Here is a 144,179-nt window from a genome sequence, read left to right on the forward strand (position 1 = left end):
TTTTAATTGGTCTAGCGCGTTGTCCCATTTCTGGCAGTGCAATTCCATTTGTGGCAGTATGCTGTTCACACTGCCTGAGTGATAGGTAATGAATTTCTAAATGGTTTTGAGTAGGCTAATTAAATGGGTTAACTGAATCGATCAATGATACCTTAAAATAATAAAAACACGGTGACAAGTCATTAGATTTTATTATATAAAAGTATTTTAAGAAATCGTGATATGTCACTGCATGGATCACCTTGGAGTTCTGTTCAACGCTTGAAAGAACCTGCAAACTTTGCACCCAAAAATCTAAAATTTCCCCTTTCCCTGCAATCATAATGTTTATATGTGTGGCCAAATACTGACTAACAAGTATTTGTGTCAGTCATATTTGTTTCTCTCAATGCAGCAAAGAAATACAAAAACCAAACATTTCCTGACTCCCAGTGTACCAAAACAATGTACTTATAATACAAAACCAAGCGTGTTCATCATCGAATACACCATATCCTGTCCAAATATACATAAACGTTCCCAAAGACAAACACACTGTGTTCATAATCATTAGATGAGCAAAGGATTAACCTGCTCAAATAACAATTAATCAGGCAGGCAGTAATTTCATGTTCACAAAGACCAATTTGCCATGAATAGTGAGTGGTAGTTGTCCCAATTATGGCAGTGCGATATCCGCATGGCCCATCTCTGGCAATGTGATATCCACATGGCCCATCTCTGGCAGTGTGATATCCGCAAGGTCCATCTCTGGCAGTGCGATATCCGCATGGCCCATCTCTGGCAGTGCGATATCCGTATGGCCCATCTCTGGCAGTGAAATATAACACCACCCTAATTACGTCATCCTTTTTACTCTATTCTTCATCAAGACGAAGTTTCTGATACCTGGAGAATTGTTAGTATTTACCAGTTCCTTTCTGCTATAAATGAACAAATGGAATTGTGTTTTCAGTCCCACGCAGAATGGTTTCACATAGAATAGGCTACATCAATATTTCAGTCTAAATCATGGCAACCACACAATGGAAACATGTTACTATGACTACAGTTGATTACATATGATGAAAGAATAAATATGCAGAGTATGCAACAGTTTTTTTGTTTGTTTTTTTTTCCTTTTTTTATTATATTTAATAATGATGGTGACAACGAGATAAAAATATGAATTAATTATGTCCAGGTACGCTGAACACACCGTGAAACGCTGTCATCCATTTCTTAATGGTAACCTCACCTTGTGTTTTAATGCTTCGTCTATTCATGCATAGATTTTTATTTACAGGCAGGCGACTGTGCGTGAATCATCTGTATGATTTATAAAACATGAATTCATTTTCATGAGTTCATTGTTTGCACGACATTGTACACACTGAAGGCAGACGATGAGCCAGTCGCCAAAGGCACCTATCCAGAGTTGCGCCCCTTAGTTACGTCAGCTTTAACCCCACACCTGCCCCAGGCCACGTGCGATTGTTTGTGCACATCTAAACAAAACTGTAGTTGCACCACCAGAACTTGCAACACTTTCAGTACACAGGCCCTGATACAACTGTGTGGAGCGCCAGGCTAGTGATCAAGCGAGTTCGAGGTGCCAGGATCAAGCACGTCTGTGACCGGGTGGGAAAAAAAACCTTCGAGAATGTGTTCAGTGTTGTTACAATCCTGTGCACTTAAAAGAACCCACGTTTGTAGATGGTGGCTACATGAATACGTGCACCTAGTGGCTGTAAGGGTTGGATGGTCCCCTGGGAGATTGGTAATATGTTGTGCCGCTCAGACTGACATCCACTGGATAAACAAAGAAACGCTTTGAGGATGCACTTCAGCGCAATATGGATACCTATATAATAATAGCTGAAGAACGCTGTAAGCCAGCTTCCAGCCCAACTCCACCACCCACACTAGAAAACCGTAGAGAGATGCAGAGATGCAAGCACACATGACCCATAGTTACTGGGATGGCACTCAAAACCTAGAGTTACCTACCATGTTGGTTGTATTTTCTAGTTTATATAGTCAGCTGTATTCGACTGGCCTCTCTGACAAATGCAGTAAATCCAACTATTTTTCTGAAAAGTTTCACAACACCGACCAAACTATCAGCAGAAAGTCATTCAAAGTTGAACATGCGAAAAAGAGACGAAAAAACACGGCAAGTTACTTTCCAACTGCACGATCTATGTACTAATGTCTGTGCAGGAAAACGGTACCCGGTGGGATAAGTCATTTGACTATTACCTTCCAACGCCATGCAGGCAGCTTGTGTTATCCGGGGTAATAATGTTGTGCTGTTTGTATTGTAAGCGCTTCGAACATGCCCCTTTTTGGTTTTTCTTGTTGTTGTTGGCTTGCTCGTTTTTTCGGGGTTGTCTTGTTTTGTTTTGTTTTGTTCTTTTGCAAGTAGAAACTAAACCAACTGGATATACAGAAATGAATACAGAACTGTCTGTCTGTGTCCGGGAAAGTTTCTCTTTATGTCAAAGTAGTAATTTGTAAACGCTGCACAAGTCTAATGCTGACTGAGTTTACTGCCATGAACAATGGTTTTTGCCACTGGTCTACTCTGTCTGCTCCTGTGAACAAGTCTCCAATTGTTAAATCATCTGTTTCCCAACGATGTTAGTTGTCTTGTCTTATTTCTCGAGAGCAGACATTTGAGACGGTCCCTGTGACTGTGCGACACTGTTATGTAGTCGCCTGTTTGGCAGAAAACGTATCGTGTTGCAGTGTCGTCCCCAGCCTTCAACGCTTCGTTATAGGCATTTACCTCAAGTAAATTATTGTTTACTAAGGGTGACAAATCGCTCTCTTTGATCTCACGTCAGTTACCGCGACCTCCAACAAAGGGGAGGTAACTCTAGACAACAGGTAGGGCCTATTACCAGGCTCCAGATTGTCTCTACTGTGTTTCCGGGCGGCTCGGACGGGTGTTCGATTCTCAACGACGAAGTAAGGTAAACTGACTTCTCGCTTTTTCGCGACCAGAAAAACTGTCTCAATGTTCCTAAAATGCGGACAAGTCCACTCGAAGTCTGACACAAGTGTCTGGCCGGCGGGAGAGGTAGCAGACGACTTGACAGTAATTACTGTGGGTGGACAGACGCTATTCTCCTCATTCCCCTTTAAAAAGGCTTGTAGGGTTTCCAAGAGGGGCTAAAGAGATAAAGTAGACACCGTCGTTCTTGGCACTTTGAAAGTATTTGGGATTTTTATTGTCATTCCAGGAGCACGTTTGAGGATTATTGGCGAAGAATTTGATTTGTCTATATTGTGTTTGTATGAAGGATATATAACAAACATTAAACTTGACGTGATGTCCATTTGACACATTGGTTTGGGGTCTATTAGAAATTTATCCTTGTCAGTTACAGACAGTGACAGGTGTGTGTTAGGCATTAGAATCTATGCACTGTATCCTGGTCATAAGGTTTTGGCAGATATGGCGGCATAATGGGATATGCATGACCCTTTAATAGTCCGCTTTACAATGCGCAGGAACATGTCGCCCAATTTCCGATGGAATGCTTGAGTTATGTTATGAAAAGAAAATAAGAATTGAAAAAAAACCAATACAGTGCGGCATTTGGTGGTCAGTTGCAAGGTATTTACCGTACCATACATGGCTACATCACCAGAACAACTGAACCTTGCTACATCACCAGAACAACTAAACCCTTCTACATCACCAGGACAACTGAACCTTTCCTCATCACCAGGACAACTGAACCTTTCTACAAAAACCAGGACAATCACAGAACCTTGCTACATAACCTGGACAAAGTTATATAGAACCTTGCTACATCATCAGCACAACCACAGAGCCTTGCTACATTACCGGTACAACTCCTGATCATTGTTACATCACAAGGGCAGCTACAGAACCTATTGAACCTTGCTACATCACCAGGACAACAGCTGAACCTTGCTACATCACCAGGACAACTGCTGAACCTTCCTACATCACCAGGACAACCACAGAACCTTCCTACATCACGAGGACAACAACCGAACCTTCCTACATCACCAGCACAACAACCGAACCTTCCTACATCACCAGCACAACAACTGAACCTTCCTACATCACCAGGACAACTGAACCTTCCTACATCACAGGACAACAACCGAATCTTGTTGCACCACCAGGACACTACTGGACTTTGATACATCACCAGAGCAACAACTTAACCTTCCTACATCACCAACACAACAACTGAACCTTCCTACATCACAGAACAACAACTGAACCTTGCTACATCACAGAACAACAACTGAACCTTGCTACATCACCAGAACAACCACACAACCTTGCTACATCACCAAAACAGCCACAGAGCCTTGTTACATTACCAGGACCACCACAAAACCCTGTGACACCACCAGGACACCACTGGACTTTGCTACATCACCAGGACAACAACTGAACCTTTCTACATCACCAGGACAACAACTGAAACTTGCTACATCGCCAGAACAACCATAGAATCTTGCTACATCACCAGGCCACCACAGACCATTGTTACACCACCAGGACACTACTAGACTTTGCTATATCATCAGGTCGGCTGAATCTTGCTACATCCCCAAGCCAACTATGGGGCACAGGACAGCCAAAGAATCACGTTTACGACAACCCTCCATGCCGGGAAGTGGCCATTGTATGTACAGTGTGTGGAAGAACGGTTCTGATCTGACTACGAAGCATGTAAAGTATACCTCAAACAATGCGGCACACCTCACTGCATGTTCCACTCATTTCATACACAGAGGATACACATGTACCCGGCAACAGATTTCAGAAGGCATTAACGTGACTAGATATTCTCAGTGGATGGAAATGTATGGCACAAAAGGTACTGAAAGTGGGTGAAAGTGCCATTGTTGAAGTGACCTGAGAACCTCAACATAAGAAGCCAGACCTTTGACTGCTTCTTCTATTTGTATATCACATTTCTCCCTGAGAGAACAGGAACAAGTGGGTATGGCAAAGATTTCCAAGGCTCCTGACTTCTGAAATTTGCTTTGTCTGTTTTTAACGCCGCACTTCCAGAATATACCAGCTATATAGCTATATGGTGCCTCTGCAAATATTTGAGTCAGGATCTTGATAAAATAATACAATCATTTATATTGTAAGCATCGTTCTACGAAAATGGTAAACGATGACAATCATCAACGCACTCAGCGAGCCTTGCAATCCGATGTCGTTTGTAGCTTCTTACGACGGGCATAGGACCATATTCAGCAACCAACTCCGTCACGGCATCCATCCGAGAACCTATTACCCACCACCTTTAGTTATGTTCATACGATCGGATTAACTATAACCATTGTACTATAACCATAGCAACTCCCGTGTCAGATTAAACCTTTAACTATCAGCCCGGAATTACTGTACATATCTGTTTATCTGACATTTGTATAAAGGGGTTAATCAAATGTTGTGAAATACCTTATGAACGAAATGAAACATTTCCGATTATGTTAACAGGTGTTTTTGAGTGCAAGTTCAACCGATCAGAATCGTTATAATAAGACGACAGAGGTCAAACTGTTTCAAGCATTCATTTACTTTCAGTATACTGTGACAGAATGAAATAATATTTCTTTAAATTGTGAATCTCAGGTGAAGCGTGTTCTGTGTATTGTTCCCCATGTGTTGCCAGTTAGTTGGCATCAATACTCCGCTGCTTTGAATAACCATTGTTATGAAATTCATAAAACATTTACACATGCTCTCTAACGCTGTAAAGCTTTGATTTTATCCCCCGTTGCTGGTTTTTTTTCATATATTTTAACGAATGCTTCATTGCCAGAATGAAATAATGTTACACTAATTGGCAACGTTGTACGGTTTATGAAGTGCATCGATGATTGTGGCGATACAATTCTCAGCGTCGTCCTGCATGTGAACAGCTTACAGTCAGTTATATAAGTGCGTGGATGTCATGGTATTATGTGGAGTTTTGTGCAGAATTGATGCTAGGCGAAGAGTGAACTAACACAGCTTCGAATACCGTACAATTCAACACAAGCTGTCTCCTTGGGAGTTCACTGAATACAAGGGGTCGCTGGGGAAGCAAACTTGTCAAAGCGTTCACTCGTCATGACGAACGCCCGGATTCGATTCCCCACATGGGTACAATGTGTAACGTCCATTTCCAATATCTGCCGTTGTATAATATAAATACTGTTAAAACATCAAAACTTCAGGTTAACAGTCCGTTACTGCTAGTAAGTGTAAAACGCCCAACTAAAATACCCAATATATATATATCACACTATTAGCTGCAAATGGTAGTAACAAATACGTATAAACATGTGACTGAGGCCTGCATACAGCAGGAGGTCGTGATTATCAGGGTATATACCCGTAATAGCTTCAGTGCTTTCATAGTGTGCTATGTTGATCAGTTGCCATTTGCATTGCCATGGCAATACGTAGTTTGTCCAGCCTACGACAGACCGTGTGTAACCTACGTGACGACAACAATCATTTCATTTTTGAAGACTAAAAATACTGTTAGACTACATTAAGTTTCACGTTTTGATAAACAATAAATGGGCTGTTGTTGTTGTTGTTGTTGACTGAAAAAAACAACACTTCCTAATAGAAGTCGCAGATTCTGTCTTTCACGAAACCGCCGAAATCTACAGTTTCTTTAAGAAATATACCAAACAGAACTACTTGTGTGAAGAACTTAATCGTTTTGTGGCAACGCTCTCGCATATCAGCATTTTTATACGATGCGGTTGATAGATCTCCTTCCTTGAGTGTGTGTCAACTGTTGCCGTCTGATCCCTGTCTTTACACGATGCTCCTCTGATGGTTCAACATAAAAGTATATAGATCCTAACGTCCCGCGTTGGTCTTCACACATAGCAAGCCCGTCTGGGAGACCGACTGGCGCCCCTTCTACCACACAACACTATCGAATACCCTCCAAGATAACTGTTATCAACATGGGTATTTTCAAAAGTATGGAAGGTCCGTTCTGAAACAATTTCATAGAATGTAAATACTTGCCAAGGAGGAGCGTATGTCTTTACCTGGAGTGTGTATAGTGTGATACCCATTATTAGGAATGGTTATTAGGAGTCAGAATGATGTATACTGGTTGTAATAGGTAGCTATTGACAGTGCTTTTATCACATATATCAGTTCACATTTTCAAAATCCCAACAGTGGTCTAGCTGATAGGGCGTCCTCCCACAGTGAGGAAGATCGGTGGTTCAGGCCACAGGCTTCGCCAAACCAAAAGAGGTGAAAGATAGTATTTGTTGTTTCCTTCCCTGCCTCTCTTCACTAGTACACGTTGCCACATACACGTGCATGAATGCATGCATACACACACACATTATTTCAAACGACTCATTGGGCCAGTAAACCTATTATGCTGGCTTTCTGGGGTTTGTTTCCTCCTGTCTCTGAAAATTAAGGTGTCGAAGCCGCAGTAGCTTGCACATACGACCACCCAATACGTCACAATTCGTCACAACTGTATGGCCCAACAGTACGGCGTTCACGATATGATTGCACAAGATGAAATACGATGCTCAGTGAGTGAATTACGTTTTATGCCGCACTTAGGAATATTCAAGCTATGTGGGGACAGTCTTCTAAATAATCGACTCAGGACCAGACAATCCAGTTATCAACACCATGAGCATAGTTCTACGCAGTTAGGATATGAGGACATTGGCCTGCTAAGTCTGCGAGTCTGACCACCCGATTACGACAAGAATATGTTACTGAAGATCAAGTTTAACTGGGATCTGCACAGAGCGACAGCATATACAACGTAACCGCATGATGCGACTGCACGACGCAACAGTGTGCGCGTCAAGATAAAGTTTGTTGTCTGAGTTTTGCATCGCTTTGCACTTTACTTCAAAATACAACAACCAAGCCTTGATATAGCTTGAATACGACTTCACTCGATCAATCACTCACTCATTTGTCGTAGCAATATCGCCAGCTCGGGTAACTCTCCTCAGTTTACTCACACAATGAGCGATTTTGCAAAAGACGTATATGTCCCATACAGCTCACCATACTCTACCTGTGATAGCGTTGTGATGTTATCATCATGTACGTCGGGAGTATTTAGCTCATCTCTGGGAGCCTTGCCGTGTAACGGAAGTTGATACGGAACCAGTCTACAACGTAGAGATATCAGTCTGTAGAGGCTCGGCTCCAAATACCGTGTAGTGTACGAGATATCTGTTGGAGGATTTTTCCTGTATCAATTACCTTGTGGTTCTGATATTGACTTTACGCCGCGATTAGGAAATTAGCCAGTTATTAAATGTTTCCAGTCGATAAAACTGGGGAACACAAAGAAAAAACACATAGAACTGAGATTTTCAAACCACTCTTGTCGTAAAAGGCGACTAAAGGGAAAGGGTGGTCAGCCTCGCTGACTTGGATGATGCATGTCATCGGTTCCGAATTACATAAATCGATACTCATGCTGTTGATCACTGGATTGTCTGGGCCAGGCTCCATTATTTACAGACTATCGCCATATAGCTGGAATATTGCAGAGTGCAACAAACCAGCCTATGAAACTTTAAAAACAAAGTCAAAGGGTGTAATTTCAGCATCGTATAGTGTCCCTGCTGAGCATCCTCGTGTGTCCATGACGTGTTGTTTTTCTCCTTTACGCTATCATAAGTCACCATTTGAATGCATATATTAAACATGATATTATCAGGATCTACTGTCGTGATGCTAATGTTATGCAACGTTGGAATAACACCACTTCTGTTCTCAATTTGTTACATAATTATGAAAGATCGTTTTTCTTACCTTTCGACTCTTAATTTCAAAGTGCTCTTGACCCAGACTATCTGGGGACAATTCCACGCTCTTAAAAACTACATACTAATTTTAGGTAATATAAGTGTTAATAAAAGCAGACACCGTCTCACCATCCAGCAATTGCTCTTACATTTAGCATATGCTTTGGTTTTGCTCTGAGCTTTGAAGAAGTGAAAGGCCGTAATAGCAAATTATCTCCCATTGCTCCCCCTTAGGTGCGCCCTCTGTGAAAGATAGATCGGCACACGGACATGCTGATGTACAAGTCTGGAAAACTGGAATCATTATGACATTTTTGACCGGATTGACTGTGGAGTGTAAATAACCTAAATCTCTATGATTATCCCTTAGAGAAAAATTGGCCAGAGGATGTTTCAGAACTGAATTGTACGGCGTTGGGAAAAATCCCGAACATTGTGAATATTTGTCCTGTGTTATATCTACTGTACATATTTCCCGGCTTTGAAAAGTTAGGGTGGAGCATTTCGGCTTTATGTTTTTGTTTTTGTTGTTTTGGACTTATTTGTTTTTGGTGCTTTTTTGTTAGCTTGGCTCTGGGTTTTTGGCAATGAACCTGTATGCAATGTATACATTTGAAATTGCGCGGTGCATGGCGAAAAGTGTGGGTAAAGCGTTCGCTCATCACACCGAAGACCCGGGTTCAATTCTACACTTGAGTACAATGTGTGGAGCTTACGCAGGTGAGAGAGGAGGGGAAGGGCCCGGAAGGAGCATAATTATTATTAATTTGCATTTCGTTTGTATAAGTTCGATGAACATAATGTTTTCATCAATCAAGATCAAGGTTATTCTTTGTGGTGCACGTTCACAGCCCTCCTATCGAGAAAGTGTATTGCACTGTCGTACATTATCAATTGTAAAAGGCGTCCAAACATTTCAAAACAAAAGCCGTAACTCATCCATCCCTTCCAATTCTGTTTAACCAATTAAATACAGTTCGTGCCCACGTATTGGTATCTGTTCGTCCTTTGAACAAGGTGCATCCTTATTTGCTTGATGTTTATAAAAACAAAACATTTCTTCATTACAGTTAAACTAAATGACCTAGAATACGGAAGGGCCGCTAAATGCGCTCATCATTATTTTGTCTTCACTCAGCTTCAACACAAATTATTTTAATGATGCTAAATCAGATCACAAAAACAGGAATTATTTCTTAAAACGATACCCTGCATTAGAGCTCTGCCATAAACCTCCCACGTCCCACATCAGCTACACGGGAGCGGCGATATTAGTAGGGACAGAGGCACATTAGCGAAGGGGAGGGGGTCCAGAAATATGGACGCCGAGAGGCTTAATAGGATGGAGATATGTTTTCAATTATGAATGATAATTTTCATAATTTTTCTGCTCTTAGAAGCACGAGACTAGGTAGGGGATGTCATGGAATCACGTTTGAAATTAAAACTTGTTTGCAAAAAAGATATTTGCAAAATTATTTAATTATACGTGGTGAGATTGCAAGTAATGGGATGACTGCTATCAGAGTGGATTAGATATTTTAAGTTTTGAAGGATGTAGACTACTTTATTGGGACTTTCTTTCGGGCTTAGTTTTTGTCAGCATGGGTATGGAACCAGTTATATCTGAATCACATCTAAAATTAGAATGTTATTATTAATAGATTACTGTATTATGACAATAGTTAAGCACCATACACAAACATAAGCACTAGATATGAATGCAAACGAAATTTGGGATTAATTCACGACACAGCAATATCATAGTAATACCTCAGCTTAGTATCGACGGTGCAGTCTTTCTTAGACATGATAAATATACATATAAGTTTCCTATTTGGTATTTAAATTCTGTATTAGTGACACATTGACCGTGTTTTACTTATGGGTGTGACCTTTAAGGGGTACATTATAAGTCTTTCTTTCGGAGATTATAGGAAAAGATACTCCAGGGTATTTCACTGATAAAGAGGAATCCATACAGATCCTACACATTCACGTGTAAGTAATTCAGTCATTACTCCGGTAAATAACGTCGATTTGATCATAATAAAACCACTCAGACGTTCATACTATAGCGCGTGAACAAAACGCGTGACACTCAATAAACATGCCAATCGCAGACGAAACAAGGAAATGTACACTCATGTACGTGACACGACCTTCAAAATAACTGTTTGACCCGAGACTTTAGCAAAGCCAGTTATGCGACAGGGTGTGTTATTGCCTTTTTAACTGTGTGAATTATTCATTTATTTATCATAATTGCTTACATGGGGATTTCAGACAATTAGTGGACACAAAACATCAGCGAGGGTACATTCTAGGGACACTGGATCGCTTAGCGAGGTTTAAAGATTCGTTGAATTTGAATAATAATTTAACATAATCCTTGCCCTCAACGGGACCAGTCATTATTTCTTAAAGATGTTCCTCTAACGAGGCTATTAACTAAAGCTATTGCCAAGCTCTGGTCCGAGACACGAGCGTGACACGGCTGCTCCCTAGGGAGACTTCGTTTAGCGATACTGCACCAATTACAAGTGGAGGGGAAATAATGGCCTCTTCATTAGAGCTGCTGTCGCTTACGATGGTGCTGTACAGAGTACTCGGTCTGGGATAAGGGGGTGAACATTTGATTAAATTCAAGTTCATCTTCGTCTCATTATCACGATAATTGTTAAGTTACAAGTCATAAATTGGTCGATGCGCGGCCATTTGTAATGGACGTGAATAAAGAGCTCTCATCAAGGGCGATAACGCTATCTGTTCTCACACTTCAGGAACCGTGAATTACGTCATATTGGACATGCGCAATGGCTGTGGTGGTAGTATGACACGGTGACAGTTTGATGGTGAGCGATGCCCCGCCATGCGTTTACACCCAATTAAAAGAGACAATCGGCCCTGTTTCTTCGCACCTTTCTACATGTGGAGTTTATTCTCTGTGACGTACGTTACGTCAGAGTACGACACGGCGTGTTTGTAGATTAAGGAACGTGTGAAAGCAAGGGACCTGCAAGTGGTGAAGTAGTGTCCATCATTGACGGTTAAGAATTTGACCAACAAGAGCAAATACAAACTGTAATAAATCACTTGCGATGTGTGAATGATGATGACCCATGGACAATCCTTAGTTTTGTCTCCTGCAGTACAAGATGGACGGGCATCTATCAGTTGGGGGTGCGTTGTCGATGTTCGATCTACTGACTGATGATGTTCGAGCTACTGACTGATGAGTAATAAAGGCTGAACAATATATTTTCGCTGTACCCACGGTGTCGGTTTTAAACAAATGTCTACACCAACACTGTCCTTTAGGTTTTCTATATTCTCGCAGAGTGGTCAAACAAACATACGCAGTCGCAAAATACAATAGATAAAATCAACCGATTATACTTACTGATATGAAAACATTAAAGCAGATGATAACGTGTTTACATGGCTGTCAAACACCCGGTGGCATCACTGATTCGCCGTGACCCGACCTTTGCGTTATATACTGGTTTTCCTGTAATGTCCTCTCCACTGCTAATTCCTTGATTTTGACGAGATAAATTCACAGATGGATTGAAATTTTATTCTGGCATCGATCTAGCGTTTGAATAACTTCACAATGTCACCTCGGAGATAACACCAAGACGGTCTGTTCCTGAAGCTGTTTGCCAAAACATCGTGTTTCCACCGAAGTATTTTTGCCAAGACTGAATAGGGCTTATTTAAGAGCAGTGGGGTCTGGGTTTGGGATAGAAAACAGAAAACAGGACCCAGTTTTTCAGATATGCCGCAAACCCTGTCTCTGCGAGTCTCATAAGTCTCCTGCAAATTACCATCGTAAATAAACAGAACCCAGGAAATAATATATCTCACTACGGCCCCACAATATGTCTACACCCTGGAACCGCCCGGTTTATCAAATCCCACAAAATATGCGACAGTTTCTTCGTTTATGACGTAAGAGTCGTATTTTGGTTACAATTCAATTTCTAGGTCTTTACGGCAACATGATAAAGGCATATCTCGAAGGAAATGGTCCTTGGAGATGTCATGTTTATGGAGGTAGTGCGTCGCCTTGTTGTACCCCTTGGTAATAAAATAATCAAAACTGCTTCTAATATGTAGCAAGTATCGTCCTATGATAATGATGATCAGTTTATGTGTTCAGTGAAGACCACCACGTGTAGCTGAATTGTCAAATTTTAACAATTTTTGTAATGCGGAAATGAGATCGCGCCGAGATCTCGCCTGCACAAGATAACAACTACAGTCTGTAAGACGTATCGCGATAAACAGCGTGATCTCTGCCATCGTGGTGATATGGCACTATGAACATGAACAGAAACTGTACTTCTATGTAATAGTTTGGGAGACACAAATGTTGCAGATGTTTAGAGTATTAATGTATATTGTAAATATTTATTTGCAATTGCAATCCTCTTCACATATCCTGGGAAATCCATCCTACTGAAATTGGTAACCTCAAACATTTGCGACATATTGTATGCATGCTGTGTATTTTCTGAGTTGTTTTAAGGGTTAGTTAGTGGGTGAATGTAATCCAAATATACTACAGATTCTGTAAATTATATAACCTGGACCAGACAAACCACTGCGTCAGGTACCTTCACATGCAATGGCCACAGCAATGGACCGCGCGAACGTGTCCAGTCACCCTTACGACAACTAACATTTGGAAGAGTTTGTTGTTTGTCTAGTTAAGCTTAGATAATGGGGAGATGTGCTTTGGTTTCTTTGTTGCTGTTGGTGATTTGTGTGTTTTGTGTTTCTTTTGTTTGTTTGATGGTTTTCTTGTTGTTTTTTGTTTTGGGTTTTTTTGTGGTTTTGGGTTTGGAGTGTGAGGGTTTTATTTCATTTTTTTTATTTTCTTTTTTATTGTTTTTTGTTTTGTTTTTTGGGTTTTTTGGGGGGGGTTGTTTTGTTTTTTTGTGTGTGGAGGGTGTGGGGGGTGTTCTTGTTCTGTTATTAGGGTTTTCCTAGGTGGTGGGGATGAGGGGGAGTTGTCTTTCGTTTCCCTTGTTGTGTTGGGTGTTTTAGTGTTAGTTGGGGATGTTTTGCGGAGAGGGGAATCTTTCCTAAACAAGACTGACACAGGGGTTTATGTTCACGTCGTTGCGTTACACACAGTATTCTTATAATTGTAAACGGTGTGCCCGGATGACTTTTGTTACTGACACCATCATCATTCCCCGCCCATCACTAGCACTAATAAGGTAACATGCCATGTTTCAAGTGGCTACATACACACAGTATTCTTATAATTGTAAACGGTGTGCCCGGATGACTTTTGTTACTGACACCATCATCATTCCCCGCCCATCACTAGCACTAATAAGGTAACATGCCATGTTTCAAGTGGCTACATACACACAGTACACACATTAAACAAGTTAGTAACAACTCAAACAAATCTTCCTTCTGTCAAGAGTTGGATAGTTATTTGGAAGTAAGTATTTCAGCATGTCTTACTATAAACATCTACCTCCGTTGAGTATTATATGTTACATCTCATTCATATATCCTATCCACACATCGATATACATGTATATATTTTAATATGGGAAAATATTTACCATTGTCTCCAAATTACTATTCTTTGCCGTTAATGCTTTTTTTTCTTTCATGACAGTAAAAGAGTACAAAGGTTTCTGTCGACAAATATTTTGATTTTTTGATTTTGAGGCCTTCACAACTTCAGACCGGATTCGCAAATCCGCAAACTGCCACTCTGGGACAAAAAAGTACCAATTTGTTACATTAAATCCTGAACGCAAATAGAATTAAAACATCCCTATTTGAGAAGATCAAGTGCTTTGTAAGGTGAGAGTTTCAGACAACCTTTACTAAACCAACGATTTCCGACACACAAAGAAACTCATTTTGTGCGTCATGATGCAAGAAATAAATTTCTGTATTCATTGAAACATAATTACAGGGCAGGATAGCTTCAATAAAAACATAACACAAGAAGGACATTAGACATAGCCTATTGGACGGAGGTGTGAGGAAAAAGAAAGGCGAAATAATGGACATTTCGTTTGATAAATGACCCTTTGTCACGTGATCATTAAGATCGAATTGGCAGTTGGGGACAGAATTACGGTGCTTGGTTCAAAGTTAATTTCCGGGCGGATAGAAATAGTATCGTTTGCCCTGACACCGGGCAGTGGCTGTGACGGTGTTCAGTGACCACTGGCCAGTGGTAGCTGGATTATCATTACATGCTTCGATCACTCCCTCATGTTCACTGGACACGTGAAATATGAGTCCGGAGTGGTGGACATTATAATAACTGAGCAGTGGTCATTACTCAGACAGTCAGTTGTTTGTGTTTGTGTGAGTCCGAGCCCATCACAAAGCATTTAAATCAGTGGTCAGTGAATCTCGAGTGGTCAAGATTGCAGATCTTCAACACAGGACAATACGATGGCCAAGTCGCCGCAAGGGTATAGCATTCCCTCTCATGTCAGTGATGAACTGAATGTAGTCTACAAAACTCCACCAAGTACTAATTCGTTTTTTCTTCAACGAAGTTAAAGGGTATTCAGTTTCTATGTAAGGTAAATTACTGTATTAATCGCCTGACTTTAGTAGTGTTTAATAAACTCATTTAGAACTAAAGAACCACGACCTTCTGTTGACCGCTACACCCACAACACGGCGAGGTTTATCTCTTCCGCTCAATCAAACAGCCCCGTTTGTTCATAAGACAGAACGGAAGGCAGGGAGTTATTTCGCCTAGTATTTTTCTGTATTGTGATTACAGAACACAAATTGATATCTCCGACAGCACACAATTACCACACAATCGATTGCAAACAAAGAAAATCTTTAAAACGGCAGAGTTGAAATGTTTCAGGTCAATATATTATCTTACAAGTAGTTATCGTCACAAAGGTAAACATTTCGGAAATAATATTTATATGATTTTTGTTTTCATGCAGGAAAATCTATATTTGATATATCTTTATCGCAAAAGTAATAATACGATAGATTTCAGAATTAATCGTACCAGTATGAATTCTGCGAAAAGAGGATTCGAGATACGAACACGCTGTGGCCCACAATAAAGGTTTCTGAAACCTCTAAGATATTATAACGGAAATATTCTCTCACGTGCAAATGTCAACCAGGCTTTTTCTTATTATATTACAGAAATAAGAGACATAAGGCGGACTTGTTGAAGGTCGATTCTTCAATATAGGTGCAGGTCCCTCATCGCAAATAAATTATTTTGCCTGTGTTTCTATTTTTACAATCCACATCTCCTATAAACATAGGTTTTGGTGAAAACCTTCCTCTTGTTCAAATATTAAAAATCAACTCCCCGATTGCTGAGGCATGTTTGATAATTTTGTGTATGTGCACATTCTCATTGTGGAAATGACAAGGTTCTGATTATTAAAAACAAACAGCTGACAACTGAAAACAATTTCTAAAACGTTGGTACAATTTCTAAATCCAACAGTCTTTAAGTACTTGTAATACCCTAAGAATGAAGATTTTTATGGATATCAACTTCTTTATGAGAGAACACAACGTTTCGGAGTTAATGCTTACTCCTTCATCAGGTGATTGAGAAAGGGATACAGAGGTGTATTTATATGTACAGGTAAAACAATAACAAAGTAACAAGTGGAATGAGTTAACGAAAGCTAGTATAAACAAGCACTGATAGGAAGCCGATAGTTAAGATAACAATGATGGAAGCCAATGGTAATGCATTACAGTTGATTGGATATGTTTACATAACATGATTGGGGATAAGGATGGAAGCCAATGGTGATACATTACGCATGATAGGATGATGTACATAACACACGATAGGGGGTGAGCATGTTACATGAGGGTTGGTGATGTACAAACACAAGTATGTACTGGGTAGATACATCACCAACCCTCATGTAACATGCTCACCCCCTATCGTGTGTTATGTACATCATCCTATCATGCGTAATGTATCACCATTGGCTTCCATCCTTATCCCCAATCATGTTATGTAAACATATCCAATCAACTGTAATGCATTACCATTGGCTTCCATCATTGTTATCTTAACTATCGGCTTCCTATCAGTGCTTGTTTATACTAGCTTTCGTTAACTCATTCCACTTGTTACTTTGTTATTGTTTTACCTGTACATATAAATACACCTCTGTATCCCTTTCTCAATCACCTGATGAAGGAGTAAGCATTAACTCCGAAACGTTGTGTTCTCTCATAAAGAAGTTGATATCCATAAAAATCTTCATTCTTATGTATTTTCACTTCTAAATGACATTCAAAGACCCTTGTAATACCCTTCCTAAAAATTACAGTACGCTATTGTAAATTAAGTATCAGATGTTACTTACTGCCATACAGCAACCCGTCAAAAAAGCCAGTTTTACCCCAAACAGATCTATCTGAACGTGCATACTGACATTCTCGTTATATGAATACTGATCGTCATTACAAATAGCATGTGCTGGTGGTGCACACTGACACACATTGTATCAGTACATGCACTAGCCTGCAGCTGAGTGTCCTGCAGAAATGTTAGTGTTCCCCAATTCAGTCGGTGGAGTAGCATAGTGGTTAAAGTGTTCGCTCGTCACACTGAAGACCCGTGTTCGATTCCCGGCATGGGTACATTATGAGAAGCCAATTTCTGCCGTGTTGTTGGTATATTAATACAAGGAGCGTAAAACCATACCCGATTACTCCTTAATTCAATCAGGTCTGAATGTATCTGTCGCATCTAAATGCCACTTAAAGATACTGACAAATAATAATGTCCAAGAATAATTCTCATACAGCGGTGTCAGCTTGCGTTTGTCAAGTCAAGTTTATTTGTATGAAGGCCATTGGACCATGTACACATAGTGTAATACGTTTATATCGAACATGCATTACATATAATGCACATGGGTGTAATATGTAGATTATATATATATATACGACATATTTCAACAAACATACTGTTCTGATATATATATATATATATATATATATATATATATATATATATATATATATATATATATATATATACGACATATTTCAAACATACTGTTCTGTTTGAAATTAAGGTTTGAGAAATACATCAGCATAAATTATTTACTACATCGGAACATCAGCACATTTCTGAATATTTGGATTGCAGTGATACATAAATGGTATATGACTGTGTCTTCTATACCTACAGTATTCACATACGGGGGAAAATGACACTTATCTTCTATTCCAGTGTTACACATTTCACATAATCATTGGCTTAATTCAATTCCCAACAATCACCATCCCCCTTAACCCTTTTTTAAATTCCCCATCTGAGTCTTATAATTATGTTTAGTTGTTTTCTAGGTTTAATAGAGTTCTAAGAAGATGTCATATTTCATATTGTCGATATTCACTATATCTAAAACTTAAGGTATAAGTATCATATTAACTGCAACATTCTTAAATATTTGATGGTAAGATGAAATATTACCAACTTGAGAGCAGCAAGCATGCCCAAAACCAAGCGTTTAAAACATATTGGTAGACAGTTGGATGTAATTTCTACCACTTACGGGACCGTTTATTAGATCCTGCTCCACCTATTGTCTGCTTGAAGTTAATGTGGCACAACAATAACGCTGGTCTTAGCGGTGTGCATTGATACAGTCTAATGACCTCCCATACTGATCAAGTATAAGCATCAAGTAAAATTATCTTAAATTCGATATCAAACAGTGTAAAATATTGTACAATAAGTATACAGTCTGACGAAGGAAATAACAGACAAGTCTATCATACGGGTAAATTATTAAAAGTCAATCTTTACTGATAAAAACATGACCGTGAAATGACACGGTTAATGATACAGGTATCACATGGCTAAGATATTAGGGCAGTTTGTGGAGGTATAGAAGCCGTCAGTGGACACAAAGTCGCTCCACGGTCACTTCTTACAAACAGTATTGGGTTCCCTCGATGTTACAATTATGGTCAAGGGGGTTTGATATCCGTATCCGGTGTCACCTAATCAAAGTCACCCGGGCCAAATATTATGACCCCTTTGCTCGGGACGGCAACTTCAAAGCCACCTGAAGCTTTCAGTTAATGATGATTATTATGGAGATATTATCATTATCGGGGAATTGATACTATGACTCCGAGAGTTTCTTTCAAGTGAAGTATGGGTATTTGTAAGGGGGGTCCACAACCGGATTGGGCGTCTGTTACTTTAATCTTTGTATTACTTTTGAATCCGGGTAAATTGATTTGGATAGTCCTGTGAAAACGAGGACTTGACTTTGACTTTCCTGGTTTGATGCTTAAAGTAGAACCAGAACAAAATAGATCTAAATTTATTTAATCATTAGAGGGATATATTTCACGTGACAGACTCGCCGTGTCGTTTTGTAGTGATACGATCGGCTGGCGAGCATTGTTAATCCACATACCCGACAACTCATTACACGAACACCAACCATTTGTTAACCACTCTTGATATCACTGGTGAAGATGATGGTGTTATCACTGGTGAAGATGGTGATGATGATGGTGTTATCACTAGTGATGATGATGGTGTTATCACCAGTGATGATGATGGTGTTATCACTAGTGATGATGATGGTGTTATCACTGGTGATGATGGTGTTATCACTGGTGAAGATGATGGTGTTATCACTAGTGATGATGATGGTGTTATCACTGGTGATGATGATGGTGTTATCACTGGTGAAGATGATGGTGTTATCACTAGTGATGATGATGGTGTTATCACTGGTGATGATGATAATCACAATATCCACAGATAGCAGTACTTGACCGTCGATGATCGCACTGCTGATGTCAATGATGATGATGATAATAATGATGGTGATGTGTGTGTGTGTGTGTGGGGGGGGGGGGTGTGTTTGATGAAAATTAATATATCATCCAACAGGATAACAGTTCTTCAACTGTATCAAAGTACGACTGGATATATGTAGGAACAATCCTCATTGATGCGATAGTATTAATGTGTTCGTTACATATATACTTCCTTTCAAAACGCACTAGTGTAAATGTAGCCACTTACTTTAGGCAGCTGTACTAAACTATATTTGGCAAAATATCCCATACTGTTTAAAGGTACTGTTTACACATGAACTGATGTAATCAAACTGGTAAAGTTAGTACGATTTTCATTATGAGTTCAATAAATGATTACACAAATAGTGAAAATTGGCAAATTCTTCACAAATCTTTACACCAAAACGCAGCTGTTCACATGCATGATATTTGCCCATGCTTTCCAGCATTTTTGATGCATGATCCTCGTGCAATTCATCTGCATACGGTTTGCAGTTGACACCCCAAAGTTAGTGGAGATTAAAAGTCTAAACTTTTGAAAGGAAGTATGCATGGCCATACTCATGCTTGTCCCCTACTGATTTGTGTTGAAAAAACTGGCTAAGTCCTCATTCAGCTTGTGGAGACAAGTCCTCCTCTATATTCTGTAGAAAATCTTAGTCCACGTTCACACTTAACGCGAGGAGATATTATTAGGCCAAACCTTCACTTAGGTTGTCGAGAAATATTAGGCCACAGCCTGACTTAGCTCATGGGCAAAATATTAGGCCATGTATTCACTAGGCTAGTGGAGAAAATATAAGGCCCCATGACCACTTGACTTGTGTCGTCATGTCTTCTCCCAACCAGTTGGAAAAATTTTACACCACAGCCTGACTTCTCTTAGATTGTAAAACAATATGAGGCCACAGCCTGACTTTGCTTGCATGGATCATATTAGGTCATGTCTTCTCTTAGATTGTAAAACAATATGAGGCCACAGCCTGACTTAGCTTGTATGGATCATATTAGGTCATGTCTTCTCTTAGATTGTAAAACAATATGAGGCCACAGCCTGACTTAGCTTGTATGGATCATATTAGGTCATGTCTTCTCTTAGATTGTAAAACAATATGAGGCCACAGCCTGACTTTGCTTGCATGGATCATATTAGGTCATGTCTTCTCTTAGATTGTAAAACAATATGAGGCCACAGCCTGACTTAGCTTGTATGGATCATATTATGCCATGTCTTTTCTTAGCTTGTGGAGAAAATATAAGGTCACATCATCACTTAGCTTCTGTGGATAATATTAGAGCACATTCTCACTTAAATTATATGGACAAAATTACGTCACTTCCTCGCTTAGCTTGTAATGTCAAATTAAGCCAGGCACACTCTCAGCTCAAATATGATTGGACATGATAAGTGTTGATCACAAGGACGACGTATTACAAGGACAACCTTTGACCGTATGGAAATGCATGAAAGAAAAATGTGAGAAAGCTTTGATAATTTTAGATTTGTTCATATGTATGGTGTTTGGGTTATCTGGACACGTTAAGTACACCATATGCACTATAAGATTGCTTTATGGACGCTCTTTGGGAATATCAGAACATGACTCTTTGAGCCACGCTGACTTTGTTTCTGTGAGTTGGATTGGTCCCTGACTTCAGGTGTCTCCCGGGGGAGACTCAACCCAAACAGTACTAAAGTCTGTACTACAGGGGGACGTGTTACCCCAAACATAGCATATCTTGCATATGTCCGTGGTTTAAAGACTGTCTCTTGAATTCAGAAAATGCGCATTTGGGGTTTTCTTAAAACTATGGTGCGCCTAGCATAAGTTGAAAAGGCCACCTCGGTGGTTCGTTAATAAAAAGTCTGTCAGTTGAAGAATCCCAGGCCTAATCGTCATACGTTATATTATGGTACTTATAGTTACCTTGTGAACAATATAAGGACAGAGTCGCTATACCGTTTATGCTAGGTATCTACATGAATGTGAGACATGGTACCTCAGCGTACTAGCACTATAACACCCGGTTTTAGTCTGGTTTGGGAAAAACAGACTCATGTGCTTATTGCTATGCAAGTACAATAACACCCTTCCATCTCATCTCACCATGCGTCAATACCTTGCACAAGATTTTATGTCTTCAGGTGTTTATCTGGTAGTCTTAACCGATATATTGCTGCAATGTCAACGCAAGATTGCTGTACTACATGATCATATGTTATTGAAATAGATAACTGCCTTTGCGTGCCTCTGTCACCGGAGAGCAAAGTTAGATCCCTTAGTAACATATGGGTCAGCTGTTTGCCCATTGGCTCAAATCCAGCAACCATCTCTTTCGTCACTTTTGGAGAGAAAAATTGCAGCAGACATTACTTTTTATAAAGCAACATTAATTGAAGTATGTGAAAAGTTTCAAACCGACTAAAAGTTACACAAAACCAAATGCTTTCGCATAGACTTCTATTCTAACGATATAAGTTCTTTACAAATAACCACTAACAGCCATTGCATTATACGTGTACAGTATGACCTTAAGGCTATAACGAAAAACACATATGTTGGTCAGGTTAACCAGTTCCAGTTTCAAGTTCTGAGAGGTGAACACACCAACACCAGGTCCGCCCTAATTGTCACCAACTTGATTTGGTTCTGTCTGCACACATTCAGCATAAGTCATTATTCCTTATAAAGACCAACCTAAATGTTGAAAAATATGGTCATTTTTAATTACTCATGGATGTACATTTAAAATCATCCCATCACAGCTGCTTACAGGCTACATCTGCACTGAGGACTGCGCTGAAAGGTGTTTGTTGAATATCTGTATCTGTAGTTGAACCTAGATGACAATCTATATATCGGCGTGTCAATAAACCTTTCTTCATGGTACGATGATTTTAGAGACGGTTGTGTTGTCTAACTTAATTATAACTGTATCCCTTTAAGGAAATAATTTTTCCTGCTGTCGACCACTTGTTTTCCATGCCCAAACTTGATACATTTTGGTAAATATAGGTGTGATATTGTAAAACTGGTATATAACAACATTGTCTCATATCACTATACCCATGAAAATCATGGTTAGAATTTATCTTCAGTAACCGGTGCTTGCCGTAAGAACTGACGGGATCGGGTGGTCAAGTTCGCTGACTTGGTTGACACCTGTCATCGTATCCCAGTTGCGTGCATTGATGTTTATGCTACTGATCACAGGATTGTCTGGTCCAGACTAGATTATTTACTGATTACTGACCATATAGCTGGAATATTGCTGATTGCAGCTTTTACCAACAACCCAACCAACCTCATATTTGTAAGAACTATTGGTTAACAGATATATGTTTTTCATTACTAGAATGTAGCCGTTGGAAATCAAATCTAGGAGTAGATCATAAAAGAGATGAATTCATTGTGTTTAAAACTTGATATAATGATAAAATACAAATGGAACCGACCTTAGTCTAACATGAATAAATAATTCACATGTCACATGCGAGTGACAGTGTTGAACACAGCTGTACTTACATACTATTTAATTAATACTTCTTATACAACTCGTAACAATTAATCTAGCCACATTAAGCACATCATGTCACAGAGTGCAAGTTAAGCTAATTGTGAAGGGGTACACTGGAAATTCAAACCAGTTGCAATTCACACGATTTTAGAGATGTCTAATCGTTTCAGATCGATCCCAACACAAGTGTTGACAGTCATCAAAGATACGGTGTTAATTTCCCCAGCTAATGAGCACTGATGGCAAGGTCACGTGTAGCATATGACGTAATCAACTAATCTTGATATGACAAGTGACGGGTGAATGGCTAATACAAGTTACAGGTGGCCAAAACGGACCAATCAGCAAACAGTTTACATTATGCGTTCCATGGCACCCAGTCAACAGCTGCGGGAGACCAGAGAGGGTTAGCACTGTTGAAATGATTAATGCCCAAACTGCACTCTAAGTACACTTTGTATGAATCACCCAGCGGTGTAATTCACCTTATCGAAGAGGTATCATTAGGACGGTCAAAACTTGTTGAATTATAGAGTCACCACATCGCCCATTTGGCCTGCTAATGATTTTTGTTCCATTTATCGCTATTACTAATGGGAGCTTTATTGTATGATCGAGGAATCGTATTTCAAAATGATTATAGCTGTCCAAGTTATCCATTTTATCCTATCTGGTGGCATTTTGTGATACATGACGAAATAAAGTTGTCGCTATTTGTAGAGACGATATTTATAGGGTTGAAACGTAGAACTTCAAAAACAATTGATATATTGTTAGTAAAGAGGTCTTTAGCGTTACTTGTCTATGTAAGATTGTGTAACCACGGCCTGAAACATGCAAGTGGTGGTTTGGGGAAAGTGATGTAATAGAAATTCGAGGAACATGTAAGAAAAGAGAGAAAATCAGACAAAGTTCAACACTTTTTTATCCCACTGTCTAGGCAACAGGCGGAAATACGTCACTGGTTGAACGATCAAACAGTAAATATAATTAGTAAAATTTCTTAGCTGGATGGTAGATAATAAATAAAACAATGATTCCAGTCCTGAAGACAATACGCTGATGTCATATTGATGACATACATGAAATATCCGCAATGAGAAAAATCGACAATAATTAGAAAAAAACATACATATGTGTAAAGAATACAGTAAAAGACACTACATTAACCTAACAATCTGTGTTTAAAATACGCGACATTACATTTTACAGAAATACACGAGCACAGTCATTGCAGACATGGACTGAAACGTATCTCATGATATGCGCAACACTCGCGCTAAAAACATTATGCTTTATTAATATTCAAACGTTATTCAGAATTCAACGAGAGTGAACTATCTTTATGACGAACATGTTTATACTGAACTAGCGGAGAAAGTTTTTAGTCCAGCCCACTTGTTTTCTAGTCGATTTGAGTATAACGAAATACAGTTATGACAAACTACAATTAGTGGTCGACATGAGTTAAATTATGAAATAACAACCGTGGACAGTACCGACGGGGATTCGAAAACACACGTACGCACACTCGCACGTACACGCACACGCACGTTTTGGAATTCCTGGATACGTCAATGGACAGTGTACATAACTCTTTGTATGTCTGGCATAAGGAAATGTTTGCAGATGACCAACTGGCATATACCCCAGTCTTGTTATATCTATGAATCTCCATTTATGTCAACTATGTAAAGATATGATATAGCACGTGTATTGTGTAGTAGAACCTGGGAAATGCCTCTCTGTATGAAACAACGGAACAAAACATCGTGGTAAACAGAATGAGAAATCATCTGCCATTGTAGATAAGACGTGAAGGATATATCGCACAGAAGGTAATTGTGATGTACAGGACTTCCAAACACTGTATTCTGGTAATTGCTAACACTTTAATCATATCAAAAATTGCTTTTCGTTTTAGGTTGATAGATGGTACTGACAATATGCCATGTTTCCTTTGAGCGTAAAAGTTAAAACATTAACGATTAACACACAGCTCCCATTAAATAACTGCAATAGATGTGATGATGAAAGACGTCTACATGCTGGGACGTGGTGTAGTCAAGACTGAATCTGAGATCGTTTTTCCGTAACATCTTTATAACACCTTGATTCCACTTTGTTGCGAATAAACTCGGTGCGCCTAGTGGCAGCAAGAGTTGTATACTCCCCAGGAGACGGATAATACGATGTGATGCTGAGATTGGCATTCAATGATAGAAGGAAACAAATACCAGCACCTTGATCAAGCACTAGCTGCACGGAAATCTGCGTTATATAAATATCCTATCTTATTTACAACCTTGTATAATGACACGCGAACAGGTGAGTCTGAGCGTGTTTCCTCCATGCAAATACAATAACAGATTCCTATTACTTCATACAAAGAACAGGGTCTAATGTGCGACTTGGTATACATCAGTAATTTGTAACGAAACGTCAAATATCATAAAGGAAATCATATAAAGGATGGGTCAGCTCCAGTGACTTTACATCTGTAAACATTATTCATTCATAACAGCTTCTCTCAAATAAGATCCCAGCTGACAACTTTTTGGATGTTTTTAAAGGTTAATGGGGGTTTGAAATATGTTATGGAAACTTGGTCAGCAAACAGATGCAAGTGCTGATGTCTTAATATGCGATGTCGAGTAAATGTGTTTACACAACGTGACTGGGAACGGTGTTCCTTAATGGCAACTGGAGGTCATGATAAACCTCAAAGCGCTCGACTCGTGGTCATTTTATGTGCGCTTTAACCAATTAGCGTGACCATCACAACTGTGTTCCCAAGGATACTGCTGTTCATATCACCGTTTAAAAGAACAGACACGCAATAGAGGCACGGCATTATTGTAGACACACGTTGTAGCAGGGTGTAGATATGTTATATTTATCATGTTCATGCTTATGTACTTTCGATCATTTCCGCTTGTGCTGCCTAAATTGACCTATGATGGCCGAGCTATGGATGTTGTAGATCTTCCTTGTCTAACGGTAGCCTCTCTTTATCTGAGTTTGGTTTTACGCCGCTTTTAGCAATGTTCAAGCAATATGACAGCGGGGAAAACCAGAAATTCCCATGTAGCGAATGGAACTCGGTGTGACGAGCTAACGCTTTAGCCACTTGGGCACCCACTGCCCCAACTCGTTATCTACCACTGTTTGTGCTGTTCAAGTTAGATATCTTATAGTAGTAGTAGTAGTAGTAGTAGTAGTAGTAGTAGTAGTAGTCGGCGTAGTCATCGTAATAGGTGTCATAGTAGCAGTAATCGTAGTAGTAGTAGTAGTCGCAGTAGGCGTCGTCGTTGTAGTCGTTGTAACAGTCGTAGTAACAGCAGCAGCAGTATTTAAGACAGTAGAAGTATCGTTATCTACCTGTGTTATGTTCAACTACTTAAACATACATGATCATGCATCACACTAACTGCTCCTCTGCTTTAGCGTATTTGGAACATGTTAACCAGAAGCAGGGTACACCTAACACAGCAACATTAGCAGGGTCGTTGTCTGCCAGTAAATGAAAAGTTGTGAACTTGTTAAATATCATGTTTTAAAAGTTTAGTCTAATGACCTAGGAGTGGTGCATGCCACGTCCTGTGTATGTTCTGATTGTATTCAATGTATTCCTCCTGGTCAGGTCATGCAGGTATGTCTGAAAGTCCGCCAGTGTAATGGCCCGACCTTGGCATTCGCCCAATGTCATCATCAGTTTGAGAAGCCTTCTTGCAATTATCTTGTTTGGCAAATCCTCTTCATTTATTACTTGAAAAGACTCATTAAGCGAATATTCGGGTTGACAACACTGGTTAATTAATGCTCGGGAATTTAGGTTACATAAGGCAGGATTAAAACGTAGTTAGCTTTAAATGTAAGGAATTCTAATTTGATTGATGGAGTCATTTCACATCGTGGCATAGACTCGTGATTACAGGTAGCATGGTCTAGCAATGTTTTCACCGTGGGAACATGTCGTAACAAGACGCCAGGTAGACATATCGACGCCACCTACACTATGCAGAGTGAGGGAGGGAGTTGGTTTTAACGTCGCTTTGATCAGCACCAGCGTGATACCACGGTGTGTGAGCTGACTGAAGGAGGATAACCGGAAGTGATGTTTGTTTCTGACAAACCGGGAAACAGAATTCGATTGGCTGATTAGTTTGGTGTTTAACGCCGCACTCAGCAATATTCCATCCACATGGCGACGGTATGTAAGTAATCGAATCGGACCAGACAATCCAATGATCAACAGCATGAGCATCAATCTACATAACTGGGATACGATGACATGAGTCAACTAAGTCAGCGAGCCTAACACTCGGCTTCGTTAGTCGCCGCTAACGACAACAGTGGGTTACTGAAGACCCGGATCTTCACGGAGAACTGGAAAGGACTAGGATGCGCACCCACAATCACTGTCAAAAGTCGTACCAAAGGGACGCAACCCTGGACGGCAGTTTTGCCCTATGCCTAGAATGAATACGCGAACATCATGTTTAAGGCGTTGATGATGTGTTTGATGCACTTTACATGCATCATACGAATGAGCATCTCACTACAACACAGGACGTCATAGTGAACATGCAGGTCACAATTTCCTATTAATGGACAGGCTGTGGTGAATTTTGAAGTGCATACATTCTTTTGCAGTGTAAAAGGTGCTGGGTGGCACGAGGTGTCATTTAGTGCGAAGAGATTATCTCCCTTTGACCGTAAATCATGTGTATGATGTTTGTTCGTCCTGAAGGTTACACAAAACCCAACTGACTTCTGTTGTAACGTTATACATATTGTTTTCAATTAACTAAGATATCCAAAGCTAGTATATGTATAAAGTGAACATAGCCTGGTCTTAGAGAAGCAATAAAAATGACCACGTCAGCCAGCTTCTTTGCCAGGTACAGAAAGCTGTACTGACAAACAGCAGTTCCGCACAAAATGCCAACCGCTGGAAATACTAGTGGTGACAAACAGTAAACGTTATCGTGTAAAAGAAAAGCGGACTCTATATGTCAAAAATATCATCAGGTTTGAATTACAGGATAGCAGTACATTTCAAAAGCACAAAACGCTTACACAAAATCACCCAAACACAAACGTCAGATTACATGCTGTACTCTGCACTGGAAGCTCACCAAGAAAAGAGTGCCAGTTAAACTACAGATTCTGATTTAATGTGGTATACCCTGCAATGCTGTCCTAAGCAATGTCTCTAGTGATCAATAGCATGAGCATCGATCTATGCAACTGCGATACGATGACGTGTCAAGAAAGTCAGTGAGGCTGACCACCCTATCTCGTTAGTCGCCTTGTACGTCTAGTTACTGAAGCCAAATTCTAATTTCGATACTCGCGGATGAAAAACATGTATCAAGTGTCGATAGGAATGTGCAACTCCTCAACGGTAACGCCACTAACTATATCTTTCCTGGTTTTAGTGGCGGAGTGAGTATTGTTTTACGCAACATTAGCAATACTTCAGCTGGTTAAACCAGTAATGTGCTTCACACTTTGTACCCATGTGGGGAATCGAGCCCGGGTCTTCAGCGTGACGAGCTAACAACTCAGTGGGGTGAAAATGAGTTTAACCGTGTAGTGTATATTATTTCGTTCATATCACGACGTGCGTGAGTGTGTATGTGTGGCTGCGTGTACTAGCCCAGGCTAAAGCTGGCTTTATAATGCTCGCTCACTGAGACATCATACCTCAGTTGAGCATGAAGAACCCACTCAGATACAGTATATTGACTCTGAGCCGACCAATCCTTGTTGTACTCATCAATGCCGAGCGCCAGGCAGGGGCCAACAAGTACCATATTTTAACGTCTTTTGGTGTGACTCTGTCGGGAATGGAACTCGCGGAAGTGATCCTTTTTGCCACTAGACTACCCCGACCGCCCCTACGATGAAAAGAGATAGATCGTCCAGTTTCAACTTCAAAATCTAGTGCAGCTTATAATCTCCAGTCCATATTCCTTTACCTTCTGCAAAATCAATGTATATAATTTAATAAATGTGTGCCTTCACACAAGGCTTGATAATGACAAGCGTTGCGAAAGGTTACGTCTGCAAGTGTCCATATTTACGTCACAACCAGAGAATCAACTTCCAACTAACACCGTAGTTGTTGCTTCGGTACATACACACATTAGTATGACGTAAACGTGATTAACGTGACGGACAGAAAGACGTATCTGTATGTCGGTGTGCTATTCCAGGGGTATCACGGTGGTCTGTGCAGTATGGTGCCTAAACCAAGCAGCTTGCACCAGCTGACATGATTAACGATTGGCGCTCACAGGCACCGTGACAGCATTAGCCAGAACATGGGCACCGTGACAGCATTACTCAGAACACGGGACACCGTGACATAGTGCCAGCCAGGAGGGTCACCGTGACACAGTTTCAGCCCGGTCAGAAAACCTGATCACTAGACCCAGTAATAATGTAATCGGGATACACCTTAATAACAAAAAGTTGACTGGTAGCCATATGATTCTTTTGTTGTTTAACACCGTCCTGAGCAATATTCCAGCTATATTGCGGTGGATCAGATAATCAACAGAATGAACGCCGATCTACGCAATTCAGTCACCGTGATTGGCCACCCCTTCCCGTTAGTCGCCTCTTACGACACTGGCCACCCCTTCCCGTTAGTCGCCTCTTACGGCAAGCATGGACTACTAACAAAATGATCTATTAATGTTTCTGCATGTTTGACTTTGAAAACAGTAAATATTGTGAACAGCTTTATGCATGCAGCGTATGATTTATAAATACATGTACAGAATAGAGCGGAAACAGGAAGATATTCCAGAATGATTACTCCTGGCCTAATCCTAACGTTCCTGTGACATGTTGAGTGATTGCGGGACGGCTGAACACCCATAATCTTCGTCCCGGCTGGTTTGCCATAGATCTGAGACACAGGGTCAAGGGTTCAATCTGATATTGACACTGACGTCAGATTATTATCAAACAATCTATAGCCGGAAGTCACACAGTCTCGCCTTTTAACTACTCATTGTTTAAATCAACAATCCTTTCGTTGTACATAAACTGTATTATGGTGGTCTAAAAACCCAACACCCTTGGTTCGAGAATACACTTGCCAGTTTAATTCCAAAACTCCTCCCTCTCAGAAAGGGTGTATCTTACACTGTGTACACTGTTGTTGGTTTATTGTTAAACGCCGCAACATTCCTTTTATATGGCGACGGTCACTAAATATTATCGAACCTGGATCAGATAACCCAGTGATCAACAGCATGAGCATCGGTGTATACAGCTGGAATGCTATGGCATGTGTCAACCAATTCAGCGAGCTGGACCTCTCGATCCCGTTCCTCTTACGACAAGCATGTGTGACTGAAGATCAGTTCTAACCCAGATCTTCACGGGTTCAAAACAATACTTGACAGGAAAGGTTCACACGCACACGTACACCTTGATATAAACTAGAAATGTACAGTGACTGCAGGTGCTTGGAATATTTGCTGTCCTCTTATCAATATTTTTATGGAGTTCTCAGGCACGATGATTTGGGTAATGTCTGTTTTTCGGTTAATAAAATCAATAACTGTTTTGGCTGGTTCAAATTCGGTTCTTCATACATTGCCCTTGGTGCTGGTGGAAATACCTACTATGAAACAAATATAAATAGGTCACAGACTATGCTTAACCACAAAGTGTTTAAGATCGCAAGAATGCCATTAAATCAAGATGATATCAATACTGTTTAGGACTTATTTAAACCTAGGAAATACCATACATTTCAAGGGGTCACGGGAGGAACTCGTACAGTAAGTCCCACATGACATTTGTTAATTTCTGTGTGGAATTTGTAATATGAACAAGTCACATCTGATTTTTGTAATATGAACATGCCACATCCAGTAGGTTTTGTGTGGCATTTGTAATGTGAATAAGTCACATCCAGTAGGTTCTATGTGGTATTTGTAATATGAACATGCCACATCCAGTATGTTCTGTTTGGCATTTGTAATATGAACAAAACACATCCAGTAGGTTCAATGTGGTATTTGTAATATGAAGACGTCACACCCAGTAGGTTCTCTTTGGCATTTGTAATATGAACAAGTCACATCCAGTAGGTTCTCTTTGGCATTTGTAATTTGAACAAGTCACATCCAGTAGGTTCTATGTGGTATTTGTAATATGAACAGGTCACATCCAGTAGGTTCTGTGTGGTATTTATAATATGAACAAGTCACACCCAGTAGGTTCTGTGTGGTATTTGTAATATGAACAAGTCACATCCAGTATGTTCTGTTTGGCATTTGTAATATGAACAAAACACATCCAGTAGGTTCAATGTGGTATTTGTAATATGAAGAAGTCACACCCAGTAGGTTCTATGTGGTATTTGTAATATGAACAAGTCACATCCAGTAGGTTCTGTGTGGTATTAGTAATATGAACAAGTCACATCCAGTAGGTTCTGTGTGGCATTTGTAATATGAACAAAACACATCCAGTAGGTTCTATGTGGTATTTATAATATGAACAAAACACATCTCGTAGGTTCTGTGTGATATTTGTAATATGAACAAGTTACATCCAGTAGGTTCTGTGTGGAATTTGTAATATGAACAAGTCACATCCAGTAGGTTCTGTGTGGTATTTGTAATATGAACAAGTCACATCCAGTAGGCTCTATGTGGTATTTGTAATATGAACAAGTCACATCCAGTAGGTTGTATGTGGTATTTGTAATATGAACAAAACACATCCAGTATGTTCTATATGGTATTTGTTATATGAACAAGTCACATCCAGTAGGTTCTGTGTGGTGTTTGTAATATGAACAAGTCACATCCAGTAGGTTCTGTGTGGTATTTGTAATATGAACAAGTCACATCCAGTAGGCTCTATGTGGTATTTGTAATATGAACAAGTCACATCCAGTAGGTTGTATGTGGTATTTGTAATATGAACAAAACACATCCAGTATGTTCTATATGGTATTTGTTATATGAACAAGTCACATCCAGTAGGTTCTGTGTGGTATTTCTAATATGAACAAGTCACACCCAGTAGGTTCTGTGTGGTATTAGTAATATGAACAAGTCACATCCAGTAGGTTCTATGTGGTATTTGTAATATGAACAAAACACATCCATTTAGGTTCTGTGTGGCATTTGTAATATGAACAAAACACATCCAGTAGGTTCTGTGTGATATTTGTAATATGAACAAGTCACATCCAGTAGGTTCTGTGTGGAATTTGTAATATGAACAAGTCACATCCAGTAGGTTCTGTGTGGTATTAGTAATATGAACAAGTCACATCCAGTAGGTTCTATGTGGTGTTTGTAATATGAACATGTCACATGTGGTATTTGTAATATGAACAAGTCACACTCAGTAGGTTCTATCTGAAATTTGTGACATGAAAAAGTCACATCCAGTAGGTCCACATCTAATCAATGAAGTACATCCTACCGCCCTTGATTCCAGGACATGCACACACAGAAATGGTGCCGAATGTTATGCTCCTATAAATGGACACATGGATTTTCCAGGGATAAACCATCAAACTCGCTTCAGAAGGCTGTTCAGTGTTACTTTAATAGTTACAAATGCTCTAAATACCCCACCGCCGTCACTAAATATGTCACATACCAAAGCAACCATACCAGCATAATACTATATTCCTAACCTTAATAACCATATTAAACTGATTCTGAAAGGATTAATACAACTAATTAAACTAACTACCTAAACCAGCTGCACATACAATTCTGACCTACTCCAGTAGCATATCAACAATAGAACTACTATACTAGCACTAAATACAAAATTGGACACAAAAGCGATGAAAGAAACAACACTGAAAATCTCCACTGTACTGTCTTTCAAAACATGAACATCTAGCCCTGTAGGGTATCAAACATGAACATCTAGCCCTGTAGGGTATCAAACATGAACATCTAGATCTGGTTGTCTCAAACATGAGCATCTAGCTCTTGGGAATATCCAACCTGTTCATCTAGGTCTGGTTTGTATCAATCATGAACATCTAGATCTGGAGAGTATCAAACATGAACATCTAACTCTGGAGGGTGTCATGAACATCTGTGTCATCACAGAATCAGCCACATAGAATCAGCTGTGAAGAGTATCACACAGGAGGATCTAGTTCTGGTGGTGTCAAACAAGCATCTAGCTCTGAAGGGTATTAGTCATGAACATTTAGCTCTGAATTGTGTAAAACATGAACATCTAGCTCTGATGGGTATCAGTCATGAACATCTAGCTCTGATGGGTATCAGTCATGAACATCTAGCTCTGATGGGTATCAGTCATGAACATCTAGCTCTGATGGGTAGCAGACTCGAACAGCTAGATCTGGAGAGAATGAAACATGTGCATCTAGCTCATACTCAGCAATTTGTATTTAGGCGTCACTTACGTTAATATAAGGGTAACGCATTTTCAGGGTTTTATCATTTGCAGAAGGCCGAGGTTCTTTCACTGACTTCCCGACGAAGGAGGTCTTAATGATAATTCCATCCATTTTAGCTATATGACCGAAGACATTGCATGTTACAATGAAAGAATGGCGCCTATATAATGTGCATTCATAGACAACGGAAAAAGCATTTGATCTGGTGTGGTTTGATGGCTTATTCATTAAAACGTGGGATATAGGAATACTGGATAAACTATTTCTCTCCTATAGCTCTGTGAAATCATTTGTTCTGCATTGAATGATTTAAATCGGGTAATTCCCCGTGAATCAAGGAACAGGTCAACGTAGACTAATGTCCGTCTGGCTATTACATTATATATTTACCACCTCCTGTACGAACTTTGAATTGTTAATCTATTAAGCTTGTAGGTGTATAAGTCAGTACAGATAGATATTTACTTGAAACGCTCTCTTACAGAGTATGAAATTCTTGAAGTTGTACAACTGCTTTTGTGAAGAAAGACTACACAGGTGCACTTGCAGAAATGTTGTATTGGATGCCAGGTTTACATGGATATAGTCCTCTACCTGTTAGGAACGGTATGTAATGCAAAGCATAACTGTATTTTTAGTAGGGTCAATTTATGTGTACAGATCGTTCTACATGCAACGTATGTAGTATCTCCGATATAAAACATGCTACTCTCACAGAGGTATAACCTGAATGATATAATGTCTTTTAGCGCCATTTAGATGTTATAGATGACCATGATATTCTATGGACTAATCTTCTTTAATCTTTTCCGACTCGTGAAGGTCATGTGTAGAATAGGCCTTCAGTAACCCATGTTTGTCATGAGAGGGGACTAACGGGATCGGGTGGTCAGGCTCAGTGACTTGGCTGACACATGTCATCGGTTCCCATTTGAGCAGATCGATGTTGTGGATCACTGGATTGTCTGGTCCAGACTCGATTATTTACAGTCTGCCGCCATGTAGCTGGAATATTGCTAAGTGCGGTGTAAATCTCAACTCACTCACTCACTTTAATCTATTCCATACAACGTTTCGGGATCATTTTAGAGTCCTTCTTCAGATAAAGGGGTGAGGTGGGCTAGCCGCCAGGCTAGCTATCCAGCGAAGTTGAGGTATTGGGATCGAACCCACCTGTGACCTGATGTAAAATTCCTGGAGTCAGTTTTGTGTGCAGACTCTTTCTGTGTTGTGACAACCCCTAGTGTGCGGTACACAACCCTGTGCACTTAAAAGAACCCACGAATCCGTTGATTTATGACCAGATTGTGGCCACATAAATACGTGCTAACACCTAGTTTCGGGTACAGCAACGTGCAGTAAACTTGGACAAAGTACTCTGACTCTGTGTCCCAGTCCACCCAGCTGTGAATGGGTACCTCGATAGGATGGAACAGCTACAAATACCTCGGTGCGCCTAGAGGCAGCCATAGTTGTATACTCCCCATGGAGTTGAGACTAATAATATAATGGGTTGTTGATACTAACATCCAGTGATCGAGGGAAATATATGTCAGCGTCTTGAGCAAGCACTGGTTGCCTGCATATGTGCGTGATATAAATATCTAATAATAATATTAACGAAGTGATCTGGAATGACCCCGAAACGTTGTGTGGAAAATATCACTGTCATCTGAATGATATACTTGCTACCTATACACAGGAAAACAAGTGTTGCAAGTGTCCTTATGTCAGGATGTGATGTTGTTTCAAGACTGAACGATAACGGAATGAGAATTAGAACCCGGACTGTGCATACACCAACAAACCAGCCTTGTGCCCATGCATAAAATGGTCTGAAGCGGGATATTCCATGACCTCTTGGTATATAAGAATCACGCGCTTGCGTGCAAATTCAAGGAATACGTAAGTGAAAGTGTAAGTGAAAACACGAAAATTTAATGTCGAAACATTTCTGTTAAAGGTGGCATACAGAGAGTGGACAAACACAAATAGTCAGTATTGTGAACTTCTACCCAGTACTTGGATGACAATTTCTAGTCTTTGTCTCATGGCTTCTCAAGACGTCGAAATCGCTGTAGGGGCAGCCAGCTGGCACTCTTCGTGCAGTGGTGTTTCCGGTTCTCACAAGTTCTATGGACAGCCTGTGCGTTGTATCAGGTGGCCCAAATCGTCACATATGTGTTCGACGGGACTGGAATCTGGTCTCATTGCTGGTAATGACAGGTGATTCAGAGCATTGTTCTGGATTACTAGGGTCACAGCTCGTGAAAGCCCTAAATGAAGCATGTCTAGATTTCTCCATGTGCTGAATCTCGGGTCTCCCTGGGTTCCTTTTCAATTTAGATGGGTTAATTTGTTACGTTCAAATCAGAGAATAAGCGTTAGTCTATTCGTGAACGATGTGGTCGAGATATTATCATCAATGACTATTGGTCTTGTTGCAATTGGATGGTTGTCAAACTGGGTACAACAATGGGATCAAACACTTCCTGAATGTAGCGACCGCCCGTAAAATTGCTTTGTATGGTCACTTGATCCACTTTGCAGTCAAAGAGAAGCACCCCCATACCATACTGTATCCTCCGCATGGTACCGACAGACGGCATAATGTTTCCAGGTGTGAAAGCTGTACCTGGACGCCTCCGAACTCTGACTCTGCTCTCGTCTGACAACTGGACTCTTCTCCAAGACCTCAAGTTCCAACCTTGTCTCTCCCTACAACAATCTAAACATAACCGGTCGTTGGGAGTTGGGGGCGCTTGATGACTCTTCTGGAACTCAGTCCAGCAACTTGTGTCGATTTCTCATTGTTTGGTGGCGGATCGGACGGTGAGCAAGCCATTGACGTTTCAGGGTTTCAAAGGGATGCCACTTTATCAGCCAGAGCATCGCTCTCTCATCCCTGACTGTGGTATTGCATGGTCTACCTGAAGGTGGGCGATTCTATACGCCATTAATTAGCGTATCTTTTCTCACCAGGCGGCTTATTGTAGGGTAATGGCGTCATATTCTTCTGCAAATTTCCTTGAAGAAAAGACCCGCTCCATGAACACCAATAACCTACTTATTGACTGCTTCTGGTATTCTTACATATGCATTCTGCCAGAAAACAGTTTCCATCGTTTTGGAGATCATTTTCCATATGAAAATATAATGAAAGCCCCAAACTCTGGTAGAATGGTTATCATCAATATCCTATTCCGGCGTTTTGAGTATTCCCAAGTAATCTTCTTTTAAGAGAACAGTGTTGTGTACTGTACTTTAGGGCTGTGACAACACGGAAAGAGTCTGCACTCAAAGTTAACTCAAAGAATTTCACACCCGGTCACAGATGGGCTCGATCCAGACACCTCAGTCTCGCAGGATCACTAGCCTGGCGCTTTAGCTAGATGCAGGTACGGACGCGGATGTCTTGCGTATTGAGTATTCCCAAGTAATCAGTTTTAATATAGGGTACAACACTTTTTGACTGTGTGTATGTCAATAAGTATCACTGTATTTGAAATGTTGGTGCAAGGCTGTAAATGATGCTATTAAATCAAACAGAGACAATCTATGTTATGCTGATCTTAATTCAAGACGTATTGTGTCATGATTTGTCAGTATAAGATCCGGTAATCTCTGGAAGCTAACTGCTGAGAAGAACTAATATTGCAAGACACGTATTCCAGGGATCAGCTGAAAGTGTTTCTGGATGATATTATTGTAAAACGTGTAAGGACGAGTGAAAGTATAAACTTGTCAAGGAATTTGGACTGGAGAATATAAGCTGCATGTTTCTCCCAGGGTAATACGGTCTGTTATTAAATTAAGATAAATCTGTCGAATTCGGATTGGTCAATAGCCAAAGCATACTAAAATATGTAGGCGGATATGCCAGGGTGTACGAACCGTACACCCTATCAAATCTATCACGTGACACACATTTTCGGGTTGTACGAATGACCTTGACCTTTGATGGAATGTGGGTGCCCAACGGCTGATCGTATACAATTATGAGTATAAACAAAGAACAATATTGTTGCCATGTTTCTTATTTGTTTGTGTCAAATGTATTTCATTTGTCGTTTAACAAAATCTCAAATTTTGTAAAAAATTTAACATACACTAAGTCATCCCGAGTTTTCCTCCTTTATGACCGTTCAGGAAATTTCAGACATTTTGCGTCTCATTCTGGCGAATGTTGAATGTTAAATAGAAGACCTTAAGGTAATAAATTCGTCGGCTGTGCCTCATGAAATACGGAATTTACAAGGGTAAATTATGTACACCTCTTTGTGGCAGTGTTACTCTTGAAAATAGGTGAGGGATGACACTGGTACGAAGGCGGTATTACCCGAGGGAGAAGCTTACGACGCATTTATCTTACCCAGTGTTAAATGTACAAAATATCATTTTGTTTTCTTTGGAAGATCACTTTTAAAAATCAATCACACATATTCTGACAAGCTTAGAACTGCTATTAAACTGGTTAATTGTGTTTAAGTTGAGTGTGCAAACGATTCAGTGCATAACATAGTTTAAATAAAATAGTGAAAGTCGGGGAAATAATTGTTTACACAGTGAACACAAAGACAGCTAATAGAACAGTTTTCGAACTCAAAACACTGCATGCGTCATATTATGACGTCATACGATTGTTAGCGAGCTTCTCTGCTGGGTTTGCCAGTTATTGTGGCAGGGGTGTCACGGAAACTGTTTAAAGCGTCATTGATCAATGAACTTATAGTATTTTACATGAAGATTAGCATACTTATGTAGAATGTAGTTGTGTCTGTTTTTCAGAGCAGTCTCATTCTCAAGAGACATAAATTAAGCTCAAGTCAAGCGTGTATGAAAGTAGCCTATTTTTATCTATGTTGTGTCCTGGATATGTGTTCCCCGTCACAACTGACGATAGTAAGAGCCATAAATGACGCAATTCTGTTTTTATGTTGTGTTTAGTAAAATAAATATCACTCCTATATGGAGACACGGCTATCCATCCATGAGACTATGTTGTTGCGACGCAGGACGTCCAGGATCAACCTTCTCGAAACAAACTTAAATCTGAATTTTGACTTAAGTTCGAAATCTTTACTCAAACTGGAGACGAACATGCACTTTCAAGAATGGTGGACAGAGTTTGGTGGACAGATGTCTTAAGCTGTTTGTGCGTTTAAATACATGTATTTTAAAATGCAGTTGAGTTACAAATTCAACTGTTTCAAATTATCAAACTCAGTTTGAGATCTGAGAGAAAACTTAAGTTTACAGGACAATTTTTATGGATAGCAACTTCTTGAGTTTATTTTCACGACGTTTCGGGGCCTATCCTAGCCCCCTCATCAGGCTGTTCAGTTCAGTTCAACCTAGGAGAAGCCACGAAAGGTCGTGAAAATAAACTCAAGAAGTTGCTATCCATAAAAATTGTCCTGTATTGCTACGCCAACTTCTAAATGCCTTTGAAGAATCACAAACTTAAGTTTGTTTTTAGAAATCGGTGACGGTGTTGTCCTGCTGGAAAACACTTGTCTGTGAGCACAAAATATGAGTGAATGGGTTTAGTTTTACGCCGCACTCATCAATATTCCAGCTACATGGCGGCAGTGTGTAAATAATCGAGACTGGACCAGAAAATCCAGTGATCAACAGCCTGACCATCGATATGCGCAATTGGGAACCGATGACATGTGTCAACCAAGTCAGCGAGCCTCACCACCCGATCCCGTTACTCGCCTCTTACGACAAGCAGGGTCGCATTTTATGGCAATCGTGGGTTGCAGAAGGCCAAATGTGAAGTTTCACAGTCCCTCAACCACGTTATTTTCCTCCCTGCAATGCTAAAGCCCTATATATTCAAAGACTTAGCGTTGTCTGCGGCAGGGGACTTGGTCGGAGATCGTCGATTTGTCCGAAGATACAATGATACTTTGATAATAATTGTAGACCAAGCCTTCCTTTTCCAATAGGATACAACCAGATGCAAAACCATCACGCTGACGTCTGTAAACCCGGGTGACATTATCAGGTTGTGACAGGATCCTTTTGAGAAGATGACGTTTGCTTGGTTATGGTGATTAGCCCATCAATGTCTGTGTCTGTGACGCTGCAACGTGTTCTGACGGTGTTGAGGTCGACAGCGCCGTATCCAGTGAGACGCCATCGACCGGTTTGAAGACTGATAGGTTTCCCGTCTCCTCTGATGATTTGTGCAGTGTTTACCGGCGTGTGAAATGTATCACGAAGATGGATAGGATAGGATTTTTATATAGCGCACATATCCATGCAACTAGTGCTTGCTCGATCATTGGATGTCAGTCTCAGCGTCACATCGTATTATTAATCTCAGCTCCCTGGGGAGTATACAATACAGTACTTGCTGCCACTAGGCGCACCGAGTTTATCGTGGTTTGACTGGGACACATAGTGCCCGCAACTAGGTGTATGCACGTATTCATGTGGTCACCATCTGGTCATGTACCAACGGATTCGTGGGTTCTTTTAAGAGAACAGTGTTGTGTACTGTACTTTAGGGCTGTGACAACACGGAAAGAGTCTGCACTCAAAGTTAACACAAAGACTTTCATACCCGGTCACAGATGGGCTCGATCCAGACACCTCAGTCTCGCAGGATCACTAGCCTGGCGCTTTAGCCAGATGCAGGTACGGACGCGGATGTCTTGCGCGGGTGTAATTTTGGGTGGCGCCCCTGGTGGTAGACAAATTGAATCCAGCCTCAGTCGTCCCATAGTCAGATGTTGGCCCGGCAGATGTCGGAATTTTCCAGTCGAGTATTTGAGTGAGTTTAGGTTTAAGCCGCATTCAGCAACATACCATCTATATGACGGCAGTGTGTAAATAATTGGTTTACTGGGTAACTGAAAATCGATCTAATCATTTTGCCAGTCGAGGCATGTTCTCTCCGAGCTGCCGGGTGGATGGGTATTTAAAAGGCTGCCGGTATGCTGTATGATCTATACACGTACCACGTTTTTTACATCCATGACTATGAACGAGACGTAATAAAGGATTCGAACCTGGAATATATCAGGATGCCACTCTTACAAACGCCATCACCCACGTCCACAGACACCTGACTTATCATTCTGTGCACCCGCTTAATTCATCAGTGGAATAAGCAGTACTCACACACGTGCACATATACGACACTACAAAGGGACGAGGTAGTTGGGCTAATATCGTCGCCATCGAGGAGGTCTCATTACACAGATATCGGATCAACCATGAGCTTTATTACTATTAGGGGTTAACATGAGTTAGTCCTATTGTAGACGTGTGTGATACGGCCCAGCAGTTCCATATCGACCGCTTTGATTAGTCGCATACACCAGTTCAACTTCGCGCAGGCAAAATAGAAACCTCGTCAGCTCGAGCCTTGTTAACAGAATATACTGTTTATAGTACTGTAACTGCCTTGTAAACTGATACCTACACATCCGCCATTAATAATATATACCTTGCTTGACACAGTGGCCAACACTAATATAAACACTGCATGATAAAATGACCACAAAGGCCAATTGCAAGGCTTGACACGGGACAAATATCAATATACACCCTTCTTGACACAAAGGTCAGTATCAATATACACCCTGCTTGACACAAAGGCCAATATCAGTATAAATCCTGCTTGACACAAAGACCAATATCAATATAAATCCTGTTTGACACAAAGGTCAATATCAATATACACCCTGCTTGACACAAAGACCAATATCAGTATAAATCCTGTTTGACACAAAGGTCAATATCAATATACACCCTGCTTGACACAAAGGTCAATATCAATACACGTCAATATCAATATACACCCTGCTTGACACAAAGGTCAATATCAATATACACCCTGCTTGACACAAAGACCAATATCAGAATAAACCCTGTTTGACACAAAGGTCAATATCAATATACACCCTGCTTGACACAAAGGTCAATATCAATATACACCCTGCTTGACACAAAGACCAATATCAGTATAAATCCTGTTTGACACAAAGGTCAATATCAATATACACCCTGCTTGACACAAAGGTCAATATCAATATACACCCTGCTTGACACAATGACCAATATCAGTATAAATCCTGTTTGACACAAAGGTCAATATCAATATACACCCTGCTTGACACAAAGGCCAAAATCAATATACAACATGCTTGACACAAAAGCCAATATCAATTTGTCATCCAAAACTGTGCTCCACTGGAGATATCGCTGTTGTGAGATCAGACGATACCTCCTAGGAGATATCGATTTGATAGCAGGTTTTGTACAATGCCCTGACAATGCTAGGGCGTCATGAAGCTGATGACGTCACAATGCTGTGACATCGTTGCACTGCAAGTCTAATGGCAGTACATGTACTACATGTAAACTAATGAGGAATGATTTTAGATGATAAATAGAATCTCATCCTCGTGTCTACTGATATCAATTACATCAACACTAGTTGATAAAGGTAAAAATATCCTCGGCAAACCTCGGATATTTGTTACTTTATCAACTCGTGTTGATCTGCCTGTACTGCATTTGATACCAGTAGACACTTGGGTGAGATTCTGTATATAAGAGATTCTGATATAACATTAACGCCACCTAACCGAGTCACACCTGTCGCACCTGTATTTGAAAATAGCGGTATACAAACGTATGATACAGTGTGGTGGGAGTTGCACAGACCAAACCCTCCAGCTTAATGAATTACTCCAGTGCTTACATACACAAAACATCCAAGAGTATACGAGATACCGTGGTGGGATTGTACTGACATACACCCACCAGTAACCAGTACCCGTAGTACAAGCTCACGACAGTCTAAATATAAGTGACACACCCTCCACCATTCATTTGACATCGTGAAACTCCGTCTTAAGACGAGAACACCGTGTTTGCAAAGGTAGACTGCCAATCAACGGCGTGTGTTGGGGGCGCGAGGCGCTGTCGTGTTATTGTGACATAACTGGTCTTGTACATATACATGGACACACATGTCGAAGGGCCAGCCTGTAAACAATGATAACAGCTGATCAAAATACAGGTCAGTAGGTCGAACCGCGCCACAGACAGCTGAGAGTCTGTACAATCACTATATCGCCAAATACACACATATACATACACAAACACACAACAATAAATTTTAACTGTTCGCGAAAATAAAACTAAAAAATGGTCATCTGACCTTCTATGCGAAAAATCTTATTTCGTCCTTTGATTTGTAAACACTTAAGTGAACAATCCGAACGTATCCGAATACATGCAAAATGTGATCGAGTGAGTGTTCTGAACAGACATCTTACAGGTCGTGAGAGAGAATAAACAAACATACGTTTCATGTATATTTCAACCACAACCCGCCTGAGGTGGTAAAATGTGTTTGGAGCGGCGACTATCAAAAAGAGGGCGTTGATTGTTTCTTCACGACCAATTAAAGGATTATAACTTGTGGGGGCTCTATCAATACGTCAATTAAGGTAGTTTTATCAGTAGTTGGTGTCAATGCAGATATATTACACAACTGCATTAATATCTTAGTTACTACACTAATTATCTTACTTCTTTAATTATCTCATTTACCTGTTTCACCTGAGTACCTGAGTGAATATTGCAGCTCTAGAGCAAATAATCACGTTTCAATAAATACATTCCCTGAGCTCTTTTTCTCAACTTTATTATTTGTGATAACACACTACGTATTTTTCTGAAAGACATTTTAGTGGTGTATTCTAAAGATGCTCCAAAATAGCATTTGATTGGATTAGCCTAATTCTTTGACATAAAATATGGTGGTGGTGTCGTCCTGCTAAACTACTTGTGTGACTAAAATTGTATCATCACAGTACACTGGTATAATTGTTATGACTGAACGTAGATACTACTTGAAATCACTGAACCGAAAAGAACTCGTACATAAAGAAAAGAAACATTGCATTATATGACACATAGAGCCATCACGAAAAAAAAACAGGAAACTTTTTGTCATTGAAAGCATTAAACTGTGAACCTTCGTCTTCTTCACATCGCCTCGCTTTGACAAGCATATGCTTTTATTTGGGTCGATCGGACGTGATATATGCTTAAAGTATGTGTTGTGCAACTTAGCGCAACCGAGCCTCGCCCATCTCAAATTTACCAGTCAAGTTGAACGACTTACTGAGTTCGTAACCCGTAGCGACCCTCTGCGGTAAGTTGGTGACCATTTGAAGTGCTACTTTCCTGATGACAAATTACTCTGTATGTTACGTGTTAGACCTTTACACGAACATGGAACGTAATATATTTGACACATCGTAGTCATGCAAACAATACAGATGATATAAATAACTAAATAATATAAAACAGGCAGTTAATCAATTTAAATGAATAAATAATACAATTTGAATCAAGGGTATTTAATGCTATTGTTAAATTCCATTTTTTTGCAGTAATGCTTGCATCAATAATAGTACACATTGCAGCATGGTACATTACAGGTTAAAAATATCTTTGAAACTAAAATGACACTGTAATATCATCTTAACTATGTATTGTCTCTGTATTTCATCCCTTATTATGCGAAGGCAAACTGCTCCAACTTTCATTTCTTTTCTTTTCTCCTGTTAACAATCAAATATTGCTGTCACTTCCATATATATGTCCGATATTTTATTGCTTTTCAGAATCCTCGAAAAGATGGTTTAATAATTCAACAGAGTTCCTGACTGTCGGGATGTAGAGTAACGCTCAAGGAATTATCTGTGTCGTGCCTGTATATGTACCGCAACATTGATTTCTAACTATAGATTTACAGGTGTTATCAAACTGATGTTTATTGGGGGTGGAGGCGGAGTGTGTGTGTGCATGTGTGTGTGCGGGGGGGGGGGGGGGGGGAGGGTTGTTGGTGGTGGTTATTTATTACACAATGTCAAAATCTTTAAAATCTTTCCAGAAGACACACCTGATGAACACAGTTTGAAAGCCTTTTTTTCACATTTTGGCACGGTCGAAATGACTAAGTCGATAGTGCAATATGACACATAACAACCGTGACGTCACTGTTATTTTCCGGTTGAAGAGTGTTGTTAGGAAGCTACTATATGATCCTACCCAGTTCCCACAATGCAACGCGAAGTCTTTGTGTTGGTGTTCCACCATATCTGACAGACGACGAATACACAAACGATGAAAAATGGAAAATCGTGAGGGTTTACCACACTAGACGATTGTAATTCCCTTTATCAGATACTTTATACTCAAAGTACAATATGTCTAGCGCTAAAACCGAGTTTCATGTCGCCGGGAAGTACCGACTTGTTAGAAAAATCGGTAGTGGATCTTTCGGTGACATCTATCTTGCCATCAACATTTCAAGTGGAGAGGTGAGTTTCTGTGCTCAGTTGAACTGTAATCGTATATCTTTCTTTTATCACATTAGCATGGATAAGACCATAGACGTGTGGAATTAGCCTTTATACTTATGGTATCCAAGGCATCGAGTGTTTGTGTGTCATATCGGCGATGAATTCAGAGACATCCATCGGGTACATTTCCTTCATATGTTGACAGCTGATTTCTTTCAGACGTCACAAAATGTGGCATTTCGAAGTGGTGAAAATATCTTCGAAATGGATAGAATGAACACACATATGTCTGTCGTTGATATGAGATGTCACCCGAAAGGTATCGTAAGAAATTATTACCAACAGTCTTGAGTCCCATATGTTGAACACGTCTGGTTCTGTCAAAAACACAGTGTTTTTCATGTTTTGAACATGGGTGGTGGTAAGAGTTCCACCCATACCCCCCGACCATATCAAAAACCAAAATTACAAATTGACATACATGTCTCACCCTAAATATATGTTCAGTAAATTAAAACAGGTTTGTAAACACATTGTAGTTCTCATTTGTGTAATATCTTATATGGAATGTATATACATGTTTAGGGAATGTTCCAGGGAAACGTAACAATGTTAATGAAATATGGATGAATTTAAACTTAGTGTGAACACTTACTCACTTTAATTATTCCTGTAGATATAGGTTGATATATTGTAGAAAATAATATCCACTCACTTCAACTGTTCAAGGCTATGATATCAAAATAAGACTAGATAAGGTATCTGATGCATTTCTATTTTACAAGTTAGTAACAAATGAATTGTTCAGCTTTTCTGAACACAATAATAAAATGTCACAAGAAAATTTATGAAAGACCTTGCTCATCATGTGGCATTTTTGAGTGAAAGATTGAAGACGATGTAGACAGTGATTAATTAAAATCTGTGTTGTGAATGTTCTGGGTATTCCAAGGAATAGTAGAATGTGAAACGTATTCAGAGGTATGGTCATACTTTGTCTCAGCAACCCTCCGTTCTCATAATGGATGTGATTAATGAGTATGAGGTTGTCATGAAGGAATCATTATCAGTGACTATTGTTACTCTGCTATTTTAAGATTCTCTTTGTTTTGTTGACATTGTTATGTGTCAGGAAAACCTCAATACGCTGTCAACATTACTGAGATTACAAGACTAAGTCTCTTATTTGGATTATTAACTTGATTTTCAGTTAACAATCTCGTACAAGTTAATGAACTAAATTTGGAGTAGTAATGTATCACTAGTTGCAAAGGAATGGGTTAGTGATCCAAGATGCTACAATTGGTTTGTAGGACTATGTTCTTGAACATGAAGAATTCTGTTGTACCTCTGACATCCAGCTTGATCACAATAATTCTTGGTTTGTCAGTGCCAGATGCATGTTTGTGAGTTTTATCTCAAAGTAACTTATAAGGGCTAATATTACTTCTTTCTTTCCTCTTCCACTATGGACTAATACACAGTGACAAAACTACAAAACTGTTCAAAGCATCATCATGATCATTTATCCAATTCACACACTTTTATGAGTTCCTGGTTAAAAAACTTTTAACCGAAAGACAACATTAAATAGTTTTGCATATTTCTTTCATTTGTGGTTCATTTTTTCATGAAATTGTATTTCTCTTTATTACCCTTGTGGTCAACAAAATGGGTAGCTGCATACTAATCTCGCATGTCACATGAGTGTTGTATCACGCTGACCTGTGTTGTAACAACTTGCCCTGAGATTCTAACTATTGTTATGGAACTACATTTGCATTCATGGCAAACACGTGAACTGTGACATTATATCCATCAAAAAACATAAACGCAATGTTTCCACCAGTGATGTTAGCCGAGTGGAGCAACTGCAAACCAAGAAACAGGGTGCTGCAGACTAGTTTACTGTAGGAGGATCTTTGAGGCGATGACGGCTGACATGCATCGTGACGTCAGTTACCAAGGGTGCATATGTAGTGACGTCATGCAAAAAGTGAACAACATGCTTCAGCGATGTCTTTCTGAAACTGGTTTCGGTTTGAAATAATAAAAATAACAAAAATAAACTATTTGGTCGTTTACGCAGAAACCTGTGATTTCCATGCAAAAAAACCCACACAAACATTTTGTGTGCATGCTTTGCACACATAGAGTTTAATCTACATAATTTTAAAGAGTACCTTAAAACAGTAACATTTTAAAAAACAGTAAATTTTGAAATGATTCTGGACTTCATTTCTAAACGCACTCACACAAAACCTACCACGAACACTGATCTTTACTCTTACATGAATGTTGACCATATTTGTCTTATAATTGTAATGTGGAATTGTCCCTAAATGCCTGCACAACAACATCTTAGAAACTTACTATGGCATTGTGTCAAACACAAGCCATCATCCGAGTGTTTACAATGTCTATATGCTGCAACACACCTTGCTATAACAAACACTGTTTTCCAAAAACAAAAGTGTGACAAAAGAGTAGTCCAAAATACATACATGCATTCTTTTATCCAGTTTATTTAGTAAGCTTTTTTATGCCAGTAAGGTACATATTTCATACTTGATAGGTGTTTGGACAGGTGGCATCATAGTGTTTTATTATGATCCAAGATATGTGAACATCAAATCATGTTTAGTAAATGTTGCTAAAAGTGTTTTGTGTCCTACCTTTTGTCAGTTTGTCAAGTCATTGTGCAGTGTTGGTTGTCACCTGGTGGGAAGGTTTACTTTACATCATCATCACATCCACTGACAATACCTGAAAGGGTACAGAGGCATGTTTAGTGTTAAATAAGCTTAACACAGAACTTATACGAATTTTAGTTACCAAAAAATACAAGTTTTATAAGATCAGGTCCACTCAAGTGATTTTTTTTATGCAGTAAATACTACTGTTTTGAAAACATTTTGATGCTGCATTGACATGTTTCAATTCCTTTGTTAATTTTTCAGTTTGCTTCAGTACTTGATTTGTTCATCTCTGCGTACTATTTGTACTATTTGCTATGTAAGCCATGATTTATCTCTAGCCAAGCTGATAAAGGTGCTGGCACTTCTGTTTAAACAAGCCAATGGGTTGATAAAGAAATTGAAGTTATTTGAGCCAGTTTTGACTTAATTAATTACATATCCTGGTGAAAGGTTTATGAAATTTGGAGAACTCTTGGAAATTGCCTGAAAGTATTACTATTACCCTAAGAGTTGGAGTGATATACATGATATACAGATGTGGAGGGTTACCAGTAATTTAATCCCACCCTCTCATTGCTCAGTTGTGAGCAGGGCAGATAGATTATATGTCACAGTCGACCTGACCGGCCAGTCCACTGCCAGTAAGGAGCTTAGGTGTCATTTGTATTCATGTTTGCTACAGGGAAGATTAAAGCTGATAAGAAGACAGACAGAAAATGTTTGTGTTGTTACCTTGCTGAATATGAAGTAAACAACTCTTTTTGAATAATTCTGAAGAATGTAGATCTAGGCTGTCTCGCTTCAAGGCCAGATCATCCTCTGTGAATGTAGTCAGGACTGTGATCTACTGTTCATTAGGATTGTTTTATGCTTGAAGGTTGAATAGAGGTCCACTGCTAATATATTGCAGTCAGGTAATCTGGTGGCAGATTGTTTGGTTTTGTAGATCATGGCATGGTTTTCTGGTTTTCTTTTTGAGAAAAGACCAGTTTAGGTCTGATGCATCACCACTTCAGTAATGTTAGCTTATTCCACATTTCATCCCATATCTTTTTTTTTGAAAAAAGAACTAGTGACGTTTTAAGGGGTGACTGTCTTCAATTGTAGTTATCTGGTACTGAAACTTGTGACCCTGAAACTGAAAGACTTGTATTTCAACATCAGGCCAATGACAAAAACCTTTTATTTTTAACTTTTATGTTTATGTTACGCTGCATTTAGGTATGATACTATTACCATGGTAAAGTATACCTGCATATTTTAGATATTTTGGTGAGACTTTAAGGAAATGCTGTCATAATTCCTGTAGCCATTGGGCGGGATGGTGCTTTTAGCTATTCTGGTGAGTTTATCACTGTGTATTTGACATTTTGCTTTGATTTAGTAAGCTGCACCAACATGAATACCAGAACATCATAGTTCTTAGATATGTGTCACAACATATTAGTTCACCAGAGTCCATAGTGTGAATGTTGTCTGTCCATCTGTTCATCTAACTTCCATTACGAAACTTAAGGTCTGTATCTGCATATACATGTATACAGAAAATGTACAGACTATGAACATGGAATGAATTTATGAAATTACAAAATCCACGAGCAAATCAATATGTATTATAATAAAATACAAAAATATCTTGCATTATTATTGAGGTGATCCTTTCATCTTTCATCCTTTCATATATCACCTCAGATATGTTTCATATGGTGTTTGGTCTGTATCATATAGGCAGCTAAATAAGGACTTTGCACATGAGATGGAGTAGGTTCTGTAGCTCACCAGCATTACAAATTTGCCCTACCTAAATAATAAGTGCAGTCCTTCACTTTATTTATTTAGCATATCTTATCACCCCAAACAGTGGAGGCAGTATTAGACTATATACTGCTGTGTTTTCGAACCAATGCCAGGTTGAAAGTAACAATAATACATGTACTGACGGTTTATATCATGAATGTGTCATAAAAATTCTTCTCGTTCCAGGAAGTGGCTGCTAAACTGGAAGCAAATAAAGCCAGGCATCCACAGTTGTTATATGAAAGTAAACTGTACAAAATATTACAAGGTGGAGCTGGTATTCCACATGTAAGGTAAGTGTCATTTATTGTTTGAACATCCATTCATCATTCATGTATTGATGGTCTTTACATGGTCCAGCTTGGTTATTTTTCGGCCCTAGCAATGGTGAGGAGTTGTGGAATTGATGTTTAACATCAAGTATGCAAGATTATTTCACTTTTATTGATGTATCATGTATGTGGTGGTGTTTAGATGGTAAGGTTAGTTCAAACTGGAATACAACGCTTTCACATGTTGTGCTGACATGTTTTTCATCCACATGTGAGCCAGAGTGTTGATGTCAGTTGACTTACCAACATCCTCACACGATTTTGAAAACACTTATTCTTCAACAAATAGACATTGATAAGCAGATTCAGTACTTTCACTGTATTTGCAACACCAAGGTATGTTGAATTTGAATTTTGATTGTATACACGTAGAAGACTGCAAATTTTTAGGGAAAAGAAGTGATAAACCTGGCACCATGTTGGGATGCTGGCAACGCACATTACCAGCATCACCTTAGATACAGTGTGACTGTGGATTGACAGAAAAAACAAATTTGAGCATGTTACCCAGATCTGAATGTCATGGTATCACAGGCTCCAAGGATTTTCAGACTGAGCCCCAGAAACATGATGAACTTTCTATGTTGATGAGGGAGCAAACCTGTCCTCCTCCTACTGCTGAATACCTTCTGTAGCATCTACCATGTAGAGCTTTATACCACACTGTTGAGTCCTGAATACCCTAGTCTCCAAGATCCTGCATACCAAAAGGTTGCCATCAAGCAAGTCAAGGAGTAGGTGAAATACTGCAACAGTGTTTGCAATACTTTAATTTACAAGCTGGCCATCATGGTCTGCTGCTACCTGCAGGCTTTATAATCTACAGGCCCTGAATGAAATCTGCAGCGGCATTCGTTATAGTCAAACTAATAAAAACAAAATAAATTACTTTGTACACAGTTCTGTGTAATGGCACACGGGGGAGTTTTACTTCTTGACTGGTGTTGACATTCCTATGCCAAAGTGCTGAAATACCATGAAGTGAAACTATAGGTTATCATGGATAATAGACATTATCATGGATAATAGAGAGAAAAAAGAGGAAACATTCCAGTTGAAAAATAATTGACAGACAATTTACTGAAGGCCATAAGGGCCTGCACATATTTGAAACTGCAGGCCCGATACTATAACAAACGGTGCTGGGCCTCCCAGCCAGTGGTTATTTTGAACGCTGTACTGCAGTGCTAGTAAGGTGTCAAGCAACAGCCACTCACTTTTGTTGTACTGACTATTGTATATGGAGTTTACGACAGACACTCACAACCAGGTTGTCTACTTTGCAACACATGTTTAAGATTACATATACAATAGCGGGTTTCAGCTACATAAATCATTTATTGGCATGGTTATAAATGAAACCTTATCATTACAAGTACAGTGGAAGCTGGCTAAACCTGCACTCATTGGGACTGAAGAAAAAATCCAGTTTAGAGAAAGTGCTGGATTACAGAGCTGATGGTAAACGTTCAAGCCATGGATGGGGCTGAGATTGTATGCAAGTGATGAAACTTGCAGGATTGGACAGATGCTGGTTTTGACAGCTTCCACTGTACTCATTTCGACATTTAATTACATTAAATCAACCCTTTTGACAACAGTGCACAATTCTCTACCGAGAACAATAATGCAGCCAATCGGAGCAGTCTAAGTAAACTTAGTGCTCAGTACTTTATCGTTACACTCCACTACTGAGTCTAATGAAACCTTATGGGAGGTCATGTCAGGTAACGTTTGAGATGAAGCAATCAGAATACAGCTTACCAAATCGTGAAAGTGGACATTCGCACATACCTTTGGAACGTTTTATCTCGAAAAGGTTTGTACCCGAAGGATTCCGAGTGCTATTTATATATTAGTGTACGCTCGCTACTGGGTGATGCCCACAACACACGTTACAACCATGACAAAAGTGAGTAAACAGTTGCTGAAAATAGTGTTTTTGGCAATATTCAAGGATGTCGTCTTGCAGAAATATTAGCTAATGGTAACCATGTCAACAGAAACCCCAAAGCGTATATACTGCAGGTCAAGTAACTGTGTTATATATGGATTTTGGTTTGTGGAGAGATCTTGGTCGGTAACATGAATATTTTGAAAGTCTCTCCAATCCCTAAATAGTAGCTGTTGTTTGATTGGTTAAATTTATTGAACCGTCTCACGTTTGATTGGAAGGTTATAAGTCACTCAAAGGTTACCTGACGCGACCTTCTAGTAGGTTTCGTTAGACTCAGTGGTGAAGTGTAGCGAAATATTCTGAGACTAAGTTTACTTACAATGACAATCAGAGGGGCATGTGTCAGAAGTCATGTACATTTCTAGGGTTAAATTATCTTGTTTACAGCTTTTTTAGCCCAGAAATCATGACAGTTGTAGTGAAAAATGAATGTTTTCGCAATCTATTGTCATTTATTCTGGTCAGCTGATTTGCCTAGCTTCCAAGTTATGATTTCTTTTCATGGACAATTCTGTCAAACTCGCTTGTTATCCTCCACCACACATTTAGTGCGAAATGGGTGATATAGTATTAGGCTCTGTACTTACGCACCAATTGGAATATCTTAAGAACCATTCACTAGATTCCTTTCATATTTGGTACCTAGGTTCGTCGTTCATAGTTAAAGACAGCACTAAGGTTTGGTGACCTTGACCTTCATAGTCACAAGGGGACTTTAACCTTTTACCCTTATCAGCAAGATATCTCAAGAACCATTCCCAGAATTTCCTGTACTAAGCTTATTCTAGGGAAAGTGCAGTCGAATTTAGTGACCTTGACTTAATTTTCAAGGTCGTGCCAACACTTTAAAGATTTCTGCATGACAAGCTGTGTGTTTAGCTTGTCAGCAAGATATCTCAAAAACCATTCACTGGATTTTCTTCATATTCAACTCCACACTTTTTCTGGGGAAGGCATAGGGCCGAGTTGATTTTGGAAACCTCCACATAATTTTCATGGTCATTGTGACACTTCGAAGATTTCAGCATGTTAAGTTGCATGTTAAGCCTGTCAGCGAGATGCCTCAAGAAACATTCACTGGATTTACTTCACATTCAATATTAAGCTTTATCTAGGGAAGGTGCAGGGCATAGTAGATTTTGGTGACCTTCACTTATTGCTCATGGTCACGGAGACCCTTTCATGATTTCGGCATGTTGTGTTTGGGGATTATGTCACCTTAGTAACTAAGCTTGTTGTCATAATGTTATAAATTGTTGTGTCATGCAAAATCGTTTCGGTCATGATTTAAATACATATTTTAACGCATAGGTAGTAGTTTTGAGTTTTTAAGCTGATGAAAACAAACCATAATTATTTGATTCTCCAGCTGAAGTCACAATTTTTAAATATGTTGTCCTGTCGCAAACATCTGCCATTTTGAGAATGAATTTTTTAGGTTTGTTTTCACCAAGGCGCAGATTCCAAACTACTTTCTGCTGGTGGTTAAATATGTATTTGGATGATGGACAATAGGAATTTGCATGACATGGCTTATAACATAACAAATTTACTCTTGGAAGTGAGATGGGTTTCAGTATAATACACTACTTACATAATTATTGTCACTTTGACCACAACTTCACCTCTGAGGAAGAAATTGTTGTGTTACAAGTTTTGTCGTGCAAAATCCTCTTTGTCATCAATCATTTACTACAACTTGTAAGTACCAAGTAGTTTTGATATTAAACTCAATGAAAACAAACCTATGTCGCATTTTTTATCTTGGAAGCGAGGTTGATTTATTATATTCTACAGGCTTCCACAGTGCTCGCTTCACACTCACAAACATAACCCATTCAGTGAGTGGTTTTGTTGTTCAGCAAGAATGAAGCTGGTGACCTTTTGACAACTTTTAATCGCTCAGTATAAATTAACAAGTTTTTTAAGAATGAATTTAGTGTTCCCCACAAGACTTACCACAAATCTTTCATATGTAATGCATAAAAGAGCACAAAAAGCAAAAGTTCATTCATTCGTTACAGTTCACATGGTTGTGAACAAACAGAAACAAGTGTTTGACAGATGATGTGTACATTTTTCTACATGGTGTCTGTTTAATGTCTGCCTTCAGGGGATCATGACTTAAAGAAAACATGCTTTTAGTTATGACAGAGAGTAACAATTTTGCCAACTTGCACAGTCATTGATAAGATCCAGCAAACTTTTGATTACCTGATACCTTTATCACACAATAACCTACTGAGTCAGTATTGTAAGGTCATTGTATTACCTACAGGCACATGAGCAGTGTCACTAGATTGTCAGTGAGATAAGGTGTATTACCAGTACCTTGTTGAGACTTTGTATCTGATGATGGATTTAACCTTGACTTTAAAACTTGGGTCTGACAACCCCTTATTATTCATTTGGAAGCTCCAGGATAATATGGGGCAATGGACCCTGTCTCACAAAGTGATTGTGGTTTTGTAGACCGGCTCAAAGTATGGCTTTATGAAAATAATTTTAGTCTTAGCATCAGCACCATATGCACTGATCATGCATTTAAAACATACTACAACTGATGTAGTTGAGCCAAGTAAAATATTTTAAATATATTGACTGAGGATAATGAAAATGGCATATATACCAAGCCAAAAGCTGTTTTGGAGAGAATTTTGATTAAAATTCAGCCATGGTAAGTTACACGTACTTCGAACATTCAGCCAAGTGAACATGTAGAACTGCAAAGTTGTTGGCAGAAATATGCTGTATATTGTATTCTTCATAATTGATCTATGAATATGATTTGTCACTGTTATACATAGCCTTCAGATCTGTAACCCCTAGCTGGATTGACAGAGAATTGTTCATATCTAATTACTTTGCATATATTTGAACATATTTCTGTACATAATGAACATAGTCAGCTGAGAGTTAACTTGGAAGAACAATTTGTGAGTACAATTATAGATTGTCCGTATTTGTAGTATTTGCTAGACTACAATCTGCTGTTGTTTTTAAAAGTTTTGTCTTACTCATAACTGATTATATTCAAATTGGTATGCTTGAAACAGCAGCTGATGTAAATGTTGTTACCAAAGTAGCCAAAAATGTATTATTTACCTTAGCTGTTGATATTTTATAAAACATTGTGCATTTTTTTCTAAGAGTCAGCAATTTTCGTGCTGTTATGTAGTCTGTAAATAGTCAAATTTTTATCAGACAATCCAGTGTTTGATATAAGCATTGATCAAGGCAAATGAGATACAGTGACATGTATTAACCATGTCAGTAAGTCAAGCCACAATCCCATTGTCCCCTCATACAACTATGCTAAAGACCAACACCAACCCAGCTAATGTTTTTGTCAATAGAGAAGTCTAAAAGATTGAATTATTGTTAAAGGGTAACATGTGCCTGCAGAAATTTTATCAATTTTACTTTTCATAAATCTTTTAAGTGGTAAAAATATGTTTTAGGGCTTGTGGGGAAATGAGTGTGGCTTTGTACTGAAGTAATGTCAGAAACTGTTTTTAGACTGTTACTAAAACCCTCAAATTTACATAATTTACAATAGGATATGTCAAAATAACTCACTTCAGCCTAGCTGGTCATTCAGTGGGATGTGTAAGAGGATATCCAGAAGAGCATGTTTACTCCTTAAGTAGGGCAAAACTTGAAAACATTAGATCAGCCAACATATTACAGTTAGGTTGCTCAGCCAGGTATGACAATGGACTGTCGACTCACCTGGCATAAAATGCATCTGCTGCCTATTGGCACAAGGTGTCCACTCAAAGATGTCTTTTGTCTTTTATGTATATTGATCGTCAGGACTGGATAATGTTGTATATATGTTAAGACATGCCTTATACTTCCCAGCATGAATTCCCCATATCATGTTGTCTGCTCCAGACGTCCTGGTTTTGATTTTGAGATGACCCCCCTCCTACCTATTTTTTTTTACAGTGATAGTAAGAATCCAAAAATCCTTCATAGTTTCAGCATGAAGGTTATTATTTTTTATGCCAGTAATCGTTTACAGTGAAGCTAAATCTAATTTCAAAATGGATAATTAAAATGCACCCTTTGTATTATGATCTCACCGCACACTAATTTACATATGCCATGGTCTGCTCCAAATAAGTCAATTTGGACTTTGAAAACATTTGCATTACTCATTTCTGCACTAATCTCTCCTTAATACATTCCTTTTCCCATGTTTCCAATCAGCCTACCAAAAGAACTGTAGTTAAGCTAAACTTATTTGAACAGATTTTTCACACTTTCACATATTATCTACACAAAGTGTTGAGAAAAGTGTGTAAAATCAGTTTTTTCCTAATCCTATATCCGACAGTACTTTAGTGGTAGCATTGTGCCAGCAAAATGATAGAGGGGGACACTAGAAACGGGCTTCACACCAGTCTTGGGAACTGAACCAGGGTCTTTGGGGTACTGAAAGACTTTAACCACTACGCTACACAACCACTCAGTTGTTAACACATCACATTGAAGATGAGTTCCTGAGGAGTGATAACTAGTCTGTGAGTCTATTGCAAGATGAATCCCATCTACATTGCTGTCAGTCGATACTCATTGCCTACATAAGAAGTAAAGGGCATGTTGACCTCAATGGTCATTTGTTAAAACATCCACTTGCACTGCATAAAATATCAACATTCAGCTCATTATTTGTTGGCCCCTGAGCTCTTCTCCCCCACCCCCTTCCTGCAAATACGTCCCCAAATATTAGGATTGAACTGTTCTTTGTACAACAGGATTAAATCTTTTCATATTTGCTGCCAAGTGTACAAGCTGACATATTTTCTCTTCACAGCAGAAATTTATGTATGACTTATCTGGGAAGGGTTCAAGTCATGTGACATTTGATTGTCTATAGCCTTAGGTTAAACGTGAATATAAGAAAGTGTTAGTCATTGATGCTGTAACCAGTACCTTTTTAATTTTGAAAGTGATGAGCATTGTACATTTAACAATTGCATCTTGTGGACCTTGTAACATTTTGTACAAGGAATCATTTGGCATTAAAACAGTGTTTCTACTCAAGGCGAGGTTGAATGATTTAGAAAACATAGGGACAATGTTACGTGACTGTTAATTTGTACTAAATTTCACTTGGAATCCATCTGGAATCTACAGGTGAAGTCCTTGAATTGATAAGAACCATTTAAGCTGATAGTAAGTAAAGATAGTAAAGTCTGTTATCTTCTCTCGTAATATAACGTCTATAGGTAACTGTATAATCTTGACACTCTGGGTGTCTTTATATATATAAGTTGTTTAACACAAATTATTTTTTTAATATGTCTTCATAATGTTTTGTTTCCCTGAGAGGAGCTTGGTGTATGAAGCAACCCTCATATGAGAGCAGATGGAGTAGTTGAAACTGACAAGGCAGTGTCACATCCTTTTCAGTGGGACACCTGTCACCTCTCTGACAACCTAAAGGCCAAGCAACTTTATTTTCTAATTTTCCTCTTTTCTTCACATGTATCCAGCTGCACCCACCAAATGCTAACACTCACCTCCCTGTTACACAACACAGTGTTTACTCAGTGTATGGCAAATTGAAAAACCAGGTCACCTTGGCTAAGTTTAGTTATTAACACTTCCTTGTGAAGGTTACATTCATTTTCTCAAATCATATGGATGAGTTAATACTCCACAAAACTGACACACTTTGGACATGTATTTATATTTCTTCTGCTGTTATGTCAATGCTTTCATGTTTCGCTATGATCTGATGCAGTTTTCACAATTCTTGTTGGACGACAAGGAGTGGCATTTAAAAAACACTGATTTTTGTCTTGTTGATCGCTTGTGGCATTCAAGTACAAATGGTTTTCTTGTGATTTATCTGAGTCTTGTTTATCAGTATGTATGACTCCAGTTGTTCTTTGTGACCTGCACCAACTATTATCCAGGAATGGTGACCTCACCCTTAACATAACTTGGTAATGATAATCAGCCAGTCATGTTGTTTGGAACAGGTAAAAAATACCATAAGATTTTCCATCTTCAGCTGTGCGATTACAGTGGGAACCGCCCAAGAGATAGTATGTTTGCCCGACTATGTAATGTGTTCGGGCTGATCCTTCTGCTCTGATTTACCTTGGTTACTGCAGTGTGAAGCAGATTATTCCTGCGATTAAAGTGGAGCACCCTCTTGCGCCTTGATGTGAAGTTGACAGGTGATGCAGCCTTGCTGTGGACTCCCTGACCCATCTGTCACCTATGTGAAGCAACCTATCCTTCTTGTACAGCTGTTAGTCTGTAGGGCCTCTACCTGGATCTATCTACCTTAGTGCTAAGCAGCATATACACCCTGTGGAAGGGCATATTGACCTGGTTTTGTAGGGAAACGATATGAAGTGGGATTGTTTGAAATGTGCTTTTCATCACGGTCTGTTATCTACTGAGATATATGTTAGCTCTGTTGACATCAGTACCCTCCTCAAGGTTGTCAGCTTTCAACTCCATCTGTGCTGACGTAAGAGCTTGTTACAGCTCATTTCCGTGTCATACTCAAGAGGGACCTGTTTATGTTTGTGTTACTGTCAGTTGAATTATACAAAGAATTTCAACAAAAATGAATTTGTTGATCTAAGCAGATGTGCCTGTTAATCCAAGGATAATTATAACTTGATATATTGTATAATTTAGTCCATTATTATATTTATTTATGAGGAGATCAAGAAAAGTGAATAAGTTTGAATATGAAAGAATTTCAGGTTCCATTTCAGGTAAATATGGTAAAGAAGTGTAGACAAAATGGCCCTAATTTGGCTAGCCACTGTGGAAAGCCATTGAAGTGCCCTTTGTGAACCCATTAGCAAAAACAAAGTGTAGTGTGACCTCCCCTCACATGTGATTGTTGCCAGGGACTTAAATTACATGTTTATTTTTAGACTTATGAGATTGGAAGTAGGCTTGACTGTTGAAGGTAGCATAATGATATTATACAATACATGGCACACTGCACCATGTGGATCCAGCTGATCCAATTACATCTGTCTTAGATGTGGGCTTAGAATGATGAATAGTTCACTGTAGAAAGGATTTGACCAGAAAACATACCTTCTCAGATTCCAAGGATGTTTGAAAAACATTGATTCTGATAATGTATCTTTAAATAAGCAGATAATTTTACTTTCAACAAACAGGAAGGCATAATGTGTCTGTGTTGAGGCTTTCTGTATCTGTGAGTGATTTCATGTATCACTTGCCCAACCATTGTCACTTCAAAGGACAAATACAACAATTTGGAGCATTTTCATTGTGTTTCATACAGTCATAAGCAATGAATGTTAGAACCATCAGTGATTCTTCAATATATCCCCTCAAGCCTTAAGTATATGCTTATCTGTCCATAAAATCCAATGGCTCAGTTGAAATGACAGTGAATATAGTTCCTAGCTAAGGGCTAGAACATGATTATGGTCATAGTGTCTGAACCATATTATTTTCTCTTTTTCCCTGCTTTTTCTGTAATGGTAGAAGTCTATATCATGTATCTAGTATCTAGTTTTCCCTGGTTCTAACCCACCAATAAACTAGAGCTCCTTTACAAATGAAACAAATAAGTATTTATCCAACTCTCCATCTTCATAGTCTTGTCCTCAAGGATATGGTGGAAATACTATTTGGAGGAGTGTCAAGCCCAACTCTCCCACTCTTTTTATTTGATGCCATTTATCTATTTTTGCAAAGCTATAACTGAAAACAGATTTTGAAATTGTTTGTATAAAGTATGTGTGAGTTCAGAGATAAGCAACTTTGAAGGCAAAGCAACTTTGAAGGCTGTTTTGTGAATAGTAGCACAATGAATTTGCAAATGGTCATAGGTCAAACTTGGCCAAACCTTTGAAACATCCATCTTATATATACATGGATGCTTGAAACCTTCATTGTTGTCAGTAGTTTGGAGAAAAATTTGACGATTTAGTTCGTCCATTTAAGAGAATGCATTGAATATATAGTGTTATTTTTCATCTGTAAAACTTGTTGATGTCTCTGTAAGATTCAGAGAGATACATGTGTTTATTTTCTTGTTGCAGATGGTTTGGACAGGAGAAAGACTACAATGTTTTAGTGATGGACTTGCTGGGGCCAAGTCTCGAAGATCTGTTTAACTTTTGCTCACGGAAATTCACAATGAAAACAGTTCTAATGCTAGCAGATCAGGTAAATACACTGACAATATGAAGCATATATTAATGATGTATTGATGTATTCTGTTTAAGAGAGCTACATACAATATGTTTCTACCTTTCAACCTATATACAGAAAACATGATTTGTTTTCTGTATCATTAGACACTACAGAATATTATGCCACAGTGCTGAAGTGGCTGCTAGCTCTCTCATCAGCATGCTAAGTGATATGCAAGCTTGGACAGACTGAGGCTAGAGTGGCAGTGCTATGTGGCCACCACTACCAGCAGCAGCTCCTTGCCTGACTATGGTATTGATCTAAAGATGGTGTCTGCTTCTCTCTGGCCAAGTCTGGTGAGGTGGCAATGATTTTGTCCAGCCACCAGGAAATGTCAGCAAGTCAGGGCTTGCTGTTCCAGGCAGAGAACCGCTCCACCCATCCCAGGCCAACACAACTCAAATGAGCTTGATTACATCAATTGGCACTGACATGCAAAGCCTAATGGAATCTCACAAGCATATGTGTAATTACGTAAAAGACCAAAATGTCTAGTTTTCTCTATCTAATTCAATTTTGAACATTGAAAGTTTTGGTGTATGCCAGTGAAAAGAAAGAGAAGGTTTTTTTATCTTCTGCAGCTGGTGTTTTTTATTAACATGAGCACTGAACTGAAGACCCCCAATCAAGTACATTATATAATTGATTAATTTATGTTGAATAAAAAAAAGATGTGAACTAGTGTTTGTGAAACAAAGTGATATTTTGCTTACTTTCTTTGCCAATTCTATATGTCTGGGGTTAAGTGAGTTGTGTTGAAAAGTGTGATTGAAAGCAGACATCATGAGCAAATATTGATTTTCTAAAAATATACTTAGTGTATTGTGTATGTTGTGGATTAAGGCTTGTACAGTTTATAGAATAGACTAATGGAATTAGGTTTGTTAGTTAGGTTGAACCGATTGGAGTGTACTTCCAGGTATCATGTCTGCTGCTGGTTTCATTTTCCGATGTTTTGTTGTCAGCTACAGCAATTACAGTGAAGCCTTGTTAATGTGGACGGTTGCGGTCTTAGCAAATTCATCCAGATTGTAAATCGTCTGGACTACTGAATCAGTCACTTATAAAATGATGAATAGCAAGCACAATGATTAATAGTCATACCAAAAAGTCTCTCATGGTTGTTTGTGTTCGTTTAACTTTCCTCGTTGAATTCAACACATCAGTAATTTTACCAAGTGACTTCTCATTGCCGATTGTCTCATACCATGTCTCCAGACATTCCTGGTATTTCTTTTCCTCAATCAATCTCTTGTACTAGGCCTTAAAAGTCTGAATTCTACCTGCATCCATTGGTTAAGTATTAGACGTGGTTGTTGGGGGCAAGGTCACATTTTGCAAAGTTCGCGAAACACTTATGACTTACAGCATTGTCGAGGCGCAAAATCAAGTCCAAGTGACCCCATCTGTCTTTCAAAGTACTTTGACCAATAGCAAAACTGCTTAATTGTCATCCACGCCTTTGTATTGTGGCAATATCTCACATAGACTTCTATTGGGAGATTTTAATGTCTAATGAAGACAACAACCCTTAATTGACATTTCTCAAAGTTAACAAGGGTTCATCTTGTCAGCTGCATGTCGCGGAGTGTTCATTGTTACCATCGATTGAGGCCAAAAAAGAAAACATTGCTGGGTTTGTGAACACGACTGACAGCATCTGGACTGTGAATCAATTTACTGTTCATATTACTGATAGCTTACAGCTGCTTAGCATCCGGTTCCGGTTACCAAATTTCTGAATTATTGAGGCAAATTAAATAGGCATAGATTGGTAACAAGCTGAAATCTTCCAGGAGAGGAGACATCCGGATTATGGGGGTCCGGGCTAATGGGACTTCACTGCATGTTGTACATGCACCATTGCAGAAACAGGAGGAGGTGGGAAAAAAAACCTTAATGAGAAACAATGATTGAACTTTCTTACTAGCTTCATGACCCTTGAAGGTCCCGGGGTGGAGCAGGCCTGCAGCAACCCATGCTTGCTACAAAAGGCGACTATGCATGTCATAAGAGGCGACTAATGGGATCGATTAGTTAGGCTTGCTGACTTGGTTGACACATGTCATCGGTTCCCAATTGCACAGATCGATGCTCATGTTGTTGGTCACTGGATTGTCTGTTCCAGGCTTGATTAATTTCAGACCGCTGCCATATAGCTGGAATATTGATGAGTGCAGCGTAAAACTAAACTCACTCACTCACTCACTAGCTTCATGATCAGGTGTAGTTTTTATTTAATTTGTTTAATGTTAAGGATTCAATTAGCTGGAAGACTACATTTATTTGGAGTTGCTGGTATTATAGTTATAGGCAATAACAAGGGTAATCAACATAAACCACAGAATACAGGGTTAACCGGTGGTAAGTATGGTATCTTGTGGCTCTATTGATTATATGTCATTTGTTTCATGGTAGTCACAATTAGTCAGACCTATATCTTGATGTCTAGCTTGGCAACCAGTTACCACAGCAAGACTAGGTTTAGTTCTGTCTGTCTGTGAGTGTAGAATCTTGTTAATTGCAGACATAATGAGATGCTGATCATGGTGAGAAGATTCTGCTGACAAGATTGTATATAATGATTATATAACAAGATAAATAGGGAACTTGTCAAGTTCTTTCAATGCTGTTATTTGAAATCTGGATCTCTTGTACTCTGCTAGTGAAGTAAAATGGTCTGTGAATTATATATGCATATGGAACACTGTTTGGTTATTTTGTATGAGTGTCTGAATAGGGTTTGATACTGTGTTTGATCAGTAAATGTCTGTTGCAGATGATCAACCGTGTAGAGTATGTTCACAACAAGAACTTCATTCACAGAGACATCAAGCCTGACAACTTCCTCATGGGTATTGGGCGACATTGTAATAAGGTGAGACTGGGAGCTGTTCTTGTACCTCATTTCTTCATTGCTGAAGTCAGCAATTGTTAAGCAGTTTTGATGGCGGTCTGTATCCAACCTGTTGTGTCTAGACCAGCCAGTCGTGTGATTGACATGAGCATCAAACTACGCAAGTGGGAATTGATGACACACATCAACCAAGTCACCAGTCATATTAGTCTCTCCTTACAGCAAGCATGGATCTTGTAATTGACGCAAAACCCTTGTAACATGCACACAACTCGTTCACGTCAAAAATAATTTACCATACTTGCTAGTTGCATGTTCCACAGCCTGCAAATGGAATTATATGTGTGTAGGCCTACATGTACAGACACTCTATTTGTTCACACTGGTTCTGCCAGTGTGTTATTCAGCTGGTATTCTTAAAGTGTTATATTTATCTGCCCTAAATAGAACAGAACTATTCAGAGGAAGAATAGTGTCCTAATCAATAACATAAGGGTTACACTATTTTTCAGGGTATTATCGTTTGCAGTAGTCTGAGATCTTTAATTAACTGTCCGACGAAGGTGTGCAGATGAAAAGACCAAAGGCTTCTGCAGTGATAATGCACAGAAAAATAGCTTTACTATTATTATAGCTAAAATGGATAGAATTTGTAATGAAATAATATTGAATGTCAGTTTTGAAGCATTTACTGCTACATAAAATGACAGAGGTCACTGACACACTTTTTACAGATATGGACACAGCACAGAGGATGTCACTATTGAGGGTGACAACATTTGACATGCTACTTACCTGTCCATACTAATTACTATCAGTTGCCATTATTTTCAGTGCTCAACAACATTAGCGTTCCAGTTGAAGTTTTCATTGCTGTATGTTGTAGTTTATGTTACAATTATTATGGTTCGCACTGGCAAGAAAGTGCATAAAGGCACAGGTAAATGTGACGGATGTGAGTTACAGATGTCATCAGAAACGAACCCAAGTTCAAACAAGCAGTAGCTGAGCTGCTTATGATGTCACGTAACAATGGGCTTGATAATGGCTCATCGTCAAGCATTTTAGGGGCATTATCAAGTTACACTGGCCCGTTCATTTCTGATAACTTGCAGGCTTTTTAATGATAATTCTATCCATTTTAGCTATAATCCTGGATAATCCCTGCTTGATATTATTTCTGATAAACTGTAATGTCATGGCTATGGTTCGTATTGGGATATATTGCAATATGTGCTGGCGTATTGCAACATGTGTTGCAACATGTGTTGCAATAAATTGCAGGGATCAAAATTATTAGTGCTATCATACCGATGGCACAGCTAAGATTGAAATAGCGTGGTTGAATTCTTACCTGCGTGTCCTTATGGCACACTGCGAAAGTGCATTAATATACGTTTTAACCATTATGTTACAATACACACATGAAAAAAACTTCATTTCGATCCCTGTATTGTGAAAGTGTAACACATGGTTCAAAGTAATGAAAATACTGTTTCCTTTCTTTTGAAACAATCCAGTGGGGAACTGTAGGGGAACTGTACTTTCAATGTACGATTGTCGAAATTGGGAGATAAATGGGATTGAATCAGTGTTGATACAATAATAATTAATGTTTTGAGAATGCATCACCACATGGATTTCATTCAAGGCAAAGCTTGAAGTTATCCCCCTTGTTAGGTGATTGGAATATGACATGAAAATTTCAAGTTTACAATTTTCAGTCAGTAGTGAGTGATTTGACCCTGAAAACCCTGACCATGCACAGATGCAAGCTAATTGTCATGAAAAATGGTCTACAGTGATTTATTGACCTGCCTGAAAAACATCAAGATGCATAATAACACCCCATGCACGTGTAGGAGACTCCAACATTTTGCACGTGCTTCCCATACATTGTGTTTGCATGTGGTGATAACATGAAATGATGCTACGTACACAAGATGAATGTCATTGTAACGTTCCTCAATGGGGTTTCATTTTACCAGACTTCAAAGTTCAGATTCCCTTACTTTTTTTAAGAGTATATTATGTATATTGATATGAAATAATAACAAATGTTATTAGTATTTTTGATTGCATCATGAAAATTACCGATCATGGTCACTGATATTGTCGATTGCCAAACCCCTTTGCAAAAAGTGTACTGAAACATATCGTATTGTGAAGTTTGAATTGCAATATACTGGTTAAATGTTATTAGCACCCACCCCTAGTCATTCCTGCTGTAGAGATGAGTGTATTCTGTGTTAAGTTGTTGCTGTTATAGGATGAACCATTCTTTTATAGTGTGCCATATGTATCTTGCGTTATAGCACCTCTGAACTCTTGCAGTTGCATGTTGCACATAACTTTTAATTAAATATTGTCTTGTTTCAGGTGTTTATCATAGACTTTGGCTTAGCTAAAAAGTACCGAGACAATCGCTCCCGACAGCACATACCATACCGAGAAGACAAGAACCTAACAGGCACTGCTCGTTATGCCAGTATCAATGCCCATCTGGGCATAGAGCAGAGTCGGCGGGATGACATGGAGTCTCTCGGATACGTTCTCATGTACTTCAATAGAGGATCGTTACCATGGCAAGGGCTGAGAGTAAGATCACTGTGTTTTGTTTACAATATGGTTAATAATTACCTTTGTTAACAAGGGATGAAGAGATCTATTTCCCTGTAATCCAAGATCAAGTTTGACATTACTTGCCACTATATGAGTCAGTGGTCTAACAGCTGATGGCGGTCATGAGTCATGTTGCTAAAATTTGATATGTGTAGCAAGTGGAGTAGGTTTTTATCTAGTTTATGATACAAGTGATTAAGAGGTTACTACATAAGAACAGAACCACAAATTTATTAACTAACCCATTTACTGATGCTAATATTTGTTTGCTGTTGTACATAATGTATGGGTCATTATTGGTGTAACACCTGTTGTGTTGAGCTCAGACAGGTGAAGTGTAACAAGGGCAAGTGCTGATATATATTATTGTGCTTTTCTAGCCTTGCACAGTGCCATAGGGTTGCTGGAACTACCTCAACTTTGTTTTTTCCCTTGAACAGGCTGCCACAAAGAAGCAGAAATATGAGAAAATTAGTGAAAAGAAAATGTCCACGCCAGTTGAAGTCCTCTGTAAGGTAAGGAATGATGTCACTGAGGGATGTAATTGTACAGAACAGTGGATACTAGCTAACTTGTTAGCCTGATCCACATAGTGATTGTCTGTGATAATTCAAACTCTAAGCCAAATGTATGGCATATCAGTAGTTATATGTAACAGCGTGTCACCTTGAATGTAACCATCTAGTAACTATGAGAATATTTATGAAGCTCCTTTACCAAGCTAGATATCCTGCTCAAAGCACACAATCTGATGATTATTACCAGGTTAACCCAAGCTTCCTGCTAGGCACTAGAAAGTTACAAGTCTAATAATTTATTCCACTGGGACCTGTGAAAATCCGGGGTAGAATATAAGTTATCACATCGTGTCAAGGGAAGTACACGACTTTTATACTCCCGCTCGCAGATCGTGATGGATGTACATGGTATTTTATCAGAGTCATGTGGACCAATCAAAACTCGACATTCTTACATGATTCTAGATAATAGGTCTTCACCAAACCATGCTTCTCATAAAAGACTGTTATGCCTGTCATGAGAGGCAACAAATTGGATCAAGTTGTCAGACTCGCTGACTTGCGTGACACGTCATTGGTTCCCAGTTGTGCAGATCGGTGCTCATGCTGTTGGTCACAGGATTGTCTGGTCCATTTACAGACGGCCACCATATAGCTGGAATATTGCTTCGTGTGGTGTAAAAGTAAACTGCCTCACTCACTTATTCCACAGTGTACCCATTTTCTGCTGTAAAGTGACATTAGTGTAATAGATAGTAACATGTCATGCAGGGTTTTCCGGCGGAGTTTGCCATGTACCTGAACTACTGCCGAGGCCTGCGCTTTGAAGAGGCTCCTGACTACATGTACCTGCGACAACTGTTCCGGATCCTGTTCCGGACACTCAATCACCAGTACGACTATGTGTTTGATTGGACGATGTTAAAACAGAAAGCCTCCCACCAGGCAACACAACAACAGATTTCTTCTACTGGTGTGTACGATTTCCCGCTCTCTTCAGTCACAGTACTCCTGATTGTTTCTTGAGAAACTGTTTGCTTATTTTGCCAACATTATATATAAATCAAACTGGTTTACTAGACCTCATTAGTATTTATATATTAATCATTACAAGGTCATGATCAACCAAGAAACTGAATAGGAAATATCTAAATAAATAACATGTTTAAATAACATGTAACATATCATATCTTGCTATAGTTAGTCAAAAGGGAAACTATGCCACAAGAACATGTCTTGAAACTGAATCTTTTTATTATTTTTTTGTCTTGTATTATAAGATGAAATAATGTACCAGAGTGATAGGAAAATACGATGAGTATCCCGATTTCTCAAATGACTTCCTTTTATCAAATTTTGTGTTGTTACTTTTTTTTGGTATTGAATATTTTCCCAATGATGTGTGTTTTCAACTTCTGTTGTTTCAGCGAAGTGAATGGACGTTGCGGATATACCAGGCAGCATTGTCCCGAGGTTTAACTCACTACCCACCCACCTCAAGTCATGTGTGTGTGGTTTGAACAGTTTCATCATAAACAAGTGGATGTATTGTGATGTCTGAGAGAAAAACTGTCAATACGAACGTAGTCGGCCGATCAACTTATCATCTACCAACCCTGTTATCTCTCATAGTTTCATCTTTCCGTTACCGGAGGGGATGTCCCACAGAGTATCAGCTCGTTTTCATTATTTGAGTTATTTTGTAGTGTGCTATTTGATTGGCGAAACTGCATAGTCATGCTACATTGAGGCTTGACATTAACTGTAGGAAGGCTAGATAATCAGGGTTATTAATTTTGTTAGCAGGAGTGAATTCTTTAGTGGCGAGGCAGCTTGTTAACTAAATTCTGGAGATAAAAAATATTGTTTGAAATGACGTGAATAGACACAAGTTGAAAGATGAGTGAATCTGAAAGTACAAATTGTTGCAATTAATTGAAATTCTTGATATTTGTGTTTGGAATAATGTGTATGTCAGATGGAAGGTCTGAAGCTCATCGCTCACTTTTCTTGTAAATCAAGTTGGTGGGTTTTTTTACACATCTTCTCTGTTACACATAGTTCAACACACTCACTAACTACACTAACCTGAGATGTATATTGGTGATGTTAACACACTGTAATAAGAAATCCTTAATCTTCACAAACACTGGGGTGGTTGATAGGATGTCTAGTTCTGTACATATGCCAAAAAATATTGTAAACCCAACAAGCACTTTTTTAAGAAGAAATTCATTTGACACCAATTTCTCTGAAAATGGAAAAAAACGTTGATTATATGATTATGGTTTAGAAATAAATGAGAAGACTTTCTGTAATAATGACCAACATTAGAATATTTCCCCACAGTTTGATGTACTGACTGTTGCGGGTCAATGTCCTGTGTATGCCATCTTACCTGAACCTCCAGCTGAGTAACATGGGCAGGAAGTCACTGAGGATGGTATGACCCGTAACATGACATCTCATTCATGTCCTTTTGTCATTGATACCCAAACAAAGTCTCTTTCTCTTTCTTTCTTGGTCCTTTTACAATGTACAGTTATATATTTAACTTGTTGAATTTTACCAGTCTTTGTTATGTATTTGTGTGTAATATATTTGTATATTATTTTAAATATTGAGTTTGGTTGGATGTTGCTGTAAATATTTGTAGAGTAGGTGCAGACTTATTTTGGCAAGTTTGACACACTTGGATGAAAGGGATGTACTGGGACACCACATCTGTAGAGAACTCCTGTATGTGAGATTGTTACCCTGTTAGCCCAGGCTCATCTGCCATGGATGCTGATTATATGCCAGATAGGAACTGCAGGAACAATATGTGTGCATGGTTGTGAAACATGGAGTAAGACCTACATTTATTGCCTACTGACATTTCCTGTTCAGGCAAGGAACAATGAGACTCACCTGACACAAAGTCACATAATTTGCAATGGTTCAAGAACTACAAGTATGTGCATTGTCTCTGGGAAGCATCCTTGGAAGCAGGCCTGATGTGTAATGTATTCCTGTGTTGCCAATGCTGAGCTATTATTGTGGATTAGATATACCAGGGATACCCCATAATCATTTTGTGTGTGTGTAAATATTCCTTGGTTTGACAAGTGAGTCACTGGGCGTGGTGACATTTATGTGTCAGATACATAGAATGGATTTGTGTTCTAAACTATTTTGGAGTACAGTTTGAAGATGTATGTATCTAGATGTCTCTAATGCTAGCTGTAATATACTCTTGAGTGTCTTTTGTAAGTATACATATAGAGCTGCAAGTACAAAATCAAAGAGAGAAATGTTTGTTCAGATAACCCTTGGATCATCTTCAGTTACTAACTCACCCCTTGTAGAACCAAGCAGCTGTGAATGTCTGCCTTCCACTTTTTTGTACCTGAGGTCAATGAATACTTCTACATTTTGTCATTTGTTTTCCTTTTGAAGAAATGCTTAAAATGATCTTTACCCTACCTCAGAGGTTGTTGAAATGATATCTTTTCTGTCAGTATCCACTTGTTCCTCTTCAATGACCTCAGGTACAACAACATCAAGTGAGATGTCATACTACATTTTGCTTCTGACAATATTAGATACAGCCTCACAAAGAGCCAGTCAATGTTGGAGAGTTTGTGGTTTCTATTTGTGGTTCACACACTATCCCAAATTATCGTGTCACATGTTTCATGGTATGAGTCAACATGATTTGAACCTGCAATGACGATCACTTCCACCCAAGTACTTGAACTGGCATTACAAACTGGTATTGTAACATAATTTTGAAGGTTGAAATGTTAAAGCAGTCTGATGAACTTTATTTTATCAGAAAAAAACACTGTAAAATTGTTATTTTAAGGTTGCAGCTATCATTGAATTTGATAAATAAACAATTGATATAATATGAAGTTTGTGTGTTTTCTGAAGAATACTGTTTGAACTTCTTTATCTTGCATCAACACTGTGTGGAATGAATGAGAACTTTCCCTGTAGGCATCCCTTGTCCATATGCCAGTGTTGCCTAGGCTTTCAGGACATGTCCTTGGCCCCATGCTGAGCATGCAACATGCTCTATTATCTGAACATGAGAGGTCATTCTTCTTGTCACAGGACAGGGTGGACGCATTATAGCTTTTGTAATAGAGCTTTGGGTTGCTTTGTATTGTGGGGATTAGAACTCTTTACTCAATATTGCTGGGTTATTGCAATAAGTTTCTATGCAGATCTACAGAGGTTAGTTCTCATATTTGGGATGAAGAAGTGTTCGACAATCTCGCTTGCTGACCTCTACTGCACAGAGCAATCACATTACTGTAGTGAGCCTTTCCTGATTTCCTTTGTGGATTTTGTAGCGGTCTGGCTCCTAGGTACTTTAGCACACCGCTGTGGTCTAACCGTGGTAAGTAGTGGAACCCATGTTCTGGTACTGAACGTTAAACTTGTGAGCTTTCCGACTCAGTTTACTTTACCCCTCTTCGCTAGTCGAGCGGGCTGTCTCAAAGCAGGTGCAGGCCTGATTACTAATCGTAAGACTTTAAGTACAAGGGTACTCAGATAAATCATAACGAACTGAGGTGACTTGCCCACTTGTGTCAACTTGTGTATGCAAGGGTTGTGGCCAAATACCACGTGGCTTACATTTACAGAGTGATGTACCTTGTAAGCCAAGGTATCGTGAGCTAGAATAAGGATAAGTTTAAATATTTGGAAATTTTAACTATAAATTGTATGTTATTATTACAGGATATTTATGTAGCGCACATGTCCATGCATGTAGGGCTTGCTCAAGGCGCTGGTACATGGTTCCCTTGATCATTGGATGTCAGTCTCAACGTCACATCGTATTATCAATCTCAACTCCCTGAGGAGTATACAACTCTTGCTGCCACTAGGCACATCGAGGTATTTGTTGTGGCACTCTCATCCTAATGAGGTTCCCAATTCACAGCTGGGTGGACTGGGACACATAGTCACAGTGCTTTGTCCAAGTTTACTGCACATTGCTGTACCCGCAACGAGGTGTATGCACGAATTCATGTGGCCACCATCTGGTCATACACCAACCAAGTTGTTGATATGCTTATCCTATCTCACGCGATGTATGTCCACCCAGTCTCCCCACTACTTTGATTTTGATCACAGTGGCTCCAAGAAGAATGTTCACTCTGAGGTAGTCACATGGAGCTTGCTGCAGGCTCAGCATGGGAATAGGGCCGTGTGCTTTAAAAGCACAGCCAGGCGAACATGGGTGTATGGACAAGAGAGACCTACAAGGAAAGTTCTAATTCATTCCACTCAGCATCAACTCAAAATAGAGAAGTGCAAATTGCAAGATCAAGTATTTAAATATACAATTTATAGTTAAAATTTCCAATTCTTTACAATTATTTCATCCTGTTATATTAAATCAAGATTTGCCCAGTAAAAAGTGAGGTATTCTAAAATAGTTGTTTCATTCAGTCTGACTAACTCTAACACTTTTTTCTTTTTTTCTGATTCTGAAATCATGATGACTAGTAAATCAAGATATAAGACAAATATACCCTTTATATGTGGATGTAATGGTACTTGCAAACGACTTGACGTATGGAATATCAACAGTGCAATCAACACATGGAACTCCGTAATTAGCAATCTTTCAACTGCCAGAGTTTGAAATTTGCCAAGTTGACATCTTAGTTATAACTTGACATATAACATTGTTTCTTTTTGGCTGTGACTAAAGAATGTAAAAGCAGTAGCAACAAAACAAAGAAACCCATCAAAATAAACAAAGATGTTTTATTAAGCTCTTAATGCAAGCAGGGAGAATACAGTCTTCCGTCCACAGATTTGACTGCTGACTGGTTTGAGACACTGACTGAACAAGAAGAATACATTCATGTTGCAGCATACTTGGCATCACATAGGTGTCGTGAAATCACACAGAACTTGTGATAACACATAATTAATCCTGAAGACCCTGGACATTCCACATATTCTGACAATGACAGGAGGATGCAAAACAAGGTGTTTGACTTGTTCCTGGGCCGATCCTAGAAATGTTACTTCAACATTTAGCTACACATTTTCAAACCACGTTTGTGTCCAATTTTTTTAAAAACTTCAAACACCAAAAAGCAGATATTTTCTGAAACTTGAAATATGATCATTGAAGCTTTTTCAGCTTTAGAATTTACAAGAAGAAACCTAAATAGAGCAAGACTGTATGTGATGTTGACAAAATATTGCACGTACACAGATTAAGAAATACAATTTTCAAAGAAAATATTCATGGAACCCGAATCAATTTTAAAGTCACTTGCTTAGAAGTGGCATCGCAAACTTCACCATGCCCAGTACTAACCACTAGGCATGCTAAACCTGCCCACAAACACCCAGATGTTTCTAACTGAGGACCTACTTGAGCTGTCAGCTAATTACGTTTTGTCTATACGGGAGAAACATTCTGGTTACATACAGATCAGTGTCATGCTTCTACTGCCCACTTACTCCAGGTAGTTACAATAGATAGGGAATATACAAATATATACAACAGTGGGTTACACCCATTTCAGAAAAATGTGTAGTTTGGCATATGTTTTTCATGACCCAGAGTGAGGTTGAAAACCCACAATGGAGGTTGTGAAGAGAGAGTAAGCTGATGCCTAGATACCAGGGCCTAGATTTTCAAATCTCTCTTAGTGCTACCATAGTCGTGCCATACATTAACATAAACTTAAGACTATTGTAGCGAAAAGAGAGCCTCCAAAATCTAGGTTCAGTGTTGTAAGTAAGGTCATAAACTAAGGCACACAACCTCTCTTTCAGTTTTCCTCCCAAACCCTGATATAACATTACTTACACCCACATTCATAAATATCAACTGCCACAATCTCAAATGTAATAATAATCTGAGACTTCCTACAAACAAGACTTTTTGGACCATTTTATTGAAAAGGCATGTTGTTACAGAGTAAATAAATGCAAATATGTCAAATGGGACACTCATTCAAATGTGAACTCCAACAGAAATGGTTAAAGCACTTGTTGATAGTGTAACAAATTAACTGAGCAGTTGAAAAAAAAACAAATAACATTTAACAAACAGTAGAAATAAATATGAGACGTGTCTTCTCAAACCGTGCCTCACTCACACAGATGGTCAGCAATGCGTAAGGATTCATACCACGCAGTCACTCATAACCTTCAATGTCATTTACATGTGTAAAATCACAACTGTACATTATGTAAAAGTAACTTTGTTCCAAAAATATCTGTACAGTGACTAGATGTTATATCATTGTCTAGGTGGCGACCGCATGAATCCACTCGTAGGGGGTGGACCTACCATCGGTGCTTGTTGCCCCTGGGGTGGGGATTGCATCGGGGACATCCCCATTGGGGGTGGTCCCTGCATGGCAGTGGGGGGTAGCATACTGGGGCTAGGGGAAGGACCTGGGGAGGGGTTTTGTACCCGGGAAAACGGACCTGGTGAGAACCCTGGGGGTGGTTGTCTAGGAAGTCCCTGGGGTGGTGACCCAAGGGGTGGTGGACCTGAGGGTACACTCATGGGAGGAGGTCCTAACGGTGGAGGACCTGCTGCTGCCCGTTGATGTGCTCCTTCAGGACCAGGCATCTGGGGTGCAATCCCAAATGGAGAGTACAGCTCCTTCAGGAACAGTAGCACTGTGTCTTCTGACTCCCTGGGGACAAGAAGACAAGGTAGTTACAATGATCTGTACAAATACACCATCAGCTGGGTTGGCAGTTGGTGAGTAACAATACTGGCAAAGTACTTACTTGATGACACCTTCTGTAATATATTAAGTAGTATAGGGAATGATAGTCCGAAAACACTTTTCAAAAACCCCCTCTAAAAAGCCTCATTTACTAAATGAGGCTTTGGTGGGACCATTAGCTCTTGCTATTATTGCCCCTACTACAAAGCTACGCCATCACGTTTACCGTGACTTGGCAGGCGGTAACACTGTGCCGTACGGTACGATCAATAATTCTTCTCTTACAAACCCCCTACCTGGCCCACCCCTCAAGTAGTACAAGTTAGGTTCGTCGGCTTTCATATCCACTTTATCTATGTTGTAAGTTTTGACCGACCATATAGGATCGGTGGCTCGCTTACGGCTATCACCCCTATGTCACGTTTACCTCGATGAAACAGTTTAACGTGAACCGCCTATGATCTCTTTGGTGTTCGTAATAAAGGCTTGTTGGGCTTTTTGTATCCCCTGTTCTATGTACTTTTTTTTCTCATCCTCGCTGATAGCAGACTTACGAGACTTGGACCGAATATCTTGTTTCATTCCGTTATATTTTGTGAGTTCAGATAGGATTGAACGAAACTCCTCTTCTGAGATCTTACTGTCAGAGAGTGCCGTGGAAATACGCTCACTAACTGTGTTCAGCTTTGCTTCGGCCAGAACCCTGATCTCATCGTGTTTCAATGCCTTACGATTAAGTCTGCGTGATACTAACTTAAGCGCCAACCCTACCAACCCTGTCACCCCAGCCGTTATTTCAATACCTAACACTATAGGTGCAGCCACGATGGTGGTTAACAACCCAACGCCTGCCGCCCCTAGTCCCATGCTGGTTGCCATAAGGGTAGTGTCAGCCCCGTCCACGATATTGAAAGCTCTATTGTACTTTTTACATAGAGCTTTCCGCGTGTCACGGTCTTGTTCTAGTTGGCGTTTCACATCACATAACTGCCTCAAGCGGAACCCATCTACGGTTTCCAACGTCTTCGCTACTTCCTCTACGACTGGGTACAGACCCATCCTATAATATATATTTTGAAAGATATTTTAATTGGGGTTCAGTTAATATTCTATCAATTAATTTGAAGTCTATAAGGTCTAGATTACTAGTCAGGGTAATAGGTGAGAGGCTAATAGAATTTCCTGTTGTAATAAAAACCCCACTGAGGTTTATTAAGCGGTTTATAGGACCCCCGTGGGTATCCTGTTGTATAACAATACGACAATATTTTTTTGTGTGTTCGTCAAACCAGTGTATTGACACCCCGGGTAAAATTTGGTGTACTCTTGATATGTTTTCATGTTGTAAAAACGTAAATAAGACTTCTATGATGAGTGTGAAAGGGGTGTATATATCAGGCCTTAAGTTAGCAGGATAATTGCTAAATGTTAATTTATTTTTTACTTCACTCCTTAACCTATTTTTTTCGGTATTACTAGTTCCTATGGCTATACTATCCGGAATGAAATCCCCGGGCCAGATGCCGTTGTTCCTAATCTTAGCGATAGTCCTATGTTCGTTTAATGTGATATAAGGTGAGGTGAGTGTTAAGTTGATCAGCCATTTGGGCTCTTTTAAATCTGGTAACGGCACCCGTCTGTACACGTTGTCTTTGAAGTGTAGGATGTATAATTCATCTTCCTCACCAGGTTGATCGAATCCCTCCGTGTCTCCTAGGTCGTTAAGCGTAGTGTTGGGATGATGACTAGTCATTATTATAATATTATTATATAATTTCCAACAGGTTTTCTGTTAATAATTCAGGGATTAAATTCATACCAATAAAGTGTATGTTGTTAGGTAGGAAGATCTTGGTTAGTGATATCTTGTTTTCCACGATCACGTTGACACCCTGCAGACTGGTGTTGGAGCCGGCACCCACCCGCACGTAAACGTTGCAAACTTGATCCTTGTGCCGTTTCTCCCACCCTAGTTTGACCCCCTTCACGATCTCGACGTTACCCCCCGATGGTTCCCCTAGGTAGACTTTGATGATCAGTGTTGTGTTTGATGGTATACCATCTAGTATCTTGACCACGCCTTCGAATTCAGACACCAACTGTAATGCCACGTTTTGTATACCCGTTTTACTCGATAGCATGTGGAGTGGTGAATTGCTGATTGGGCTGACGACTACGCTACGTCTCTGAGTTGGGACGTAAGCCACGAGCAGGAATCCATCGTTCACGACTTTGTTTAGGTAGTGGTCTTTGTTATCAGTGAACACGTAGGGGGAGAAGAGCTTAATATTGAGAAACCAGTAGTTGCCGTAATCGGTTAACAACACCCACTTGTCATCTTCAGTGAAGACGAGCTTATATGGCCGGTTCTTTTTGATGGTAGTTCTCTCAACATCGTCTAAGTCGAACAGTTTACCTCCGAACGATGGGTATATTCTCCAGTTGTCATCTCCGGTGTTGACGAGGGCGTACTTAGTGTTGACTGTTGCTCCTGTGGTATCTACTACATCGCTTAGGGCTCCACCGGAGGAGACTTCAACGCGTTTGTAAATGTTGTTTTTCAGTTGCAAGGCGTACGTTTTACCATCTACTCCGGGAGCGTCGAAACCACGCGTGTCTCCGAGGTCGGAGATCCCGATATTGACGCATTTTTTCACTCCGGGTCCTTGTGCGCTGGTCATGTTACATGAAGTGTTAAGCTGAGGTATCCTATATTTACAGGATTATGATTTATATCTAACACCGATATTGTCAGCTCAGGTATGTTGCCCTGGGTTAATCTCTTATACTGCCGTGGTGAAAATGACTCGGTTCTACCGTCGTTGAATTTCTCAGTTTTCACCGGCACTGCTCTCAGTATAGTGGAAGGGTGGCCTCCTTGAATGTTATACGTTGTGCTCACCTGACCGAGATGAATGTATAGCTCTCGGTACGGTACTAGGTCGGGTAACTTCGTGCCTGTGACGGTTGTTGTTGGTTTTATCTCGTCAGGAGACATACCGAGCATCCTTGCTAATGGTCGGCCGAGCCTCAAAGGGTTTATTCCATTGTTGATTAACACCACTGTACCGTTTGAGTCGTTCATCTTGAGTTCGGCTCCCAGGGGTTTGAAGACCTCGTCGTTTAGAGAGCACACGCTGTAGTAGCCGTCAGTTATCTGGCTGCGAGTTCCACTGACGAACAGCTTATTGTTGCTGTTATTAATGTTAGTCCATTGTGGTAGGTAGGTGATATCGCAGAGTGCGACTTCGAGTTGGCCTGACGTGTTATCGATCGCGTGCGTCAGCTGAACGGCCTCACCGCTCGTTATTCCTGGAAGTGTTATGTACATATTATAATATATGAATTATAAATTATAATATGGATTTAACACACTTGAAAATCGTGGTGAATGCAGATGGTACGGGGTTTAAAACAACCTTTATTGATATCTTTGAAAAGTATGTCGTGTCCGTTAATAACGCGCAGGCGGTGGTAAACTGGAATCAAAACCCAATGCAGTTTTGGCAGAACCAACTCAACTTTGCTGTGTGGTGTGCGACGACAGGGTCGGGTGTGAAATCAGACTACGGTATAGACGAACTGAGTAAGGCGGTTATTTTGTTTCATATTTATTATCAAACGAGACGAATATTGAAGGAAATAAGTGCTCCTCTTCCCCAAGATAAAGCGTGGAGTATGACGAATAACCCCTATGATAGACGCGCTTATGAACGTATTTGTGGGGAGTTTGAGATTCCAACGAATAAAGACTTTCGCCTTCCTGGTGTGAACCATGGTCTCGGTATAGTTCTCGTGTACTTCTACAGGTCCGGAACATATTATGCCAGTTCTAAAGATGGTTCATACAACCCAAACCGTCATACATTTACAGGCCCCACAACGAATGAAAAGATCCATGTCAGCTGTATAAAGCAAATCAGTCCTGATGCAGCCACAGCCTGGACTAAAATGATCTCAAAAACATCGAAAGAATTCACTCGTGCTGGTACAATACGCTTGAACGACTCGATTCGAACGTACGTGTGGGCGCTGTTGGGTGCGCAGTCGATGACGCGTTCCAACATCCTCGGTAAGGGAACTGCTTACGACGCTCAGACACAATTCGTTTCCAACGTTGAGGATGCTATCAATTCTCCAGTTGATCTCCCGAGGGCCATCGAACGCTACCAAAACGTGTTAGAATACGCCAGATCGAAAGTCAATTACGTATTCGGCGTGGGGTTGTACATGGCTCCGAGTGATATGCAACTGAGAATAAAAAAAGTGGTGGGTTATAACAACGAAATAGTCATAGCCACGAAGGATCAAAAGTTGGGTATCAACCCCGATATTAACACCCCACATATCCCACACACCCAACCACGTGAAACGGGTATAGTTGCGCCACCCCCGGAGTCTAAAGTTCATGTGCCCCCCACACACCCCCACATGTATATGGGGGTACCCCCCTATCAGCAGCATATTGATAATAAAACAGCCTTAGTGGTTGGTGGGGTAACTTTGGGACTTATTTGGTTAAAGATTTCTTAGCCGCTACGTACACCAGACCCGCCACGGCGACGATGGCTGCCCACAGGTTTTGACTGAGCCACATGGCAGTTTTAGACAGAGCGCTCAACAACCACGAGACGATGCTACCCAGGATGCCGGGGAGGGCTTCGGCGGCTTTACCAGCCAGTTTAGCTAGGCCTTCCCCGAGTTTTTTAATCCAGTCTTTAACACCCCCACCGCCACTTGGAGTTCCGCCGCCTCCTGTAGACCCAACAGGGGTACCTCCTGTTAGTGACACCACCAGGGTTGATATGATAAAACCCAATGCAGTCAGAATGCTGACGATGGTGATCCCTTGCTCCCGGAACAATATCCGAATCCTGTCTGCTAACGTGGTGTCTCGGTGGAGGACTTGATTGATGGTTTCCCGTATACGGCTGACCTGGGATCTAAGCTTTTCTTTGTAGCCGGACGCTGTCTCCAACCAGGTCTGCCTTTCATCTTCCAAATTACGTATTCGTTCCTCGATGGTGGTTTTCATAGACTCGTCCTCAGTTTCACCGAGTTTTTTCTTTTCATAGGCGATGTGGTCGTCTATCTCACTTATTTTGGCTGTGCTTTTCCAGAGCTGACCACGAATGGTTTGCATCAACAGGTCCAACCCCCTCAGTTCCCGAACGGTAAATTCGAGCCCCGGGAAGGGCTCGTTCTCGTAGTCGGCCAACATCTTTTTAATATCATAAGTCATGTTTTGATCTGATGTGGCGTCCCTGATGCCTTCCAGACCTTGAACTAACTTCGGAGGATACTGCTTAGGTCGCGCGCCACCGTAATCTATGAAACCTAGTTCATCTTGGACCAACTGACTTCCATGTTTACCAGCTAATGTTGATAAAGCAAGCGGTTCTCTAGTGCGTTTATTCATGAGATCGATCTCCGGGCGAGACTTCAAACGCAGCGTGCCATTGCTGAGGGTAAAATCGGAATAGTTCCTTCCCAACGGCTTGAGTTTGGATTTATTTTCAACTGCGTTGTAATAATCGTCGACGGCGCCTTTAAGGAGCTCGTCACCTTGCGAGAATGAGGTCTCCTGGTCATCATTGAATGCCTGGGCACTATCGTCCCACATATCATCCATAGGTATGTCTTCATCCATTAGTATTAAAAATATATTTCTTTTATATAACAATGTACGGTAGAAAATTAGATCCTTTCAGAAGATTGAGAGAGCCATTAGGTGCCAGAGCCGTGCGACAGTCGGTGACCATCACCAATAATCCCAGCAAGATAGACCAGAATCAAACTCTGCTGGTTAGATTTCCAAACCTTGGTGAGAATGACCTCATTGTACCAGGCACTGTTCGACTGGCGTTCAATATCACGTTGACCTCCGACAACGACAAACGCGAGCTAGTGCGGAACGTGGGTCGAGCTATCATCAAGAAAACGACCGTCAAGATCAGCGGTAACGAGGTGCTGAGCATCGACGACAGCGACGTGTTTCACTGCTACAAGGATCTCTGGAAAAGCGAGAGAGAACGAGTCAATGATGTGTACCAGGGTATCAGTAAATCAACCCGGGCGCGTATAGGGTACGTCTTCACGACAGACCAGCAAGACAAGCTATCGGACGGTGAAAAGGCCATCGCTCTAGCATACGGAAATCGATTCTGCGTGCCGCTCGACTTCGAGTTGCTCACGGGACACGCGCCGTTTTACCAGGCCGCGCTGGGTGATAGGCTTGAATACGAGCTCACGTTTAACGACTATAGCAAAGTAGTGCGTACGCCGAACGGTGATGAGGCCAGTTATGCCATAGACAACATCTCTCTGGAGTTCGACATGGTCACTAGCCCGGAGCTGGCCAGGCAGGTTCGAAGTCAGTACTCTGGGAAGATGGCTATCCTATACGATCGCGTACTGAGACATAGATCAGTCGTGCGAGATAAGAGCGACACTGTGTGGAATATCAACCTGAACGTGCCGGCGCGATCGATGAAAGGTATCCTGGTCGTCCCCGTGGAGGATTATGATCCATTCCGGAGGGACAGCGAGAAGTTTTTCAACCCCGAGATTGAAAAGGTGGAAGTTACCATCGAGGGCGTGCCCAACCAGCTGTTCAGTCATGGTATGAGGCCACACCAGCAGTGGGATGAGATAAAAAAGCTACCAGTGGGGGATTACATAACAAAGGACCTGGACCTCGGCTCCGTGCAGATCGGTGAATACCTGACCACCAAGTATGCCCTATGGTTGGACATGCGATCCACGGATGATGATAAACTGCACGGTAGCGGGCGCCGTATAGATAACGGCAGCGAAGGGATAACCATCCAGATTAATAAGAAGGCTCAAACCGCTGGTAAGTTGAAATTATATCTGTACGTTATTATGGACGCGCAACTTAATATAGACAATGGGAGATTCGTGCAAGCCATCTACTGATGGGGGAGACCCCCTGGGGTTACCCACTGACCCACACTGCGCTATCATATGCGGGCAGACTGGCTGTGGGAAGACCGTTTTCGTGTTGGATATGTTGGAGGGTTACTACAAGGATGTGTTCGATAACATCGTTATCATGTGCCCTACTCTGAGCATGAATAAAACGTACGCGCGACCTTGGGTGATGACGGACCCGGACGTACACAAAATCGACCCTGGAACACGCCTGCAGGACTGGTTGAAAGCTCTTCACGAGAAATTTAAAGGGGAACCGACGCTGTTTATACTGGACGACTGCAGCGCTAATCGTGAGATAACAAAAAAGAGAGACATGCTATCGTACCTGGCCTTCTCCGGCCGGCATGCAAATCACAGCGTCTGGGTGCTAACGCAGAAGTTCAACTCGGTGTTGAAAGACCTCAGGGAGCAGACGCGATGGGTGGCCTTATTTCACTGCAAGGATAGGGATTCGTTTGAGGAGTGTTTGAGAGAGAACGATGTGATGAGTAAATTAGAACGGGAACGGGTGAAGAAACAGCTCGCTGAAACTAAACACGCTAAGCTCGTTCTAAAGACCGACCAACCAGTAGCATATATAGTATGCTAAGCAAAGCTAAGCAAAAGCTAAGCAAAGCTAAGCAAAGCTAAGCAAAGCTAAGCAAAGCTAAGCATATAGCTATGATATTTGAAGTATTTGTCGTGTGCAACTTAACTTTCATTTCTCTGTGTTTTGTCTGCATCGGGTATTATATAGTTAAAACTAAATCTTACTTGTTATATTATAAGATGGAGTGTGAGGAATTGCTCGAACAGTTGGTACCTGGGGGTACCCCCAGTGGGGGTGTGGGGGATTCCCCCATGCGAGAGAAACTGGTGGCGTTGGCTGTTGGTGGCAAAGCCAAACATTACTTTGGAGACTACACTCCGGATAAAATTCACAAAATGTCAGCCGAAGAAATCGATAAGCTGTACGCTAGATACGAGTCCCGGCTCGGAGCAGAAATGACAAAGACAATAGGATCGGCTATGACCCAGATATACACCGGTATTGTATCACACTTCCTTCCCATTCCACCAGAGCGCCGACTTTACCTGTGGGAGGACCTCGAGAAAGACCCTTTTATCGAACACGCCGTGAGCTCTATCAGCTGCGGGTTGTACCACAAATATGGTATGTTGTTGGCTCCAGTGACGGCGGCGATTATCACGGCAAAACATTGTCAATTTGAGAGAAAGAATAATAATAATAGTATAGATGTCCGAGGTGACGGAACCAGTGAGTCCCGAGGTGACGGTGGAGACCCCAGTGGAGGAGACCCCACCCCCAACAGTGACGGTGGAGACCACTTCAACAGTAACCAGACAGAAGAATCCTAAGAGAGTAGCTGCCGGTAAAAAACGGTGGTGTAACCAACATAAAGTGACCAACCCAACCCGACTGTTGTTGGCTGTAGGTGTAACTGCTGCCTTGGCTATCTCGTGGTTATACGTGGGGGTACCCTCCCACAGTGAGCCACCACCCAACAGTGAGGTAACCCCCAACAGTGGGGGTGTGGGGGTATCCCCCACCGTCGACCCGCATATCATGTTATAATTTTAATATTTTATATCATATACATAATGTCTGAGGGGAAAACGTTCGTCAACGACGCATACCACGCCACAGTGGTAGCCAGTCTAGCCGTAGGGTACGCTCGGTTGACTAAAATGGTGCTTAAACAACCAACTATCAAGCTAGATTTCAACCTGCAGGATATGGGTATGCTCATAATGAACCTTGGTATGGCGATGGCCACAAAAGACATCCTAGTAAAACAAGGAATAATACCTGATAATATAATGAAATAAATATAGGGATGGCCACGATAGCTATGATGGTCGGTGGGGCGTTAGTGAATGCCCTGGCATTTTCCGGGAGTAATTACCTCTTCTCGAAACTACGAGATGATCACGCGGCTGAAATACAGGAAGAAAGGAAGCGACACGATCTCGCTACTGAGAAATTACAAAGAGCACAGGCCGAGTACGCTAAAAAACGCCTCCAGAGGATCGATTTTATTAACGAACAACTCACGCGTGAAAACCATGCCGTTCAAACATTCAACGATGTTGATGAAGCAATGAAAGAATACTATCTACTAACTGGTAAACAATTGGAACCGCTCAATAAACCCACACTCGCTCAGTACTACACACCATCCAAGGGACAAATGAATCGTGAACTGGGCTTCATAGTGTTGGGTATAGCAGCTACTGCGTTGGTTGCAAAGCAATTAAACTAAAATACCTATATAAGTAAACATGAGACCCGCTCCATACCGATGCGAATACATACTTATGGGGAAGACCGAGGCCTGTGGTAGGAAATGCAGGAATCAGGGGTTCTGTTGTTTCCATATGGGAAGTCCTAACTACACGTGTTCTGTGTGTGGTATCGGGGTTAAAGGGCACTACTGTCTATGTAAAGCTCACGGAGCGAACGTAGTCAGACATCAACTCATATACGAGAATAAAAAAGGCTACATAAAAGAACGTAGGCGACTGCTCAAGATAGCCACTTAAGAGTTACCTCCCCTTACTGTGAACCAATTAGACATTAGTTTTCTTAGGTGTAAACACGATGTCTACTGTGCGCGAGCTCAAGCGGGTCGCAAAGCAGAGAGGTGTGATCGGGTATTCTAGAATGCGGAAGCCAGCATTGTTGAGATTACTAGGTTTAGAAGTCCCTCCTACGGTAAAACAGTTAAAAGCTCAAGCGAAACAGCTTGGACACACGGGTTATTCACACCTGGGGAGAGCCGGGTTAACCGCATTGTTATCACATGCCCCCGTACCCACTGTAAAACAACTGAAAGTCGAGGCACACGATTTGGGTTTAGGCGGGTATTCCCGTATGAGAAAACCACAGCTTGTAGAATTATTACGACAGAATAGAGCTGTTGACCTGCAGTTCGTTCGCACTGAGCGCGCCGTAGGCAACTATTTGAGAGGTTGGCGCATGCTCGTCGATAGAAACATAGACATTACAGATATCAAGCCTCTGATAGCTGATAAGGTCAACCAGGAACTAAATAATCTAGGAAGTATCAAGTTTCAGATCACAGTGAAAATGTCGCTCGATAAGGAGGGCACCACAGGGGTCACTGAGTATGTTCAACCTTACTTCCGAGGCAAACAAGAGGTCGTCACACATGCAGAGACCATTGACGCATCAATCGATAATAGTTTTCAGCAGATACGAGAATACCTAGAACGCTACACGCACATGGGGTCCGGGTGGGCTGTGGATAAAATCGATAACGTCTATCTAGACATAGCTAACTACGTGCCGTTCAGAGGTGGGTCATACCTAGCCTTGTCTCCCTACTATAAGAACAAACAAGCCATAGTAAACGTTAAGAATAGAGGAAACGATTGCCTGAGGTTAGCTATCAGGTCAGCCTTATTTCCAGCTGCCACTAATCCGAACAGGCCTTCTAATTATCCACAGGACGATGGGCTCAACTGGGATGGTATAGATGAACCCACCCCAATATCCCAGATCACTAAAGTAGAAAAACAGAATAATCTAGCTATAAATGTCTTTGGGCACGAAGGTAACACAACAATAGTACACAGGGTCAGCCCGGTGAAGGATCGCCAAGTTATTAATTTATTCATGATCCAGCGAGGTGAAACGTATCACTACACGTGGATAAAAAATCTCAGCCGGTTGTTGCACGACCAGTCGAAACACGTTGGGGAAAAACACTTTTGTGTACGATGCCTACACGGTTTCAGTCGGGCCGATTTATTAGAATCCCACAGGGAGGATTGCCAAGGTGTGGGGCAGACGGCCATACGAGTCGACATGCCTAAAGAAGGTGAAAATATCCTAAAATTCGACAATCACAAGAATCAAATGTCTGTGCCTTATATCATATACGCCGACTTCGAAGCCTTGGTGGTAGGGGAATCATCCCCCAGTGGGAGTTTCACCCACAAGACACAAGAGCATATAGCCTGCGGTTTTGGATACATCGTCGTCCGTTGTGACGGGGAAACGAAAGCTCCGGTAGTGTATAGGGGTCCTGACGCGGCTGAAAGGTTTCTAAAGTGTTTGCAGGAGGAAGAAAAAATTATTAGGAATGCATTGTATAGAATCGCTCCCATGCGTATGACCCGAGCCGACAGGCTAGCTCACGCTAGTAGCACTAACTGTCACGTGTGTGACTCACCGCTTAACGGTGATTCGGTGAGAGATCACTGTCACATAACTGGTAAGTATAGAGGCGCCGCTCACAGCGCGTGCAACCTCAAGCTTAAAATCAACCCTAAGACAATAAACATCCCCGTTGTCTTTCACAACTTGAGAGGGTACGACTCACACTTGATCATGCAGGCCATCGCGAAAATCGATGGTAATATATCGTGCATCCCCAACAACATGGAGAGATACATCTCCTTCAGCTTAAACGGACTTAGGTTCATTGACTCGTTTCAGTTCCTCCTGTCGTCACTCGACAGTCTGGTCAAGGCCAACAATACCTTCCCTATCACCGATCGATACACAGACGCCGAGACTAGACCCCTGCTTATGAGGAAGGGTGTGTACCCATATGAGTACATGGATAGTTGGGTCAAGTTCACCGAGACCAGACTACCTCCTATCGACTGCTTTTATAGCAAGCTGAATGAGGCGTCCGTCTCACGAGACGATTACTCGCACGCGATTAACGTATGGAATAAACTGGGTTGTAAGAACCTGGGCGATTATCACGACCTGTACTTGAGGACAGATGTACTGCTGTTAGCCGACGTGTTCGAGACGTTTCGGCGGACATGTTTCAAGCAGTATAAACTCGACCCCGCATGGTATTACACCAGCCCAGGTCTGTCGTGGGACGCCTTGCTTAAAAAGACCGGAGTTAATTTAGAATTGCTCACAGATTACGACATGCACCTATTCATTGAGAAAGGCTTGCGAGGTGGGATTTCCATGGCATCCAAACGATACGCTAAAGCAAATAATCAATACGTGAAAGGTTACGATCCTAACAAACCAACCAATCACATTCTCTACCTCGACGCAAATAACCTGTACGGCTGGGCCATGAGCCAGTATCTACCTACAGGGGGATTCGAATGGGTACCCCACGTTGATGTTATGAGCATTGCACCAGATTCGAACAAAGGTTATATCCTCGAGGTTGACTTAGAGTATCCCAAGGCATTACACGCATCGCACAACAGCTATCCCCTTGCACCCGAACGTATGAGGGTTAACCCAGACTGGATGTCTGAGTACCAACATAACTTGTCAGGTGGTCGTGTGACAGACGTTGAAAAACTCGTGCCTAACTTAATGAATAAGACCAAGTACATCGTTCACTATCGCAACCTACAGCTGTACCTGTCGTTGGGTATGAGGCTGGCCAAAATACACAGGGTGCTCATGTTTGACCAGAGCCCATGGATGGAGCCCTACATCAGAATGAACACAGACCTACGAAAAAAAGCCACCAGTGATTTCGAGAAAAATCTCTACAAGCTCATGAACAACTCGGTGTTTGGTAAGACTATGGAGAACCTGAGGAAACGCGTGACCGTGAAGCTGGTTAGATCTAGTGAGGAAGACAAGCTCAGGAAATTGATAGCCAGTCCGGCATTCAACCGTAGCAAGATATTCACAGACGACCTGGCTGCCCTACACATGAAGAAAAGCCACATAAAATTCAACCGACCTGTTTACGTGGGGATGAGCATCCTCGATTTATCCAAACACCTGATGTACGACTTTTACTACAACGAGCTCAAGAAACAATACGGCGACAGGTGTGAAGTGCTGTACACTGACACGGATTCCCTGCTGATGGAGATTCGAACCGAGGACGTGTACGAGGACATGAAAAAACACATCGATTTATACGACACCAGCGACTACCCTAAGACCCATGCCATGCACAGTACGGTAAATAAAAAGGTCCTAGGTAAGATGAAGGACGAGTGTGCTGGCACGCCCATAGCCGAGTACATAGGTTTGAGGCCAAAGATGTACTCCATACTGAAAGCCGACAATAGCGAGATCCGGAAGGCAAAGGGGGTTAAGAAGTATGTGGTGAAACAACACATCAAACACGCCAGATTCAAGGAAGCCCTGTTCAAGACCCGTACCTTTAGGCATAAAATGAACACACTTAGAAGTGATGGGCACAAGATATACGGACTGACTATAAACAAGACGTCCCTATCGCCTATGGACACGAAACGTTGGATAGCTATTGATGGGATAAACACATACGCGTATGGACATGAAAAAATTTGAGTCTATTTACTACAGCCCGCGTGGGTACTGGAAAGGAGCTAGCGCAGTAGATAAGCTAGCTAAACTAGCGCGAGTACCCCCGGAGGAAGCCAAAGCGTGGCTTGAAAAACAAGCCCTGTGGCAGATCTATTTGCCGGCACCACGCTACGTACCTAGAAGGAGGTTCGGTATTAACATACCTAATAGCGTTCACCAGGCAGACCTACTGTTCCTACCCCACGATAAGAGGTACAAGTATGCCTTAACCGTAGTGGACGTAGCCAGTCGTTACAAGGAAGCCGAACCCTTGACCACGAAAGATTCGGCCCAGGTAGCCAGAGGATTCGAACGTATATACAAACGCAGCCCGCTGACGTGGCCAACAGAGCTGCAAGTTGACCCCGGACGGGAGTTCATGGGTGCCGTGTCACAACTGCTAGCCAAACACGATACGAAGGTCAGGCGTGGCACGGCCGGAGCCCATCGCAGTCAAGCCATAGTTGAGAGATTTAATAGGACTTTGGCTGAGCGCTTGTTCGGCCATCAGTATGCTAGGGAGATGACCACCCCTGGAAAACGATCGACCGAATGGGTCACGAGGTTACCCGAGGTGGTGTCGGCAATCAACCATGAAGTCACCCGTCTCACCGGTAAGAAACCGGCAGACGCTATCAAACTAAAATCAATAGTTGCAGAGTCGGCCGCTCCATTGCGTGGGAAGGAGAAACAGATACCGGATAGGGCCCTAGTGAGGTATCTGTACCAGCCGGGGGAACACGAGGGCGATAGCCGTAAGCGAGCCACCGATCCTATATGGTCGGTCAAAACTTACAACATAGATAAAGTGGATATGAAAGCCGACGAACCTAACTTATACTACTTGAGGGGTGGGCCGGGTAGGGGGTTTGTAAGAGAAGAATTATTGATCGTACCGTACGGCACAGTGTTACCGCCTGCCAAGTCACGGTAAACGTGATGGCGTAGCTTTGTAGTAGGGGCAATAATAGCAAGAGCTAATGGTCCCACCAAAGCCTCATTTAGTAAATGAGGCTTTTTAGAGGGGGTTTTTGAAAAGTGTTTTCGGACTATCATTCCCTATACTACTTATTATGATGCAACATTTCAGTTAGAATGTTCCAGTTTAGACTGTTATACCATTACCTGTCAAAACATTCTTACTGAAAAGTAACTTCACTGTGGAATCATCACACTGACAATTCATTTTCATTATCAGATCCTCAAATTAATTCTCATTAGCTAGGTGAAGCAGTGGAAGTAGACAAGCCATGTACACTCTCAACAGTACTCAAGGCTCATGTGAAGAGCCCACTTCAGTGAAATGATGCATGAATGAAAGTACGAACATTCACTTCCTCTATCTACATTCTCTGTATTTCAAGACTGAAACAAACAGATCAAATATCATAGTAACTGTTCCATTCAAGCAACAGTCATTAATCTCACCCCTGGTTCTAGCACTCATTGTAACTGACATATGTATTTGTGATGCTCTCACTGAGATACTGATGGACACAAGCAAAGACTCACCAGTAACATCCATGGCTGGCCAGGGCAAACAGGTAGTCGTTGAAGCTCTCAATCGGTTTTTCTTGCAGCACAAAGTCCACTCGCCGGCCTTCATTCAGCTGCCCCATACACAAGTCATCATCATGGCTGGAGGCTACAGCTGCATAACAAACAGAGACACACTCAGTGGGATTCAGGTATGTTTCAATTCCTTGATCTGGGGTTCTGTAACATGATCGCAGGTATATGTTGAAGAGCCGCAGTTAAAACAGTCACAGGTAGCCGTGTTCTTGAAGTGCCTAAGGTACAACAGTCAGATCTCATAAAGTCTGTCCTGATGATACGAACATATTTTGACACCTCTGGACTTTGGAAGTACTCACAAGAGACAGTTGATTAGAAAGGGGTTAGTTACCAGTTATTAGTTATTTTTATGTTAGTGTTGAGCATGAAAGGTGATATACAGTAAGACCCCGGATACCAAATATCTGGACACCTCGCCTTCAAGTCAATTCTCATAAAAAAAAAATCTCTTATGTTATAAAAGTAACTGTCTATAACAGTGAATTGTAAATGGCAAATGAAAACAGCCATACTGTTTCAGAAGTGACTTTAACCCAGAAGTATATACTGGCTAGTGTTTCAACACCACAGCCTGGATGACAGAAATCCAGACATCTGGATATTCAGTTATCCACACAATTTAGACAAAAAACGAATGTGTCCGGATATCCGGGGTTTCACTGTAGTTGTCTGCTGCTGATGTTTAGCCATCGTGTACCGCGAGACTCACATCCAGTCTCCAGCTTATCCTCTTCACTCTGCTGCAGTTGCTGGATGACGCTGGTCATTTCCTTGTCCACCTCCTGCTGCAGGCTCTCCGGGCTCGGGGTTGTGCGGTGCGCCATCGCAAAGTCATGGATGGAGTTCCATGTGCTCCTCAGGGAGTCCATCAACTTGTTCTTTAGGTCATGACCTACCCGAGATAAGCTCTCTCTCAGTTCTGAAATAACAAAACATTCACTGTACAGTTCATAATGTTTTAAATAGTTACAACATCAGCAATATTCAAGGACTGTGAACAGTGATGAGTTATTTCTGGAATAATAAAGCTCACATAAATAACGAAAATGCTACATAACACATCACAATTTAGGAGGTCTGGCAAACATTATTTCAATAACTGCAAGTTGTTTGATTTCCCAGTCAGCTATACTTGCAGTCTATCACGCTGTTCCCCTAATGCTTACGGTCTGAGTTCAGGGAGATGTCTGAAGTATGAATCACAAATATCTCCATCAGGGCAAATGTTGACATGTAGTCAGTCAATCAGAACTGTCCAGTGAGTGAGTATGGTTTTACACCACTTTTCGCAATTTTCAAGCAATATGACGGCGGGGAACACCAGAAAATGGGCTTCACGCATTTTACCCAGGTGGTGAAATGAACCCAGGTCTTTGACTTGACAAGGGAACTCTTTAACCACTAGGCTACCAGACCGCCACCAGTGAGCCAACAATCCACCACATCAAGGCTTGGTGAATTCAATTAGCCAAATCAGATCACCCAAACCACTGTTGTCCCCTCTTACTAGCAGTAGGATGTTGGATACCTAGGTTACACTGCTACTACAGTACTGACCTAGATGCAGCCTGCTATTGCTACAGTACTGACCTAGATGTAGCCTGCTATTGCTACAGTACTGACCTAGATGTAGCCTCTGTCTGCCCTTGTGGTGAGGTACAAGGACTGCTACAGTGCTGACCTAGATGTAGCCTGCTATTGCTACAGTACTGACCTAGATGTAGCCTCTTTCTGCCCTTGTGGTGAGGTATAAGAACTGGCTTGATGCTGCTGGCTGCTGGGTTGACCAGCGGCTCCAGGCGGTAGGCAACAGGGTCAAACTGAAACAACACAAGGACTCTTGCTTAAGGATTTAGTCATGGCAGTAATTACCTTTACTTCTTAGTTTTACAAGATATAAATATTGCAAAAGTCAAACCATTCCAACCTCAAAACTATTCAGTTGTACTATGCACACTCACAGGATGGAAGATGTTGAAAACACGGGAACAAGTGGGCAGCTTGAACTCCTCCCCTACATTGTCAACACCCCTGACAGACAGGAACACTCCGATCGGGGAACCCATTGCAAACAGTCCACATGGCTTGAAGTCCAGCTGTGGATACTGCACAATGGGCTGACCAGTACCAGCCAGCCCACAGATGTAGTCCACAGATATACTGGACGTTCGCTCCAGCCGCCTGGAACACAACATATAGAGTTGTGGATCACAAACCTATGAAGACATTGGTACAAAAATATCAGAGAATGAAACACCATGAAAACACACATGTGAAAACTGATGAGACTTCTACCATATCTGTTGAGATTATTAGGCTCTGTGCAATCAGGATATCATCCATTAAGCTTGTCACAGTGATAAACTGGAAAATCTGTACTTTGGCAGAAAAGAGTCTCAGAATATGTCTAATATTCTGTGTTTTTACTACCAACTCCCAACTGTTTCCCTTACATGTTGCCTGAATTCTTATGTTTGTCGCCTTGTCGAGCTTTCAGTTCTTCTGCTGCCTTCTTCTCTGCTGCTTCTCTGGCAAGATGCTCAGCTTGTCTCTTCTTCTTCTCCTACAGTGTCACGTTTACACATTATTGTGGTACTCAACTATACTACAGCAATATCAGCACGTCACCATATCATTCTAAACTAGCTTTAATGAATAGATATAGTTTGGGTAATGCCTTGGAATCACAAATTTCTCTGTCAATGAAGTGAGTTAGCTGTACTTGAGACACTGATTGATATTGTTTACATAAACTAAAAAATGTTGAAAGAATGATAACGGACAACAATCAGAGTTTTAGTGTCATGTCTTTTAAGGACAAATATAGCTACACTTGCCTAAAAAGTGTTTATTTATGCTACACTGGATGAGATTCTCTTATTAACTCCATTCTTCAAATCCAGTGACAACATCAGCGTAAAAGGTCTAATTGGTTACCTCCTTCTCAGATTCTTCTTTCAAAATACCCTGAAGTTTTTTACGTGGTCCCATCGGAAGCCCAAGATCTTTCAAATCCGATTCACTGCACATTATCTGAAAGGAGAGTCCCATCAGATATTATAAGTGGGTAGTTTCATGACTCGTTCACAACTGCAGGGAGTACAGTGTGACAAAACCCTGGGATATGACATGTAGAGATATTCATCACAGCTCTCTTGCACAAAGCTCAGCTCTAGGACAATCGTACACCCACGTTAGCATGTGGGAATCATTATCACCCACAATCAGTTTGTGGAACAAGACTCAGTTGTCTACCAAACAGCGAAGGTCTCTGTAACGTATCCCTGCTGCTCAAATGCTTGAAGGACACAGGGTCTATAGCAGATGTATCCACCAATATATCAGATAACTCTCTTAAATCTATATCACTTAAACGCAAGGCATATGTGCAATGTGACAAAGTGGGGAAAGCGGAAGTATATGAATGTTAATATCTTCATTATAATACACTTCTGAACAGCATGTTTCAGTAGCATGTAGCAGCGTTGTTATGTAAACCTGTTCAATGAACCAGGTAACACCTATTAATCTGTGTCTCTTGTCTACCTACCAGAGATTCCATGTCTATCTGCTCCTGCTGGAACAACCCCAGTTTATCCTCAAGGCCAACTTTGGAAAGAAGTTCCTCCAGGGTCAAACTGCCTTGACATTCCTCACCATTTAGATCAGGGGGAGGCAACTGCAATTAGACATGAGAGACCAAGACATACAGACAGTTTCACATTTCATTTACCCTGGTGACACTTAAAGAAAGGACATTGTAACTGTTGGCCATGCCTTGTGGCACACATTCACTCTTTCACATTACAAAGAATAGCATACATTCATAACATGTGCCAACTACCTGCTGAATCCCATTCAATCATGATAACCTGTTATCAGGACAAGGTACTGAAGAAGGCACATGGCTATTGCGTCATTACACATGTATCAAGTACATGACACCATAAGACTGATAACAACAAAAATGGGACTGGTTTTGGTCATTTGACTATTCCATCAGCTTACATCCCGTTATCACAAGAAAACCACATTATTTTCCCCCTACTTTGTATTTGTATATAACATACCTCTTCAGTTTCAGGTGTGTCAAGGTTGGGGGGGTCCCCTGAAGTGGCCTCTGAGCTGAAACTTGTCTCCCCGTCAGCCTCCAATCTCTGGTGCAGCAGGAGGTCAAACAGGATAGACGAACCTGCAACACAGTCAACTCATGCAGGACACATACACAAAGTTAATACAATCACACTCACTGATGCCAGTAAGTGTAGACAGAAGAATGGATACAGACGATGGACACATAAAAGACATATAGATGCAGATGACAGACACATGGACACAGATGACAGACTCATGGGTACAGATGGCTGACACATGTGACAGACACAATAACACAGGTGACAGATACAATAACAGGTGGAAGACATATGGACACAGATAATTAACACATATATACACATGATGGACAAATGAACATAGATGGCAGGCACACGGACACTGGTGACAGACACATAGAAACAATTGCCTCTTCATGTATACAAAGGTATGGACACAGATGACTAACAGATATGACAGACACATGGCCAGAGATGAAGGTGTTAGCCCAGATGGACACAACTTACCCAAACTGTGCCCTGCCACAGACACTGTGCCCTTGAATGATGGTGTTCTGGACAAGAAGAGTTGATACAACCGGTTCATCTCATTACCAACAGTTCTGGATATAACCTGCAGCAGAGTAACAGTTGTTCAGTCAGGAAGAAGTGGACTTCCAGGTACAAAACTACACAGAGATTTCACCAACCTGATACCATGCAGCTATCTGTGTACTGACCTGACAGTAGGATGGACTGGTGTAGAAGAGGATGTCCATCAGGGTGTCGTTGACGAAGTAACGCAGTTTAGGGGTGCTCGGTAGAGTGATTCCTTTCAGACGCCTGAAAAGAGGCATTCCATTTTTAATGACAAATAACACACACTGTTTTCTATGTTCAGTTTGCCCACTGAAGCAGGGTGGAGGTTGGGGGATAGCTGGAGAGCAATCCTAGAATGAGGATGGGTTAACACTGTCTTCAACTATCTGTCTACTTCAGTAATGTCATACATTCAGCTCAATAAGCAAGGCTACTATGAACTGACTTAACATCACGAGAATCTCTGAAATTAAATGATATTAATTGAGGATTCTAGAACTAAACCAACACTGTCTTTTCATGATGTTAGAGACAAACTCTAGTCAACAAGTTACTTTTAACAACTTGCAACATGTTAGTTTAAACATGACTGTGGCATGTTAAAGCCTTAGATCACATAAGCTACATCAGGCCCCCCTAAGTAACTGAAGGAATTACGGCAAATTTGAAGGAATTGCATCACAAATGTAAACAAACGCAGTCCACTCGCGAAACAACTGCAGTGACATCAGTAGTTTAGCGGTAATAACATAAACACAACGCCCCTATCGGAAACAATGTCAGTAATACTTGAAACAAGATTGTCTATCTTCGGACATTTCTCGACTCAGTTCTGTGATTTGTCGGTCGTCGTGATAAGTCATGCCCACAGAAGTTGAAGGAAGATGTTTATGTCTGAACTTCGGAAGCATCCGGGGGCATGACTTATGACGCTCTTTTGCAGTGATGATCCTTTCTTAAAAAAATAATTTATAGCTCCAACAACACCTCATACCTAAATGCATTCAACACGGGTGGTCAAAGATGGATAATTATGAAAATGGAAACAGTAGAAACTAAAAACAAAACTCGCCTAGACGGGTGCTCCTTCCAGTGACGCCATGTTTTGATGTGTGAGTTTCAGGACGCGACCGACAAATCACGGAACTGAGCCGAGAAATGTCTGAAGATGGCCGATCTTGTTTCAAGTATTACCGACATTGTTTCCGATGTTTATGTTATTACTGCTAAACTACCGATATCGTTGCAATTGTTTTGCGAGTGTGCTGCGTTTGTTTACATTTGAGATGCAATTCCTTCAAATTTGCCGTAATTCCTTCCATTACTTAGGGGGGCCTGTAATTGGCCAAGTGTGTTACCTGTCGATGCCAGTAGCATCTGAGTGAAGTGAACTATGCCAATGTACTGGCAGGAATTCCACACGATGTACCCGTCCCTCAGACTTGTAGCGTTGGAAGTGGGAGTCGATTAGACCATGTGATATCGAGCGGAAGTCGTCCACTGAAACATGTAAACAATCAGTTAACAACCAAGGCAACACAACATGCATGACAAGCACCAGTCAAGTCAACCTACAACAATTTGTTCTCATGCATGTCCTCCAGCTTAACAGACCTTAACTTCTTAACACGTTAATTTGAGGCATACATTCAGTCTTGACACAGTAATATTATGTTTTGCTACAAGGAGTTGTCTCCCCTTTGTCATTCCTTCTATTCCCGAAGACATTAACAGGTATCATGTTTGAGCAAATAAAGCATCACTTAACCCCTGACATTTACATTTAACATGTTCTGTTCACAAACACTATATGCATATTTAACATGTATTATATCTGGGATTACATTTTCTCAGTAAAGTCAAAATTCTAATACTTTTTTGAGTTAAGTCCCCATCCGGGATTCAAACCCACTCAATATGAATATTATTGCATAATTTATTTCAGCAATGCTAGCATTCATGTTCAAACTCACCACACTCCACCAGACTGCGAAACTTGACGTCACAGTTGGCGCCGATGCCGTGGACGACAAAGACTAGATGATCTACATGAGGTGTCTCTCCTGTAAGTACAAAATGACCAATATTCTTAGAATACCACGTCGAACACATATCAGATATGAAACATGCTTCAATCAGAATTCACAGGTTCGATAATAATAAGTTTCCAGTTCAAACAACAAATTCTCACCATCAGCTATGTTTTCAAAATCATCCACACCTCTCTTCACAACTCGGGGTCTCATCTGGTCTCCCTAAACAGAAGTAGATCTCAGTTAGAATTCAAACCATCATATATTGCACATCATTAAACATTCTTTACAAATAAAGGACACAATGTGAGTGAACTTGAAGTCATATATGATCACAATGTTGAATGCAAAATTGCTGATTCAGTATAATCAAATGACATTTAAATCATGAGCCTACAGACAGGTTCAATAATAGAATTAAGCCTTTTGCTTATAATGTATATATCACTTACGTCTGAATGAGAAAATAAAATTATACACTTTAGTTGTCAAAGCTGTAGGTATGACGCAAGTGTCAACAACAGTAAATTGTAATGCTATCTTTCCTTGTGGTTAATCAGAAAGTAATATTCATTCTCAACAAGCATTGTGGCCATCGGATCAACACATCTGCTTTTCTGACAAGCGAAGGGAACTTGGTACACTGTGTTATTGTGAATGCATTATCTGGTCATGCAGTGGTGCAGGAGAATAAACAATAAACTACTGAAAGTGTAAAAGGACAAAGTGGTAATCAATAGGTCCACACAAGTTCTACCATGTATTATATCAGAGAGTGACTCTGTGAAGTGGTTAGATTACAAGGAGTCGCATATCTAAAAATATCGCAAAGGATTAAAATTATCAGAAAATACAGCATTGCTGATATCACTATTTTGAAAGGAATCATAAAAAGTTGAGTTTTACGCCACTTCCAGCAATATTCCAGCAATATCACAGCTGGGGACAGCAGGAATGGGCTTCACACAGTGTACCCATGTGGGAAATCAAACCCAGGTGTTCGGCGTGACGAGCGAACGCTTTAACTACAATACTAACCCAATGCCCATGAGAAAAATGAAATACATTAGTAGTGAATTAATTGTCTGTATGCACAATGTGTGCTTTCACATTCTCTGTGTTTGTGGAAGAAATTTGTGACTACTGACAATGCAACTCCACTGTCCATGCTTGCACACATCAAACCATGCACTGGACACTGCATACACACCGATCAACTGACCAGCGAGCAATGGATACACTAACCAAACATCTATACAAGAAACTTTATGTCATGATTACACAGTAAAAACAAAAGCTGGATGAAAATGGAAAGTGAGAAGATGACCACGTATATGTATACATCTATATAGACAAGGAGCAGCCACTGATGAGAAGAATTGCATGGGAGGGGAGGAACCAATCGTCTTCATCAAAGCATCTACTTCTAATCACACAAACGACAAAATTAAGAAGAAATTAAGCAGACTCAACAGCATCATGCTTCAACAAGATGTTAATACTGTGCCATGTTTGAAATTCTCTATAAAGTTTTGACTACGGAATATTATCTCCCTTGAATTGTTGACATTCAATAGCAAGAATGTGTTTCAAAGGACAACTTGACCATATTGATTATAATGTATGTGGGCATGATACAGACAGAATTGTTCAAAAGAAAGAATCAATAATGATTATGAAAACCTGATATGGAAATATCTATTTGTTTTGAAAAAATCAACCTTGAGCTGTATGAGGTGATGTCGCTGAACACCTCCTCACCAAAGAAACCATCTGACATCAAAACGCTGAAACATTCTACCTGAAAACCCATTACTTGCACACAAAGGATTCCACTGAAAAATCAGCTGTAGGCCAAGGGAAATGTTCAAGAGAGCCTTGTTACATGTGTCAATAACAGAAGAACTACCATTCAGGAGGAGAAGATCCGGAGAGGAAAGAAGAGCTTGTTATATGTTACGATGAAGCAGCAGTATCATGCATTAAGGGCACACTCACCGGTAGTGAATACACACTCTGACAGAAAAATGGAAGAATGAGGGTTATATTCCAGGTTTGAGCAGGGGATGTATGAAAGACATGAAAACAGTAGGTTTAGATGAACAACAGAAATGTATGTGTTACAGAAATGTATTCACTCTTACATTGCCAAGAGCTGTCTAGTACACAAACATGGCAGAGCTATATGAGGTAAGCTGATGAATCTAAGTAATGGTACACAAAGTTCTGTCCTAATAAAAAGGTCCTGACATCCTGCAACAGTTCCTGATTCTTCAAACTATCCAATATTGGGGAAAATATGGATATGCGAGTGATGCAGAATATTTTCATTAATATCATATGGCAAACAATGTTAAAAATATGAAAATGGCTTCTGAAAAATAAGTGATAGGTCAAGCCAGACCTTTTTTGTTTGCTTTAAGTGTTACACACATATTGAGAGCATAAATAAATATGCTTTACAATTAGTGGAAGAAAACATGAATTGCGAAATGAAAAGTAGAAGTCGAAAAAGCAACAGAGATAGAGGTTGTCTGTTAGACCCAGGAGAAATACCCACATTCCTGGTGTATCCTCTGTGTCTCATGTTGTCATCACATTGACAAACTGCATACATGAAGATAGATCAGGTGCTATGACTTCAGTATTTACCTGTCACCATGGTAACATCAGTCTCATGAAACTAAAAATATTCCTAGCACAGGACCTTTTTATTAAGCAAAAAGAAACATAGCTTACTTGGACTGCCTGTTTGCCAAAGGAAATGAAACAGAAAGAAAAACAAAAGACATTAAAACTAGCCCATAATCTATATCTACAAATCAGCAACCCAGAAATGAAAAATCTAAAAGTTGACAATATTTATGTAAGAATTAATGTTACTGCTAACACTTCATAAAATATCTTTTATAAATTACCATGTTTTCTAAACACAGAAGTAAATAGTGCATATCAGCTGCAATGAATGAATTACAACACATCAATATTATGTCAACATAACTGTGATATCCATTTTATATTTTTCATTCCATTTCCATTAAAATGGTTAAGTCTACTAGTAACAGCATACCGATATCAAAAGAAATGATAAAAACATGCAGTAACTGGGTTTGACACCATTCGCACTAGTCATTGTAATAATCAGGGAGCTACTAAGTTTTTAGGTCAATAATCTGATCTGCAAATGTGTTACTCAACAAACATGAGGACAAGCCAAACTGAAACTGTACCACACATGGTTTGTGCATCAAGTTCCACAATGTGTTAGAAAACGAGACTTCATCCCTCCATTTTTCTTGTCAGGATGACATTCAACAAAAGGGAGCCACATGCTACTATCTTTGACAAGCAGTGATCCAGTTCAAATGATTCACATTCTACATTAATTCAAACTCACATCATGCTAATAACACATGGCAAATCAAAACTTGTGTAGCGTTTCTTCACCATTTCTTAAAGCAAATGTACACTAATTTGGCACCCTGACAAAGTGACAAAAAACAAAAGATTATTGAAAATTGAAAATTTTAGTATAAGTTGTATATTTATAAACTTATCCTCTCTTACGTCATGCACTTCTATCTCTTGATTTGAGAGGAACGATGTAAACTTTTTCTCTCTAGGCCTCTCTTCCCCACACACTCCATGCTACCCTCATTATATGACAGCTTCCCAACTCTCATGCAAAGCATGCAGCATGTATCACTCATCAAGGTGAAGATTGGAAGGTAGATAAATCTGGCATGATATGAGGTCCAGTCACATAGAAGGCTGGGAAATCATGGATCGTCAGAGCATAAAGTGTTGGTGTACAGTAGATGTCTGCTGCTGACACAACTACTGCATCTGTTCAATCAGCAGAAAGGATTAACAGGTGGGATAGGTCATGTGACTAAAATCTTCCAACGCCTAACATGCGTTGATTCACCGAGCTGGTAGGTTTCAGTGAAACAGACATAAGGGGAGGCTGAATACCATGACAACACTCCTTCCTCATCGCTGAAGGGGAACCAGTCAGCGAAGTAGCAGTTAAATGACGCTGAGGTGAGGTAGACATTCCTTCACAGCTCACTGAATGACAAGAACAAGATCAACTGCGAGAAACTGTGAGCGAAGAACGAAGATCTTCTTGAGCAAAAAATATCTGAGTTAATGGAGGATTGCAACCACCACCACCCGGGAAATAGCTGAAGACAACGGACTCGGAGTGTTAGTTCGATCAGAGCCTATCAAATTCCTCAGATCTTCAGAAAGATAGGAACCGGACGATGCCCACATAATTTAATTCTTTGTCATTCAATTGGGTTGACTAAGAACGTCGGCAGATAAAACTGAAATGTTTACACTTTCCTTAGGAGAGACTAGGTCCTTCAAGCGGCGCAGTGTAATGAGCCCGATCAGCAAACCAATGAGAACAAGCCTTAGCATACATGCTAAACTCCTCACTGGTTGATGCTTACATTTTCGTCACCGAGAATCCCACTTGCATTGACCAACACAATCCACACACAGCAAATGAGGATCATAACCGTCTTCTGTTCAATTTGTTGAGAGTAAGTAGACACGTCTGCACTAGTGAGCGACAAGAAAAAGAATGATGATCCGGAGATAGTCACATGGGCAGTTAGTGATACATACCGCATGTTTGCATGAGAGTTGGGAAGCTGTCTTATAATGAGGGTAGCATGTAGTGCTTGGTCAGACAGACAAGAGAGGCCTAAAGAGAAAAAGTCTACATCGTTCCACTCAGTGTCCAATCAAGAGATAGCAGTGCATACCATGAGATAGAATAAGTTTTAAAATTTGAAGATATTTCAAATCTCATCACAGATATAGTGTTTTCAGGAACATGTGTCAGTCATTATATCATGAATTCAGACAAGTCAAATTGTGTAACAAATTCCATTGTGTTCTACTTCAGTGCTGTTTGTAGACAAACAAGAACCAATCACATGCTGTTAACAGGTTAATTTTTTTTAAAAATTGTCAAAAATAACTCCACATAAATCATTTTTCTACTGATAAAAACAACTTTCCCAAACCAACTGCCATGCGTTTGCATAACAATATTCAGGAAAACTATATCAATAATGGCAAATGTGGGGCAAGGTATTCCAGGAAGAATGGATTTGGTGGATGTCCTGGGATGGCTGGCAGGGGATGCAGTGAAACACACTTGCATGAAAAACCCACCTGTACATTGCCCCACTCATCCGGCTGGGATGAGGCCTGGAAATGCACGATGACATTTGGGTTGTGCATGACGATGGTCTCCCCTCCTGGGAACTCCAGTCTCTTGTGCCAACTGTTGAACTGGATTGCATTACGATACTCCTCCTAAAACAACAACAGACAAAAGTGTGATGTATCAGTCAGAGTTTCATAAGAGTCAGTGAGCTGATTTGCGCAGCGTTTCTTGTAAGCTTGGTCAACTCCTAAGGACAACATCTTAAGTGATGAATGGGGGTGAGTGACTTTAGTTTTATGCCACTTTTAACAATATTCCAGCAATATCACAGTGAGGAACACCAGAAATTGTACCCATGTGTGGAATCTATCATGGGTCTTCAATGTGATGAGTGAACACTTTAACTATTAGGCTACCATACTAAGTGGTGAAAGACACAGAAGTTTACACGTTTGCAAATTGCACATTAACTTGGTGCTGACATAGAACCTGGGTCAATGACAAGCACTGTGAGGAGATGGGATACAGCTCAAATTTCCACAGTGACAGCAAATGATAGTGACTGAAGACCATAGTCGGGGGTTCAGATTCTATAATGGCTACTACCCTAAATCTACACAGGGAAAAGCAACACTTTCGCCAAATTGCCCAGATTGGTGAGAACTGTAAATAGGAACATGAACATGGTTTTCATAAATCATGAAACAGTACATTCCTCACAAGGAACGGATTCAGTTTACTTCTAATCAGCGTTTGAAATAATCGCCAATTTGGAGGCCAGCAATACTTGATATTGTATCTGTCCGGCAGTTTCAAATATCTGCAGGCCCTTGTGGCCTTCAGTAAATTATTTGTCATTTGTTTCAACTGGAATCTTTCCCATAATTGTTTTCTCCATTATTGTTCGGGAATCATTCATGATCAATTGTGTGACAATAAAATACAGTTTCACTTCCTGGTATTTCAGCGCTTTCCACAGAGGAATGCCAACACCAGTCCTTAACAAAGAAAACATGTCTCTGTGCCATTGGATTCACTGATAGATTTTGTAGAAACAGTGTGCAAAGTAGTCTATTTTGCTGTTATGGGTTTGATTTTAAGTTTACGTCAACATAACAGGCCTGCAGATTTCATTCAGGGCTTGTGGATTTTAAAGCCTCAGGGTGGCTGCAGGTCTTGATGGCCAACTGTGAAATTAAGGTATTGCAAACACTGGTTCTAATGCATACCTCTAATTTCTGAGCAAAGTCTTCCCCATAGGGAACATATCTGTTGTCCCCCTCCCTCTTGTAGAACCAAGTGCATCTGCGGATACTTGTCGGCTCCTCATCCCAGTATACTGCGCTGCGCAGCCGCTTCCCCACATTGACATCATAGCGGCCACCAATGGCAGGGATCACCGTGTTCTCAGGGTCATGTTGTGCTGCTGTAAAACATTGAATGGTGACACAAGTGCCATCGTCAGGATTTGCCTTTCCTGGTGAAAACATGTCCTTATTCATCTGTTCAAGTAGATCATATATTTATTTATATATATTCTTATATAATTTGTGTGGCCATTATGCACACTTACACTTTGTTTCAGTCTATAAATGTTTTTCTTCCATTGAATCTCTGCTTTTACTGTCATAACATCCAAATGTAAGGTCTCACTATGATGATTAAACATGTTGTCCGAACTAATCATATTAGAGAACAGCAATGCCACATTGTCAGGCAGAAATGTTTTCGTGACAGTGTTTGGTTAAGTGTTCTGAAAAACTACAAGAACCATTGTTTTCAAATTTGACATCATGCATTGTAATTGTTCTACCATTGTGAATTTCTAATTTCATGAATTATGATCTAATAATAAAAAAGCTGGAAAACACAGTTCAGTCTTTGCTACGAGGAAGGAACAGCCAAGTGTAAGAGAATCAATAAGCACACCTGGCTACTGAACAATTTCTTCTAACTGACCTGGCTCCTACAAGTTGTAATGCAGCATTTAAAGTAAATGGTCACATTTTATTAAGATGAGACAAATGAGATGAGGCTACCTGTCTTATAACTTTCCTCTATCCTGAGTGAGTCCAGTAAGGAAAACGGGAACCACACTTCCTTGTTTTCCACACTCTTGCAGAAGCACCAGTGAGCCTGCACAGGCTGGTACACCAGTGGAGAGCCACTTGGAGGGCCCATCCCAGCCTGTGGGGGAGGCTGAGCAGGCTGTGGGTTGGAGGACATGGGTGGGACCATGGCTGTGGGGGGTGGCTGTGGTGGCACTGTTGACACGGGGGGAGGAGGCTGGAAAGGGGAAGGTTGTGAGAAAGGGGTTGTCGGAGGCCCAGGTGGGGGGATGCCTGAAGATGCATATGTCCCCTGAGGTGGCTGGGCATAACGCATGGGGCCAGTATTACGGAACATGTTGCCAGAACCCGAAGCTGAAAACAAAGTGAAAGTCAAGAACAACAATAATACTTCGTTTGTTTTGTTTGTTGTTTAATGCCACACTCAGCAGTTGTCCAGCTACATGGCAGTGGTCTGGAAATAACTGAGTCTGACCAGACAGTTCAGTGATCAACAGTATAAGTATCAATCTACATGACTGACATATGATGGCGTGAGTCAACCAAATCACTGACCCTGGCCATCCTATCCAAATTGCCTTTCCTTGCTACATAATGTTCCCAACGTGTGAAATAATCAAACTTATGTAGAAACAACTGCCAGGTATCTCTCTAATTAGTAACTATTAAAATGTTTACCATTAGAATTGTTCTCAGAATCATCATAAAAATTAACAAGAGAAATGTCTTCTTACAACATGTGATTAGTGTAAACAAACACAATGTTTGGAGAAATGTCACACAAACACCTTCTTCCTAAACCATTCACTGTAGGCAAACCTTATTTCCTAACATGGTTCTGAGACTGATCTGGTCAAAATTCAGAAAAAGATTAATCATGTTTTTTCTCTCATCTGAGATTGATTTTGAAATTCATCAGCCTTGCATGACTCTTTGTGTGGTCATTACACACACTTACACATTGTTTCAGTCTATTAATGTTTTTCTTCCACTGAATTTCTGCTTTTACGGTCACAACATCCAACTTCAAGGTCTCATCATGACAGAACAATATCTTATGGAAAATAGCTTCTTCAGTTGTGTGTATGTGATGTTCCAATACAGATTTTTGTACTCTTGTCAAGCAGAAGTAATGACCATGGTACAAGAATTTGTATCCAAACGTCACACACAGGCAATTGAAAAAGATGTTATACATAAAATATTGTTGTATTTTGTATCTCAACTCCAAAAATGCCATTCAAACAAGTTTCATCACAATAATTAAACATGTTGCATAAACTTCAAGATCAAAGGTACACATATGATACAAAAGAAACAAGGTTTGCCACCAAACACAACACCATGAAAAAACTGAACTGAGTCACAGAGCTCCAGATATGCTCCATATTTGCAAATTGCATAAAATATATACAGTAAATCAACCAATAATTAGACATCAAGGCTCGACTGAACTATTTTATTTTACCCTGCATCAGTCGCATACTGACAAGTTGTAGTAAACAACACCAGGTTGTACCCTAGTCAAACAAAGTTATCAAAGTTGAAACACAGTCTGCTCTAATTATGATGCATTGCTACAAATAGAAAACCAGCTTGTGTACACAATCTTGACATGAGTCAGGAACACTCAGTCTGTTGATGTCATGCCCAATAAGTTAAGCCAAATAACACATAACAGTATTAACTCAGAGATTAGTGACGTAGTACATAACAACAAATTGCTGCATGTAGACAGCATTATTATGAGTAATGGGTTATGTGTTTTTTAAAAAACATCTGGACTTGTGTATATTTTAGGAACCTAAATTGAGCCCTAGAAAACAATATTATGACACAGTGAGTTTTTATCCAGTGGTGATCCCTTCCACTTTGTTTACCTCTATCCATACAGAGACTTATAATTACTCGATTGAAAACAGGCACATCATACACATCGACTCTACAGCAGGGAAATAATGCACAAAAGCAAGATTCACTGATAGACACATATCAACATGTATCAGCTTATGCACTATTCAACACACTGGTGGAATCCCATGGATACATACAATTTAATTCAAATGAATTAGTGAATTGAACTGAAAATAGTCCACTCATTACCACTAGAGGTGATTATTGAGGGACAAACAACTATTGCAAAAGCAATAGTCTATTGCAGCATGCTACTGTCATAGTCCATTAACTATGGCAATACTATTTTCTTCTTGATATGTCTCATAGTAAGTTATTTAGCAAATCATTGTATAGTGAAACATGTCGAAGTAGTTTCAGTCTCTTTTAATAACTGATAAGAATTTTGAAACCCAGATCAAGTAAACATTTCAAACATAAACCCAATGAAGCTGGAAGTCTCCACCTAAACAGCACACTTATCAATGGAAGTCAATTAGTAAACTATTGATAATCACACAAACTATCAATGCATTGATAGCTTTTTGTTTCTACCATCGATTGATTGCTATCAGTGATTCAACAACTGAAATCAGTCAATATGATGCATCATTACAGCCCTAGTTACTACAGAAAAAGCCATTAGACAGCCATTACCGAAGAGGGTAAGTACATACAGAATGCCCAAAGACAACTAATAATTAACTGATAATACCCACAGCATGCACATTGAATGAAAATCTGAGTAACTACTCAGTGAGTAAAAGAGATATCTGGAGCCTGCAAACAATCAACCATAACTGTAGCGCTACCTGACAAGATGTGTAATTCCCAACCCATACTTGCCTGGTCTGTATATGTGCCTTTCACACTCATGACAAACTTAGGAATAAAGATCAAATATTGCAGTTGTAACTGAATTACCGTCACATCTGGTATCTAAAACAGATCCTTGTTGGACAGGTTGAGTATCATCATCAAATGCATTTGCTGAAGACAACTGATTTGACTCACCATGCCCTTTGCAAAAAGACCAAGAACATAATGTCTGCAAATTTACTGAGACAGACACATGATAACCACTATGTTTGAGGAACTGGAAGCATCTTGTTGTGACAAAATTTGATGTGTATTAAGAGTACACTTTCAAGTAATCAGAAATTCCACAGGATTTATGGATACAATACATGTGTTTGTTATGATTATTCCTTCTATAAGCAATGATACTACGAATGTCACTTCTAAATGTTTGATTATAAAAATCCAGCCTTCTTACAAAGAAAACTTAAAAAGGCTAGAAGCCTTAAATATATTAACACGAAACAAGTTCAACCCAATTTCATTCCACACTTGTTCAAAATATGACAGCTGGATCTAGTTGTAAAAGGCACATTTCCAACCATGTCTATTCTACCTTTAGGCGGAGGACCGGCACCATGCATTGTTGGTGGACCAGACTGAGAGTGTTGAGGGACAGACTGAAAGTTGGACACCCCTGGCATACCAGATACAGGGGGCATTGGTGGTGTGTTGCTTTGAGGAGGTGCTAGAGGCGCCTGCTGACCAATATTTGCAAAGGGATCACTGCCTCCTGACATCCCTGAAGACTGTGAACTTTGGAAGTAGTTGAAAGAATTTGGTTGTGGAGGACCTGGTTGCCCCAAGGGTGGGGTGGGACCCTGGCCAACGAAGCTGTCTGCTTCCCCTTCTTCATCTGAGGAAACAAATCAAAGAAAATGGGATGAAAAAAACATTCAAACATCATGTACAATGCATTCTAATCAATGAACAGTATTAACACAAGTGGTGTTCTAAATAATCAGTTGCATCTTTTAGTTGTCCATTTCTGTAGATCCCAACACTGAAAAGGTTTACAAGAAAGGGTTTTCACACTGTTGGGATGTTTCTTAGCATTCTACTTCTAAGTAGCTTTGTTTGTACATTTAAGAAGTAGAAAAGCTAACTAAAAATGATGGAGTCTGAATCAGACAAATCAGTGTTTAATGTACACTCTACAGCAAGATTGCTTATGTTCCAATTACAGTTTGTCAGTTCATAAGAAGTAAATAAATAAATCAGTTTGGGGAATGCATCGTCATCTGTCCCATACTACAGACACAATGAGTCAATGTCAAGTTAAGTCAATGAACCTGATCACCCAATCAGCATGTCAATATGCTTATTAAACATGAATAGGTAACTGCAGAAACAACAGTCTCCTAAAAGCAAGGCTAGCAGTCGATTTATTCACACTGTGATAAGAGTTCCTCCCATTCCCCCATCCCAAATAATACTTATAGACTGATACACACCAAAAATATTAACAAAACCAAGAGAAATATCCCAGTAAACAATTTCTGCTTGAATGTTGGTTATTGCACTTCGGACGATGTTGACATGTCATTAGGAGGATATGATTAACAGTGGTAACAGTAAGTGGTTCAACTCTATATACTGTATTTAATTTGATGACTTTTCCTTATATTTGTGAGTACTCTGGCAATTTTTGTGTTAGGTTTTGTTAATAATTCTAATACATATCAGTTTATAAGCAATATTTGGGACATGGGGACAGGAGGAACTCTTACCAAACGACAGATAATAACTTTCAATAGCATACATGATGTCTGTGATCTTAAAGACATTACATCTCATGAACACAGAAAAGTGGAAATCGTCACAGCTGACATTTGCACATCTGCTACAATTACTCTACATACCTGGTCCTAAAAGTGAGGGTTCTGATTGAATAATGGGCATCAAGACATTCGGCTGATCAGGAGGATTCAGTGTAAGTCCACCTCCAGCCGGCATCAACAGTAACGGCGGAGGAGTTGAGTCTTTCTTGCCTCTGTCAGCCATATCAACACGTCGGCTTACAGGAAACGGAAGTGGGTTACTGATCACATGTCAATCGCAAGGGCTATAACTGCTGTGGGATGGAAGTAGCGATGAATGACGTTATTTAACGTTATTATGGTTTACATAACTGTGCCTTTAGATTACCATAGATACCGTCAGCTACCGTCAATGCTGAAACCAAAAAACAATATAGTCATTGATTTAATTTAATGCGATGTGTAATGTATATAAGTTTAAATATCGAAACAAAAGAAAATTCAGAGACGTGTGTGCGGCCCTTAAACCCCGACAGGTCTTAAGTCAATGTCTTGGTTGACCTGCTGCATTTCACACTTACATGGAGGATATGACAGACCTATCTTTGGAATAAACTTCCATTTATTGGCTGTGGTAAAAAACGATAATATATTCCACAAAAGAAATGACACCAAGTCGAAATCACTGATACTACAAAACGACAAGCCACCATTGTTGCCTACACATCTGTTATTAAAATGTCTTTCTTCACAGTGGTGGGTTGCCGTTTTGTAACATCAGTGATTTCGACATGGTGATTGTTTCTTTTGCTCTTTAACACATGCCTGTGCACTTAAAAAGAAACCACGAATCTGGTCTATGACCACATGATGCAATTAACACCTATTTGCGGGTACATAAACGTCCAGTAAAGTTGGGTAAAGTACTTTATGTGTCCAGGTCCACCTAGCTGTAAAGGAGTACCCCGTAAGGTTGAGAAAGCTGCAATAACTCAATGCGCCTAGTGGCTGCAAATATGGTATGATTCCTATAGGAAGTTGATTCTTCCACGTTTTGCTATCTACATCTTATGATTTATTTTCAATGAGAAATTGCCCATCAACATCAACCCAGTATCTGCCATCAGTAATCAAATAAAGACTATATATATAACGTATTTCTCAACAGAATAGCGAAGAGCGTTGGAGTCAAAGCAGTAAACAAAGTAATTAGGTTGTGTGGTCTCCCTACAATGTAGATAGGTATGTGTTAATTTGGGAGCAGAACCAAGGACAGACTAATGCTCAAGCACCAATCAGACATTGTACTGCTAATCCATAAGTACCATCTCTTATTGTCCGGCAACTTTTTTTAGTGGCATGTGCTCCTGCTGTGGTTTGGAAAGCCTGGTTCCTACACTTCGCTGGTCAAATGGACTGCTGGTATTAGATACTAGGAACTAACATCATCCGTTTGTACTGGCTGACATGTATAAAAATTGTTTTGTGAAACTGACTCTTCAAGACACAGCAGACGCGGAAGTCCTCACAAACTGACTGTAAATTCCAAAGCTATCTGTCAAGTTGTAACGCTGTACATAATCTATGCATAAGAATGATCAAAGAAAACTTTAAAAACCTATCAAACGTCACCTTTACGCTTAAACGTTGAAAGAAATCTTCCCAGTTTTGTTGAGTGTTTGCCTGAACTCTAGCTATGCAGTCTCTTAGAAATGTTGAAAGAGAACCACAGACACTCTGATAGCAGGGATAATCTACAACAGGGATAGGTCACTCGCTTGCTTTCTTTACCATTTGTACTAATTAACGTGTGCCTCGTCATGCTTCAGCGCTGTTCAGCAACTTCATCCACTGTATTGTATCAGTCAGAATTTTACGAGTGAATGAATGAAATAAATAAAGAAAAAGAATAAAAGAGAGAAGTACATATGTGGATAAGTGAAAGAATAAATGATACACCACGGCCTTCCCTCCCAAAACATGTTAAAGAACGCACACGTATAACGAGAACTTTTTAAAAAATCTACTTTGAGACATTTTTGTTTACATTAATGATTAATTCAGATATCTTATTGCATGTGGGGAATGGAATAGACATTAACAAAGAAATAACTGACACTGTCACACACCCCTCAAAAACAGAAAGTGTAAAACTATCACAAAGCGTTGTAAACACCCTTCCAGTTTTGTCAAATAATAATAAGTGGTAAAGTGATAGACTGGCTAAGTAGTTGTATAAGTAACAGAACCCACATGGTACTTATAAACTAATATAACTCTAAATATATTCCTGTGTAGGCAGGAGTTCATCAGGGTTCAGTTTTAGGGCCTCTACTATTCTTAACATATATTAATGACCTTGTGGATAATATTGATTGTAACATACGTCTTTTTGCTGATGACACGTCCTTGTACGTAATAATAGAAGATCCTGTTTTAACAGCAAACAGTCTTAATGACGATTTACAAAGAATATCAGCTTGGGCGAATAAATGGCAAGTGAAATTCATCCCGAAAAATACGGAAACAATTAAATTTAGCAGAAAACGGATTGCCAGGCCCAAGCCCCCATTATTTATGCAAGGGATTCCTATAAATGAAGTTGATGAACATAAACACTTAGGTCTTATATTTCAAAAGGATGCTAAACAGTCTGCTCAAATTAATAGAATTGTAGATAGATTTACTCCTATGATAAACTGCTTGAGAAGTTTGAAACACCGTTTATCACGTACATCACTTCAGATTATGTACCAGTCTTTCATTCTGCCGTTATGTGATTATTGCAGTCACGTTTGGGAAACGTTTGGGAGTAATTCACACAACTTAAGAGATTCACCAAACTTACAGAGCATTCGCGTAAAAACAATTCTTTATTCAAGATCCTTTTCACCAAGTACAGTAGATCTTTGGAATGCTTTACCAAATGACGTTAAAATGCTACAATCCCCAAAATCAGTTAACCTCACAGTCTGGACTTACATTTGGGTATGATGTGAATAATGGAGGTCGATTTTGTCAAATTATTCACTGCAGGCGTCGTCTAGGCTGTAGTGATCTGAACTATCATAAAGAAAGACATCTTTCAAACGATCCTTCCTGTTCTTCTGGCGCTCATCATGAAGATACTCAACAATATCTCATTGTCTGTCCTGATTACACTATACTAAGAAATGATGCAGAATATTACAAACATGGATACAGCTTAAAGACAATCTTACATGGAAATAGTGAATTATCTGATCTTGATAATGTAGCCATCTTAAAATCTGTCTACCTCTTCGTCACTGCCTTTTGTAGATTTGATACTAAATATGGTTGAGAATTACTAGCTCTAAGAAACATACTAACCATTAACTAGTTTCATGTGCATTAACTGTGTGGTTTGTCATGTGACTATAATGTATTAGAACTTTGGTTTATTTACTTTTGTAAAATGCATTGGAGAGGCATTAACATAAGCTTCTAGCTTGTTTGCCAATCCACTCGTTTTCACGAATAAATATATTTAAACCAAACACACAAACAGCTGCGTGTAGCATTGTAATGGCGGATCAGAACAGATCGGCGATATGTCATACATTTCACACACCTCAAATACACCCCAGCGTTCTTTCTTAGATTATTAAACTATCATTATTACTTGCAAACACATTTCACCTGATAGTATATTCCCCTCATAAGAATTAAAGGTGAATGTGAAAGATGTTTTTGAAGAAATAACGAGAAACACTCAGACGACGGCGTGAAACATTTCAATAGCAGATCAGAACAGATCGGCGATATGTCATGTTTTTCACACACCTCAGATACACCCTAATACTTTTTTTAGTCATAAACTATCACCGTTACTTGCAACTACATTTCATCTAAAGGCATGTTTCCTTTCTAAAAATTAAACGAATGTGTGAAAGAAGGTTTTATCGGCACAATTCAGTCTATCTTCGCGGTGAATCGAGAATGGAAGTCTGCGAGCTATAACATACCGACTTGAAGCTTTGCTACAAATCTTCTGTCCACATACTGACAATAATACCAATTATTTGACTTAAACTGAAGTGACAAAATAGTTCACTTATCTTCTACATGTAGGATTCCAGTTGTCACAACACTCAACGCATTTAATGAACTGATGAAAATAAACCATGCTCAATTTTAAATACTACCCTGCCGCCATATTGTCTACACTACTTACGTAACGACCCGAGACATATACGTTCTGAGGCTTTAAGGGGAGTTTCTTCTCCCTCTCTATATAGTATCCCTGCTGACACTAGTAGTTAAGGACAGGGGTTTATAACGTTAGTCGCCTCTTACAAGAAGCATGGGTAGCTGGAATTTACATGGATGGATCAATGTAAATGAGCGACACAAGATATTACGTGTTCTGATGTTACGGTTGTTTGAATCTTTAGGCTAATACAGCCCACTACACTAGAAAGGACTTAACTTCTTTGGAAGGTGTTTTAGAAGTTCTATGGATAGCATTCAAGAATATTTTATCTCATCAGCCTGCCACCACCTAATAAGAGATCACCGCTAATCCACCCTAACCCGTGCAACTGGATTCTATGCTCCCGTTTGTGTCTTGTAATCACAACCAATCAATATGTACATCAACCTACTCTCTCCAAACGTGTCAGTATTCATCAACTTTTTGTACAAACTCATTCAACATATTGTTTTAATCACTGTTACTCTGTACATCCACCTACTCTGCTCAAACCACTCACCAGCAATCCATGTACATCAACCTTGTCAACTGTATGTACACACTTGCAGCTATGTATAATTATATTCTCCATGTTACTTCATGTACCTCTTGCTTGATAAGTGTTAGTACCTACACCAAAATGCCGCATCCATTGCAATAAAGAAGTTGACTATCCATAGAACTTGACTTTTCCTTAGAATGGACCTACCTGTTAGTATTTATTAGGACTTCCTTGCAGTGCATGTACCTACAGTACCTTGACCGGAAAAGACAAAGGGACACAACATATTTTCAAATGTTTTTATTCAATATATCTCTTTTAAAATGATCACAATGCATCACCTGTTACAGCTCTTTCTGATAATTGGGACATCCTGACTGACAAGGCATTATGTGAAGAGATCCTCTACATCAGCATGACCTGTAATTCTTGGAATGCATTATAAATAATGTAACAGGCTTCTTTCAAAATGGCATTATCCTTTCAAATTCTGCAACGTTTCACTGTGCAGTGAATTGTTCACCTTCTCAGATGAAAGTTGTAAATGTTGGACATCAACAATGCAGCTGGCATTCCGTATGTAAATATGCTTTATTCAAAGGATAAATGACTAAAAATATGACACATGACATCATAACAGAAGAAACACTTAGGAAACAGACATAATTAGCAACAAAATATTGACGAAAACCCAGTGGGCAACTGTAACTGGGCTGTCATTGACAAATTCTACCTGAATCTACAGAATGTTAACATACTAATTTGCATCAAACTGCCAACAACAAAACTTGGCGGGTGAAAGAGAAATGATAAACATACTGCACTTCATCCACACTGAACCTCAGAGTAGTGTCAGGGTTTCATAAAACCAGAGACAATATAATCTATTGTATGGTCTCTGATAAAACCAAGTGTAGATACACCTGCATCAGACACTGACAGCACAACATCATTCTGGGAAAGTGCTTTGCTACCAGCTGAGCTAATACAACTCTGACAAGATGTATCTAGTAAAGGAATGGGATGTCATTGTACAGACTGGTACATAAACACTGACTTGATCACTGTGACTTGGTGTAGTGTGCCACCAGCAATGTTGTCCAGGGATATTTATCATCACACTACACACTAAATGAAGCTTCTACAAATATTTTCTACGTTTATAGAAATAGGGGAAAAAGATTTCTCAAAACCAATTTTAAATGGTAAATCAAAACAACCTAATTTTTTCATCACTGACAAGATTATGTTTCCTGTGGGTATGGTCCTGCAAGCAAGCAAGCAAGATGAAATTGGGGTTTTTGGTTAACATTTACCAAAATCATTCCTCAAACGTTGTTGTTTGAAAGCAACCACAACATTGCAGAACATTTAAAAATTATTTAAATTGAAAAAAAAAGCATAACCATAACTTCTGGAGCACAAACGAACATAAGGTCAGAGGTTTTTATGCACAGCATCCCTCACATAGAAAATAAAAATGTCAGAGGTCTGGTCACAGAACATCTACATCCTCAACCACCCTCTACTCCTACTTTCTCTTGCTTCACCAAGAGGTTGTTCACATATATCACAGATCAGGCCTCCTCTGCTATCACAAATCACACATCTTTAAAATACCATTGACATAGAAGAAACATGCAGCACCATCACAAGTCTCAATACAGCCATTAATAATCACTCAATCACAGTGATAACTCAGAAATCACAAACACATCCAACAATCATAAACACATCCAACACATCCAACAATCACAAACACATCCAACAATCATAAACACATCCAACACATCCAATAATCACAAACACATCCAATAATCATAAACACTTCCCATTACAACACCTAAAGGAAACAGATCATATAACATAACAAAACATTCCTGATGGCATGAGGTCTTAAATGACATATTAACTGTATTGCATAGCACTATTAAACCTCAACAGTTGTTCTTTGACAGATACTTGAATCTGACTTCAGCACCTCAATGTTCAAAACACTAACAACCTTATGGATAAACAATACATATTTCTGAATAACAAAAGTTAAAACATGAACTCTCTTCTCTTATAATATATGATGTACAATCATCTGCTACAAAATGGCATGTACATTAAGATTATTAAACTGTTATGTGAGTGAGTATGGTTCAAAGACCCGTACAGCAATATTCATGGCAAGGGACAAAAATGTTGTGTGAATGCATATGCCGACATAAGATACCACAGCATCAGTGTTTAGAGATCATTTTTTTCTGAGACCAGTTAGTTGCATCCAGAATATCATCTTACGCAAAAAATCACTAACAACTTTTGACTTTGCTTAATACTGACTGATTTCTTCATGATCCCTTTCTGTTCAGCAACCATAGTTACTAAAACTTGAATCTTATGACTAACTTTAAGTAGATATGTACATTATTTGATACAAGTATTCGGGTCGGAAGTTGGCAAAACTGGATACTGTATCATTTCTTGACACACTGAAATGTTCAAATTGCTTATGATATTGCAACAGTTCCTGTTAAGTGAACACAAAGTGAAAATCATTCTTATTTTACCTTGTGACAAAATGTATGCAGTTCTTACAAGACATCTAGCGTACTCATCCTGTCATTTGCTCCAAGAGGTAATTACTGTTTCATAAAGTAATTACTGCTTTATAATGTTATAAATGATTCATAATGAAATTACAGCTGCATGATGCAATAACTGCTTTATAATGTAATTACTGCTGCATGATGTAATTACTGCTTCATGATGCAATTACTGTTTCATTAGGTAATTACCAATCTTCTTGTTGATTGGCAAGCCAGAAGAAATCAGCATTGTTCTCCAAATTCTTCTAATGCAGTCAATGGATAAGGCCTCTGTTTGGAATTTATTTTGTACCGCTTTCCTCTGCTTGATTGGTTTCAGATAGAACGGTTGGCTCTCATCCAAAGACAGTTTAGGTCTCCCCTGCCTGAACTGCTTATATAGAGCTACAAAACATCTACCTGGTGTCTCAGGCTTGGAATAAACTTTGTGCACAAGGTCCGGACTGACAGATCGAGCCAAGAATTCCTGGCCTTGATGGTCTGTCTTCAGGATGACATCACCCCACTTCAGACTGAAATGCTGTGCTGGTGTTTGCAGAGCCATGTACCTGGTATTAACGAACCACATAGTGTAGGTGAGTGTCAGTAGGCTATGAGCTCCCAGCTGATTTGTTTGAAACAAGATCTCAATGTCACTGTCATCCAAAGGCAGAAATCTGTTTCTTTTTGGCACTGACTTGCACAAACTGGTGATGTAATGTTTTGCACAATGAAACAGGATGCTTTGTGGGGCACTAAATGAATATACATTGTCTCTTAAAAATCTTCTCATTTGAGACAGTGTGTTCTTCATTGTAGACGGACTGAGCTGACCTCCCCCCCTCTGTTTAACTGCTCCCTTGAAGAATTCAAGAAGCATGCTGTCAAGTTTTTGAGGGTTAGCTGAAAGCAAATCAACTGTCTTGCCGGTCTTGTTCTGATGGAATTTTATCATCATTTCGACTAATGGCAGGCGATTTTTCAATGCTCTCTTTCTTCCTTTAGATTTACACTCAGATTTATCTACAGCAGCAGAGATATCCACGGATGGAGAACAGTCAATGTCATCATCAAACAGGTCAAGGTCAATGATATCATCATCATCATCATCATCATCATCAACATCATCATCATCACTGTCAATATCCACATAAACAAAGTTGGTAGGATCTTCATCTTTTTTGTTCAAAACACTCTTTTGCACATTTGAATCTGGTTCCAGTTTCAGCTCCTTTTCCTTTTCATGTGCTGAAGGTGACAGAAAATGAATGCTACCTGGACTCACACAAAGAAGCTGTCTCGGGGCCGGAACACTCACTGGTTCTTTCTCTTGCAAAGCACACATGTGTTGCATGGACTGTTTCTCTGTACTGCCTGGAACACGACTTCGAGACAGAGTCACCTGCTCTTCTGATTCCATTTTAACCATCAAGGAATCAGAAAGCAGACCTACTATGCCGTCAAACCTGGACTGGCTATTCTGAGTTCTGATGTCTTTCTGGACTACAGGCAAAGGTTGATCTGGACATTGCTGATTTAAACTGGTTGGGAGTTGGGTCTGCCTGTGGTTGCCTGATATCACTTGGGTTGCACCTTGCTGAGACAATGAGGAAGACTGTGGGCCTCTACTATCCATCGTGTGTTTGTGTGTATCCTTGGGTGGATCTTGGGAGGGACCTTGCCACATCCTGGAAAGAACTGGTTGTTGTGAGGTTGCTGTTTGTGAGCAGCCTGACAACACACTAGTATGAAGCTGCTGTTGTGAGGTCCTGGTTTGAGTGGCATGTGGCAACATCCGGGTAGGAACTGGCTTTTGTGAGGTCTTTGTTTGAGATGGTTGTGGCTCCACACAAAAAGGAACTAGCTGTTGTGAGGTTGCTGTTTCAGAATAGAAGGCCAGCATCTGGGAAGGAAGTGGCTGTAGAGAGGTCACTGTTTCAGATGAGCATGGCAACATGTTGGAAGGAACTGGCTGTTGTGAGGTCGCTGTTTGAGAGAAGCCTGGCAGCATCTTGTAAGGAACTGGTTGTTGTGAAGTCGCTGTTTGAGAGAAGCCTGGCAACATATTGGAAGGAACTGGCTGTTGTGAGGTTGCTGTTTGAGAGAAGCCTGGCAGCATCTTGTAAGGAACTGGTTGTTGTGAAGTCGCTGTTTGAGAGAAGCCTGGCAACATCTTGGAAGGAACTGGTTGTTGTGAAGATGCTGTTTGCAAGAAACCTGGAAACATCTTGGAAGGAACTGGCTGTTTTGAAGTTCCTGTTTGAGAGAAGCCTGGCAACATATTGGAAGGAACTGGCTGTTGTGAAGTTGCTGTTTGCGAGAATCCTGGCAACATATTGGAAGGAACTGGCTGTTGTGAAGTTGCTGTTTGAGAGAAGCCTGGCAACATGTTGGAAGGAACTGGCTGTTGTAAGATCACTGTTTGAGGGAAGCCTGGCAACATCTTGGAAGGAACTGGCTGTTGTACGGTCGCTGTTTGAGAAAAGCCTGGTAACATCTTGGAAGGAACTGGCTGTTGTGAGGTTGTTGTTTGAGAAAAGCCTGTTTGAATTGTTGTAGGTGTTGTTTTGAAAACTGAGGTAGAGGTTTGAGTGAGCAAAGCTTGAACCGCCCTGTTTGGAAAATGGACCTGGGGTGAACCTGACTGTATCAACATTGGACTTTGATCTTGTCTTGTAGCTGTTTGGTCAACTGGAGATACTGCATGTTTATTTGTTGATGGTACACATTTAGTTTCAACACAGCAGTGATTTGGTCTACCTAAGTCCTCTCCAATAGTAGTTATTGGTATGTTAACTACATGTGTACAACTGCTCTCACTTGCAACACTACCACTTCTCATGATTTTCTCTCGAAGGACATATACCTCTTTCCGTTTGCTGTCTATCTCAACGCACAAGTAGCCACTTAGTTCCACAGCATGACTGAAATCCAGAAACCTCAAAGCAGCCCCTTGTAATATCTCAATTAGTGACTTGAAGAAGTCATCTGAGTGTTGGTTATCCATGGCTCTTCATCACACTCACATTCTGAAGTAAACAATTTTGTCTTGTTCAGTTTAAATTCTCAAGAAATTCTGTCAGGCTTATGTAAACTAGTGCTCGAAAGAAACTATACGAGAAACTAAAATTACATAAAAATTCTCAAAAGAAGTGATAAACCCATACTGGGCCATGTCACACATACAGATAGTGAAAAAAGTCACATACATGTCACAAATTAATTTTGCAGATGTAAAACTAAATGCATGTGCACACTGTTGGCATAAAACAGTCTACACAGCATGTGAGCAACACTGTAGTGAAAAGAACAAAATATATGCCATGTTTGAGGCAAATCGAAAGACAGAGAGAGAGAAATGTCAAAATGGCCCAATAAGAAGCTTACCACATCATCATTGTGAGAGCCTTTGGCTGCTCCTGAACACCTTGCAGGCACTTTGAGCTTTGAGATGACCCTGACTCAAAATGCTCCATAGTACCAGACAAGGCCAAATACTTTGGTGCATCCCACCCGCCTGCTTTGCCAATCGCTACACTACCATCACATGCAACTGATTAAACTTAATGTGAGCATACCCATGGATGACTGGACTATCCATCACCACTCTTGACATTTACCAATTCTTTATTGTTATTTCAACAAACCGATTTTTTTACAAATGGCTGAACATATATCCACACAAAATGGCGGTGGTTTAAGCAAGCCCTCTGATTAATAAAACACTTGTAAATCTGCATATTCTTTATAAATTGGTATAAATGTTCACTTTCATCGATGGGTCGACTTGGAAAAGTAAGAATTTTGTTTCCAGCAATGGTTTCAAAGAAAGCACCAGTGGTAAATGTCTCCACAACAAGAAACCTGTGTAAACCCAAAACGAAATTTGTGATTATTCATAACAAGAAGGCACAGTCATAAAGAATATCCAAACTACCAAAAGGCACTAATACACCACCACATCTATCTATGTGCCAAGTTTGGTGAAGAAATACTGAATGGTTTTAAAGTTCTGCTCTGAAAAAGATAAATGTGCACGGATGAATGGGGTGCATTTTTATACTACAACCCCAGGTGTGATAACACTGTGAATGCTCTAAGATACAGGGATAAAGTTTTGCGACCAGTTGTGTCACCATTTATCCAGCCATTCATTTTGACGCAAATCCTCATGCAGCAAGACGAACACATGACTGCACAACATGATGCTTACATGTTTGGGAGTGAAATTAAACAAATGGTGGTCACACTCACTACTGATTTAACATTTGATGACATTTTGCACAAAAAAAACACCTTGTTGATTTGAGTAAAATTTCAGACTATGACACCACGTCTTTCAGTGTCAAAAGGAACTTTCAACTTTATATGAAATGAATTTGTGTACACTTACTATAGAACTGAATTCTCTGTTCAAATTCAGTCAATGACACTAAATATAGGCATAACGAATGAGTACTTACATTGTAACACTGCACTGCCTAGTTATGTAGCAAAGTCAGATGCCTAAGCTCCTCAGCCACCATGGTTGGTGATTACGTACCTTCCTCTGAAGGTGTGGGTTCGAATCCAAAATGGGACAACAAAAGTACTAGAATCTGTACTAAGAAAGTGTAATCTCAAATATAACATAGGTTAACATGATATTACTGGAATATTGCTAAAAGCAGCATTAAAGCAAAGTCACTCACTCATTCACTCACTGTTGATAGGAACTGCTGCAAAGGATAATTCTTTCCTAAAGTAACTGTTGCCAACTTACGAATATGTAGGCCAGGCATGATTCTGTACACAAATGTTCAAAGCTGCCTATATCTGTTTTGGGATAGTGTCCCCTTCACCCCCGGTCTTGAACAAATTATATGGAAACACAAAACCTTACACCTTTGCAAATTAGTGAAATTAGTGTTGGGAATTGTTTGAAATCTCACAATTGAGGATTTTTTCATTACCAAACGACAATCATCATGACAAAGGGGAAAAAAGTTACAACATGAAGGAATGTGCTACTTTAAAGTGATGATTAATAATAATAATATCATGAACATAAACTTCCTGGAGTCCTCAAGAAAAATTCAGTCATGACTTTTCAGTTACTGAAGTAAGATTTCTGTCAATCAAACAAGTTTTCAGGTCCTGACAACTTCGAAGAAATGTTCCATTGTCAAGTGTTTCAAAGATTAAAACAGTAGTTCCAAAATCGTTTGTGTTGGATTGTGAGAAAATAAGAGCAATAGCTTGGTTGTTCGATCAATGCTAGCAATTTTCAAATATTTCAATTAATCGCAACACCACTATATGAAATAATCCAAAAACTCAGCCAGACACCAGGGTTGAGAGCCTCAATATGTTACCAGCCCAAAATGAATTTTAACCAGACCAGACCCTACAATATGGTGAATTATTTACTCCGGAGAACGGAACAGCTAAACATTTTACCAGACAATCAGGCTGCGTAGATGTAAATATAGACTGTCCATTAGCGATGGATGGGCCTTACTTTGTACACAATTGTCTCAACCGCATCTTTATAATTGATCTCTAGTTTGCCTGCATATTTCTTTATTGAAACCTAACACATCTATTATGATAGGTCTGAATCTACATCAACAAGCAGGAGATCAAAAATATGTTCAAAAGCCACTTGCCACAGGGCAAGTGACTTTAAGAAAGTAACTTGTCTTGACTAATATTCCACTTGCCCTGATTTTATGACACAATGTGTGATGTTAATGTTTACTGGACTATTTATTGAAGAATGATAATTTCACTCTCTACTAGCTCTACTTTATTATTATTGGGAACTTTAACGACTTCATTATGAGCAGATTTGAAATTAAATCCAAGACTATTTAGAGTTTGAAACCAGAAGTGGAAATTATCTAGTAGTCCACAGACAAGTAAGATACCATTATTTGATTGCCTGAAATGAAAACTGACTTGTCCCTGGCGTCGAGGAATGAAATTTTTGAACCCCTGATAAGTGCAAGTTCTCTTACAGAAACCAATACCTGCATGTTCCAGAAATGGTAACTATATCAAACACTCATATGCAACTGTCCAAAGCTAAAGATGGTCAAACTATGAACATGAAGCATAACAGAGGAATGATAACAGGTTCCTGTGAAATGGGCATCAGCAACAATATCTACTCTCAAACTAGAAAATGAAACCAATACCAGTTTATGCCTGATGAATGCACACATACTTTACACTGAGATGTTGATTAGTTTGACTTCAATAAATCTTCTTAATGTAACTCTTTTTGCAATGTCAGTTAAGGTACTTACAAAACCTGTTGTGTCTTGCATCTATGAGGAGCTGTGAAAAAACAGTGAGCCTCATCAGGACAATGGAACAAATGCAGCTGGTTTTATCAGGGATTCAAAATTGTTTTTAAAAGCGATTTCCCACAGGGCAAGAGACTTCAAGAACGTAACTTGTCCTGACTAATTTTCCACTTGCCCTGATGTTATGACACAATGTTTGATGTTAATGGTTACTGGATTATTTATCGAAGAGTGATATGTTCCAAAGAACAATAGCTCTAAATTATTGCGAAATTATTATTGCGAAATGTAATAGCTACATCATGAGCAGATATGGAAATGAAAGATTATTTGCAGTTTGAAACCATAAGGGGAAATGATCTAGTAGTCCATGGACAAGCAAGATACCATCATTTGACTACCCGAATTTTTCTACATAATATGTTTGGAAACTTTGGCTATGCTAATTGTCCCTTCACAATGAAATGGAAACTTTACAAACACTGGCCATCAAGAGTATAGTTAGACTCACTACTTTTTGATACCCTTCATAAAATACAGCCTCAGAGATGAGACCAGTGGTTACAGAAGAGAGGACACATTCAAATAACTTTGTAAAATGGAAGAATATATATATACATACATGTTTCAGGAAAGTGTAACAAAACAAGTCACAAACCTTCCCATTTAATGATGGGTAGTATAACTTGTTGCAACAGGTGTGCATCTTGGTATCGACCTATGTTATCTGAACCTATGTCACCTGTGACACTCCATGGAAGATACAGTCAGTTTGTGTTTATGAAAAAATAGTTTTCGTTTGGCTAGTTTGGTTACTTCTGGTAAGTTTCAGGTTGAGTGAATGAGTAAGTTGGGTTTTATTCCACTTTTGGCCCTGTTCCATTATTATCACATTTATAAGTACACCATAAATGTACTTCACATTATACCCATATTGGGAATTGAATAGTCTTCAGCAGATGAGCAATCACTTCAACCACTATGCTACCCCACCCCTCCTATACAGTTACCTGAATTCGTATATAGAACCAGGGACTCGAACACTAAAAACTGCCATAAAGTTATGTGCTGTCACAGACGGGGTATTTGTACCACATTCTTTTATTTATTACTAATACCCCGTCAGAGACAGTATATACCTGCATGGCAGTTTCAGTATTACAAGCCCTAGTGCACGGAACCAGTGCAAATCGATTTTGATGAAATGGTAACTGATATATTTACCACTGCCCATCCGTGCAAAGAAGCAGCGCAGACATACAAAAAAAATGGAGGCTTTGTCACGACTCTTTCACACTGATAAATAAATTGTCAAGTTATACAAATATCTGTTGAGTACTTGAGTCCTTCCACAAAAATGTGCCCACGAAAGCAAACGGAGGCTAACATCGTGTTCAGGTGATATGATCAAAAATACACACAGAGAGACCGGGGATTTATCGAAGTAGTTCCAATAAAAGAGTTTTTGTCGAAATTATAACTGACCCAGTATGGTGAAAAGAAAGCATGTCTCAACCACCTAATAAGTACCTTTAACTAACGACATATATTCTCCTGACTCTGCGTCTCGTCTTGCAACCCGCAAAGTGCCCGGATAACGGTTAAAGTGCACGTGCCGGAAGTCACTTACACCAATGCTGCCCAGGGCCTAGATTTTCTAAGCTCTCGTAGAGCTGAGATAGCCGTAAGTTAATGTTCATGTAGGCACTTACGACTATCTTAGCGCTAAGAGAGTTTAAAAAATCTGGGCCCTGGAAGTTAACCGTACAAAGATGTGTGAGAAATATCATGATATCAGTTGTCAGTTGACACCCACAGGCGCATACGACGTTTTGAGAAGATTAGAGGGGGTGGGTGGGGCGTTTGAGGGTTTGCACACTTCATTTTCACCTTTTATCTCGGGATTTTGAAACTTTCAGGACAAAATGGTTGGTGCGCACCCATGCACCGCCCCACTCAGGATCTGACCATGACAGCAGCTACAAGAAGAACGTACCAAAATATAGTCACTCCGGAAATGAATAGAAAGCCCGCAAAAAAAGTTGTTTTTATAGATTTAAGCAATTGATTCATTGTATACAATTTACTGAGTACACCCAAGAGAGTGCTGAAGCAGAGCCGTAGTTAACTTTTCTTAGTATGGGGGCACTGTCAGCGTGAAAAAAATGTTATGTCCATACTTTGAAGCAGAAAATGTAATCTGAAAAAAAAACTAGGAGGGCAGCTACATTGTCGTGTGTGAAAGTTACCTGTCATGTAATAAAGTTTTATGAATCGTGAAAATAAGCGAGCTTTTGCGCATTTTAGATGTGGAGTAAGCCCTTTAAAGATGGAAACGGGAAGATATGAAAACCTGCCCATAGAAAAACGAGTATGCTTCAACTGCAAGGACAAACTGAGGATGAATCATACGTCTTACTACATCGCCTTTATAAATAACAACAGGACGCAGCTTTTAGACAAACTCAGGACATTATACTCCATCTTTGAGATCTGTCTGGTGTTGAAAAGTTTGACAACCCTTTATTTATCTTCATTAGTGCCAAAACCGGCAAGGATCTTTTACAAGCACGAAGTATATATTTGTGCAAACAATTTTGAACTGTACCATCCTTTTATGCTGTTTTATCTTTTAAAATATGCTTTCTTGTTCTACTTCATAGTCTCTCATAACTCCACGTGGAATGACTTGAATATTTTTATCAGTATTTATATGTCAATGCAATATGTACATGTATGGTGAGACTTAAATAAACTATTCTGTCTGTCTGCCTCTATTAAAGAAAACGTCCAAAGAGAGAGGGAGGTTCAAGAACGCACATGTTTACACACATGTTGTTTATCGTCTGAAGAAACCGCATTTCCTTCGTCAATTACAGGTACAAATTTACGCTGAGAAAGTGAGTGTTCGGATATGTGTGTCGGATATATTGAAAAGGGAATACAAATAAATGCCATCTGATTTACGGGTAGGAAATACCCTCGTATGTACCGTAGTCTATATTTAAGAAATACAGTTCGTTCTACCACCATGTGTAGTGTAATAAAGCACACTTTCGCCCTGAACTATCATAGTTAAAACACGAAGACGCTTGCGAAACGCAAAAAAAATGCAAAAAAGGTTCAATTACGAGGGCGCAGACTACAATGATGCAGTGACGTCAACACATTGTGACGTAATGAAAAAGTGCACATCATCGTCTTATAAAGTATTTTCGGCGTCCTTGATCTTTCACCGAAACATCTTAGAATTATTCGCATGGTACATACTGCCTTTAATTATCCTACAGTATATGCGGTAGGTAATAATGCTGACATTTTGGTTCCACGTGAGATAATGATTACATAAACAAAAAAAATGTACCTATCAGTGATGATTGCTGTGTCTTGTGAAGGCAACCGGTGAAGGTCCGGGGTAGAAGGTCCGGGCCTTCTGCAACCCACGATTGCCATAAAAATTGACTGCTTGTCCTAAGAGGCGACTAACAGGATCGGGTGGTCAGACTCGTTGACACGTGTCATCGGTTCTCAATTGCGCTGATCGATGCTCATGCTGTTGATCACTGATTTATCTGGTCCAGACACGACTATTTACAGACCGTCGCCATATAGCTGGAATATTGCAGAGTGCGACGTAGAACTAAACTCATTCACTCACTCTTGTGAAGGCTGTTAAGACTTTCTGACCAAAAATGCAATGAGGCAGACTCGACTGAACGAATAACTCCCATCATAACATTTTACAGAAGTTTTATCCAGTCTGTTCTAGCTTTCACTTTTCTCTGCTGGTATGGAAACCTGCCTATTCACACAAAAACAAATTGCTCAAATTTCTTAACACTTCTTCAAAAATAATTCGTTTAGCTTTGGAAAGTATCGGCTATTTTTATGAGCAGCAAATTATCAGAAAGACAAATACATTTCTAAGAGACCCAGTCTAAGTAAACTTAGTCTCAATACTTTTCGTTACACTCCACCACTGAGTCTAACAAAACCTTATGGGAGGTCGCGTCAGGTAACCTTTGAGATCGACCAATCAGAACGCAATTTACCAAATCGCGAAAGTGCACATTCGCACATACCTTTTGAACTTTTAATCTCGAAAAGGTTCATACCTGAAAGATTCCGAATGCTATTTGGCGTACGCTCGCTTTCAGATGATGCAGGCGGCTTACGTACAACTATGACAACGGTGAGTAAACTGTCGCTGAAAATGGTGTTTTTGGCAATATTCAAGGATGTCATCTTGCGGAAATATTTGCTAATGGTAACCATGTCAACAGAAACCCCAAAGCGTATATACTGCAGGTCAAATAATTGTGTTATATGCGGATTTTTTTGTGGAGAGATCTGTCAGTGACCTGAATATTTTGAAAGTCCCTCCGATCCCTAAATAGTAGCCGTTGTCTGATTGGTTAAATCTATTTAACGGTCTCGCGTTTGATTGGGTGGTCATCGGTCGCTCAAAGGTTACCTGACGCGACCTTCTACTAGGTTTTGTTAGATTCAGTGGTAGAGTGTAACGAAATACACGAGACTAAGTTTACTTAGACTGTAAGAGACTCGATTCATGTTCTGTTTCCGGAGTATTCCATTCTTCCTTCAGGCCGTAGACGTAGCGTCACGACATTAGGAACAAATAAGGCCCGCCGTTCTTTTATACCTTCAAGTATAGTATTACGTGAAATAAAGTAGGAAAAGGGATTGCATGTAACTTTCGAGATTGTTGTTCTTTGATGATGCTGTTGAGTGTAGATGTTTCTGATGTTTATTGTAAAGTGACTGAGACCTGGAACTGTGCAATGAAAATTTCCACTATTTGGACAATAAAGCCTTGTCTTGTCTTGTCTTGTCACAGTCAGTAAACAGGAACTACATTTAGAGCAGTGGCTTTTGGTGTAAAATATTGAAACACCTCTACCGGAGATATAACAAAATATATTTGGTGGCGTTTTTAAAGCTTTGGATCTCTAGTTTTCCAAAACCAATGTTGCCAAACTTGAAAGTGCCGTGTAATATGTATTTAGAAGGGATGTTTACTTTGTGACATGGCCAAATACCCCGTCACATGGCTGCGAAAAGGACAAGATCCCAGAAACTTAACCCTTAGGAATACAAAATTACTCAAGTTTAAATAGTGTCTATACTCCCGACGCCTCTCTGCAAAAACATTTTGCAAAGCTGCAAAAGCATCATTTGGTGTCCTATTGTTCAATATTTTAGCATGTTCACGTGCTGCGAGGGTCCCAATAAATTTCATAATTGCAGGTTGTTTTGTTCGTTTTTCAGCTCCGCAATAAGCAATGTTGCTGTGTGTACATAATCAAGTCTCAACTAAACACCCTAGTGTTCAACATTTATCAAGCATCTGGGATGTGTGTGTCAACCAAGTCAACAAGTCTGACCATCCGATGCCCTTAGTCGCTGTTTACGACAAGCACGGACTGCTGAGGACCAGTTCTAGCCCAGATTTGAACGGTTCTTGCAGCATGTGAATCACAGTTTTCTGAACGGATTAACATGGGGCAGTACTAAACTTTAACTGTAATAAACCAGGGATAATCTCACTGTCTAAACAGACGAAGACTTTCAGAAACCACACGAAGGCAAGTTCTTGTAATGCTTGACCTACGGATGGCCCAACGCATCGTGCTAACTTGTGCATTATCCAGAACCAAAGATGATCATGGTTAGAATTGATCTTGAGCATCCCATGCTTGTCATACGATCTCCAGCAACTCATGCTTGTCATACGATCTTCAGCAACTCATGCTTGTCATACGAGGCAACTAACGGGATCGGGTGGTCAAGCTCGCTGACTTGGTTGACACATGTCTATCCCAATTGAGCAGACTGATGCTCATGTTATTGATCACTGCTTTGTCTGGTCCAGACTCGATTATATATATGCAGACCTGGCCATATAGTTGGAATATGGCAGCGTTAAAGAACCATGTTATGGAGGTTATAGTCGCTGGAAGCGCCCAAACAACCTGATTATTATTACCACAAGATAACCCATGCTGCCTTTCAAGCCCTAATAGGTTCATGGTTACTTATCCCACCGGGTACCCATTTTCTGCTGGGTGAACAGAGACAATTTTGAACAATCTCACTTGCCTATGGTCAGACAACATGTATCACATGTGTGTCTTGGAAACTCTCAGGAGCTACCAAACACAGTTGCCACCCCAGGGCTCTTAGAACTGATCTTGCTTAATTTCAAATTATTTGTATCCTGAGCACTATGCACCGGACCACACACCACCACTGGTGCCTGGTACACAATGTATGTTCATGATCATCATATTGATCTTCATACTCAAAAGACCAATGAATATCTGGCTAGAAAGGTCTTCAGCAACCCAATTAGCTTATCTTAAGAGGCAACAGGATCAGATTGTCTGGCCCAGACTCAATTATCTACAGACCGCATCCAAATAGCTAGAATATTGCTGAATGTGGCATAAAACTGAACTCCCTCCCTCACTGTTTCTCAATAAGAACACAAATAAGTACTTTTCTTTCTTTTTATTTACACTAAAAGTAAACAGGTTCACTGATGATAACAACTCACAATCGTACATTATCTCGGAGTACAAACTCATCATATCAAATCACCTTAGAAAATGCTATGACTAGTTAAAACATAGGGTACATTTGCTGAAAGTGGATACATGTTTTCAACGAATAAATTACATTTGTGAAATGAAAAGAATCAACACACAACAATGTGACAGTCAAGACAAATATGATCAAAAACAGTGACAATCACACAACACACAAATAGTTGCTCCAAGGAAAGTTGATCTCGAAAAGAATCAGAGGTAGAAGAAGTTAAATGAAGGAACAAGATAGGATCTATCAATATTGCCTGTAAATACTTTGGTATTGTATTATATCATAGTTTTGGTAATCTGGTTTGTATTAAGGACAGCATTAAAACCAAATATAAATATGGTAAAAGTTAATTATAAGCACAAAAATGTGTACTGAAACGTGTTATACATGTCCACGGCCTTGTCACATAAAAGACTTGACAAACAAACTGGCAGGCAAAAGGTTGGATTCACTACAAAATACCATTTCACCAAGAAATTATAAATTTTATCAAAATGAAAATGGAACAAACAAACAAACAAACTATGGTGTAATGATACAGTGAGACTGCTATACATGTATCCCAATAATGTGGTGCAACACATTTCACATTCTGATACTGTGCTATAATACAGGAAAACCAAGTTCTTTCGATAGTCAACTTCTTTTTTGTGATGAATGTGAGGTTTTGGTGTAGATGCTAACACCATAAGGTCTACACTGAACATTGCATTCATTGCAATAAAGAAACTCCATAGAAATTGGTTTTCCTTCATCTTTATATTTTCTGAAAATGTATATTATTTCTAAAGTTCATATTTTCTCCCTTTTCACAAATGAATGACAACCCTCACTTCCTTTCAAATTTAAGTTAGCAAAGATGAAAAACAGAAGAGAATAAACACATGAACTTGGGGCACTGTGAAGATCCCACACTCCATTAAGAAAGCATCTGCACAAAATGGTCGTTGAATTTTTCAGTTAGTATGTCAAAATAGCATAATGTAATGAATTGTGAGTATTGAGATAAAAGAGTTCCATATCAAACATCTGTATCATGGATCATATATCAGGATACAATACTTTATTAAACTTAAGATAAGTTTGTCGAATTCTGATTGGTTAATAGCCAAAGCATAGGAAACCATGTAGGTGGATTTGCCAAGGTGTACGAACTGCACACGTTGTCAAGTCTGTCACATGACACATTAAATGGGTTGTCAGGATGACCTTGACCTTAGATGGAATGTGGCAGCCAAATGGCTGATCGCTTCAAAAATTAAGAGTTGATGTATATAATTATAAGTAGAAACAGAGAAATAAAATTGTTCCCACAATGTCTTGTTTGTGCCAATAAGTGTATCCAAAAAACAAAATGTTTCTGTATTTCACTTGTCATTTATCAAACCTCATTTTTATCATAAATAAATCCATCCCGAGTTATCTCCCTTTCTGACCATTCAGGAAATATCATGGCGAAACATTTTGTGTCTCATTCTGTCAAATGTTGAATTAAAAGATCTTAAGGGTAATAAATTTGTCACATGGTGTTTTGAAAGGGTGTACAGGACAGTAAGACCCTAGTAAATTCTGTATTTCCTTCGGCTGTGTCTAAGGAAATACAGAATTTACAATGGTCTTACAGTCCCATACACCCTTTCAAAACACCATGTATCTAATAGTATTGCCATATCTTTACACCACTTACAAACACACACTGCTATTAAATAACCTTTAATAACTGTTTATATTTGTTGGCACTATCAGATTTTTCCTTTAGTCTGCCAGTGCAGTACAACAAGTGTATTACTGAAAAGAATCCTGAAAAAGCAGATCATTGCAAGATTGTTTCATCTGAAGGTCAAGATCAGTAGAAAGGCTCTATGTGCCTGTAAATTATTTGTAAAGATGTCAGGTTATTTATCATTCACATACACAACAGGTAAATAGTCCTATGAGACCTGGCAGCTGACCACCTATCACAAACAACAGAATCTTGTCTCTATGTACAAGGAATAAAAGACTGAAGGACAGATGCATGATACTGAGGCCTGACGAGGTCTCCAGTCACTTACAGATTGTCAACATCAGGGCAGAAATGTACATCTTAACTGTCACCAATGGTCATGTCAGAAACCAATCATCTCATGTCTTTGTTTCTGTCATTCCATATAACCTTCTACTAACTGAACTCATTGAGCTGTTTACAGTCTGAACCAGAACATTGTACAAGTTTCTCAAATGTCATGTTTTACTATCTGAATCAACAGAGCAGCTTGTTGCCTGAACTAATTCCAACTTTTACTCATCCAATAGATTGAAGTGCTCACTCGTAAAATTGAATCCTTTACACTCTGAATAAAGAAAACCTTCTACTATCCATTTGATCAGGATTAAAAAGTCCAGGAACACGATATCATATGAAAGTCCTGCTTTGGATAATTATGTTTGTGTACATAAATACCATATGACCATGACTATCAACTGACTGTATTAAACACTAGGCAACACATGACAAATTCATCACAGTACAATCATCAACAGTAAAGCTGACAATGGGTAAAATAAGAATAGCCAATCTGGTCACTAAAGTATATAAAGCTGCATCTTTGTCATCAAACGTCTCCTTGTGACGCCATATAAATGTCTGCTACCTGTACAGAATAATATATGCAACGAGTAAAACTAATAAGCTGTATTACACATTTGATACACATATATGAAAAAAAAAAAAATAACAAATCAGCATAGACATTTTCTGATGATGAACTGGAAATGATATAATACATCAAACTTTACACTGACATTAATGAAAGCTACTCATCTAAAATATGTTCCTGAATTTGCTCAGGATTTGAATTCTGTCATAATTTTGGGGTTCCTTTTTAATCAGTGTATTTAGCCATAGCTGTCAGTACTGCTGTGAAATTTTGAAGAATAGCCTGTGTGATGCATCTTAAAGATGTTCATACCGTTATCTTCTGTTAGGTAGAAGATGTACAGCAGAATGAACAAGGATGATCCACAGGGTGAATCTCATCAAGTAGATATGGCATATAACTCTGTATAACATAGGCAACAGAGCCACCTGCACTTTCACTTTCCTGGTAAACAAGGATAAGTTGAGTACCGAACTGACAACTGACCTGTATTATCAGGTATGAGTGCCAACCATTGGTTTGCCACTGTGAATGATGGGGACCCAGGTTGTCCACAATCAAATGTATCATGATTGACGCCTTCTGCTCGGATGCGCCTCAGTAAAGAAAGCGATAAACTGATGGCATTGTTAGCTTTTCACACTGTATGTTTCACAGATTAGTGTTTCCTTCAGATCACAAAAAGGGCAGGGTGAAGTTTCTACAGAAAAGGGCACCCTAGTTTGAAAAGGGCACAAACCGCAAAAAAAAACAAAACAAAAGGACCAGATTGAGCCTCATGTATTATTAACCTACAGTTTCCTTTGCTTTTTGTCTCAGGAAGCTTCCAAGTCGGTGTCATTGTGGCTGTTGGTGTTTAGGCTGATCATAAGATGCCTGTAACAGTTGCTGACTTTCCCGTCTGTTCCTGTGCTCCGTCAAAACTAGCAAGTACCAGGCAGGGTGCCAGAAGAAAAGGGCAGGGCGCAGCGCCCTTCTAAAACGCACTGGAGGAAACACTATAGATGTACATTATATGCCACTTCTCATACCTGACAATGTATTACCTGACCCTGCTCACCTAACTTTGACATGTTTAATTATGCTTGCCATAAAAGTCGACTATGCTTGTTGTAAGAGGCAACTAATGGGATTGGGTGGTCAGGCTCGCTGACTTGGTTGACACGTCATCAGTTTCCAATTGCTTAGATCAATGTTCATGCTGTTGATCACTGGATTGTCTGGTCCAGACTCGATTATTTACCGCCTGCTGCCATATAGCTGGAATATTGCTGAGTGCGGCGTAAAACTAAACTCACTCTCAAAATATATATCTAAATATCCGAATATTACCAATATCCTACCCCGAACATGTGAGTGTCTTATGGGTAAGGCATGTGCAGCTACCTGTGGATCAATTTCATCATCATGCATCGCATGTGCACCAGCCTATACCTGCTATCCCTTTCACAAATCAAATGTGTTTGCTCATATCCTTGAACCGCCAGCTACTCTTAAAGCATCCTCTGCACCGATCCAACTTATCCTTGTTTGCCAATACATATACAGATACGTCTACCAAAGGTGGGAGCATTTGAAATTAGAAAAATGCTACAAATCAACGCTCACAAAGTCTTGAAACAATATGAACTTGTCGGTCCAAAAGAACTCACTTTCTTATGAATACATGCCATCCCATCTATTCCCTAACTAAATTTATCCTACGTACAGAGAAATTCTGATATACAACTTGTGTATAAACCCACATATAAATTATGCATTAAGCAACGTATGAGATATCTTATTGTGAACTATCAACTAAACCTATAAAGGTTAAGAAATATATAGTAGATCTGATTTAAATACATCTGATACATGAATTAAATACTGACTTACTGCATGGTTATATATGTATATATATACTTTATATCTACATTCACAGCACATTGTTGGTTGAGCAACCTTGAATCAATATTGATTACATACAACTAATCTCCAACAAAGAACTTCTGTCTACTTGATACTGGCAAAGGTGGATACAGACACATTACCACAAAGAACTACTGGGCAAATTCACCAAAGCAGTATCTGATATAATTGACCACTTTCTGAAAGACATTGTGTATGTGTTCAAAACAACAAATCAAACAGTGTCTCTGGGAACCCAAAGTCAAAGTGTTTCATTCTATTGCCTCTTCAATTTTTATGACTTGGGCAAACACTGGAAATATCAATAGGAAGTCGCAACATGTTCCTCAGTGTGCTGAAGGATGTGATAGAAGGCTTATTCATGAACAGCTTAACCCTATCAGTTAAAGAGTCCATGACTCTAATCTAAGAAAAACTAATATACAAACTAAATATTTCTCCAAAGCTTTAACAAAGCATAATGTATTGCTTACATAATTTATGCAACCAGTAAAAGTGTTCATTAGAATTTGTATAACAAATATCCCTGAATATCTCATGTTGAAAACAATTATCAATACTTGATAGAAAGTTCACTTCATTATACCGCAAGAAATGTAATGATTAGAGCATAAATGAAATTTGTAAACATAATATGGCACACTGTTTCCTGTTATACATCTTCGCAGGTTCTTTTTGTATCTGTTGTATACATTTCAGTTGTATCATAATACACTTATTCAGTTTGTATATACATGTACTCCGTGTGTTGTACATATACATGTAAAGTATGACATTATATGAGGATAATCATATTAGTGTCCTCCTTTCTCTGGAGAGGACTAACTTAGTTATGAAAACTTGGGCTCAGTTGTTTTCATTAGGAATAAAATATGTCTAAACATTAAAAAGATGAAACAAACAATTGGAAGCTGACCTGGGCCCACATTTTCAAAGCTCTCTTAGTTAATGCTAATCTATGGCACTTACAACTATGTTAGCACCAAGAGACCTTCAAAAATCTACTTACAGAAGAGAGTCTTATCATATTGTACTGGTAGTATTTGTCCACAGTTAGAACTCTTATCACAATCATCCATCAATATGCTTCGATTTAATGCTTTGTTACTTGCATTGGTGCAACCCAATATTACAAGGCACAACCTACTTATTAGTCTAACTTGTACCTGGTGCAAGTACATTTTTGAGTGGGTAAACTTCTGAATAAAACACCTAAATAATATAAGAATGTATTTCGTACATTAAACATTGAAAAAATAGCAGTGCAACTGGAATTAGGTTGGGACAACTAAGTTTTATTCTTAGGTTGCACCTAGTGCAAGTAGGCTAACATCTCTTCAACAGAGCCCTTCCAGATGTCATTTGTACCTCAAGAAAGACAAAAAAATCTTATTGAAGCTTGATTTTAACACACATAGCAACTTATGATCATGAACAACTATGCACTTTATAATCAAAATAGTTTGAGGTAAAACTTAATAAGGTGCGAATGGTTAAAAAAGACAAGTAGGATCTGGTTCAAAGCTCGAGGATACATTTTACACTCATATCATAGAACATGTAAATGTGAGTGCAGATGTACCATCTGGATACTGGTAGTGACAGGACAATAATACACAACACCGTCCACAGCACAGGAATCACTAACATTGTAAATGTTAATGATAAACATTATAAATGTCATTAATAAATAAAGCTTAACAACTGGTAAATAAGTGACAATTTCATACACAGCACTAGACCTCCATTAAACAACAGACTTTTCAAATTATTGACTTCAGTTTTACCATAATGTTGAAGGGACTTACATGAAACATGGGCCTTCAACAGTAAGAACTAAGGGGAGACAATCCTAAGGGATGGAGTTTCCAAGGTGTATTATAACATTAATCTCAAAAAGCTCCACAAAACACCAAACTCCGAAACATTTACTGCACCACTCTGAGGATGTTACAATTCACTGGTATATTCCATTAATTGAACTGTACTATTTTATGAATTCAATTTGTTATTCATTATCAATGCTACTGATAAGTTATGATAGCTCTTGATAAGGAGAGTTTTTACTTCCATTTGGGTGTTAATTGTGTGTTGTTCTGGTTGTCAAGGATGATGTGGAGAAGGAGGAAGAGGAGGAGGAGAATGAAAACAATGGTGATAATGATCAGGATGAAGCCAGTTACAAACAAAATCTTGGCACAGAAGACACAACTTTTGATATGATTGTAATGCTTGTTGTGATTCAAGACACTAATATGCCAACACAGGAATATGGACTGTTTTGATACAATACTGCAAACAGTGATACAACACTAACAAGAATACGAACTACATTTTGCATGAAAATGTCTCAGATATCTAAAATAGGACCTTAGGTTCCAAAGCTAACCTCAAATTTTCTTGACAAATATAAAGATAAAAAGTCAGAGAAAGTTAAAGAATGTAAAATCCCTGGCTAATATCGAACATGTGAAAAAAATAGCAAAAAGTCACATTCTCAATGCGGCTGCCATTGTCGCCATGTTACAGGACCAATTATGTCTGTTTCATGCCATACACAGCAACATTATCTGACTATGGCCAGTCAGATCAATATAATTGTTCAGTTTCATCCTGGTTGATTTCAAGGGGAAGAAACAATAACATACATAAAGTAGGGATTTAAAGTACATCTTCACCATGACATAAGCTCACTTGACTTGCTGCATATTCAGTTAGGTGAACTGAAGACAGGATAAATTGCCTCAAATACATTTCCTAACAACTTGTCAGATGGTCATGGAATAAGTTGATGTCATCCCTGGGTCTTGAGATGATGCATGTTACAAAAATAGTTATCATTATTCCCTCAACTACTTCAGTGCTTATATGTCTGTTTGATCTGGGAGTTCAGGGGTTCAGCAGTCATCACTTGGCAGCAGCTGGCGCATCCTCTGGAGGTGTTCTGTCCATGTGTCGACTCAGCGACATGGGCAGCTGTGCTGCTTGTAAGAACAGTCCTGTCTGGTAACCAACAGGAGGCTTCCTCTCTGGAGGTAGTCCTGCAGCAAACAGTATATTCCTCCATGTGGAGGAGAGTCTGCTCATGGACAGTTTCTCCTTCACATACCAAGACCCAACCCTCTCATACTGGTTGTTGATGGCGAGGTAGAATGGGTCATCTGGCTGAAGTGCTATTGCTGGACGATGGCTTAAATATTGTTTGAAGAAGTGAACACAGCATCGGGACTGATTATGAGGGAGTGAATACACTCGGAGGCAATGGATTGGCTGCCCAGAAGTTCCAGATCCAGCATATTCCAAGAATTGCCTTCCTTCTTTGTCAGTGTTAAGAATGATATCTCCCCATCTGAGAGAGAAATGTTCGCTGCCTTTGATTCCGAAACACATGACATTCATCAACCACAAAGTGTTGAGCAGAACATCAGGGGAAGCTGCTCCCAGCTGCCCTTTTTCAAACAGAAGGTCTATGTCCGAGGAAGTCATGTTACGTTTGTTGATGGGTGAGGTCTTCTGTTTAACTCTCAACTCTTCACACCGTTTCCTTAATGCCTGACGCGAGTTCTTGAACACTACTGCCCTTGACCCTGACATAATGAAGTTCTCAAACAGATGAGATTCCAGGTAGTACTGAATACTTCTCAAGGAGCTGACAGTGAAGTCCTCACCATTTCCTTTCTTAGATGTTGCATAGAAGTCACTAAGCATAACATCGAGTTGTTCCTGAGGGATAGTGTCTAAGGAAGACATAGAACCTGATTTACTTTGGTGAAATTCACAGAACAGCCTCAAAGCATATCTCTGACAGTTCAGCTGAGCGTTCCTCTTTCTCTGAATATCTGTCACCTGAACTGACGATGTCATATAGTCGGACAAAACACTCTGGTCCATCCCTGACAGTGTCAGACTGGCATTGACATCAGCAATAGAGCTGTCAGTATGATCGGTATCCATGTCATCAATGTCCAGATCTATGACATCTTCGGGACAGTCTGTAAGTGAGGCCTCTGGTTTGTGCTGCCTGTCTGCTGCTTGCACCATTTGGACTGAGTGTCTGCTGCTGGACTGACCATAGCCTTGAGGCAACATCTGCATGAACACCTCCTGCTGACTGCGACTAGAGGAGGCCGAAGCACCACGGTTCCTCACCAAGGTGTTGTCCATTGGGATTTGAGAGTGAACACTAGGAGAGAGACTTGCTGAGACACTGGGGCGGGAGAATCTGTCTTCAGAACTGTGTGCAGGCTGAGCTATTGCTGATCTTGTTGCTTGAAAGTAAAAATATTACCAATCAAGAAAAAAAATGATAAGATTATCAGACAATATACACCTGATGTACGCAAGATAGGGTTTGACCAACATATCATCTTCATCAGGAGAGAAATACAGAGGTCAGAAGTAGTAATAGTGCGATAATGCAATAAAGAATGTTCTCATACTGTTTGAAATTAGTAAATAATCATTTGATAATGTCATAATAATGTGTTGATGAGCTAATGACGCGGAAGTTTGTTTAAAAAAAAAACACACAAGATAACATTAAAGCACAAATTCATCACTATAAATCTTACAACTCATTTATGTATCAAAATCTACTGCATACTACAAAACATTTATTAATACAGACATTTTTGCAGAATTCTTACCTGCAAAAGCCTCTACCATATGACCGAGACTGGAGAGATTTGCATGGATGCCCACAGGCACTACTTGACCAAATCCCTCCCCATGATCTGTTGGACTGGTGGGATGACTTTTGGCCTGAGCACAAGACTGCCTGGTGAATGAGCCCTCCACCTTAATCGACTCTAGGTCTACTGGAATCTCCGAGGGACTGGCCAGACTGGTACTGCTGCTGCTCCGGCCTTGGTTGGATATGTGAGCGAAACTCGGCAGGCTGTCCCTTCTCTGTACCTGATGCCAACTGCGACCAGAATCAGAGCATGTCCTGGACTGGATCTCCTGAGACAAGCGCTGTGCAGCATCCCATGACATCCGAATGCTGTTTTCCTTGTCCTGATCAAAAGACGTTCGTTTTGATCGCTGCCCTGATGTGATTCGCAAGTTCTCAGCACCATCTGAGCTATAGTTAGAAACAGAACCATTTTCTGATTCTCGGATATCTGTTAAACTTTCAATGGATTTATTGCTAGAGATGCTGCCTCTTCGTTCCTGAGATATTTTGTGCCTGGGTTTGTCTGCTGGTGCTGTTGTATTCACTGACCAAGACTCGGGATCATTCTGTGATGCTGACTTCTGACTTGCTGATGGTAATGGTGGCAAAGTGCGAAAAACCTTTGTGCAGTAGCTCTCACTCACAACACTGCCACAGTTTTGGACTAATTCACTCAGAACGTAACGCTCTTTCTTAGAATTGTCTATTTCAACGCACACATAGCCACTAACTTCAATGTTTCTATCAAACTTAATATAAGCTTGGCACAGGTTTTGAAGATTTGCAATAAAAGTTGAGAAGAACTGAACAGAATAATCTTTCTCCATTGCTTGAGTGTTCAGCATTCCCCAGAAGACAAGTTCTACTGATTATCTTAATAGTTGAAGCACATTTTCTGAAAGAAAAAAGAAACAAAATTAGAACTATGTGTAACTAAATGATAGTCCATATCAATATGAGGATCAATCTTACCATTCAAACACAGAACTGCATCTGATGCATACAGTCTACCTAAACTTGTAAATGAATATGCTTGCTTTTACTCAGTAAAATTAATCTACCTGTCATGTTGCCACACTCACATTGTTTCAAGTGAAATAAAACTCCATCTTTGAAAGGTTTGAAATATGGATCAGTTGTTTCCTCATGTAATACACAGTTCAGTATTATGGACTATGATTTAATAATTTTTATAAGTTCAGTTGAATTTGGTCTTATTTTCGCTGCACTGTGCAAAGCCACACCTGTTGGTGGATTGAAGAAGGGTAGGCTGTCTGTCATTAAAATATTACCAACAAGGAGTTGTGGCAAACCTGACACATGTTTGTGACCAGCATTCCAATGGCCAAATCTGGACCAGACTATCCAATGAGCATTGATTTACACAAATGGGACATGATTACATGTATCAACCACGTGAACAATCCTGACCACAACATCCCGTTAGTCACCTCTTATGATAAGCATGTGTTACTGAAGATCAGTTCTAATCTGGATCTTCATGAGTCCAGTCACCTATACATCCACATATAAACCTATGCCTCACAGAACAGGAAATACAGTTCGAATGGTAAATCATCAAGTCAACAGATAATGTGTAACAGATTTTACATTTTTTCGTACAAAATTGTTATCAGTTCTTTGTTTACCTAAAGTCTCTGAAGCAACATCATGCACATTTTGGCCATACACAATACTGTTCACTGACAGTTTCACATTTTAAGTCTAATAAGCATAAATCAGCTAGAAAGTCTACAGATGTTAGTCCCAATTTATTTCTGACTGCATATCCTTTGTGTGAACGACAGCTTCTAATACTTTAGCCATCCCCCAGATAGCTTTGTTCTTTCATAATTGCCTGTCAGCATCAGAGTACCATTTTCACAAATATTTGAACGAAAGATGCATCAGGATTCTATGTTACCAGTGATTTTGTCAAAATGTTCAAAGAGTGAAAGATTAATTGACAACATAATTTTCAGTTGATATAAGGTTGCGAGAATCATTTCACTCCTAAATTCGATGTATCTACTAGTTTCTCAAAGAGGACTACCATCAAAAGCGTTGAATACAAGTTAGTGTTACAGTAGCTGTCAGACGGACAGATAATACGGTCGACGGTTCAACAGTGGTGATGTCGCTAATTCACATAAATGCATGTTTATACTCACAGACATAACTGAAGTAAAGTGGTATGTTGTATGTTGCATATTAATCCCTTTGTGCATGTTCGTTTAGGCCAAAATTGTGCTGAAAGGATGCATTTACCTAAATTATTACTGCAATCATAAGCCTTGTTTATGCACCGGAAACAGCTCCCTGTTTCAAGGGACATAACTCCCAATGGCATAGTATTCCCCGAAAAACATATTGTGTATATAAGTGAAGGATATTTCATCAGTTGCCCGCTTGTTTGCAGTTGATATGTGTACTCTGAACATAATGGAATACTGATGTTGATTAGCCACAATGACCTGCACATTTGGACATTTACCAAACTTTCACTGATACCACTTCATGTGACTAAGGTATTTCTGATTCGACATTGAGGAAATACCAATTCACATTCCCGCGTCCGCACAATTAAGCGACAGGTGAACAGACATTTACTGGACCATTTCTACTAGAGGATAGTGAAACTAAATAGAGGGTGTTGGTTCGCTGGGAATGTTTAAAGTCAAAAGTAGTTCCATATTTGTATAATTTAACCCTCGTTCGAAAAGATGTAGTATGAAGTAACAAGCAACATGTTCTTACATTGCTGTATTTCTTCTTTGTCCAGCAATATCAACTAATAACAAAAGGAAAAGGTTAGAATGGTTTGTAGAATTTTTCATCAAAGGCTCTTGATATAGAAATAAATGGCATGTAAATATATCTTACAGGATTTGAACCGTGAAAACATACATCTAGGTCAATATTTGACTATGGTTTCTCTAAATGTGCACACGTCATTTCATATTTATAGCTCATTAAGTGAAAAAACAATATCGATGTTAAATCTTACACATTCCTGACGATTCCATGAATAATTCAGATTTTGGAGTAGCATGCTGAGCAACCCAGGGGTCTTGTTAGAATGTCATGTTGATAACTTAGTACACATATTCAGGCCATCGGGCTTCAAGTCTGAGAGTTTGGGGTATAAGAGAACAGCTCAATACTATCTGATCTCTAGACAACCTCCATGACTCCGGCCCATTCACTTATGGGGACTGTGAGGTAGCCTCGTGGTTAAAGCGTTCACTCGTCATGCCAAAGACCAGGGATGGTTCTCCACATGACCACAATGTGCGAAGCTCATTTCTGGCGTTCCCTGCCGTGACATGGCTTGATTACTACTTAAAAACGGCGTAAAACTACACTCACTCACTCACATACACCTACGAGAGGCTCTCGTGAAGAGAATGCAGCCAGTTTTGCTGCACATTGTCTTCTATGACCTGTGATAGTAGGATGATGAACGTAAGTTTCTTTCTCACTCGGATGGTGGAACATGGATTGTTCGTGAAGTGCGCTGAGTTTAGTAAAGTATTTAAACGGAAAACGCTAGATCGGACCTTTTGCGTCTGGCACTATACCAAGGTACTGCGTGGGAATTTGAAATAGGATTTAGAGGCCCTGGTTAGTCAATTAGTGTTTATCAGACTTTTCATTCAATGTTCTTCATTGTCTTCACACAAAATCACGTTAAGAGATTTGCGTTTGATTGGTTATAGATCATTAATAGTTTTCTCACTTGTAATTGTCGACAGTTCATTGTTTAGGCCAAACGTAAGTGATTCAGATCTAGTTGATAACATTTCAGCTACATTTAAACGAACACTGTCAAAGTTAATTCCACTACTAAACATGAATTTTACTAGGTGCCGTGATGCAAAACAACCTTAGTGATATGTATGTCGGTGTTATAATGTGGGACAGTCAAGTGGTTAAATCATTTGTTCATCACGCTGAATCATTTGTTCGTCACACTGAATCATTTGTCACACTGAATCATTTGTTCGTCACACTGAATCATTTGTTCGTCACACTGAATCATTTGTTCGTCACGCTGAATCATTTGTTCGTCACACTGAATCATTTGCTCGTCACGCTGAATCATTTGCTCGTCACACTGAATCATTTGCTCGTCACGCTGAATCATTTGTTCGTGACGCTTAATCATTTGCTCGTCACACTGAATCATTTGTTCGTCACACAGAATCATTTGCTCGTCACACTGAATCATTTGTTCACCAATCTGAATAATTTGCTCGTCACACTGAATCATTGCTCGTCACACTGAATTATTTGCTCGTCACACTGAATCATTTGTTCGTCACGGTGAATCATTTGCTCGTCACACTGAATCATTTGTTCACCAATCTGAATAATTTGTTCGTCACACTGAATCATTGTTCGTCACACTGAATCATTTGTTCGTCACGCTAATTTGTTCGTCACGCTGAATCATTTGCTAGTCACACTGAATCATTTGCTCGTCACACTGAATCATTTGTTCACCAATCTGAATAATTTGTTCGTCACACTGAATCATTGTTCGTCACACTGAATCATTTGTTCGTCACGCTAATTTGTTCGTCACGCTGAATCATTTGCTAGTTACACTGAATCATTTGCTCGTCACACTGAATCATTTGCTCGTCACGCTGAATCATTTGCTCGTCACGCTGAATCATTTGCTCGTCACGCTGAATCATTTGCTCGTCACGCTGAATCATTTGTACACCAATCTGAATAATTTGTTCGTCACACTGAATCATTGTTCGTCACGCTGAATCATTTGTTCGTCACACTGAATCATTTGCTCGTCACGCTGAATCATTTGCTCATCACGCTGAATCATTTGTTCGTCACACTGAATCATTTGCTCGTCACACTGAATCATTTGTTCACCAATCTGAATAATTTGCTCGTCACACTGGATCATTGTTCGTCACACTGAATCATTTGCTCGTCACACTGAATCATTTGCTCGTCACACTGAATCATTTGTTCGTGACGCTTAATCATTTGCTCGTCATGCTGAATCATTTGCTCGTCACACAGAATCATTTGCTCGTCGCACTGAATCATTTGTTCACCAATCTGAATAATTTGCTCGTCACACTGAATCATTGCTCGTCACACTGAATTATTTGCTCGTCACACTGAATCATTTGTTCGTCACGGTGAATCATTTGCTCGTCACACTGAATCATTTGTTCGTCACGGTGAATCATTTGCTCGTCACACTGAATCATTTGTTCAATCTGAATAATTTGTTCGTCACACTGAATCATTGTTCGTCACACTGAATCATTTGTTCGTCACGCTAATTTGTTCGTCACGCTGAATCATTTGCTAGTCACACTGAATCATTTGCTCGTCACACTGAATCATTTGCTCGTCACGCTAAATCATTTGTTCGTCACGCTAAATCATTTGTTCGTCACGCTGAATTATTTGCTCGTCACACTGAATCATTTGTTCGTCATGCTGAATCATTTGCTCGTCACGCTGAATCATTTGCTCGTCACGCTGAATCATTTGCTCGTCACACTAAATCATTTGTTCACCAATCTGAATAATTTGTTCGTCACACTGAATCATTGTTCGTCACACTGAATCATTTGTTCGTCACGCTGAATCATTTGCTCGTCACGCTGAATCATTTGCTCGTCACACTGAATCATTTGTTCACCAATCTGAATAATTTGTTCGTCACACTGAATCATTGTTCGTCACGCTGAATCATTTGCTCGTCACGTTCGATTCCCCACGTGGGACCATTTTGTGAAACCCATTTCTGGTGTTCTCCGTCGTGGTATTGCTGGAATATTGTTAAGAGCAGCGTAAAAACATGCTCACTCATTCATCTTTAAGTCTCGCTTTGTACAACGGCACGTTGTTCTATAGACTCATGTAAATGTAGATGTAGAACTTGGGGTTTGATTATGTTCCAGCTGAGGCAGTGAAGTGCTGATCGAGGTGGTGAAGTGGTGAGGTGGTGAAGAGCTGAGGTGGTGAGGTGGTGAAGTGGTGAGGTGGTGAAGAGGTGAGGTGGTGAAGAGCTGAGGTGGTGAAGGGCTGAGGTGGTGAAGTGGTGAGGTGGTGAAGTGGTGAGGTGGTGAAGAGCTGAGGTGGTGAAGTGGTGAGGTGGTGAAGAGCTGAGGTGGTGAAGAGCTGAGGTGGTGAAGTGGTTAGGTGGTGAAGAGCTGAGGTGGTGAAGTGGTGGGGTGGTGAAGAGCTGAGGTGGTGAAGAGCTGAGGTGCTGAAGTGGTGAGGTGCTGAAGTGGTGAGGTGCTGAAGAGCTGAGGTGCTGAAGTGCTGATCGAGGTGGTGAAGATATCACGCATGAGTTGATCAGGCCATACAGCTATACTGTATAGTTTATTTGAAGACAACTGGCTGACTTTGGGTCTTAGCTCGACAGAATGGTCAAAACATGATCTACATTGTCCGAGAAGTGTCAGTTAGATAGTTTTTTCTGTGAATAACGATTCCCAGTGTTTTAACTTCTCTGAAGACGACGTGTAACTTCTTTGAGAGGCATTTAGAAGTTGGAGTAGCAAGGAAGGATGACAATATATGGATGACAACTTCTTTATTGCTACGAGTAGCCTTTATTGCGCTCATATAAATAAAGAAGTTGTTCATCCATATATTGTCATCCTTCCTTCCCACGGTTTTGTCTGTTTTCAAATACTGTTCTCGACTTGCTGCACAAAATATACGTACATTGTTTTCAGCATAGAACTGAGTTACCTGTTGATTGTAGCAGCTAATACTCAATGTGGTATCACATATACCAGTTGTGTTGGGCCCGTGATATATTGGTATCAGCTATATCAGTTAACGTGTTCACTTGTGCCACATGATTATTTAGACAGATCAACGGTCGGACTGGAGTTCCACTACTTCTTCATGTCGGGCAAACAGCATTGTTTTGAAAGAGTCCTCAGTTCATACTGCGCATTGTATATGGTATTGTTGTAGCTTGGCTACACATAAACCGCAAATCTCCGCTTACATTGCCAGTGGTTTCCAGAACTGCGACATGTACCTATAATACAACGTGACGTCACTGCCTTATTCATGCCTAAAGCTGTGTTGATTGTTCTAGAGTGTGGAATGTTCTGTGGATGTATTTATATAGCCCAATGTTAAAACACATGCACACACCCGCACTGACAGGACATGTGAGTATATTCATACCTACATTCCCTTTACGTCACGGCAACACTTCAGTGGTGTCTTGTGATTTCTTGAGGTGTTCATGTAACATTTTAGCTCAGTGAGCTTGCTGGGATCGTAGATAAAGCTGACACAAGGCTGATACGTATATTCCTTTTTCAGCGATACTGTTCTGCTTTAATGACCGCCTTATGATGTTTGTGAGTGGTGATGTGGTGGATACCTCTTACGTTGGAGATGTGTCAATCCAAAACGAAATATTATCTTTGGTGATGGCCATTGGGAAGGCGAAGGGGTAATTAGCACTGATTGGTGATGGGCAAAGGGAAAGTGAGGAGTATTCATCACTGATAAGTGACCAGAGAGAAGGTGATTGTAATTATCACTGATTGGTAATGAACAAAGAGAGACAAGGGGTAAGTAGCACTGGTTGATGATATGTCATGGATAAAAGGAAGGCATGTGTATTATTAGCTGTTGGAAGAGGGCTCAGATTTTATATTTGTAGCCAAGGTGACATGTTGCTTAAAAGTAACTATTTGTTGTAGATTATACGAAAGACGACATGACGGCAAAGACCGCAGATTCGGTCTCAAAATG

General features: G+C 39.9%; 4 protein-coding genes across 6 annotated transcripts; 1 reads left to right on the plus strand and 3 right to left on the minus strand.

Moving 5' to 3' along the window:
• Positions 1-19,286: 19,286 nt before the first annotated feature.
• Positions 19,287-22,958, minus strand: LOC137264992 (uncharacterized). The gene is made up of 2 exons (XM_067800329.1): positions 22,954-22,958; positions 19,287-19,635 (listed from the first exon to the last, which is right to left on the minus strand). The coding sequence occupies exons 1-2, from the start codon at positions 22,956-22,958 to the stop codon at positions 19,287-19,289; spliced, it is 354 nt and encodes a 117-aa protein (XP_067656430.1).
• A 21,681-nt stretch (positions 22,959-44,639) lies between these two features.
• Positions 44,640-69,832, plus strand: LOC137265604 (casein kinase I). Its single transcript, XM_067801034.1, has 8 exons — positions 44,640-44,961; positions 49,626-49,732; positions 59,792-59,918; positions 62,725-62,823; positions 65,182-65,400; positions 65,865-65,939; positions 66,714-66,915; positions 67,370-69,832. Exons 1-8 carry the CDS (start codon positions 44,848-44,850, stop codon positions 67,375-67,377), a joined length of 951 nt encoding a protein of 316 aa, XP_067657135.1. The 5' UTR covers positions 44,640-44,847; the 3' UTR covers positions 67,378-69,832.
• Positions 69,833-71,697: 1,865 nt separating this feature from the next.
• Positions 71,698-107,251, minus strand: LOC137264890 (phospholipase DDHD2-like). Of its 3 annotated transcripts, none has more exons than XM_067800247.1 (20): positions 107,079-107,245; positions 105,863-106,072; positions 102,436-102,819; positions 101,626-101,822; positions 100,402-100,545; positions 97,207-97,224; positions 95,367-95,430; positions 95,149-95,238; positions 94,534-94,675; positions 93,316-93,418; positions 93,104-93,209; positions 92,555-92,676; positions 92,035-92,163; positions 91,422-91,517; positions 90,938-91,047; positions 90,446-90,665; positions 90,199-90,304; positions 89,194-89,403; positions 88,422-88,560; positions 71,698-73,615 (listed from the first exon to the last, which is right to left on the minus strand). In XM_067800247.1, the coding sequence occupies exons 1-20, from the start codon at positions 107,218-107,220 to the stop codon at positions 73,210-73,212; spliced, it is 3,138 nt and encodes a 1,045-aa protein (XP_067656348.1). In that variant the 5' UTR covers positions 107,221-107,245; the 3' UTR covers positions 71,698-73,209. The 3 variants fall into 3 exon arrangements, with proteins under 3 accessions (XP_067656348.1, XP_067656346.1, XP_067656347.1); XM_067800245.1 differs by having other exon boundaries at positions 105,773-106,072; XM_067800246.1 differs by lacking the exon at positions 97,207-97,224 and having other exon boundaries at positions 105,773-106,072; positions 107,079-107,251.
• A 27,308-nt stretch (positions 107,252-134,559) lies between these two features.
• Positions 134,560-137,295, minus strand: LOC137265539 (uncharacterized). The gene is made up of 2 exons (XM_067800958.1): positions 136,372-137,295; positions 134,560-135,993 (listed from the first exon to the last, which is right to left on the minus strand). Exons 1-2 carry the CDS (start codon positions 137,243-137,245, stop codon positions 134,633-134,635), a joined length of 2,235 nt encoding a protein of 744 aa, XP_067657059.1. The 5' UTR covers positions 137,246-137,295; the 3' UTR covers positions 134,560-134,632.
• Between the last annotated feature and the right edge of the window lie 6,884 nt (positions 137,296-144,179).

This window comes from Haliotis asinina, chromosome 15, assembly GCF_037392515.1.
Source record: "Haliotis asinina isolate JCU_RB_2024 chromosome 15, JCU_Hal_asi_v2, whole genome shotgun sequence".
Taxonomy (NCBI): domain Eukaryota; kingdom Metazoa; phylum Mollusca; class Gastropoda; order Lepetellida; family Haliotidae; genus Haliotis; species Haliotis asinina.

Excerpts from the sequence above, each read along its gene's own strand:
- LOC137264890 (XM_067800245.1), bottom strand. The coding sequence starts at position 107,220 with ATGGCTGACAGAGGCAAGAAAGACTCAACTCCTCCGCCGTTACTGTTG. Across the intron at positions 101,823-102,435 it reads AGAGGAAAGTTATAAGACAG|CAGCACAACATGACCCTGAG; the intron begins GTAGCCTCATCT and ends AATGTTTTACAG. Across the intron at positions 95,239-95,366 it reads TTTTGAAAACATAGCTGATG|GAGAGACACCTCATGTAGAT; the intron begins GTGAGAATTTGT and ends TTGTACTTACAG.
- LOC137265539 (XM_067800958.1), bottom strand. The coding sequence starts at position 137,245 with ATGCTGAACACTCAAGCAATGGAGAAAGATTATTCTGTTCAGTTCTTC. Across the intron at positions 135,994-136,371 it reads TATGGTAGAGGCTTTTGCAG|CAACAAGATCAGCAATAGCT; the intron begins GTAAGAATTCTG and ends TTTACTTTCAAG.
- LOC137265604 (XM_067801034.1), top strand. The coding sequence starts at position 44,848 with ATGTCTAGCGCTAAAACCGAGTTTCATGTCGCCGGGAAGTACCGACTT. Across the intron at positions 44,962-49,625 it reads TCAACATTTCAAGTGGAGAG|GAAGTGGCTGCTAAACTGGA; the intron begins GTGAGTTTCTGT and ends TTCTCGTTCCAG. Across the intron at positions 59,919-62,724 it reads TTCTAATGCTAGCAGATCAG|ATGATCAACCGTGTAGAGTA; the intron begins GTAAATACACTG and ends TGTCTGTTGCAG.